General features: G+C 43.9%; 4 protein-coding genes across 6 annotated transcripts; 3 read left to right on the plus strand and 1 right to left on the minus strand.

Annotated features, from left to right (window-relative positions):
• Positions 1-4,690: 4,690 nt before the first annotated feature.
• Positions 4,691-34,751, minus strand: ACSM5 (acyl-CoA synthetase medium chain family member 5). The gene is given in 15 exon segments (XM_025274862.3): positions 4,691-6,440; positions 6,847-6,966; positions 9,278-9,377; positions 9,462-9,589; positions 15,458-15,559; positions 15,698-15,778; positions 16,642-16,765; positions 18,131-18,210; positions 20,402-20,555; positions 22,004-22,143; positions 24,676-24,824; positions 24,827-24,886; positions 27,912-28,122; positions 31,956-32,171; positions 34,565-34,751. Coding segments are annotated over 14 exon segments (1,770 nt in total). The 5' UTR covers positions 32,160-32,171; positions 34,565-34,751; the 3' UTR covers positions 4,691-6,323.
• A 7,620-nt stretch (positions 34,752-42,371) lies between these two features.
• On the plus strand, positions 42,372-92,895 carry PDILT (protein disulfide isomerase like, testis expressed). Its single transcript, XM_006073918.4, has 12 exons — positions 42,372-42,579; positions 48,661-48,869; positions 60,013-60,219; positions 70,997-71,130; positions 72,835-72,972; positions 76,263-76,373; positions 76,455-76,580; positions 82,180-82,377; positions 85,676-85,796; positions 88,283-88,461; positions 91,590-91,679; positions 92,538-92,895. The coding sequence occupies exons 1-12, from the start codon at positions 42,491-42,493 to the stop codon at positions 92,766-92,768; spliced, it is 1,833 nt and encodes a 610-aa protein (XP_006073980.4). The 5' UTR covers positions 42,372-42,490; the 3' UTR covers positions 92,769-92,895.
• A 4,084-nt stretch (positions 92,896-96,979) lies between these two features.
• UMOD (uromodulin) lies at positions 96,980-115,700 on the plus strand. Of its 2 annotated transcripts, none has more exons than XM_006073919.4 (11): positions 96,980-97,111; positions 98,602-98,797; positions 100,013-100,789; positions 100,883-100,990; positions 102,456-102,664; positions 106,562-106,710; positions 108,996-109,241; positions 112,266-112,428; positions 113,031-113,112; positions 114,279-114,320; positions 115,370-115,700. In XM_006073919.4, exons 2-11 carry the CDS (start codon positions 98,704-98,706, stop codon positions 115,429-115,431), a joined length of 1,932 nt encoding a protein of 643 aa, XP_006073981.4. In that variant the 5' UTR covers positions 96,980-97,111; positions 98,602-98,703; the 3' UTR covers positions 115,432-115,700. The 2 variants fall into 2 exon arrangements, with proteins under 2 accessions (XP_006073981.4, XP_044791744.2); XM_044935809.2 differs by lacking the exon at positions 96,980-97,111 and adding an exon at positions 98,209-98,308.
• A 5,226-nt stretch (positions 115,701-120,926) lies between these two features.
• On the plus strand, positions 120,927-137,911 carry GP2 (glycoprotein 2). Of its 2 annotated transcripts, none has more exons than XM_025274616.3 (11): positions 120,927-121,047; positions 122,200-122,375; positions 125,159-125,599; positions 126,089-126,199; positions 127,386-127,603; positions 128,099-128,247; positions 129,401-129,646; positions 130,527-130,689; positions 132,335-132,419; positions 134,032-134,076; positions 137,413-137,911. In XM_025274616.3, the coding sequence occupies exons 2-11, from the start codon at positions 122,288-122,290 to the stop codon at positions 137,469-137,471; spliced, it is 1,605 nt and encodes a 534-aa protein (XP_025130401.3). In that variant the 5' UTR covers positions 120,927-121,047; positions 122,200-122,287; the 3' UTR covers positions 137,472-137,911. The 2 variants fall into 2 exon arrangements, with proteins under 2 accessions (XP_025130401.3, XP_044791726.2); XM_044935791.2 differs by having other exon boundaries at positions 120,944-121,047; positions 122,180-122,375.
• The last annotated feature ends 6,268 nt before the right edge of the window (positions 137,912-144,179 follow it).

Below are 144,179 nucleotides of genomic sequence, written 5' to 3' on the forward strand. Positions count from 1 at the left end.
AGACCTCCTAGACTGTATTCACCTCTCCCAGTGAGTACTTATGGGAAGGGGGAAGAAAACACAGGAATTAGACAGAGGCTGTGCTCCACCAAGGAACAGGGGGAAAGAACCCCACTACAGATGCCCCTCAGAGAGCTACAGCAGCTCCAGGTAAGGACGCATGCGGGCACTACCATCAGCCCCTGTAGCCTATTATTACCAGCCATTTTCCTCCACGGATGTATTAAACTGGCAGACACACACTCCACCATACTCGGGGGAGCCACAAGCCATGATTAGACTAATGCAGACTATTTTTCGAACCCACTGCCCTACATGGGATGATATAATCCAACTACTAGTCTCCCTTTTCAGCACTGAGGAAAGATACAGGATCCTAACTGAGGCCAGAAAATGGTTAAGAGAAATGGCATCAGGGGTACTGCGAACCCACAGTGGTGGGCAGAACTAGCCACCCCCAATGAGAGGCCCAATTGGGATTGTAAAACAGAGGAAGGGAGGGACCACCTGGAGAGATAACGGGCAGTTATTTTACAAGGCCTCAAAAGGGGGGGCTGAAAACCTATGAATATGGCAAAACCCTCTGAAGTGATTCAAAGGGAAACTGAATCACCCTCTGAATTCTACGAAAGACTGTGCAAGGCCTATAGACTTTATACACCAATAGATCCGGAGGCCACTGGGTCTCAGACGGTGATAAATGCAGACTTTGTGTCTCAAGCCTACCCCAAAAATGTCAGATGGGGGGACACCAAATGACATGAATTTTTATACATCCCTGAATGTCCAGTACCTTTGTTGGGAAGAGACTTGCTGTCTAAACTTCGGGGTGGGGGGGGGGGGGTAGGGAGGGCGCACAAGTGACCACCCCCCACCCAGTGAAACATCCACTCTTCGAGTGGGCTCAACCACCTATTTACTCTCCCTCTCAGTAACCCCTCGAGATGAATGGAGGTTGCACAACCTCCCGGAAGGGAAACTGGACTGGCTAAACAGTTGAGAGAGAGAGTTAACTCAACAATTCCCTGAGGTCTGGGTGGAAGACAATCCCCCTGGGCTTGCAGAACAACAAGTCCCAGTGGTACTACAACTCAAGCCCAGTACAATTACATCAGCACTCGTCTTGGGCCTGCCAGACCTTGCTAAGCCATTCACTGTTTATGTGACTGAAAAGGACAAGGTGGCTATGGGAGTGTTTTCCAGACTATGGGGACATGGGACAGACCCATGGTTTATCTCTCAAATTGGCTGGACAATGTTGCCACTGGGTGGCCAGGATGGTGGGCAGTTGCTGTGGTTGCCTTACTGGTCCGGGAGGCAACCGAGCTGACTTTGGGCCAAGATTTGATTGTAAAAGTCCTGCATGAGGTCAACACTCTCTTGCGAGGGGACCCTCCTTAAATGGCTGTTGACATCCTGGATTACTCAATACCAGAGACTGTTATGTGAGAACCCCCATGTTACTATTGAGCCTTGTCAGGCCCTGAAGCTGGCCACTCTCCTTCCTGTGGAAGGCCCTCACATGATTGCAAGGAAATACTAGAAGAAGTTTATGCCAGCAGACCTGACTTGAGAGACCAGCCAATCCCAGACCCGGATTTGGTCCTGTACACCAATGGCACCAGCCTAGTAAAACAAGGACAGTGACTGTCAGGATATGCTGTAGTCATGGAAGAAACCATCATTGAGGCTAGCTCTCTGCCATCACACTGGTCTGCTCAATGGGCTGAACTATATGCTCTAATCTGGGCCCTCCAGCTGTCAAAAGGTAAGAAGACAAACATTTACACAGACTCCAGATATGCTTTTGCCACTCTACATGTACATGGGGCTCTATATAAGGAGAGAAGCCTTTTGACATCTAGTGAAAAAAGATATTAAAAACAAAGAAGAAATCTTGACTCTGTTAGATGCTGTATGGGAACCTGAAAAGGTAGCAGCGATGCATTCATTGTTGGGGTCACTGAAAGGAAGACACCCCACAAACATGGGGAAACTGACTAGCAGATAAAGCTGCAAAACATACGGCTGAGAAATTTGGGGCTGCTGGTGGGAGATCTATTAGAACCTTTGTACTCTCAACAATGCCTGAGTTAACTCTGACTCTCCCACAGTATACCCTGGCCCAAGACCAGCTGGCTGAAGCAGAAAGGGCCACCAAAAATGAAAAAGGTTGGTGGGAACTGCAGGATGGCAGGTTACTGGTACTCAAGGCATTAGTCCCCACACTGGTATCTCAGGTACACCAGGAAACTCACTTGGGACATGACAGAATGGAAGAATTAATTTAAAAATATTTCTTAATTCTACGACGTTCCTCCTTATGTAGAATGGAATCCTGGAGCTGTTCTGCTTGCTCACAGGTCAATGCTGCCCCTGGACATAAACAAAAGCCTCCAGGAATACAGTTAAAAGGCACTCTCCCCTTTGAACATTTAGAAGTGGACTTTACTGAGATGAAACCCCGCAGACACTATCGTTATTTACTGGTCATGGTATTTACCTTTCAGGATGGGTGGAGGCCTTCCCCACCTGAACTGAAAAAGCAAATGAAGTGGCTCACTGTCTGCTTCAAGAAATAATCCCCAGATTCGGGTTCCCAACCAGTATGCTGCTAAGTCGCTTCTGTCGTGTCCGACTCTGTGCGACCCCATAGACTGCAGCCCACCAGGCTCCACCATCCCTGGGATTCTCCAGGTAAGAACACTGGAGTGGGTTGCCATTTCCTTCTCCAATGCATGAAAGTGAAAAGTGAAAGTGAAGTTGCTCTGTCGTGTCTGACTCTTAGCGACCCCATGGACTGCAGCCTATCAGGCTCCTCCGTCCATGGGATTTTCCAGGCAAGAACACCGGAGTGGGTTGCCATTTCCTTCTCCAATGCATGAAAGTGAAAAGTGAAAGTGAAGTCGCTCAGTCGTGTCTGACTCTTAGCGACCCCATGGACTGCAGCCTACCAGGCTCCTCCATCCATGGGATTTTCCAGGCAAGAGTACTGGAGTGGGGTGCCATTGCCTTCTCCACCCAACCAGTATAGGAGAGCATCTCTTTAAGTGTCCGGTTGGTTCATTCCACCATCCCAGAACTCTGGGGCCTATATGCAATGTGTAGTTTCCATTTGATATTTAGAGTTTACATACATACCTGTTGAATTAAGTCGGCTACTAAGGCAGGGCCATTGTCTGGTCCCAACAGTAGCCGACTTAATTCAACACGTCTGTAAACTCTAAATATCAAATGGAAACTACACACTGCATATAGGCCCCAGAGTTCTGGGATGGTGGAATGAACCAATCGGACACTTAAAGAGACGCTCTCCAAATGGATCATAGAGACTGCTACTAGGTGGACTTGCTTCCAATGGCTCTGCTCAGACCCAGGATGACCCCATGGTCCCATGGCTATTCTCCATATGAAATTGTGTATGGGAGATCCCCTCCCATGATAAAAGAGGTGTCAACAAATTTGCCTCAGGTAAGGGGGGATGAGATTTCACAGCAGATGGAACAACTGGGTAACGTAATAAATCAGGTAACTAAGTTTGTACAAGAAAATGTGCCATTCCCCCTTGGGGAACAGATTCATGAATTTGTGCCTGGTGATCAGGTGGCCCACATTGGAAGGGTCCATATACTGTTCTAACCACCCCTACAGCAAGTAAAGTTGCAGGTGTCACTCCCTGGATCCACCATGTGAGGGTGTAGAGAGCATACCATGCAGACCCCGAGGATGCCAAGTGGACTATACATAAGTACCCCACTGATTCCCGTGAAACCAAGATCACCTTAAAGAAGAAAAAGAGATGAAGCGCTACAATCAACTGCTGCTACAAGGACTTGCCAGTATCATCTTGAGACTAACCATAGTTTCGGCACAAGGAGGGACCTGTGCTATAATTAAAGTTGAATGTTGTGTATATATTCCTGATTTATCTGACAATATATCAGCCACCCTAGATGACATGAAAGGTCAGGTAAAAGCTATGTCTGATGATAATATTCCTTTTTGAACTTTGGTCCTATCTTGGGTGAAGGGTGATTGGTGGAAAACTATATTTACCATTGTTATAGTTGCCCTGATAGTTCTGCTTTGTGGACCCTGCATTTTACAATGTATTATGAACTTTGTAACCCAAAGGTTGGTATCATTCTCCCAAATTGGTGGTCGGAGAGCTAGGGTGCAATATATACCTATGAATGATGATCATACTATGAGTTAAGAGCATCAAGAGAGGGGAATGAAGGAGGAAACAGACAGAACAGGCTCCGTCTTGAAAGCAGAACTCCATCTTGGGCTGGACTATGGACTTTGATCTATATGCCCAGTATCTATGGAAATGACATACCAACTGGAAAACCAGACCCCCTGGATGGAAGAGCCCCAGGGCTCGTACCTAGACTCTCCATCACCTAAAAGAATACCCTAATTATCTGTGTAACCAAATAGAATCATAAATTCTATTATGCTTATTGGGGTATGACCACAGGCCTATTGATAATTGTCCACTGTTAACTACCTAGGCCTAAGGCATATGAATCACAGGTTATCTTTGACTGTATCTTTCTTTTCCTTTGTTCAGACTAGTTTCAGGGAGTTTGGGGAGGTGGGTTTGGGCATGTACACTTAGGGTATATAAGGTTTTCACAAAAACTGGTCGGGGTCCTTGGCTAAGAGGAAACTCTGCCTTGGGCCCGCCGGTGTAATAAACTGCACTCCACTATCTTCATTGTCCTTCTGAGTGATTTTGTTTCCTGGAACGTGTGGCTACAACAGTGTCATGGGCCAAATTATGTCCCCTTAAAATTTATAGGCTGAAGTCCTAACCCCTAGACCTCTGAAGGTAGTTGTATTCACAGATGGGGGCCTAAAAAGGTGATTAAGCTAAAATGAAGTCATGAATTTGGGTCCTTAATCCAATACAACTATTGTTCTTATAAGAAGAGATTGGGATACAGACATGCACAAAGAAGGGGCTATGTGAAGACCCATGAGAAGGTAGCCATCTACAAACCAAGGAGAGAGGCCTCAGACTGAAACCAATCCTACCAACACCTTGATCTGGGATTTACAGGATGAAGAACTGAGGAAATAAATCTCTTTCATTAAAGCTGCCCAGCTCATGGTACTTTGTTATTAAAGCCCAAGCAGACTAATACAGATGATGACCAGTTGGCTTTGCTTATCCTTGTGTGTCCCCAGTCCAGGACTGAGTAGGTACTCAATAAACATTGATCAATGAGTGAATGAAAGTGCTGAGAGTCAGGCAGCAGCACTAGGATCACTTTCCACCTGCTTCTTCTCTGCATGGTTGGTTTCAGCTGCCCAGAGCTACCCTTTCCATTTCTGGGCTTCTGAGACATGACTTCAGGTCCCTGTATTTTTCCTGGGTGAGACAGCATGCTAGCATTTGGAGTTGATGTGTTTGTATATGGAGGAAGAACAAGATATGAGGCAGAGTGTGATATTCAGTGATCATTTCTGTAAAATAATTTTTTTTCATTAAAAGATTTAAATATACTCACTGAAAAACTTGGAAAATAAAGAAATGCAGGGAAAGGAAAAATCTATCATCCATTATTTTCAATACTGAAGAAAATTTCTGTTAACACTTAGTGTATCTTCCTCCAGACTTTTTTCTTCTGTAGATTTTCCTATATCATAGAAAGTTGTGGTTCCCCACTATACATATATTATTTTTATTCTGACAAAATGAATGTAGCCCAAGTTTTTCCCAACACATATTTTTAATGGCCAGCTATGAAACATGTTATTGAGTTAATCTACCACAATTTAGTTAATCATTACCCTATTACTTAGGCATTAATTTTCCCCCCAATTTGTCACTGTCTTAAACAATTATACAGTAACTATCTCTTGAGTATTTTGTTTTGTAGTGATTTCCAAAGATGGAGTTTCTGAACTAAAGGTATGATTAAATTTTGTGGCCCTGGATATGATTACCAAATAGCTTTATCAAAAGGGTCAAGTGGTTACACTGCCCCTGGCAGTAAGATCATAAGTGCTCCCAACACTCTGGTGACCTGTCCTTTGGAGGGCTAGCTAAAAGCTTATTAGGAAGTAAGATCAGTGGGCAGCTACTGAGGATACCTCCAGACAGATGAGGAAGTTAAGCCACCGAACAGTTGCTAGACAGGGCAGTGGCTCTGAACTGGTGGTTAATGATGTTCTTTGCTTTCTTCCAGGGTCATCCAATGATGCTAAGGATGCCCATTTGGAGACTACAAGCCTTTGATTTCAGTAGGGTTGAAAGGATGTTGCTCCAAGTGGGGATTAACCAGCGATCCCACCACTTCCTCTTGGAAGTTTCAGTGACTTATGGGACCTTCCTGGGGTTGCTTCTCATTTTTCCACTCTTGACTTCTCAATTTACTCCTTTGAATCTTTCCAGAAGCCGTCTTTGGAAGTTCGGAAATGAAGGCCATCTAGTGACCATAAAAAAAAAACCAAACAAAAAACTTTTTACAATTATCATTTCACAGCAAGACTTTTGTCCTGAAAGAATCATTACCCTCTGACATGTCATTGGAAAGCATCCATGATTCCTGTTTTCCCCAAATGGCAACAATAAAAACAGCTGGCCTGGAATACAGGCACTTTCCAGAAGCATTTCGGTGCCACCCATTGAATCTTGTTTATGCCAATTCTTAGGGAGGGCACACAGTGTGCTAAAAGGAAGGCCCAGTGAAGAAACAGGGAGAAATGGATGAAGCAGCAGCCAGAGTTACTCAGTCTTCACACTCCTAGTGCCTGGCCCTGAGTAGGAGTGCAGGGAGCACATACCCATTTGGTTTCCCAGCTTTTCAAGTCCTAGAACTTCCAGATGTTTACCTTCCTGGGGTACTTGTATGGAGCAGTCACCCTTTTCACATGCTCCTGGAGTTCTTGGGTTAGTTTCTCTGGGTCATGTGACGAATAGGCTGGAGACAGAGCTATAAATGCCTTTACCACCTGTTGAAAAAACCAAAACCAAACAAAGGAAAAAACAAAGAATCAGTCCCCATATAACAACTCTTTTCTCTTTAACCTAGCCTTGTGAATAAGTTCTTACATTTACCAGCTCAACATGAAACTTTTACCAGTGCCTTGGAGTCGGCCAGCAAATTGGACACCAATTTTTTTCTGTTGTCTGCCTTTTTAGGATCAGTTATTGGGAGTAATTATTGGGAATTATGGCTTTTATAGAGTGGTTTAGAGTCCTATTTACAAAACTCTTCCCCATACATGAAATGACACTGTTAGAAGCCAACATGCTTCTCTTAAGATGACAATACTTTGGAGAGAGGAGTTTCACAGACTCCTTAGGGCTCATAGTGTACCTGTATGTGCTTACTCAGTTGTGGCTGACTCTGTGACTCCATGGACTGTAGTCCACCAGGATACTCTGTCCCTGGAATTTTCCAGGCAAGGGTACTGGAGTGGATAGCCATTCCCTTTTCCAGGAATCTTCCTAACTCAGGGATCGAACCCATGTCTCTTGCATTGCAGGCAGATTTGTTTTACCATCTGAGCCATCAGGGAAGTCTTTTCTTAACTAGGAAGGCAGCTAGGAATAGGGTTGGAGAGGCAGGACTGGGGGAAAATTTATACCATTTTCAAGGGGTGGTGGGTCTTTCTGAGACTGCATGTATGAGTATTTGCAATCAGCAAGCATTTTGCTGCACAGCTGTTTCCGGCATCCTGAAACATCCTGGACATTCTGCACCTTGGCTCTCTCTGTCCATATCTTTCTTGCAGGTTGCCTCTTGCTAAGGACAAGAAACAGTCCCAAACTCAGACACAACAGAACATGGTTTCAGATAGAAACCATGGAAGAGTTCATGGAAGAGTTCAAAGGCCAGCATACAACTCTGCCAACAATACCCTCAGCAGTGGTTCATTGTCTTTACACACATTCCAGTGGTGGGCATCTCATACCACTTCAGCTGCAGATAGATCTGGCTTTTAGGAAGGGCCTTCTCTTACTGTTAAAACTACCCAGCATTTATCAAACAGTTTCTATGTGCCAGGTTCTAGTCTGAGCACTATACCTGGCTTAACTTTGAACACACAGGCATTTGTCACAGCCCCAGTTAATTTGGGGCATGCAGGACTAGGCATACTTTTCCAGGTACAATTTCTGTACCTCATAGATGGGACTCTCATCTCCTTCACTGTTTATTAGTGGTCTCAAATTTTGGTGGGTATCAGAATCACTTGGCTAGGGGCTTCTGGTCAAAATGAAGACTCCTTAAGGCTGCATCCCCAATCACTTTGATTCAACAAGTCTCACTTTAAGTCTAGAAATCTGTATTTTAAACAAAACTTCCAGAAGATGCAGCTGTGAGCAGTCCGGGATCCAGACTTTGCAAATCACTCCTCTCTCCTGAGGCTTCTGAGGATGTAGCTTGATCTTGTACTAACTTTCATAAAGTAACTACATTATACTTTAGGATTATGCTGGATTTATAGCCACTGAAAAGTTCATAGGTCTGCCTATGAGTTTATTTCTCTCATACTGTCCCTTCTTCTGGGACCCATTGGAAGGTATTTGCATATTTCCTGAGAAAGGCCAGCTTATTAAAATTGGCTCATCTTTCTGATACATCATGGACTTCCCAGATGGTACTACTGGTAAAGAATCTGCTTGCCAATGCAGGAGACATAAGAAATGCAGGTTTGGTCCCTGGGTTGGGAAGATCTCTTGAAGTAGGAAAGGGTGCCCCACTCCAGTATTCTTGCCTGGAAAATTCCATTGTCAGAGGAATCTGACAGGCTACAGTCTATGGGGCTGCAAAGAGTCGGACATGACTGAGTGACTGAGCACATCTGACATATCAAGGTCACTTGGGATACTTAGTTTGTCATCCCTCAAGTTGGCTATCCCTACCAGGTCACAGCCAGCAGTGACCATGTTTGGCGTGCTCACTATACTCTCATCTGCAAATGGAAAAGGACCTTTTATTGGACAGGGTGAATGACAAAGCCTGCACCTGCCACCAACATCTCCATCTAATAGCCCCTTTTGGATCCAGTTCCATGTCCAGTTGACACCAAAGTGTTTATATCTTCCCATGGTGTCCCTCTGGAGAGTATTTGTATCCTCAAAGACATGAAGGCAATGCTTAACCAAGAGACATGTGTATTTGTCTGATGGTGGCATTTCAGGCTTTGCAGTACCTGGATGGAGTGAGATATGAGGGAACCTGGGCCTTCCAGGTTACTCTGCTGGGTGCTGGTAGGTACAGAACCAGGAGGGAATGCTCTTGGTTGGACTAGTTACCTCCCCTCTAATGGGGTCTGGGCTGCTGACCACAGCAGACTCCAGGACAGCTGGATGCTCAGCAAGTGCACTCTCCACCTTAACAGGCCCGATCCGGTAGCTGGAAGAGAAAAAAAACTCTTTCAAGGGTCCTCCTCTCTCCTATGAAGCTTCAAAGGAAGAAGGAAAGTATAGACAACTTGACCTTGAGGAATTGATCACGTCATCATTTCTTCCCATGAACCAAAAGTAGCCATCCTTGTCCATGTGGGCTCGGTCCCCTGTGATGTAGAAGTCCCCTCGTTCTGATGCTGCTGTCTTCTCAGGGTTGTCCTGAAAGACACAGTGAGTCCATTAAGGGCCATCTGAACACAGTCACTCAGTACATAAGGCCTGAGCAGTCCCTTGCAGATGTCTGAGGACCCCTCAACAGGAAATCCAGTGGCCAGATCCCCATTGGACAGGGAACTGTGAATCTGTGGGTTTTCCCTTTTTTAACTGAAAGGAAGCTGCCAGAAAATGATTAAGGACAGACACTCACTACCATCCCTAGAAGTGTCTAGGCAGCATACTTGTGGGCAGGGGGGTGGGCACAGGGCTGTTAGCTCTTTTTTTTTTTAATGAATTAATTTTTTAATTGAAGGATAACTGCCTTACAGAATTTTGTTGGTTTCTGACAAACATCGACATGAATCAGCCATAGGTATACATATGTCCCCTTCCTCTTGAATCTCCTTCCCACCTCCCTTCCCATCCCACTCCTCTAGGTTGCTTCAAAGCCCTGGTTTGAGCTCTGTTTTTTCAGGATAAAAGAGCACACTGATATTCTTTGTGCTCAGCAATCACTGAAAATAGAAAGGGGATGGTTGACAAAAGCAAGGGTAGAGGAAAGAAATAAAACATCAAATTCTGATTCTCAAAGCTTTAAAGTAAAAGCTACTGCTCAACAGGTAAAAGGAACAAGTTACTGGCACATGCAGATGAATCTCAAAAACATGTGCTGAAAAAAAGAAAGCAGACACACACAAATTAATACTTTGATTCTATTTACATCAAGTTCTTTTTTTAAAAAAGGGGGAAATTATTCTTCAATGATGACAAGCAATTTAGCAATTGACTGGAGTCTAGGAGTTGACTGCAAAAGGACACAACAGAACTTTTGGGGGAAATAAAAAATGTTCTGTATCTTAATTGCCATAGTAGTTACACAGGTGAATACACATGTCAAAATTCATTGATCTGTACATGTAACACAGGGACATTTCATTGTATGTAAATTATACTTTAATTTAAAAAATGTATTCTGAAAAATGAAGAAAAAGCAAAACTAGCAATCAGTCAGTCAGTTCAGTTGCTCAGTCATGTCCAACTCTTTGCGGCCCCATGAATCGCAGCACACCAGGCCTCCCTGTCTATCACAACTCCCGCAGTTCACCCAGACTCACGTCCATCGAGTCAGTGATGCCATCCAGCCATCTCATCCTCTGTCGTCCCCTTCTCCTCCTGCCCCCAATCCCTCCCAGCATCAGGGTCTTTTCCAATGAGTCAACTCTTCGCATGAGGTGGCCAAAGTACTGGAGTTTCAGCTTCAGCATCATTCCTTCCAAAGAAATCCCAGGGCTGATCTCCTTCAGAATGGACTGGTTGGATCTCCTTTTGTCCAAGGGACTCTCAAGAGTCTTCTCCAACACCACAGTTCAAACGCATCAATTCTTTGGCGCTCAGCCTTCTTCACAGTCCAACTCTCACATCCATACTTGACCACAGGAAAAACCATAGCCTTGACTAGATGGACCTTTGTTGGCAAAGTAATGTCTCTGCTTTTGAATATGCTATCTAGGTTGGTCATAAAGTTCCTTCCAAGGAGTAAGCATCTTTTAATTTCATGGCTGCAGTCACCATCTTCAGTGATTTTGGAGCCCCCCAAAATAAAGTCTGACCCTGTTTCCACTGTTTCCCCATCTATTTCCCATGAAGTGATGGGACCGGATGCCATGATCTTCGTTTTCTGAATGTTGAGCTTCAAGCCAACTTTTTCACTCTCCTCTTTTACTTTCATCAAGAGGCTTTTTAGTTCCTCTTAACTTTCTGCCATAAGGGTGGTGTCATCTGCATATCTGAGGTTATTGATATTTCTCCCAGCAATCTTGATTCCAGCTTGTGTTTCTTCCAGTCCAGCGTTTCTCATGATGTACTCTGCATATAAGTAAAATAAGCAGGGTGACAATATACAACCTTGATGTACTCCTTTTCCTATTTGGAACCCGTCTATTGTTCCATGTCCAGTTCTAACTGTTGCTTCCTGACCTGCATACAGATTTCTCAAGAGGCAGATCAGGTGGTCTGGTATTCCCATCTCTTTCAGAATTTTCCACAGTCTATTGTGATCCACACAGTCAAAGGCTTTGGCATAGTCAATAAAGCAGAAATAGATGTTTTTCTGGAACTCTCTTGCTTTTTCAATAATCCAGAGGATGTTGGCAATTTAATCTCTGGTTCCTCTGCCTTTTCTAAAACCAGCTTGAACATCAGGAAGTTCATGGTTCACGTATTGCTGAAGCCTGGCTTGGAGAATTTTGAGCATTACTTTATTAGCGTGTGAGATGAGTGCAATTGTGTGGTAGTTTGAGCATTCTTTGGCATTGCCTTTCTTTGGGATTGGAATGAAAACTGACCTTTTCCAGTCCTGTGGCCACAGCTGAGTTTTCCAAATTTGCTGGCATATTGAGTGTAGCACTTTCACAGCATCATCTTTCAGGATTTGAAATAGCTCAACTGGAATTCCATCACCTCCACTAGCTTTGTTCGTAGTGATGCTTTCTAAGGCCCACTTGACTTCACATTCCAGGATGTCTGGCTCTAGGTCAGTGATCACACCATCCTGGTTTCTGGGTCATGAAGATCTTTTTTGTACAGTTCTTCTGTGTATTCTTGCCACCTCTTCTTAATATCTTCTGCTTCTGTTAGGTCCATACCATTTCTGTCCTTTATCGAGCCCATCTTTGCATGAAAGGTTCCCTTGGTATCTCTGATTGTCTTGAAGAGATCCCTAGTATTTCCCATTCTGTGGTTTTCCTCTATTTCTTTGCATTGATTGCTGAGGAAGGCTTTCTTATCCCTTCTTGCTATTCTTTGGAACTCTGCATTCAGATGTTTATATCTTTCCTTTTCTCCTTTGCTTTTCCCTTCTCTTCTTTTCACAGCTATTTGTAAGCCCTCCCCAGACGGTCATTTTGCTTTTTTGCATTTCTTTTCCATGGGGATGGTCTTGATCCCTGTCTCCTGTACAATGTTATGAACCTCATTCCATAGTTCATCAGGCATTGTATCTATCAGATCTAGGCCCTTAAATCTATTTCTCACTTCCACTGTATCAAATAAGGGATTTGATTTAGGTCATACGTGAATGGTCTAGTGGTTTTCCCTACTTTCTCCAATTTAAGTCTGAATTTGGTAATAAGGAGTTCATGATCTGAGCCACAGTCAGCTCCCGTTCTTTTTTTTGTTGACTGTATAGAGCTTCTCCATCTTTGGCTGCAAAGAAAACTATCAATACCTAAAAATAAATCTAACACTAAATCTGTAAGAAGCATATACAGAAAAGGTAAAACTCTATAGAACATCAAAGAAGATATGCATAACTAGAAAAATACACTTAATATCATAAAGATGTTAATTATCCACAGATTGATCTATAAGCAATGCAATTCCAATTAAAATGCTAAGAGTTTTCAGAGAACCTGACAAGTTGATTCTAAACTGACTATGAAAGAAAAGAGAAATAAGAGTAAGTAGGTAAAACATTTCTAAAGAAATTAAGTAAGAAGGAGAAATTTTTTCTATTAGATATTGACACTTATAATAATGTTTTGGTGAATAAGTCTCTTTCTCAGGGTAATGATGCTTGTTGTCAGGCTGGGCACAGAGATGTATTCAATGTGCTGCCATCAGAGCCAAGGCCCTCAGAAGGGAATGTGCTTCACAAAGCTTAATAATCATATTACTCCCAAAGTGGGGGACCTCTAAGTAGTCATTAAAAAAATGAATTTTTCCAAAAATATTGAGTGCCACAAAAAAGGCTCATGATATAATGTTAAAAAGTACATAGTACAAAGTTGTGGTATGGTGCAGTGCCAATTATATGTGAAACTGTACTTGAGGACCCTTTCATTTTAAAAAATTTATCATTTCTATATTTCTATATTATATAATCATATATTTCTTATAGAATAAATACAAAATAAAGATGAAGGATGACAAAAGATCAGTCTCACTATTCAGATAACTAAGGCTAAAAATTTGATCTTGTGTATGGGACCTTTTCATGAGTTATCTGTGATTCTATGCATATACACATTTGTGTGAATACAAAATATTCTGTTCTATGTATTTATAAAATCCAATTTTACTTTAGTTAACAATATATCATGAATATCTCCTCAGAAGAATAAAAAGTCTAATGAAATACAAAATAGTTGCATAATATTCCCCTGTGTGACTGCAATATTATTTATTTAAACAATTTCATGTTATTAGAAATTGGATTCATTTTCTTTTTAGTCCTTTCCCTTTCTTTTTTTCTTCTTTTTCTATCTTTCTTTCTATCTCTTCTTTTTTTTAATATGGAGTGCTATAATATCATTTATGTAACTAATTTCCCACTGTTAGAAATTCAGATAGTATGCCCACATTTCTTTGTCTGTTATAAACAACTCTCTAATGAACATCTGGCATTTGACAGTTTGCTTCCCCATAGGAAAATAAGTAAATTCCTTACACTGGGCATAAAATTGACATGGGCACATTGGTTTAATTGACAAGTACAATCTCAGCTATTTGGAATGTACACACTAATGAAGGGGGATGAGCTTACCTGGTTAGTCGTACTGACAACTCAGCATTCACAGAGCAACTCTGGCCTGACAACCTCTATTAATTTTCAATGCTCCATGATTCTCATGAAGAGATTAAATGCCTTAAGAATTTTCTTTGCTAAAAATCACCCAGAAACAAAACTAACAGCTAGTGCTAGGATGAAATGAAAAAGTTGAAGAAAGGAAATGTTCTTGTTAGGAAAAAACTTTACATTGACTCTCAATGGCATGATCACAGACTCACAAAGGTCCTATATGGAAGCCCTATGAGGACAAGGGTCTTATCTTTGCTGTCCAGTGCTGAATACTTAGTGGCATGAAGTAGGTACTCAGTGAATACGGAATAAATTCTTCAGGAAAGTCAAGGATTTACTTTTGTTTACAAAAGTGATTAGAAGGAAATACATTTAAATTTTCACATCATCTCTGCTTGATGGAATTACTATCTTATTATTGTTGTTGTTTTGTAGGTAGCTTTCTATGACTTTACATGGAATATCATGAAAGATTTTCCTCTTGTAATCACAGAAAAGTCACAAAATACATGTACAGCATTTCAAAAACAAATGGACTGTTTTTCATCTGCTTCTTCCAATATTGCTGCTGACTGATGACCTAGTATACACAGCAGATGGAGTTCCTATAAATTTGGGCCACACATATGGGTCACCTGGGAGCTGAGGCCCATTCTCAGAAAGTTGCCTCTCACTGACTTGGAAGTTGAGTATCAGTATGTATGAAGCTTCCAAGCTGCTACTAATGAGCATCCAGGATTGAGAACCAGGTCAGCAGAGTTTTGTAGAGAAGAGTTTGGAGAAAACAGAATCCATCATAAATACCACCCAAGGTGGGTATAAGGGAGAATTAATTACTGGATTATCACAGAAACTTGCACTGGAAACCCAGGACACAAGCCCAGACAGCAAACCCTTATCCAACAAGACTCAAGGCAATGAGTCCTGAAAACTAGGCTCTTATAAGAAATTTTAATTTGACCTTTGATAAGTCCCTTCCCGTCTCTGAACCTTGATTTTATCATTAAAATGATTGAGTTGCCCTTATCTCATCATTAAAATGATGGTATGTGCCCTTAGACATACCACATTTAAATCCCATGTCCTGTACATATTAATAGTAAGTGATCGATATTGGATAAGTCACTTCATTTTTCTATAACAGCTTCCTTATTGATAATAACATCTTATCAATATTAGTGCCAACTCATGCAGTTATTGCAAAAGTTAAACAAATAAATACTTATAAAGCATGGAGCACCAGGCTTGGCATAGTGCAATTGCTGTGAAAATGGCCATTCCCTGTTACTTACCAAATAGCAAGTGAAGAAACAGAAGGGCCTGGTGGGTCTGACACGGATAGCAACATTCCCTTCTTCTCCAGGAGGTAGGATATTGCCCTCCTCATCTACAACCTGGCAGAGAGATCACAGGAGGGTGTCTTGATGTCTGTACAGCCAGGCCACCCTGCCAACTGTCTGCTATTGCTAATCCAGATATGTGTGTTTGCTCTCTTATTCAAGCCTTATCAACAGTTGGGAGAGGCTGCCTACCTGCACATCATATGGTGAGGACGCTTTCCCCATGAATCCTGACTTGATTTTCATCCCTTTTGGATTGGCACAGATTACAACCTGAAGAGAAACCAGCACCAATAAGGAGGAGGCTTATCTCCTTAGTCTCCTTCCTGGTCCGTGCCTTTCCTTTCACCCTGCCTTCAAACTCTGTCTCCTTCTTTCTTCTTCTTCCTCTCTCCTTCCTTTCATCTTTCCTTTCTTCCTTCCCTCCCTTTGCTTCCTTTCATCCTTCAATTCTTTCCATAGAGAACAAACCGTTATTGAACACTCAAATGGACACTCACACATAAAGAGCTTAAGCGGTCATGAAGATAAAAGACTCAATTGATCACCAAGTCTGTGCCCAGGTGGCTGTGGAGAATGCTGTTTAAGACTGGGTGCTGACCAGAGACCGACATGGGCTGTCCTGGTGGAGACAAATACCTCAGCCATGAGCGTTAGTTTGCTGGCTATGGTGTCATTGTGAAATTAAATTACCTTTAAAACAAAAGAGAAGAAAGGCCGATTGTGTTTCTAACAAAAGCTAGTGTTTTGTTAATAGCTTCTCCTCCTTGTGAATGGAGAATGGATTTCCCTGGTGGCTCAGATGGTAAAGCGTCTGCCTGCAATGTGGGAGACCCAGTTTTGATCCCTGGGTCGGGAAGATACCCTAGAGAAGGAAATGGCAACCCACTCCAGTACTCTTGCCTGGAAAATCCCATGGACACAGGAGCCTGGTGGGCTATAGTCCATGGGGTCACAAAGAGTTGGACATGACTGAGCGACTTCACTTCTCCTCCTTGTGGACAGGGCAGTCCCTGAAGATGTCACAGAGACAACAGCCAGAAATGCAGGAGGCTCTGCAGACCAGCTATCCCTACTGACTGGCGGAGAGCTCAGATGGAGGTGACCTGGTCAGGGACTGGCCTGGCAGCACTCACGGTTTCAGATTGGCCGTAGCCTTCGTGCAGCTCCAGGCCCGTCTGGCTCTTCCACTTTTCCCTCACATCAGGAGTCAGGGCCTCCCCTCCAGTCACACAGTGTCTCAAGCTCTGAAACTGGTACCTTTCTCAACCAAAAAACAAGGCTGCATGTGTCAGAATCCCCATGCCCAACCCCACACTCTAGCACTGCTGGAAGACACCTCGAGGCACTAAAGCATAGGCTCCCATACTTATAAAGATTACAAATCTGCCCCAAGTGCCCTGACCTTGCAGGCATGGACAGAAAATTTTTTAAAAAATCTTATCTGAGTTTGAAATAAAATCAGAACCTCATACAATAGGTTTTGGCATAACAATGGTGAATTCCACATGAACTGGTCAAAATTATTTAGTTGCAAACAAACTGATTGATAATAAGTTGGTTAGGACAACCACCTGTGAAAAAGAGAAATTAATTAACAACTAAGAAGATAGAAAGTAGCCCTTTAGAAACCCCAAAATTCTGACAGATATTAAGTCTGTTGCAAAAGTATTCAACAAATTATTCAACATGTGAAAGATCAGAGACTGTAAATAAATTTATGATCATTTTCCCCTTTGGATTAAATTGGTTTGTCTATTACCTAATATCTTTCAATCACTTTCTGCTTAAACAAATCATTCTAAGCCTGCTTTTGATCAAATCATGCTGTGTAAATATTCACAATATATCGACAGATAGGAAGAATTCTTACATCATAGAAGAATTAACCTTGAGAATCATGGAAGAACTCACTCTCTTAGGGACTTTATGACCAGATATATGGGATTAGGGAAGATAAGGGGGTTGGGGCAACTCTCATTACTTGGGAGAGAATAGACAAGGGAGACAGAGATGAGGGTCAGTAGGTTACCAATGGGGATGGGCCTCTGTCTTCCCAACCCAGCAGTGAAACTTGCCCCATCAGAAGGTGTTGCTTTGGATTCACCCAAGATGGGAGCCATCTGCAGGGTCTTGTCACCCTCTGTTGGGTGCCCAGTAGCATTCACTTGAGAATGACTGGCTGGAGTTAGTATGGGATGGATGGAGCTTCTATTGTGGTGGACTTGTTAGTCCCACCAGACCTAAGGCTCTGGACACAAACCTATTCCACAGGTGATTAACAATTATCCATCATTTTTTCTAATCTCATTGCTGAGGGAATGGCCTATGGGTATATGGGTGTAAGCACCAAAATTTCAGACTGTTTAGTTCTACTTGGTTCAGTTCCATTTGGTTGCAAATACCTGGGGGCCAGAAGTTCATTCCTAAGAGGTGTCTACAAAGGATATGGGCATATATGCTTGTGAGTATGTGTGTACATGTGTGTGTGAGAGACAGAAAGAGAGACACTGAGAGAAAGAAAATTGGAATAAGAGGGGACACGTGTTATAAGGTGTACCTGTGCTATCTATTTAGATACTTGGGTATCTAAAAGCACCAAAGCACCAAAAAGATGGGCCATACCTGGTTAGATCCTCCTGCACAAGCAGATGGAAGATGGTGGGGACACAACAGAGGGTGGTGATCGGGAACCTGGACAGAGTCTAAACAAAAACAAAGTGTGGAGATCTTCTTAGAGTTACAAGGGTGGGATTTCATGGAGGGGGAGTGGGTGAATCAGGTCTTTATATTCCCATTACCAGAGGAGAAAAGTTGAGAACGCCATGTGGTACCCAGCCTCCAAGATGGCCTGGAATGATTTCCACCCACCAGTATTCAAACTGAGTCCCCTCCCACAATGAACCAAATTTGGTCTATGTGACCAATAGCCTAACCCAGATGTGGTATTAGGACTACAGCTTCCGCCTTGGGCACTGTCACTGTCTCTCTGTCTCTTGGCCCCCTCACTCTGGGAAAAACAAGCTGCTGTGTTGTGAGTACACTCTGGTCGTCCAATGGACAAGTTTTTGTAGTGAGCAAATGAAGCTTCTGGCTAAGAACCAGTGAGGAATTGGAATTTTCTAAAACCTACATAAGTGCAGTTTAAAACATAATCTCCAATCCCAGTCAAATCTCAAGATAGCTGCAGCCCTAGCTGGCATCTTTTGTCTTATTATTGTGATAAACATAATGAAAAATTTACCATTTTAACTATTTTTAAGTACAGTCCAGTGGTATTAAGTAAATTCATGCTCTTTTGCAATCATCACCACCACTCACCTCTAGAACGTTTTGTAATCTTCCCAAACTAAAACTCTCTACCTGTCACATGATAACTCCTTATTTTCCCTCCCCTCCATCCTCTGACCATCTACTTTGTTTCCATGAATTTGATTACTTTAGGTATTTATATATTATCTGTCCTTCTGTCCTATATATTATTTCACCTAACAATGTTTTCAACTTGATGTAGTATGTAGCACGATTTCCTTTTTTTTTAAGGCAGAATAATAATCCGTTGCAAGTATGTGTCACATTTTATCTGGGTTGATAGAACTTGGATTTCTTCCACCTTTTGACAATTATGAATAATGCCACTATCAACATGAGTATAGCTTTCTGACCTCTTGACTGCAACCCTTTGAGAAACCCAGATCCAGAACCACCTGGAAGCTGATCCCAGATTCCTGATCATCAGAAACTGTGAGGTAATAAATATTTGTGCTTTAAATTTCTATGTTGTTTTAGTCACTAATCATGTCTGACTCTTTTGAGCCAAGAATACTGGAGTGAGTTACCATTTCCTTCTCCAGGTGATCTTCCCAACTCAGGGATTGAACCTGTGTCTCCTGCCTTGAAAGGTGGATTCTTTACAATTGAGCCACCAGGAAAACCCCTTTTTAATTAATATATTTTGGAGTAATTTACTACAAAGCAGTAGATGACTAACATACTACTTCAGAGCTGGGGGAAGTGGAGGGAGAAGGCATACGTTGGTCTGTCAAGCCCTGGATGAGTAATAATGATGGTGAGTTTGATGATGATGATAAAATAATTAATATATGTTAAGAACCTACTACATGCCAGGCCATATGCCTAATATTATTTAATTCTCATAACAGCTCTCTAGAACTATATTATCCCTTTCTTCCCTTCCAATGAGAAACATTAGGCTCAAGGAGATTATGTGACTTTTCCAAGAAAACACAGTGGAAGATGTAGGATCAAAGACCAGGTCTGACTAATGGCCCAGCCTGTTGTATTAGCCACCATGTTATACAGCTTGCATCAATGCAAAGAGCATGGGCAGATGGTCCCTCTGATATTTAAAAAAATTGTGGTTAGGATGTGGAGGGCAGCAGAAAGATGCCCTATATCTTCACTGGGGACGTTGATTATGAGAAAACCCTGGAAGGATGGCTGGAGAGTCTAGGCTGGGGTGAACTATCTATGCCATGGACAGCAGCACACAATGTCGAGGAGTAGGTTATAATTTTCCCCCAAGATTTTGAGAAATAACTCTGCTTTCGACAAGAGTACAAGGAAGAAAGTAGTACCAGAAAAGGCACCCCACAAAAAAACAAATAGAACATGCAAAGGTTTGGAGATGTTAAGTGGTCTTATGTCTAGGAATATAGCTAGAGGATGGGCAAAGATGAAAGACAACCAGGAGGGCATGAACCAGATTATGGAAGGTTCTGGGAGACTTTGGGGTTAATGTCAACATCAAAGAAACTTTATAGTCACTGATTCATGCCTTTTATCCTGCACACTCAAAACCTATATCCCACTCAAAACCTATAATCCACTCATCTAATTTATACCCGACACAGAAGAGGTGTTTTTGTCTCTTACATTTAGGATAAATTTGGCATCAACCCGGGGCAACTCATGCATAAAAATGCAAGATCCATTAGGCCAGGCAGAGAAGAGAGTCCAGGCTGCCTTCACCCAGCCAGTGGCAGCTGTGTTCCAGAAGATGTCTGATTCGGTCAAGGCCACCCACCTCCTGCCAAAAATGGGAGAAAATCAGAACCCTCAGCAAAGTTTCTACCTTTAAAAAGAATTATATTAGTCTGTTCTCCTATTTGGAGCCCTACTCACTCACTTACACTTGTCATATCTGTATAAGAACCATAAAGCCAAACTGCCTCCAAAGCATTTATTTAGGATCTTCTATATTCCTATGTCCTAGGCTAGACTCAAAAAGACAAATGTGCTGCTTCCAAAGACTTCACAATCTACTGAGAGTGATATATAAGGGAACAAGTAATCTCAAAATAATGTGGAAGGGCACTTTATTTATTCAGTCAATATTTATTCAGTATTTATCCTGCCCTTACCATTGGAGGTAGAAAAATGAATGATTTGTCTTTTTTGGAGGGGCTTATAGTTTAGTAAGTATAAGCATAAACTTGGCATCATCCTTGAGGTTTGTCTCTCACCTCTCATCAAATCTTATTAGGTCCGCATTCAAAATACTTTCAGGATCACACTTCCTCTCGCTCCTTCCACTGCTATTCCCCCAGGCAAGCCTCCACCTTTGCCTCTCAATGCACTGGCCTCTTAAGTGGCCCTCTGCTTCACCTTTGCCTCCTACAGTTTATTCTTAACCCAATATTCTGAGTTATCCTTTTAAAAAAAAGCAAATCAGATCTTGTCACTCCTCTGCTCAGAATACTCCAATGTTCCTCAAAAAATTACATAGGCTTACCATATTATCCAGCAATTCTACTTCTGATTATATATCCAGAAGAATTGAACAGATATTTGTACACCCATGTTCATAGCAGCACTATGGACAACAGCTAAAACGTGGGAGCAATCCAAGTGTCCATCAGTGGATAAGCAAAGGATAAGCAATATTAGTATAGATACAGTGTTACATTATTCAGTTCTAAAAAGGAAGAAGATTCTTACATAGGCTACAACATGAATGAACCTTGAAGGCATTATGCTTAGTAGAATAAGTAAGACACAAATGGAAAAATATTGTATGATTCTACTTTTATGAGGTTCCCAGAGGAGTCAAATTCTTTATGACAGAAAGTAGAATGGTTGTTTCAGGGCTGGGGATAGGAAGCATTAGGGGGCTTTTGTACAATGGGTACAGGGTTTCAGATTTGCAAGATGAAAAAGTTTTGCAGTTGAACGATGGGGACGATTGCACAAAAATGTGAATTTATTTAATGACACTGAACTATATACTTAAAATGGTTAAAACAGTAAATTTAATGGTACATGTAGTTTACCACACTTAAAAAAAAAACAGAAACACCTCCAATCGCGTCTCACCTCACTCAAAGTAAAGCCCAAACCTTCTGATCCTTACCTGATTTGCCCCCTTGTTAGCACCTAACTTCGACTCCTGCCACTTTCCCCCTCACCCACACTCCTCCAGCTCACCCACCTACTTTTTGGTTCCTTGGACCCACCAGGCAAGCTAACCCCTGGTACCTCCCACTGGCCACAAAACCCAGTCCGTAGCTGGCCTGGTTGTGCTCGACCATCTTGGGGGTCCCAGTCGTGCCGCTTGTGAAGTAGATGGCCACTGGGTCTTGACTCTTGGTCTTTGCACAGTTGTGTTCTGTGGATGCCTCCCTGTAAAATATAAAAATATTACAGGGGTACTGCTAACAGGGCCAGCATTAATATCTATAACAACAAGTAATATCTGTAACAGTCACAGTAATATCTATAACAACAAGAAAGGCTACATTTGATAAATACCATGTGAGAGGTACCTGCAGGAAGCTCCAGCTTGAGTTATCTCTGACCCCTACAATCATGTCATGGGGTTATAACCATTTGCACATAAGGAAATTGAGGCTCAGAATAATTAAATGACTCACTCAAAAGAAATCTGTGCTTTTATCAAGGCATGAGACCTTCTGGTAGAACCAGCATTTATGAGTTCTACCTCAGTTCCTGGTAATTTAGAGTTGTTTTCCTAAGTGTTCCCTAAATTTGGAATTTTGAGATGTGGGTAATTCCTAAAAGTTTTGTGATCTGGATAATGTTCTAACTCACCATTTCTCAATTCTGGCTGAGTCTTGGGATCACCCGATAGGTTTTTTGAAAGAAATACTATTCCCTGGGCTCCAAGCTGAAGAAAATGGAGTCAGAATCTTTGTTGGTGGGCCTGGGCACTGTTTTTTTTTGTTTGTTTGTTTTTTAATTTTTCTAAGTTCCTTACGTAATTCTAATGACCGCCAAAATTGAGTGCCTGCTGATTCAGACCAACCTGACATCTCATCAAAATCACATGGGCAGATCACTGAATATAAGGATCTGGGCTCTTGTTCAGCTATGTCTGGTTAAGTAGGTCAGATGTGGGACCTTAAAATCTGTATTTCAAACTTCACTCTAAAATAAATAAATAAATGGGGCTTCCCAGGTGGTGGCTAGTGGTAAAGAACCTGCCTGCCTATGCAGGAGACATGAGAAATGAGAGTTCGATCCCTGGGTCAGGAAGATTCCCTGGAAGAGGGCATGGCAACCCACTCCAGTATTCTTGCCTGGAGAATCCCATGGACAGAGGAGCCTGGTGGGCTCCAGTCCATAGGGTCACAAAGAGTCAGACACAATGGACGTGACTAAGCACACACTCAAGTAAATAAATAAATAAATTCCCATAATTTTATGGTGGAAAATTTGTATTCTAGTGTAGGAAAGGACATTCAAAACACCATTTACCATGTCCTCAAACTTGAAAATATATCTTTGTATCTAACCATATTTCTTACATATATTGATGATTTGCCGTTCAACTTTCAGCTGCTTATGATTATATTGGAATATAAGGAAAGTATAGACAATGCCATATGTTGGAAATATAATATTTTATAAAATACAGGATACACTATTTATAACCTAAGCGTGTGAGTCTTATAGTTCTAAAAATGATAATACAACTAAATGCAAGTGACACAAAGTTTTTTTTTAAGCTAGGGACAAGACACAAATACTGAGATTAGTCAAAAAAAAAAAAAAAGTGAAATAGCGTGTGAATCTGATGCCCCTGATCTATGAAGACAAACATTTGTGACTTAACAGTGCAGGCCTGGGTGAGGGACCCATTTTAGTTCTGGCCTCCAGTCAAGACAAAGTCTCAAATGCCCAGTTAGATTTCCATGAGTCCTTACTGAAAGGCAAATGGCTTTGGTTCTGTCCCAACCTTGACTTCATTACTTATCATCATCTCAAACACATCATTTTATCTTTCCAGGTATCAGTTTCATCATCTGGAAAATTAGGGTAAAGTGCATTTTATAGGGTTTTTCAAGGATTAAATAAGACAATGCTAATTCATTATTGTCCGAGTATCAAATACCATGCTTGTCACAAAACAGGTGTTCGCTAAATTTTTGTTGCAAGATTGAATGAAGGTGCATGCTAACCCAGTACAACACCTGGAATACATTCAGTTCATTTCAGTCCAGTCGCTCAGTTGTGTCTGACTCTTTGTGACCCCATGGACTGCAGCACGCCAGGCCTCCCTGTTCATCACCAACTCCTAGAGTTTACTCAAACTCAGGTCCATTGAGTCGGTGATGCCATCCAACCGTCTCATCCTCTGTCATCCCCTTCTCCTTCTGCCTTCAATCTTTCCCGGCATCAGTGTCTTTTCTAATGAGTCAGTTCTTCCCATCAGGTGGCCAAAGTATTGGAGTTTCAGCTTCAGCATCAGTCCTTCCAATGAATATTTAGGACTGATTTCCTTTAGGATGGACTGGTTGGATCTCCCTGCAGTCCAAGGGACTCTCAAGAGTCTTCTCCAACACCACAGCTCAGAATACATTTAACATTCAATACATGGAAGAAATTAGATTATTAATTTACCACCTACTATGTACTAAGTGCATCATGTAAATCATCTCATTTACTCCAGCTGATAATCTGTATTTATTACCACATCATAGAGGCAAATGCACAAAAAAATCTAGTGACAAGCCCAGTACTAAGTGAGTAACACTGAAGGAACTTCAGGTAGTCACCAGGATTAGGTCTCAGGTCTGTCTGGCTTCCAAAATGATTCACTCTCTCCATGTGCAATTAGAAATGCATTCTTTTTACGCAGGGGGAAATGCCTTGGCCTCATTCTATGCTCTCCTCTCGAGAGTTCCAACTTGCCAGAGGAGTTCCCTGAAGTTCATCCAGCCTGGCCGAAAGCTGTCTGACACAAGCAGCTTGGTCTGAAGGGAAGGGCAGTCGGCACTAATGGCATCCACCCGTGGAGCCAAGGAGTCACTGGTGATAATGGCCTTGGCTCTGGATGCTGCAGCCGAAATTTGAGGTCTTTTTCTGTCAGCTGAGAGATGCCAGGAATCATGATGGCCCCTGATACCACAAGAGAGGGGATGTTGACTGGGAGACAGGGAAGACCCCTGTGAACAGGTCCAGACCAGATATTCCCAGATAGAAGCAGGAAGGACCAGAGATACTTAGAATGCCTGAACTGGGAAAGGCACTATTAATGATAAAATATTGAAATTCAGAGAATATTTACAGAGCATTTACACATGCTAAGAACTTTGCATGCATTATTTCATTTAATTCTTACAACCCTGGAAAGTAGATGTTATCATTAAACCCATTTGGCAGATTCAAAACACTAAGACCTAGACCTTTATGCCTTAAATAAATTAACTAGCACAGGATCACACAGCTAAAATGTTGTAGAGCTGTGACTGTGAACCCAGGCAGTTAAGGTTAAGTTATTAGACTTAACTCTCCATGATCTTCAACACTGTATTACATTGTCCTAGAAATTACCTGGAGAAAGAAATGGCAACCCACTCCATTATACTTGCCTGGAGAATCCCATGGAAAGAGCAGCCTGGCAGGCTACAGTCTGCTGTTGCTGCTGCTAAGTCGCTTCGGTCGTGTCCAACCCTGTGCGACCCCATAGACAGCAGCCCACCAGGCTCCCCCATCCCTGGGATTCTCCAGGCAAGATAGGGTCTCAAAGAGTCAGACATGACTGAAGCAACTTAGCAAGCATACACGCAGAGATTACCTAGTTCAATGCTTTTTCAGGCCTTTCAAACAAAAGACTATAGTGAATCTTAGCGTTGGGTGTGGATCACTTGGGGTGGGGGCAAGGGTATAGCAGTGGGGACTCCATGGCCCCATATTACTTCAAACAAAACCACTCTCTAGTAGTTGAGTTCATTTACTCTTAAGGGGAAGTGATAAGGAAGCAGAAAGCAGGCAAATTTTAATCAGACACTTGAAAAACCACTTGAACATCTCAGAATGCAGGCTGTAAACACTCCACACTCCACCGAGTCCAACATTCTCATTTCACAAACGAGAAGAAAGAGATCCTAAAATAATCGGCCACCCAGTGAGTGAGGATAGAAGACAGAGGAAAGGGCCAATCCCAAATAGGGTGGAGTCCAAGCAAAACCTTCATTTCCCTTCTCTCTATCTTCCAAACTTTACAGGACTTAAAGCCCAGCATGAACACTTTGGGAGCTGAGCAGTTTGGCTCTTCACTCCACCTCTCTGTTTTAGCTGTTTCTAATACAAGTCTGTTCTATCTGGAGCTTTGGCGGCCCAGGCAGATGGTGGACAGCTGGAGCTGTCAGCAAGAGAAACGAGGTGAATATCATAGCCTGGAAGAAAAATGACAAGTGCTTATCAGGAGAACGTGGGGATGTGAGGATGTGAGAATGTTAGGTCATTCAGGTTGTGTAGCCTTGGAAATGAACAGGATGCTAGACTTGATGTGGCGATGGAGAACATGGTTTTGAGCTACTTGGACATCAAAGAAATAGGGTATGTGTATAACTGGGGACATTGAAGACATTTTCCAGTTATCATTCCAGAAAAAAAATGATAATAATACTGCAAAGAGAAGTTTTGATCATGCAAGGCGCCTAACACAGTGCCTGGAGCACAGCAGGTCCTCAGGAGCTCCCTTACCTCAGTCCTCATTTCAATGGATTTTATATTCATGGCAGAATATGGAGAAGTCCCCAAACCTGTGTGCCTGTTTCTTTTCCTCAGAGCTGGATACTCTGTAATGGTGCTCACTTTTATTTATTGTCCAAAAATATGTAAAAATAAAATTTTGGGGAGGACAACCTATTCACAAAATGGTTGGATGAAGCTTGATCATACGGGAAGGTTAATTTTCTGACATGAGTTTGTATTGATTTGCAGACATTGGTGACAACAAATTTTAGGTAGATTGTTCTACAGATATGACTGGAAGGGAGTGGATGACATTCTAAGTGGTATAAAGTTCCTAGGGGATGGAGAAACTAGCACTCCACGAAAAGCAGATGTCTTGCTTTTGAAAAATCAGCCTAAAAACTCCAGCCCTTTCAACATGCGCATAACACAGAGCCAGCAGAGGCTTCTGGGGCTCTGAGGGCTATATCCTTTGGCCTCCCCTCCTTTGTGGAAAGAAGCATCTGAAGATCAATATGTTAAAAATAGCAGTCATCCCTGATGGGTGAGGCATGTGAGCTCCAGTTCACCACAGTCCTCAGCACTCCCTGATGCCTCACACTGTTAGGGAAATTAAATGAATAGTCTTGTTTAGGCTTCAGAGACAAAGCAGAGCAGGCCTCTGACCTTGCTTCTAACCTTCTGGGACACTGCACTGACTGGGAGTGACTGCCTGCTGTGAATGCAAGACTTGCAGCACCAAAGATAAGACGGGGGACAAATCTTGAGATTGTTGAGCCCCTGGAGGGGGGTCTGGCCAACCAAACCCCAGGCTTAGCAACATTCTAAGTTTTACAAGACAAAACAAACAGCTTTAACATGAAACCAGGCTTGCAATTTGGTCACAGATTGATGATGATATCAGTTTTCATAGTCCTGGGATTATAAGCAGAACACTGAACGGCAATCTTCGAAGTCTTACCCATGGGGTTGACACACTGCCTGGGACCCTTTCCCAACTGGGACTCCAAATGTGCTGTGACATGGCGCTTCCCAGTGCTGTTTAAGTCTGGATGTTGGTCAAAACCCAATTTGGTGATGTATTCTCTGCTCTATTTTTCTTTTCTTTTAATGTTGGTATGTTGAAAGTAAGCTAGATAATCCTCTAATACATATCTGTATTCTTTATTTGCATTTAACCACTGGCTTATTTTGTTAACAAATCCTTTGAGCCTGAGACAAAAGTGAAAAGTGAAATGTGTTCAGCAAAACACATACTGCTTTGATCAATTACGGTGCTATCTGGCCCCTGCACACAATCATGTTGTGATTGGTGGGTAATGGGGAAGTAAACAAAACTCCACATGAGGTTCGACTTGCTCCATCTCCCAGACATTGTGGACGCTGCCAAAACTCGGGCAGGTTGTATCAGCCCCAACTGGGAGTCTCAGCCTTGCTCAGTGACCTGTCCGCATACAAGCCATGCTGACCAGCCACCACTCTGGGAGCCGCGGGAGCACCAGCATCATTCTGTCTCCAGGCTGCAGGCCACAGGCACCCTCCAGCACATTAGCCGCCTTCCTGGATTGCTCTCCCAGCTCTTCAAAGCTCCACTTGACCTCTGCTCCTGTACCATCAACGCACCAGAAGGCAGGGATTGGGGGCCGGTGCCCAGCCTAGAGAGTTGTATAGGCAAAAAAGAAAAAAATCCCCACCATGGGTGAGGAATTTTGTTTGCTTGCTCTTCTTTTTCAAAATTTATTTGTTTTACAATAGTTATTAAATTCACAGGGTTAAAAAATCAAAATGATATGAAAAGATACACGTTGAGAAGGCTTCTTCCACACTGTGCCTATCCTAAGATTCACACTATTCTGTGTCCTCCCCTTTTTAAAATTGAGATGTAATTCTCCTACCATAAAATTTACCATTTTGAAGCACACAATTCAAGGGTTTTTGGTATAGTCACAAAGTTATGTAACCATCACTACCATCTAACTCCAGAAAAATTTCATTATCCTAAAAATAACGTTTTACAGATTAGTAGTCACACCCTATTCTCTCCTTACCAAGCCCCTGGCAACCACTAATCTATTTTCTGTATGGATTTGCCTATTCTGGATATTTGACATGAATGGAATTATACAATATGCGGCCTTTTGTGTCTGGTTTCTTTCACTTAGCATATTTTTAAGGTTTATCCATGTTGTAGCATGTATTGGTGTTACCTTCCTTTTAATGGCCGAATAGTATTCGACTGCATGGATAGACCATATTTTGTTTATCCATTCATCAGCTGATGGACATTAGGGTGGCTTCCACTTCCATAATGTTATGAACATTTGTACATACATTTTTGTGTGAACATGTGCTTTCTCTTTTCTGGGATATACACCTATGAGAGTAGTGCTAGGTCATATGATAACTCTATGAGGAACTGCAAACTGTTTTCTACAGCATCTGTACCATTTTACATTCCCAGCAGTAATGTATAAGGTTTCTAATTTCTCTATATCTTTGTTAACACTTCTTAGCAAACACTTTTTGGTTTTTGTTTTTTTCCTATTTTTTCTGTTTATTTCTTCTTGCCCAACACTTGTTTGTCTGTTTTTGTTTTTAGCCATGTCACTCTGTGTGAAATTGTATCACTTTGTGGTTGGGATTGCATTCCCCTAACGAATAAAGATGTTGAGCATTTTACCATGTGTCTGTTGGCAATTTGTTTATATTCTTTAGATAAATCCCTATTTGAATACTTAGCCAATATTTAATTGGGTTCTTTATACATTGCAGATATGTGCTATACATATATATATATATATATATATATATATAAACACACACACGTATATACACAAATTATATATCTCAGATATGTGATTTTGTCGGTTGTCTTTTCATTTTGACCTACAAATGCTAGAAATTTTCATGAAATTCAATTTATCTACTTTCTTTCATTGCTTATACTTTAGAAACCATTACCTAATCCAGGATATGCACCTATATTTTCTTCTAAGAATTTTATAGTTTTTTTTCTCCTTCATTTAGGTCCTTGATCCATTTTTGAGTTAATTCTTGTATGTGGTGTGAGGTAGGGATCACCTTCTTTTTTTGCATGTGAATATCCAGTTGTGCCAGCACCATTAATTGGAAGGACAATTCTTTCCCCATTTAATTTTCTTGACACCTTTGTTGAAAACTGATTGACCATAGATTTATGGGTATATTTCTGATCCTTAGTTTTATCCCATTTATTTATGCCTATCCTTATGCCAGTACCAGATTGTCTTCTTCTTTTTTTCCCACACAGTCTTGATTACTGTAACTTTGTAGTAGGTTTTGAAATAAGAAAGTGTCCACCAGGTTTGTGCTTCTTTTTCAAGATTGTTTTGGTTATTATGGATCCCTTGCATTTCCACATGACTGGACAAGACTGTACATTTTTGCAAAGAAGTCTACTGGTATTTTGATAAAGCTTACATTGAGTATGTAGATCAATTTGGTATATATTGTCATTTTTTTTTTTGCTACTTTATAATTTCTGCCTTAATAACAATTTAGTTTTTAAAACATACGGATCAACTTATTCATACTATTCCTTTATAAAAGAGACTTCAGGTAAGCTTTTAAATGTATGCATAATGTAATACATAATTATTTTCTGGTAGCTATTGGCTGCCGAAAGTTAAATTTCATCAGATGTATTTTAACATTTTCAGAATAGTCACGGAGGATATGTAATTTTTGCATAATGAGGTAATATCTCTGGGGCATTCTCATTGAGATACACCCAGATGTTAACCAGAGTGTCTTTAGTATACATTCCCTGGATTACTCTAATCTTTAGTTAGTTTCTAGAGTTCTGAAAAGTTGATTATGACTACGGTTTTTGTTTTGCTTTTATGGAGAATAAAATTTCAGAAAGTCCTTATTCCTTCATTTTTGCTGACTTGGCCCTCTTTGTTTGATGTTTTCATTAGGAGAAGTCTTCTAAGGATGAGCTTGCATGCATGCATGCTAAATCGCTTCAGTCCCATCTGACTCTTTGCAACCCCATGGACTGTGGCCCACCAGGCTCCTCTGTCCATGGGGTTCTCCAGGCAAGAACACTGGAGTGGGTGCCATTGCCTTCTCCAAGGCAGGAGGGAGCTGCTGTCATCCCCACCTTACAGGCAAGGAGCTGGGGCCACTTTAGCTGTACACATAGCCTGTGGGCTTATGAAATCCAGGGGACTGTAGAGCCTGGGAGGAAGGTCATTTCAGGGAAGCACTGGATGAGCTTAGAGTGGTTTTATTTTAAAAAAAAAATCTTACACTTTGTAGATAGTAAAGGAGCACTCTGACCCCATCTCTTCTCATTTAATTCTCACAGCTCCAGTTGGCATACTGTATGACTCCATTTTTATAGATGAGACAACTGAGATCCAAGGAACCTAGCGATTTGCTCAAGGTCACGCTTCAAGCAGATAAAGCACATCTATCTGACAGCAAAACTTACTTTTACACCTCAGTCATTCTCATACCACCCCCATACATTTGACCATATCCACTAACAGTAGACTATTACTACATCTACTCACAATATTACTTATTTCATCTTTTTTCTTTAAACAAGCTCTTCTTAAAATTAACATAAATAAATTTCTTTGAGACAAAGTTTATATTCTCCTATAAACAAAAGGTATCTTTGACATAGAGTACAAAGAGAGGCACAATAGACACACAAGGAAGGGAGGATAAAGAAAGAAGCAAATGCACTGAGATACACAAGGAAATCAAGACCATCTGAAGTCAATCCTATGTATTTGCTGTGATCTGTGAAAAGCTTTGGAGAAGGCAATGGCACCCCACTCCAGTACTCTTGCCTGGAAAATCCCATGGACGGAGGAGCCTGGTAGGCTGCAGTCCATGGGGTCGCTAAGAGTTGGAAACGACTGAGCGACTTCACTTTCACTTTCATGCATTGGAGGAGGAAATGGCAACCCACTCCAGTGTTCTTGCCTGGAGAATCCCAGGGACAGGGCAGCCTAGCGGGCTGCCGCCGTCTATGGGGTCGCACAGAGTCGGACACGACTGAAGCGACTTAGCAGCAGCAGCAGCAGTGAAAAGCTTTGAGCCTGAACCAAGCTCTCTCCTTATTTAAAAGGGACGGGCCCAACGTGAGGAAGATACTAAAAACAGATTAGTAGTAATACAAAACTTTCCCCTTCACTTGCTCAGAATGATTTGAAGGACATCTAATCATTGATTTAATTGGGGCGTAACTCTCTCCCTGTGTAATTTGGGCTTAGGAATGTGAAAATACTAGGGATTAGGTAGGGGTATCTAAGGCTCAAATCCTTGGTAATAATAGCTTTTTTAAGGCTTAAACGCCCACAGTTTACATTTTAAGACTTGGAAAACTCTCAAGCCAAAATGTACACATGTCTTGTAGCCTCGAGTCTCAGTGGGGTTTTGTGAAGGTGGAATCTGATGCCCAAGTTGGACCCTAGGACACCGTGAGCTTCACCTTTTCCAGCTGACTCCACACGTCCAGCACATCATGGGCAAAGTTGAAATACTCAGGCACTGGCTGCCTGCCCAGGCTGATGGCTTCCCAGGTGGCCACAATCTTCTGAGGGACAGGAAGAGGCAGTGGCTGCCCATGAGACCCACAGGTACCCCGGGCATTTCTCAGTGCCTGGAGGACCAGTTCTCTTAGCCATAGCCTCATGTTGCTTCCTGCCTGTCATCAAAGAAGAGAGAGAATGTCATCATGAATTTTGGGCTTTAGGGAGACCCTTGAGGTTGGAGAGAAACCTGTGGTCAGCCATAGGATGAATGTAGCACATATTGGCTTGTAGAGCCGAGTCTTGGGTTTTAATCTGAGTTCCATGGTGTGATTTTGATAATTTCTCCTCTCTGGGCCTGAGGTTCATCTCTTCCACCTTTCACGGCCTGTTGGATCTCTGTGGAGGGCAGGAACTCAGAGCCCACCTCCCAAGGCTCAGTCCTTCAAACTAAATCCCTCAAAAAGCCTTTGGCAAATCCTGAACTGGCCTGACAAGTCTGAAGAAAGCTCCAGGGCAGCACCTTCCAAAAGAAATGTGATATGAACCACACCTCCTCCTGTAATGCACAATTCTCTGGCAGTTTCATTGAAAAAATAAATAAATAAAAAGAAACAGGTGAATACATTTTATTTAACTATTGTGGAATGGAATGGAATGAAGTGAAGTGAAAGTTGCTCATTCGTGTCTGACTCTTTGCAACCCCATGGACTATATGGTTCATGGAATTCTCCAGGCCAGAATACTGGAGTGGGTAGCTGTTCCCTTCTCCAAGGGATCTTCCCAACCCAGGGATTGAATCCAGGTTTCCCACATTGCAGGCAGATTCTTTACCAGCTAGCCACAAGGGAAGCCCTTGTGGAATGGAATACTTCCTGCCATATCAGTGGGCAAGAAATGTCACAGTCATCGGTGATTTTGGGGCTTCCAAATGTGAATGAGGGCTCCCCAAAGGGAATGCAATGCCTGCTATCCAGGAGATTCGATGCTCCCTATGGTGATTGCTGAGGAGCTGGGGGAGGGGTGGGAAATGCAAGAAGCAACCATCCACTACATCTGCCATTCCTTATGGTGAACAAGGAATTAAGGATGTAAACAATCAAGAAACAGGGTTTGGCCCCAGATAGCTGAGGGGCATATGAGTCAGTGAATGAGAGTTGCTCAGTCATGCCTGACTCTTTGCAACCCCATGGACTGTAGCCTGCCAGGCTCCTCTGTCCATGGAATTCTTCAGGCAAGATTACTGGAGTGGGTTGCCATTTCCTCCAGAGGGGCATATGAAAGGAATGAATTATCTGCTTTTCCATGCTTATCTTTGATGTTCAGACTGCCTCCCCGCTTTGTTCCAAACTTGTATATAGCCTGACTCCCTTTCCTGCCTCCTCAGAGCAATTTTCTCAGGGCTCCTGAGATGCTGCCTCCTAGGCTGGGAGTCCTTAACATTCCCACCAAATAAAATAATTCTCTACTTTCAGATTGTGACTAATTTTTCAGTTGACACTAATTTCAAACATGTAATCAATATCAGAAGACATTATTAGAGATATTTTATGTTCTGTTGTTCTTAAGTCTTTGAAATCCAATGTGCATTTTCCATTTACAGGTATACTTTGGTTTAGACCAGCCACATTCAAATGCTGCAAAAGCTACACGTGGCTAGTCTCTACTGTATTGGACCAGAATAGTTTTAGTATCTGGATATTCAGAGTGTGGGCTATGGACCAGTGACATCAGCATTACTTGGGAATAGGTTACAAAGGCAGAACCTTAGACCTCACCCAAGACCTGTGGAGTTAGAATCTGCACTTCAGCATGAACCCCAGGCCAGCTGAGCACATTAAAGTTTAAGAAGTGAAGCAGTGGGCACAGGACTATATCCCCAGATTCATTTCCTTTCTGCCAAGTTCCTCTTAGTAGTAATAATAATAGAATGCAGTAATAATAACTGCCATAGATTAAATGTTTGTGTTCCCCCAATATGTAATTTAATCCTAACCTCGAATGTAATGGTGTGAGGAGGTGAGGCTGCTGATTGGTGATTAGGTCATGAGGGTGGAGCCCTTATAAAAGAGATCCCAGAGAACTCCCTCCTTCCTTCTGCTTGCTGAGGCTAGAACTATGAATCAGGAAATAGGCCCTCACCAGATACCAATCTGCCCATGGTGCCTTGATCTTGCACTATCCAGCCTCTAGAACTATGACAAACAAATGTTGTTTAAACCATGTAGTATGTGGTATTTTTGTATAGCAGCCCAAATGACTAAGACAACAATAATAATGTGCCAGGATAACAAGAAAAGTGATAATAACTGTCATTTTCTTGAGCATTTGAAAAGTGCTTTATAAATGTTACTTCCTTAAATCCTTGTAACTGTGTAATGTGTTATGTTCTCTATTTTACAGATAAAGAAAGTGAGGCATGGAGAGGAAAAGTGACTTCCAAGTCTCACCTCCCAGAAAGCTAGACCTCAGCCCCTGTGTGGCCACCAGCCCCCTTGGGGGCCGGGCTGGGGGTGGTGGCTGCAGCTTCAGGACTCCCTTTCCCTCACCTCCCTCCCTTACTCCTTACCTCTCCAGAACTGCCCCAAGCCCTTTCCTCTGCCTTTCTCTCCTGGATTCCTGGGGTCCCTTGATAGCAGATAGAATCTCAGGCTTCCTTCCTAAGTGTACAAAGCCCCATTTCGGCCCTGCCCGCTTTAGGATTAATCAGTAAAGGCCTGGGGCAGCTGACACCTCCTGCCAAGCACTTCTCTTCACTGTACCTTGTTCCTGAACCCAGGAAATGCGAAGACTTCCAGGTTTTACTTTAGCAGAATGCAGGCCTTTGTGCCTGTAAACATTCAGGCTCCCAGGAACGCTGGTAAAGGCAATCTGCTAACTCAGCCTCCCGTGGGAACTTTGGCTCCAAATGCAGCCAAGAGAGGGCAGAGCCTGAAGCCAGCAGAGGACGCATGGCGTCAGCTGGTCAGCACACTTGAGCCAGCGAGAGTGGCCCTGCAACCTTTTTTCACAGCTGGAAGATGCAATTCCAACCCCAGTGCCTGGAGGGTCCTGGAACTAGGGGATATTTTCCCTGAAAATTCAGGTCACCATCTAATCCAGAAAGAGAATAGGAACTTTATTATATTCTGGAAGAAAGGAGATAATAGTGACAATAATATAAATCAAATCATGTCCCTTTTCTGTGCAAAACCCTCCAGAGACAGGAAGTAGACAAGAAGTAGCTTGGCAATAGCCTAGAGGAACTGGACACAAAGGATCTCTTTGTTGGAAAGGTTCTAAACTTGGATCATGGCCAATGACTGCACATCTCTACAAATTTCAGTTCAATTCAGTTGTCGCTCAGTCGTGTCCGACTCTTTGTGACCCCATGGACTCCGCAACCCCATGGACTCTATAAACTTACCAAAAGAAATTAACAGAAATACAAATAATTGCACACTTGAAATGAGTGAATTTTTTGGTATGTGAATTATACCTAAATAAAGCTACTAAAAATAACTAAGCCTCCTCTGTTGCCTTGTGTCACCTAGAGTCAAAAGCAAAGTCTCAGAAACAGTTCTCACCGGGCTTATTGGACGGCAGCCACAGTGGTCTCCTTGTGGGACTGAAGTTCTGGCTTGGGGTGGGGCTGCTGGTAAACTGGTTCTCTGAGAACAAAAACCGCACAAGTGACTTACAGTGTTTGTCAGTACCTGTGGTTAAAATTCCCACCATGGCCAGTTTCAATTCCCACAGGTTCCAACCTACAAGAATTGCAAAATTTCTAAATATTAACAAGCCCTCAGGCTGGCTCTGGCCAGTGCTGCTTCAGGTCTTCCTTCAGATCCTCTGCCAGGAAGCTCCATCCACATGGCTCAGCTCATGGAGCCTTCAACCCACTCCCTCATCAAAAGTGGAATCCTCTCCTATCTGATGCTTCCTATCCACTGTTCTCTGCTCAATCTTCCTCCACAGGATTTATCACTTTAATCCAAGTCTATGCCCCAACCAGTAATGCTGAAGAAGTTGAAGTTGAATGGTTCTATGAAGACCTACCAGACCTTTTAGAACTAACACCCAAAAAAATGTCTGTTTCATTATAGGGGACTGGAATGCAAAAGTAGGAAGTCAAGAAACACCTGGACTAACAGGCAAATTTGGTCTTGGAATACAGAATGAAGCAGGGCAAAGACTAATAGAGTTTTGCCAAGAAAACGCACTGGTCATAGCAAACACCCTCTTCCAACAACACAAGAGAAGACTCTACACATGGACATCACCAGATGGTCAACACCGAAATCAGATTGATTACATTCTTTGCAGCCAAAGATGGAGAAGCTCTATACAGTCAGCAAAAACAAGACCAGGAGCTGACTGTGGCTCAGACCATGAACTCCTTATTACCAAATTCAGACTGAAATTGAAGAAAGTAGGGAAAACCACTAGACTATTCAGGTATGACCTAAATCAAATCCCTTATGATATACTGTGGAAGTGAGAAATAGATTTAAGGGACTAGATCTGATAGAGTGCCTGAAGAACTATGGAATGAGGTTTGTGGCATTGTAGAGGAGACAGGGATCAAGACCATCCCCATGGAAAAGAAATGCAAAAAAGCAAAATGGCTGTCTGGGGAGGCCTTATAAATAGTTGTGAAAAGAAGAGAAGGGAAAAGCAAAGGAGAAAAGGAAAGATATAAGCATCTGAATGCAGAGTTCCAAAGAATAGCAAGAAGAGATAAGAAAGCCTTCTTCAGTGATCACTGCAAAGAAATAGAGGAAAACAACAGAATGGGAAAGACTAGAGATCTCTTCAAGAAAATTAGAGATACCAAGGGAACATTTCATACAAAGATGGGCTCGATAAAGGACAGAAATGGTAGGGACCTAACAGAAGCAGAAGATATTAAGAAGAGGTGGCAAGAATACACAGAAGAACTGTACAAAAAAGGTCTTCAAGATCCAGATAATCACGATGGTGTGATCATTCACCTAGAGCCAGATATCCTGGAATGTGAAGTCAAGTGGGCCTTAGAAAACATTACAAGGAACAAAGCTGGTGGAGGTGATGGAATTCCAGTTGAGCTATTTCAAATCCTGAAAGATGATGCTGTGAAAGTGCTGCACTCAATATGCCAGCAAATTTGGAAAACTCAGCAGTGGCCACAGGACTGGAAAAGGTCAGTTTTCATTCCAATCCCAAAGAAAGGCAATGCCAAAGAATGCTCAAACTACCACACAATTGCACTCATCTCACACGCTAGTAAAGTAATGCTCAAAATTCTCCAAGCCAGGCTTCAGCAATACGTGAACCATGAACTTCCTGATGTTCAAGCTGGTTTTAGAGAAGGCAGAGGAACAAGAGACCAAATTGCCAACATCTGCTGGATCATCAAAAAAGCAAGAGTTCCAGAAAAACATCTATTTCTGCTTTATTGACTATGCCAAAGCCTTTGACTGTGTGGATCACAATAAACTGTGGAAAATTCTGAAAGAGATGGGAATACCAGACCACCTGATCTGTCTCTTGAGAAATTTGTATGCAGGTCAGGAAGCAACAGTTAGAACTGGACATGGAACAACAGACTGGTTCCAAATAGGAAAAGGAGTACGTCAAGGTTGTATATTGTCACCCTGCTTATTTAACTTATATGCAGAGTACATCATGAGAAACGCTGGACTGGAAGAAGCACAAGCTGGAATCAAGATTGCTGGGAGAAATATCAATAACCTCAGATATGCAGATGACACCACCCTTATGGCAGAAAGTGAAGAGGAACTCAAAAGCCTCTTGATGAAAGTGAAAGAGGAGAGTGAAAAAGTTGGCTTAAAGCTCAACATTCAGAAAACAAAGATCATGGCATCTGGTCCCATGACTTCATGGGAAATAGATGGGGAAACAGTGGAAACAGTGTCAGACTTTATTTTTTGGGGCTCCAAAATCGCTGCAGATGGTGACTGCAGCCATGAAATTAAAAGACACTTACTCCTTGGAAGGAAAGTTATGACCAACCTAGATAGCATATTCAAAAGCAGAGACATTACTTTGCCAACAAAAGTCCGTCTAGTCAAGGCTATGGTTTTTCCAGTGGTCATGTATGGATGTGAGAGTTGGACTGTGAAGAAAGCTGAGCACTGAAGAATTTATGCTTTTGAACTGTGGTGTTGGAGAAGACTCTTAAGAGTCCCTTGGACTGCAAGGAGATCCAACCAGTCCATTCTGAAGGAGATCAGCCCTGGGATTTCTTTGGAAGGAATGATGCTAAAGCTGAAACTCTAGTAGTTTGGCCACCTCATGCAAAGAGTTGACTCATTGGAAAAGACTCTGATGCTGGGAGGGATTGGGGGCAGGAGGAGAAGGGGACAACAGAGGATGAGATGGCTGGATGGCATCACTGACTCAATGGACGTGAGTCTGAGTGAAGTCCAGGAGTTGGTGATGGACAGGGAGGTCTGGTATGCTATGATTCATGGGGTCGCAAAGAGTTGGACACGATTGAGCGACTGAACTGAACTGAACAGTCGATATATGTTAAAATATGTTTTTATTTTTATTTTTCTTCAACTTCACGGAGGTATTGATTCTGGACACATGCAGCAGCAAGTGGTAGCTGGAAACAGGGTCTTAGTTTCCCAGACTGGAGTCCTAACCACTGAACCACAGGGGCCTGCCTAGTCAAGAACGAATTCAGGTGAGGAGGCAGAAGGTAAAGAGTAAAGTAAAAAGCTTATTGAAAGGAAAAGTACCTGCGGAAAGGCTCATGGGCGAGCTCAGAGAGACAGTCAAGCCTCTGGGAAGTTTAAATCCTTTATAAGGGGCATTTCTCCAGGTCTGTCTTCCCTCAGGTCAATCACCTTGCTTTGTTCCACACTGGTTAATTTGTCTCAGGACACTCCCCTGGGGTGCACATGTACACTTTAGCCATTAAGGTGTGGCTAATCTCATGCACACCATTTGAATATCAGAGTGAAGTCTTCTGGGAGGAGCAAGACCTATTATGGCCTGGAATTACCCTCTAACTTTTGACTCCAAGGAGCCTTTCTGTATGTGTATCGGTTCAGTTCAGTACAGTTGCTCAGTTGTGTTCAACTCTTCGCGACCCCATGGACTGTAGCATGCCAGGCCTCCCTGTCCATCACCGACTCCCAGAGTTTACTCAAACTCATGTCCATTGAGTCGGTGATGACATCCAACCATGTCATCCTCTGTTGTCCCCTTCTCCTCCCTCCTTCAATCCTTCCCAGCATCAGGATCTTTTCAAATGAGTCAGCTCTTCGCATCAGGTGGCCAAAGTATTGGAGTTTCAGCTTCAGCATCAGTCCTTCCAATGAATATTCAGGACTGATTTTTTTTCGGATTGACTGGTTTGATCTCTTTGCAGTCCAAGGACTCTCAAGAGTCTTCTCCAACACCACAGTTCAAAAGCATCAATTCCTCAGCGCTCAGCTTTCTTTATAGTCCAACTCTCACATCCATACATGACCACTGGAAAAACCATAGCCTTGACTAGACGGACCTTGTTGGCAAAGTAATGTCTCTGCTTTTGAATATGCTGTCTAGGTTGGTCATAACTTTTCTTCTAAGGAGTAAGCATCTTTTAATTTCATGGCTGCAGTCACCATCTGCAGTGATTTTGGAGCCCAAAAAAATAAAGTCTGACACTGTTTCCACTGTTTCCCCATCTATTTCCCATGAAGTCATGGGACCAGATGCCATGATCATCATTTTCTGAATGTTGAGCTTTAAGCCAACTTTTTCACTCTCCTCTTTCACTTTCTTCAAGAGGCTCTTTAGTTCTTCTTCACTTTCTGCCATAAGGGTGGTATCATCTGCATATCTGAGGTTTCTCCCAGCAATCTCAATTCCAGCTTGTGCTTCAACCAGCCCAGCGTTTCTCATGAGGTACTCTGCATATCAGTTAAATAAGCAGGGTGACAATGTAAGCCTTGATGTACTCCTTTCCTATTTGGAACCAGTCTGTTTTTCCATGTCCAATTCTATTGCTTCCTGACCTGCATACAGATTTCTCAGGTCAGGTGGTCTGGTATTCCCATCTCTTTAAGAATTTTCCACAGTCTGTGGTGATCCACAAAGTCAAAGGCTTTGTGGTAGTCAATAAAGCAGAAATAGAAGTTTTTCTGAAACTCTCTTGCTTTTTTGATAATCCAAAAAATGGTGGTCTCCCTTATTTTTTACTCAGACAAGACATGGTTTTTTCCTTCTCTTTGTCTTTGCCATGATTATTCCCTTGAGGTGTTTGGAAGAGACTCCAGTTCAGTTCAGTCACTTAGTCATATCTGACTCTTTGTGACCCCATGGACTGTAGCACTCCAGGCTTCCCTGTCCATCATCAACTCCTGGAGCTTGCTCAAACTCATGTCCATTGAGTCCGTGATGCCTTCCAACCATCTCATCCTCTGTCGTCCCCTTCTCCTGCCTTCAATCTTTCCCAGCATTGGGGTCGATTCCAATGAGTCAGTTCTTTGCAACAGATGGCCAAAGTATTGGAGTTTCAGCTTCAGCATCAGCCCTTTCGATGAATATTCAGGACTGATTTCCTTTAGGATGGACTGGTTGGATCTTCTTGAGTCCAAGGGACTCTCAAGAGTCTTCTCCAACACCACAGTTCAAAAGCATCAATTCTTCAGTGCTCAGCTTTCTTTATGGTCCAACTCTCATATCCATACACTGGAAAAACCATAGCTTTGACTAGATGGAACTTTGTTGGCAAATAATATCTCTGCTTTTTTAATATAGCTCTACAAGGCATGTTGGATGTTAGCTCCCTGTGTGTTAGTTGCTCAGTTGTGTCTGACTTTTTGCAACCCCATGGACTGTAACCCACCAGATTCCTCTGTCTATGGGATTCTCCAGGCAAGAGTACTGGAGTGGATTGCCAATCCCTTCACCAGAGGATCTTCCCGACCCAGATATGAAACCCTGGTCTCCTTCATTGCAGGCAGATTCTTTACCATTTGAGCTACAGGGAAGTCTCTTGTTACAAGAGACTAAGACTGGCTATTTACCAGTCAACAGGGGGCTGGTTGTGAATGCCTCAGCTGGACCCCACCTGTCTCTTATCTCAGGAGGCTGACTGATTGTAAAGCTCCAGCCTGGAGCTTTCAGTATGACTGACAAATGAAGTTGTATATACTTAGGCATACAATGTGATGACTTGATACACATGTACATGATTACCAGGGCAGGGTTTCCTGCCTTCCAGGTACTACCTGTAGGTATCATCTCATCTAACACTTACAACCCTTCTAGGTGTTGTATGTCATTTTGAAATGAGAAGAAAGGGGGCAGGGCACAACTTTTGAAAGAATGACATAGCCCATGGATATAACATAAACCAGTTAGAATCCAATGGGCCCCAGATGGCAGACAAGTCAACTTCGACTAGACTTTGATTCTCAATCAGCAAGCTAAATGACACACCCAGAGGTGCCATGACAGTTCTACTGCTAAGTCACTTCAGTTGTGTCTGACTCTGTGTGACCCCATAGACGGCAGCCCACCAGGCTCCCCCGTCCCTGGGATTCTCCAGGCAAGAACCCTGGAGTGGGTTGCCATTTCCTTCTCCAATGCAGGAAAGTGAAAAGTGAAAGTGAAGTCGCTTAGCTGTATCCAACTCTTAGTAACCCCATGGACTGCAGCCTACCAGGCTCCTCCATCCATGGGATTTTCCAGGCAAGAGTACTGGAGTGGGGTGCCATTGCCTCTCCATGACAGTTCTAAGCCACCATCAAAACCAAAAAGTGGTCAGTGGCCCAACTCCTGGAAATCTCCACCCCCTCCCCAAAGTAGTTAGAATAATCCTCCCACTCATTAGCCTATGAAATTGCCCAGCCCATAAAAGCTAACCGCACCACATTTGGGGGCCCCTGTTTTCATTCTCTGCAATGGCCCCACACTTTGTCTATGGAGTATGTTTCTGTCTGAATAAAGCCACTTCTTAACTATCACTTTGTCTCTCACTGAATTATTTCTGTGATGAGACATCAAGAACCTCAGTTTCATTACTATGGGTTTTGGCTGGGTTCAAGTGCTGGTCATGTGAGTTCAAGTCCCAATCTAAGGTAAATGGTTTCAATTTTACTGGTGAGGAAACTGAGCCTCAGAAAGCCTAAGTGACGTTCCTGAGATCACACAGATGCTTAGAAACAGAGCTGGGATCCAAATTCCAATCTATAGGTGCCTTTGATGGGGACACCCAGTACCCTGTAGTGTGTTTTGTTTCTGGCCCTTCTTGTGACCTTCAGTCCCCCTCCCCCAACTCAGCATGGGCAGAGGAGGCCCCCCCTCTTACTCAACAATGGCCTATTTTTCTCCCGGGCCACCCCTGGTCCTCCAGAACTCCAGAACTCAGAATACTGTGGCTACGGCTACTGCAGCCTCAGTGTGTCCAGGAAGGGCCTCCATTTCTGCCTCTGGATTTCTTTAGGACACTCAGCTGCTTTTGGGTCCTTCTCTGGTCACAAAGAGAAGTCAGGAACTTACTCTTCAGCACATGACTGCCCTCCTCAAGGGCCAGAAGAGTTCGTTGTCCCAGCCCTGGCTCAGCCCCAGTAGGCCTGAGAGAAACCAGGCTTCTTGCAGGTATGAACTTGAGTGAAAACAGCAATTCTGACTAAAGGGCCCTGCCTTGACAGCCTTCCTTCTGCCAAGGTGGTTACGAATTTAAGTGTGAATTTCAGCATAAATGGTTATACATTAAGATGACCAAGAGGGCTTAAAAAGAAAAGATACCCAGACTCACCCCACCCCAGATCAATGGAATTGAATCCAGTGCATTTGAGTTCAAGCATCAGTATTTGGCTGAGAACTACTGAAACAGACTTGTGGAGTTTGCGTGAGAATTAAATTAGCATATTTATTCATTCATTAATTCAAATCCCTTGAGCTCCAAATCTTGGCCAAATACCATTCCAGGAGGAGGGGAAACAGCCACAGCCATGAACAAGGGCACTTACATTAAAAAGTTAGAAATATAAACAAGATGCTGTGGGAAGTAAAAACACAAAATTTGAAGCAAACTGTTGTGATGTGACCAAGAGTGCTCAAAGTTGGGGTTTGGGGAGACAGAGTGGCCTGCGGAGACCCTTCTGAGTTGCTGGTGTTTGCACCCAGACCCTCAGAAAAGGCTGAATGAAGAGCAGGATGAGGGATTCCAGGCCAAGGCAAAGGCCCAGAAGCAGGGTGTGTTTGAGGAGAGGAAAGGAAAGCAATGTGGCTGGTGCCCTGTGAATGGGGGTGGAGAATGGAGGGCTGGTGTCAGAGGGGAAAAGAGCTATGGAGGCCGGAGTTGGCCTGAGGGGCCTGAGAGGACAGACGTGTGGTGGGATTGTCCGGACAGCAAGCCATGGACCTTTTAGTAAGAGAGCAATGTAATCTACATTATGTTTAGAAAGAAAATTGATAACTGAGGGGAAGTAAAGAGAATAAGGGGAGGGATCAGACAGGAAGGAGGCCACTGCTCCAACTGGACGAGGGCCGACAGTACGGGGACGAGGGGCCTCTCTGGGAATGCTGGTGGAGACAATGCACACACCGTGCTCAGCGCACTGGCCGGCGGGCAGGAAGCCCCTCCGTGGCAGCTATTCTTATTCTTATTAATAAACATTTCCTATCACGGCACAGTTCTCCCAAGTGAGTGAGGTGAGACCACTGGCCCAGGCTTCCCTTCCCTCTGATAAGAGCCATCCGGATCTCTCAGAGAGAGCCTAGCAACCTCAGATCTTGAGATTTCTTTCCAAAAGACCCATTGGTACTTTGGCAAATCCCTCCCACCCCTGCCAAACAAGAGATTTTGGGTGCCAAGGGGTTTGAAAGTGGTCACCAATGGTCAGTCACAGAAAGGCTCTGGGTGGCTCTCACTGTCTTATGTTTGCATAATAGATAAGGGATTATTCTGGTGATTGTCTGTAAAATAAAAGTTAACTCTCTGGCACTTTAATGTCTCCATCTAGACAAAGAAATTTAGATGAGAGTTTCTCTTGCAAGTAAATTAATCAATGAACAAACAAGCAAACAGGTGCTAATGAAAGAATAGAGCTCACCACCTGGTTCTATAAGAATTAAGTCATTAGTCATTGCAGTCCCTGACCTTCAATACATCCTGAAAGGAGTTCAGGGCAAAGATGAAGAATGAAGTACTCTGTGCTCTGGGAAAACTGGCAGAATAGGTCTTCAAAATAGTTAGATATTTTTAGGAGAAATTTTTATGAACCCAGTTTCTTGCATTTTCTCATGTTTAGAAAAGCACTAAAACCAATAACTAGAACATTGGTTCCTTGTGATCAATAGCAACCTTCTACTGAGATGCGTGTTTGATTACATATACTCCTTCACCAGAATTATATATACACTGACCTCCTCCCTTAACATCTTTTGAGCAGTTTCTCAGAGCCATCTGAGAGGCTGTCTCCCCAGGCTATAGTCTTCAACAAGATACTAAGTTCAACTCACAGCTCTTACGTTGTGTGTTTTTTCCCAAGTCGACAAAAGTGAATTAATACTGAAAACAAAAGCTCCATCTAATAGTCATCATCCTGTACCAGACTTCCCCAGGACTAACAAGTGGCTTGTTATCTGTGGGTCCTGGGATTCTGGGAATCATTAAGCACCCTTCAGGCTGGGTGGTAGTAATGAGCCCTTTGGTTGAAATGTAGATTTGAATAATATACATCACAGCTTTCCAGAAAACCAGGCTCTCCACTCTGCCTTCATCCTTATCTCAACTCTCCTTTATTGATTTTATTTGACCATGTAGTTCTCAACCTATAGGCTGCAGGATGAATCACCTGGAAGGCTTAAGAGATCCAACACGTGTATCCTATGACAATACACGAATCTCAGTTAGATTCTGACTCAAACAAACCTAAAACTTATGAAATAATCAGAGTAGTTTATTGTCTAGGTATTTGATGATATGAGGGATTAGAGTGAATTTTGCTGTGTGATAATGGTGTTGTAGCTATGTTTTATTATCAGATTTTCATCTTTTAGAGATTCACGATGAAATATCTATGGATGAAATAATATGATGCATGGGACTGGCTTCAAAATAATCCAGGGTGGGGAGTTGACAGGAGTATAAAAGATATGATTGGGAGTGACAACTGAGGTTGAGTGGTGAGTTGCCTTGGGGGTATGTTGTACCATACCATTCTGTTTTTATGTTCAAAATTTTCTAAATAGAAGGTTAAAATAATCACCTGGAGAGCTTTTAAAACATACATATATCTGGACCCCATCTTGAGCAATTTTGAATTAATAAAGGGTCAGAGGAGCATCAGTATCACCTTAAAAACTCCCTAGAGAATTTTAATGTGAATCCAGGTTCTTAGTTCATGTTAGTCGTTCAGTCATGTCCAACTTGTTGCCAGCCTGTGGACTGTAGCCTGCCAGGTTCCTCCGTCCATGGGATTCTCCAGGCAAGAATACTGGAGTGGCGGTGCCATTTCCTCCTCCAAGGTATGTTCTCAACCCAGGGATAGAAACCGATCTCCTGCATTGTGCTAATCAAGCACAAGTTCTTTATGAATCTTCACAACTACTCTGGGATGAAAGGCCACTCACCCATTCTGCAGAGGGAGGTACTGTGCTCTGATTTGCTTTGCAAATCTGAGAATCTGTGACCACTTCCCAAGTACAAAATCTGAGGTATGAACATGAGGGCAGTGTGGTATGGTGATTTAGACCCGAGGTTAGCAAACTTTTCCTGAAGAGGGCCAGATAATAAATATTTTTGGCTTTGCTGGCCACATAGGGTCTCTATTACAACTACTTAATTTAGTAGTTGTGGTAATGGCTGCTGCTGCTAAGTCACTTCTGTCGTGTCTGACTCTGTGTGGACCCCATAGATGGCAGCCCACCAGGCTCCCCCGTCCCTGGGATTCTCCAGGCAAGAACCCTGGAGTGGGTTGCCATTTCCTTCTCCAATGCATGAAAGTGAAAAGTGAAAGTGAAGCCGCTCAGTCGTGTCCGACTCTTCGCGACCCCATGGACTGCAGCCTACCAGGCTCCTCCGTCCATGGGATTTTCCAGGCAAGAGTACTGGAGTGGGGTGCCATCACCTTCTCCGGTAGTAAAGGCAACCGTAGGCAATTGTGATGGGATGGGTATAGCTGTGAATCCTCTAACATGGTATTTACAAGAAAGGCAGAGGGCTGTAGATTGCGAGTCCTGGTTTAGCCCCATATGCATTAGGCTTAGATATACCTGAGCTTAAGTCTTGCTCCTTCTTCTAGGGTGGGTCTCTGCTTTTGTAAGTTGGGCTTCATAATTGTACCTACCTCACAGACATGCTGTGAGGGTTAATGAGATGATGCGTGTAAAGCTCAAATGCTAGCTTAATACATGGTGATTCACTTATTACTGTGACCAGAGTGTGACTGGGGATGGGGACTGCAGTGGTGAGCAAAAAGAGAAGGGACAGAGGGTCAGAACCCTTTCTCAGGACCCTAGAAGCATCAAAGCTCTTGCCATTCCTCCCTGCCCTTCTGATAAGAAGGCACACTTTTATCTCCTTTGGGGAAGGTAAGGTAAATGTTCCTTCTGTCAACGTCTTCTTCCTTACCTAGAGTTTATAGCAGAAACCTTTGAGTAGTCAAAAACCCTTTTATATTTTCCTGAAAAGCTTAGTTCTTACAATTAGAACCTTGACTTGCAAGCCCCTCCTGAGTTTTAAAGGCCTGTTTTGTAACCCCAAACCAAAAATTTTGATTCTGTTCTGTTGCCAGCCTCAGTCCTCCCCTTCTGAGACACAGCATGATTAGATGGTGGATACCAGAGATGGTGGTTGGAGTCAGGGAGCCTCAGTTACTGTCTCAAGACACTGTTCACTGCACCAGTTTTACAGGGGGCATAGAGAGACAGTACATCATTCTGGTTAAGGACATGGATTCTGTAGCTAGATTGCCTTGTTTGAAATCCTGTCTCTGTCACATGTTAGCTGTATGGCCTTGGACAAATCACTTAACACAAATCTATGTGCCTCATTTTATAGTCACTAAATGGGGATTATAATATTACTATCTTACAGAATTGTCATAGGAGAGATGATGGCATGGAATGCATAGAACAGCCATACATGACAAGCATATTTAGCTACAGGTATTTATAAAATTTAACACTTGATACATAATTTAACAAGTGTGTTTAGCTATAGTAAAGTGAAGTCGCTCAGTCATGTCCGACACTTCACGACCCCATGGACTGTAGCCTACCAGGTTCCACCATCCATGGGGTTTTCCAGGCAAGAATACTGGAGTGGGTTGCCATTTCCTTCTCCAGGAGATCTTCCCGATCCAGGGATTGAACCCGGGTCTCCCACATGGTAGGCATTGTAGGCAGATGCTTTAGCTAGTTATAGGTATTTATAAAATTTAACACTTGTGACCAATTATCTAATACCAATTATTTTGGTATTAGACCAAAAAATTACATTAGAAGATCTACTTTTAAAAAATCCTCAGATAGTGTGCCAAACATATTTACCAGGTACATATCAAATATCCACTCATTCATTCATGTTTATTTGCCTATCATAAATACCAAATGCTAGGAACAGAGCACTCAAAGAAATTGAGGTCCTTATAAATTTAATCTGGACCAGCTATTTGCCATGTTCAAAACACTTGAGTAGTCTGTATGCTACATAGGAAAATGGCTCTGTGCTTGAGGACAACATGCAAAGATCTGTGACAGTGATCCTATGCTCTAGATTATTAGGGAAACATTACTGGGGAGAGTGGCACTTAAGGAGAGACAACTGCTGACCCAAACCATCTGAACAGATAAGAATTATAAAAGAAAAAAAAAATGAGGGGGAAAAAAAGAGGAAAGGAAATCATGTTATAGACCTAATATGTACTCTTATCAAAAAGGTATCTGGAATATATTTTACATCACTGAGTAAGACAGTTGGACAATGAACAGTATTGCCTAATTCCATTTATTAATATGTTTATATATATACAGTTAAATACACATTCATACTGGCATTTTCAACATTGGTGAAGATTCATTCCAAACTGAGTCACTTTCTCAGAGGTGGGGTAATGGGAGAAATTTTTGTTTTCTAATTAACATTTTTTTATTGTGTTGCTTGGAATTTTTACATGAGTGCATTATGGTGATTACTTTTGAAAGAAACATTTACACTTGAGAAAATTTGCTCAAAAATCAAATGGGTTACACTGCCAGCAATAAGCTTCCCATCAAAAGAGGTATTCAAGCAGGAGTTGGGGGAGCATGAAGCAGAGGCTGTGATAGGGATTGGATTAGTCATCTCTGAGACCCAGAGGCTCGCCTTGGGATTCTGGACTGAGTTTCATATCTAAAAATATTCTTACCTAGTGTCTGGGGAGCCAGTGGGCTTGAGTGTTGGTTTGTGATTTGGCTTTCTGTTGCTCCGAGTGGGACCCTGCTGCTCTGAGCTAATCCCATGCAGTTTCAATGGGCCCCAAGGTTAACCTCACTGGCAAAGTTTGCCTCTCCTTTACCAGCTTGCTTTGTTGAGCTCTGGGCACTGCTAAGAAGCCAGTGGGGAGTGCTGAGGCCATATTCTCCACATCAGGACTGACCTTTTAGGAAAGGAGATGGGGAGGGAGCGATGACGTGGGTCCCCACCACCCGTGTTGGTAAGAGTTCTTGTTCTTTCTTCTGCCCTTGAAGGACAGCTATGGAGCTGCTCTGTATGTCTCTGCTGCTGGTAGCCTCTTGTGTCGGCACTGTCCAGGGCTCACCAGAGATGAATGGCAAGAAGGAGAGCATCAACATGTCCCAGCCCTTGCGTATCCTTGTGGAGGAAAACTTGATGGTGCTAACACCTGCTGGCCTGACTCAGATGCTGAACGAGACGCGCTTCCTGATGGTGCTCTTCCGTGAGTGTCCCTAACTCCTGGGCAATGGGTGATGGGTGGGCTGAGACCTGCCCCCTTTCTTCTGGCAGCCAGAGGAATTTTAAGTATTGTTAAACAGGTGGCACTAGTGGAAAAGAACCTGCCTGACTGTACAGGAGATGTAAGAGACGTGAGTTCGATCCCACGTTGGGAAGATCCCCTGGATAAGGAAATGGCAACCCACTCCAGTATTCTTGCCTGAAAAATCCCATGGGCAGAGGACCCTGGCAGGCTACAGTCCATGGGGTCCGCAAAGAGTCGGACACAACGGAAGAAACTTAGCATAAATACATGAGAACACATTTCAATAATAATTAAAAAAATAGCATCATCCTTAATTCCCAGATGAGAGTACTGAGGTCCAGGGAAACTAAGTCATTTGCAAGATACTATGTCACCTCTTTGGTCTTGATTTGTATCTGGCTCCTCTGTTCCACTGAAGGCAAGAAGCCAGGATTTACCTTCCAATGTCTTTACCATTCTGAACCTTAGTTTTCTCCTCTGTAAAATGGATATAAACACAAGTGCCATGCTGGATTATTGTGAAGACAAAATAAGTTGTTAAGTTGCTAAATAATATTGTAAGTTGCTGGGACACAGTTATGGGCACTGTCTCAAGGAAGATTTTTAGATCATCAGGTTTTTCATCTGAATTTATATTCTTCAGATTTTGCATCAGCAGGCATTTTGATGGAGGAAACGGACTCCTTTTTCCTGAGACACCGACACAGCCCCATGTCTATGCTTTGAGACGGGATGGACGGGATGTTCATAACAACTTTCACATAGCGGGCACTTACTGTGTGCCGGGAACTGTCCTTATAGCCCCGCTAAATGTTCTCACACAGCACTCCTCATAATCACCCAGTGTACTGCCACTATTTGTCTCCCTATTTGGGGACATTTCATAATTGAAATTCAATTTACATCTGCTCTTGAAAAACCAAAAGACCTGGAAGCCCTGGCTTACGTTCCTATAATGTGACAGTTGGCTGGAGCTAAGTGACAATTTGCCCCTTGTGATCAGGAAACAGCACACTTGTCAGTTGCCACATTCCTAGTCAGCCGGCCCCACATAGTCACACCCCTGCCTCACCCCTCTAGCATTTGAGTCTGTGTCTTCTGCCTGAAATTCAGGCCTCCCAGCTCCTTCCTCAATTCTTGTCTCTTCTCATTTGATACATTCTCTCTGAGTTGCGCCACTTCAGCGGGCGGTCTTTGCATCAGCAGGCATTTTGTGACACTGAGAGTGTCAGTAGCTCAGTTACCATGGATCCCATTGCTTCCTCAGCTGACTTGTGCAGCCACTTCATAGCAACATACGACAAGCTTAACCTTAACCCTGCCCTTAACCTTGGTAGTTCCCAGGAGACAAAATCTAACTGGGTCATTTTGCCTCCTTCCAATTTTCACCCTTATGGCAGACAGTGAAGAAGAACTAAAGAGCCTCTTGATGAAAGTGAGAGAGGAGAGTGAAAAAGTTGGCTTAAAGCTCGATATTCAGAAAACTAAGATCATGGCATCAGGTCCCATCACTTCATGGCAAATAGATGGGGAAACAGTGGAAACAGTGGCTGACTTTATTTTTGGGGGCTCCAAAATCACTGCAGATGGTGATTGCAGCCATGAAATTCAAAGACGCTTACTCCTTGGAAGGAAAGTTATGACCAACCAGACAGCATATTAAAAATCAGAGACATTATTTTGTCAACAAAGGTCCGTCTAGTCAAGGCTATGGTTTTTCCAGTAGTCATCCAGTCATCCAGTATGGATGTGAGAGTTGGACTATAAAGAAAGCTGAGTGCAAAAGAATTGATTCTTTTGAACTGTGGTGCTGGAGAAGACTCTAGAGAGTCCCTTGGACTGCAAGGAGATCCAACCAGTCCATCCTAAAGGAAATCAGTCCTGGGTGTTCATTGGAAGGACTGATGTTGAAGCTGAAACTCCAGTATTTTGGCCACCTGATGTGAAGGTCTGACTCATTTGAAAAGACCCTGATGTTGGGAAAGATTGAAGGCAAGAGGAGAAGGGGATGACAGAGGACGAGATGGTTGGATGGCATCACTGACTCAATGGACATGAGTTTGGGTAAACTCTGGGAGTTGGTGATGGACAGGGAGGCCTGGTATGCTGCAGTTCATGGGGTCGCAAAGAGTCAGACACGACTGAGCAACTGAACCGAACTCAACATGAAGTGTGCCTGTTGTGTAAAGTTCTATCAAAATAATTCCAAGCCTCTGACCTCCATCCAGTTCAGGCTGTTAATGGTTTGTTTCCTTCAAAGTGTCAGAATGCACACCTGATTTTGCTTCAAGCCCATGGAGCAAGACCTAGGTGAGATCCAGTTTGGGTCATTTTCTTTATAGGAGCCTGTGAGCAGGACATAATTTCCACCTTACTGAACTACTCCTCCAGCTGGTTCCCTAGCTCCCTCATCCACATCAAGACTTGGGTCACTACTTGAACATTTGGTTCATGGTTTTTTTTTTTCCTCAGGGAAGAATTGAGAACTCTACAGCTGCTGTGGCTTGTGAGTTAATGGTTTGCACAGGTCAGCCATCTAAGCCGTCTTCTCTTTTTTGCTGCAGGCTTAATCCCTGAATCCTGGACCCTCAGTGGAGATATTGAAGTATTTAGAGCCACACACTTTGCATGACACAACACACCCCACAACACTCATTTATGCTTCCAAAATGACCCGGCAGGTGGACAAACCTGGGTAACCTATCCAATATGTGTGAGAATGCAAGACTCTGTCCACGACTACTCTGCTTTAATCGGGGCAGAGGGGCAAGTTCATGGTTCTTTGGGATATTGACATTTTATAACTTAGGGATTGACATTGAGCCTGGGACTATGAAGGGAGCCAATCCATTTTATATTCTTTAATTATACCTGATAACAACCAATTTGAATACTTGAAAGTCTTCCCACCAGCAGGTATTTCAATTCGGTGAACACCGGCAGAGATGCTATCTAAAAGACACTCAAACTCATTTCATTTGAAAATTTGATTTCTTCAAATATGCAGTTTATATAAAAATGAATTCTCAAAAGCTGGCAGACCCTTTAAAATGACCTTTGGAAAAATGAATCACTTAGGATGAGCATTATAAAAAGTTCTTTTTTTATTTTTTCAGGAGTAAATGGCTCTTTACAAAAAGGTCTTTCCAATATTGTCCAGGGAAATACTGTCCTGCTAACTATCAAATCCTTAGCTGCTGCCCAGTTTCTCATTTCTCCAAGGACTCCAGATTCAAGAATCAACACTCAGAGGCATCTTTTCTCTTGGATATCTCACACATCTCAATGCCACATGTGTCCAAAATAGACCTCAGCATCTTTACTTGATTTGCTTTTTCTCACATCCTGTCTTGATTGACAGCATGGCTATCTTTATAATGTCAAAGTCAGAAATCCTAGATCATTCTTGACTCCTTTCTAGTCTCATCTCTAATCTCTCACAGAGTCCTATTGAAACTACCTCCCGAAGCCCTCTGCAATCTCCAGTCCTCCCCATTCCTCCTGCCACTGCTGTAGTTATGGCCTCATCATTCTCTCCCTGAACCACTGTGGCATCTTCTAGATCAGGGGTAAGAACTGGGCCACACAGCAGGAGGTGAGTGGTGGGTCAGCAAGCAAAGCTTCATCTGTATTTACAGCCACTCCTCGTTATTTGCATTACTGCCTGAGCTCTGCCTTCTGTCATGTCACTGACGGCATTAGATTCTCACAGGAGCACAAACCCTACTATGAATTGCACATACAAGGGGTCTAGGTTGTGTGTTCCTTCTGAGAATCTGATGCCTGATGATCTGATGTGGAGCTGAGGCAGAGATCATAATAAATCAATTGCTTGCAGACTCATCAAAAAGCTGCATCTGGGGGCAGACTTTATAGTGGCAAGGGAGGTGAATTTCCTCAGTTGTACAGTTGCACCTTGGTGTCAGGCTTTAAGTTAGAATCCAGCACTTATTTCAGTCCATGCATGGCCTGCCCATGTTTTATTTACCACTTCTGTCTCTGCCTCTTTTCCACACTGTGCACTTGTCTCAGTCACAGTTTTGGCAAACTCACAAGCTAACTCTAGCCAAAATGAGTAAAAAATAAGTGTCACTGGGGAGTTTTTTGAAAAGGGGGAAAGACTAAATTATGAGATAGCAGAATATTCTAAGACTGCCAACAAAAAGAAAGCCACAGTTACAAGAAAATATCAAGAGACTTAAGTTACAGGCTCATTGCAACAGGTGATTTATATTCTCTAAGCTCACTTTCTATGGTGACCAGCTATCCATCAAAGCCATGAAATCTTCAAATCTGCTTTGCCACATGGAGACCTAGCACCCTGCATTAAAAGACAAGCTTTGGAGCTTTTCAAAAGAAAAAATGTGAACAGGAAGAACAGAAGCAATTATTGAAGGCCACCACACCATCAAGCATTTCTGCACTGACAGCATCATTCTTAGAGGCTAAAATGCACGTCTGATTGGATCACTTTCTGATTGAAAATCCCAAAGTTTCCAAACTCCTTAACATAGCTACAATGTCCTTGGCTTGATTTAACCCAGGCCTACTTTTCCATTCCACTTGAAGTCTGTGCTCTACACCCTGAGTGTGGCTACCTGGTAGGTCACACAGGCATTAGCCTCCTGGCCTTTACACTTGAGGTTCCCTCTACCTGTAGTGTCCTTCTTGAACTTCTTAAGCTGGATTATGAAGTTTAAGTTCATGAAGTTGCCTTGTCAAGAGGCTGTGTTCACCTCCCTCCCACCTAGGCTCTGGCATGCTCACTCAGCCCTCTGCACCCTGCTTTTTATAACATTTGGCACACCGCTTTGAAATTGCGTTTAAACTTGTAAGTCCCACAGGGAACAGGGGTCAAAACTGATTCATCTCTTGATTGCTAACATCTAGGATTGTGCCTGGAGCACAGTAGTCATTTGGAGATGTTGGTAAATAAATGAGCTTTCCTTTGGCCCACAGTGTTCTCCATAAATGAGACAAGAGAAAAGGAAAAGCTACATTTAGTGGAGGAGGCCAAAATGAGACTTAAAAGGAGCAGTTTCTAGGTTCACTAATTAGTAATCATCCGTAAGGCAGAGGTGGCAAGAGTCTGTCTTGGGAGCAGATTAGATGATGTAGATGGTATAGTAGATGAGGATGGTGATGATGGTGATGATGCGGACAATCGTCATGCTGAAAATGAGGAAGACCATTTACTCAGACCTGTATTCCAGGCACTGGGCTTGTTCTCATTGTTCCTGTCTTATATTATGAGGCAAATAAAGTCTCAGAAAGGTTTAGGATTTGCCCAAAATTATACAACTGGTAAGTGATGAGGATTTCAGACCAGGTCTAACACTCAATTCTTCTTAAACTGTGCTAATAATTGAAACATTCATTCATTAAACACTTATTGAATATTTATTATATGCCAGATCTCTTCTAGGCACCAAGTGGTAAGCAAAACAGACAGACCCTTGCTTTACAGATCTTTTATCATGGAGAGGCAAGTGAAAATGAAAGTGAAAGTTGCTCAGTCGTGTCCAACTCTGGGACTCCATGGACTATACAGTTCATGGAATTCTCCAGGCCAGAACAGTGGAATGGGTAGCCTTTTCCTTCTCCAGGGGATCTTTCCAACCCAGGGATTGAACCCAGGTCTCCCGCATTGCAGGCGGATTCTTTACCAGCTGAACCACAAGGGAAGCTTGGAGAGAGGAGACTCAAGATAAAATGATGAAGAAGTGAAAAATGTAGCATATCTTAAGGGTAGAAGTACTATGGAGAAAAACAGAGCAGGGCCCTTAGGAAGTACAAGGAGTGGTGCAAGTGGGTTAAGTACAGGGTAGCCAGAGAAGGCTTTCCTGTGAAGATGGAAATTGAACAAAGACCTGAAGACAGTAAAACAGCAACATGAGAAAATTTCAGGCAGAAGGAACAGCAAGTGCAAAGGCCCTGAGGTGGGAATGTGCAGGGTGGCTTAGCTGAGTTGCCAAAGAGAAAAGTAGTGGGAAATAAGATCAGAAGGGTAAGGAGCAGATTTTTAGAGTTTTGTAGGCCTTTTCAATGGTCAAAGAAACATGTTGGCTGGACCCTGAGGAACTGGGAGTTGGAGACCATACTGAAGTCCTTATCACCTATGAGCACTATAAAGCATCCTATGGAATGCTGAGAGTATTATACTCATTAGCCTTTTCCATGCTTGATCTTGAACTTGGTCTAAAGTGGGGTTTCTCATCCTCAGCCCTGTTGACATTTCTGCTGGCTAATTCTTAGCACAGTCTCTCTATGTATGTGTGTGTGCGCGCGTGTGTGTGTGTGAGACAGGGGAGGAGGGTGTCTTGTGCACTGTGGGATATTTAGTAACATCCCTTGCTTTTAACAACTAGATACCAGTAGCATTCCAGATGTGACAACCAGTAATGACTCCAGATAGGGCCAAATGTGCCCTGTTGAGAACCACAATCTAAAGAAAGGCAGACTCCAGCTCCCTGTGCTGGGATCGAATCTCCATTTCCTACACTCACACCTCCCCCATCCATCAGCCCCTCCCCTGACCCACATTGGCTGCTCTAAAAAGGGAGCATGGGGTTACCTACTAAAGACCCAGGCAAACATTGATTCTAGGTCCACTAGCCATTAACACATTTACACACTAGGCACACTCTCGAGAGCCACTGCCAACTCTAATGGGACCCTGGGTGCCATTTGCTTAACCCCAAAACCCATGAGAGAGCCACAGAATAGGCCTCAGCCTTGTTTTGGATGGCTTGTCACCCTTGTCTTCCTTTCCCCAGGAATAAGAAGATTTGCTGAAGATCCTGATAACTACATAGGATCCTTCCTCCCCAGAGAACATCTGGTCAGAGCAAGACCATGAATTTCCCCCATGTTATCATAATGCTCAATGTTTATTGGGCACTTCTGTATCAGAGCTTTGCATACCTTGGCTTACTATGTAGGCTTATTCTAAGGTATGAAAACTTATCACTATCCCCATTCTATAGGTGAGGAAGCTAAGGTTCAGAGATGTTTAAAAAACTCCTCTTCTGGACCACAGGTGCTGTAAGCCACCATAACTGTCTCTGATTTATGAAACAACCTAAGGAAATGATGTTCATTGAGTATCTAGTATGTGCCAGACCATGGACCCTAGTTAGAACCTGAGGAGGGCTAAAACTGAAGGAGCTCCCAGCAAAGGGCTCCCTGCCCATCCACAGTCCACTGGGCACTGCTTTGCCCAGGTTCCAATATACAGCTGAATTGACTCCATGCCCGATGAGACATAGTCACCAAGACCTGAGGGTGTATGCATTCATTTTACCTTTACACGCTTGGTATTCAAGGCTCCAGAGGTAAACACTGATTTGCAAATTTTAAAAAGATAGAAACTAGTAAACAGGACTGGACATAAAAAGTAGATTTTGTTCTCCAGAGTCTATCTGCTCTGATATGAACCACCCAGAGCAGGGGAGATTGGAAACTCACCCCTCCAGGGAAAAAGAGCATTTTTTCAGTCTGGCTTGCCTTCAAGGTCAGTTAGAGCATGGAATTTGGAGTCAGCCAGCCTTGGAGCTGGAGAAGGCAATGGCACCCCAATCCAGTACTCTTGCCTGGAAAATCCCACGGACGGAGGAGCCTGGTAGGCCGCAGTCCATGGGGTTGCACAGAGTCAGACATGACTGAAGCGACTTAGCAGCAGCCTTGGAGCTGAGTCTTGGCCTAATGCTTACTAGCTGTGAGACTCCTGGGTTTCTGTTTCCTTGTCTAACATTCCTCACCTGTAATAGTAGATGACTATCTACAACAGTAGATGACTCCTAGGCTTTTTCTGAGGACTAATCAAGATAATGCACGTAACACTTAGCAAAGTACTTGGCATAGTAAGTGTTCAATAAATGCTGTTATCTTGTTATCAATACTACGATCATCATCACAATCATTACCATCATCATCACTATCATCATCCTTCTGGTTGCTCAGGTCAAAATGTCAGAGTCATCCTTGATTTCTTTCATTTACATTCCATCTCTAATCCATCAATAAACCTTGTCAAGTCCTCCTTCAAGACCCCTCCAGGCTCTGACCACTTCTCACCCTCTCCATTGCCACTCCCCTGATTCAAGCCATTAACATTTCTTACCTGGATTATTACAGTGGCCTCCAGCTGGCCTCCTTTTTCCTCTGTGGTCTAATCTCCATGTAACATTCAAAACAATCCAGTAAAAATGTATATCATCACATCCAACACTGCTCCAAACCCTCTAGTACATTTCCACAAGCTTCAGAGGAAAGACCAAAGTCTATTCAGTGGTCTACGAGGCCTGTGTCTCCAGACCCAATGGACTTCTTGTCATCCCTCAAACATGTTGCTGCTACTGCTGCTAAGTCGCTTCAGTCATGTCCGACTCTGTGCGACCCCATAGACGTCAGCCCACCAGGCTCCCCTGTCCCTGGGATTCTTCAGGCAAGAACACTGGAGTGGGTTGCCATTTCCTTCTCCAGTGCATGAAAGTGAAAAAATAAAGTGAAGTCGCTCAGTCGTGTCCGACTCCTAGTGACCCCATGGACTGCAGTGCACCAGGCCCTTTTGTCCATGGGATTTTCCAGGCATGTTGCATGTGTTCTTATTTCAAGGCCTTTGCTCATATGGCTCCTTTGCCTGGAACTCTCTCCCTCCTGTGAGTGAGCACACAGCTGGTTCCCTCATCATCTTCAGTCTTCATTAAAATGTTCCATTCTCTTCTCGTGAGACCTCCGTTTACCTCCCTACTTAAACTCCATTCCCAGACACTCCCAACTTCCATGTCTGCTTCTTTTTTCTCCATAGCACTTAGCTTCTAGCATAGAATACAGCCTGTTTCTTTACTTTATTCTTTACTTTATTTTCTGGCTTTTCCAATGAGAGCAGTGATTTTTATCAGTCTGTTCATTATTAAGTCCTCAATACCTAAAATACTTCCTGGCACATGGAAGATTCTAAAAAAGATTTGTCAGATGAGTGAATGAATGAATCCCATTACTGTAGCTATTAGGTCCCATCTATCCAACTCTCAGGCCCCAGTTGTCACAGTCTCTTTCTCTCACTTCCATGTTAGACACCAAAAAGCACTGGGCTATGTGTGGAACATCAAAAACTCCACTGTTTGGGCAATCATTCCAAGTGTTTCTCTTGTCCCAAGCTTAGAAACTCAGATTCGGATGCTATGTCAATCAGCAGCCCTGAGCCAGGCATGGCCAAATCCGTGAGGAAGTCAGAGGAGAGGCCTGCAGGCCAGAGCTTCTGGCAACAGGCCAACCCCTGCTGATGGTGCGGGATGGGGTATCGAAGGCAATGCTGGTGACAAAGCAGGCAGTGGAGAGGCACTGATCAACAAGGGAGGCGAAAAGTCACACTTCGTGTCCATTGATTGAGAGTTTAATGAAAGTGATCATTCACATTTGGGTTCCATTACCGGAGCAGTGTGCTGACTGGCAATGGGGTGTGTGCCAGTTGTCCCAGGCCTGGCTTTCTGGGTTTTGCTTTTCAAAAGCCCTCTCTCTTGTACTTGGAACTTGCCCATGGCAGTGGAAATGACTTGCACTGGTTTCAAGTGCTCCAGATGGACAAGGGAGTTTGAGAAAGATAAAGCATTCTGGCTTAAAAGGGAATCAATGACCCTCTACCCTGGCTCAACCCACCTGCTGCAGACACTGGGCTGTGAGAACCAGCGAGGGGCCTACAATCTCTCAACATTATCAGGAGGAAGGGAGACAAATGTGATTGCCTTTTAGCCCCTCCCATTTAGGCCAGGAAGTCTTCTACCGCTGCTGGGATCGCATGCCAGTCCCCTGGGGCTCTTTCCAGAAAAGGGCCCCTCACTTCTACTTCCAGCCCACCACCCGGCAATGTGAGAGGCCAAGGAATCTTGATCAATAGTGTCAGGTCTCTTCAACACTCTGGACCAAGGAGATGAGCTGGGTGGGTAGGGGGTCATCATAACCTCCCCCCACCCCCTTACCCTTCTCACATCTGGCCTCCTTTTCACAAGCATGTCCCCTGCCATATTACATGCAGATACAGGGCAAATGAAGGTGCAGAACCTGTCCTGTTAGCTCCAGGAACTTCCACCAGATGGTGCTCATTCTCCCTCTCTCTCCATGCCCGCCCACCCACTTCTCTTTTTCTCTCCTCTCACCTCCCTCCTTCTCACTCTCTCCCTCTACTATGATTTCTGATAGACATTTTAACCATAATGACAGTATTAATAAGAAGGCATTATATACTGACCAAGTGCCAGGCCTGATGCTAAGGACAGGCCCAGTGGAGGTTAGAGAGCAAGCACCCAAGCCAGAGTGAGTGAGTCCCATCCTGCTACACCTTCTATTGCCATGAAACTTTGGGCAAATAAGTCATTTCAATTATGCAACAGTTTCCTCCTCTGTCACAGTGAGATAATAATAGCCATACCTACTCCATAGAGGCTTCTCTGGTGGTTCAGATGGTAAAGAATCTGCCTGGAATGTGAGAGACCCAGGTTCGATCCCTGGGTTGGGAAGATCCCCTGGAGAAGGAAATGGCAACCCACTCCAGTATTCTTGCCTGGAGAATTACATGGACAGAGGGGGCTACAGTCCATGGGGTTGCAAAGAGTCAGACATGACTGAGAGCAACTAACACACACACACACACACACACACCCCATAGGGGTACTAGGAGGATTCAGTGGGTTAATCCACATAAACCTCTTTGAAAGTAATAAGCACTATATAATAGATTGTTAAATCTTTTGACTCAGCTTCACAAAGCCGCCACTATTTCCCCACTTTATTGATGAGGCACATGGGTCTCTGAGAAGTTAAATTGCCCAAAGTTGTATTATTTCCAGTGTTGCTGAACCCCAAAAAATCCTGATGCATATCTCCCAAACTGATCAGTTTCATGAACTGTGATATCCGTCACATTTCTGAATCTACCCATTAGCAGTAGAACATGAGAAAAACCCAGGAGTTAGGCAGGCCTAAACTTTAAAAAAAAAAAAAAAATCCTTAATAAAGGCTTAAACTTAACAAAGCCTCCTCCTTGGGAGATGGGATGGAGGAGAGGTTCTAGTGAGTTCTGTCTTCTTATTGGCTCTTTCAGATAACCCATCCTCAAAGCAATCCAGAAGCTTAGCTGAGGAGCTGGGCAAAGCCGTGGAGATCATGGGCAAAGGCAAGAATGGGATTGGCTTTGGCAAAGTGGATGTCACAGTTGAGAAGGAACTTCAGAAGGAGTTTGATGTCAAGAAGGCCCCAGAGTTGAAGCTGTTTTTTGAGGGCAACAGATCACAGCCCATCAGCTGTGAAGGTAATGGTATTTGTGTGTCAATCAAAGGAATGCTAACTATGGAAACACAAAAATCTGCATTTCAGTGGCTTAACAGAATTACAAGTTTATGTCTTGGTTGCACCAAACCTAGTTGTAGCCAAGGTTGGGTGTGGGGCTTCTGGTCCACACAATCTTTCAAGGACCCAAGTCCCTGTCAGCCTGTGGCACTGTCCTCCCCTAGGACCTCTGATTCTCTGGCTGTTCCCTCTGTGTGTGGCCAGAAGTCGGTGCTGGGAGGCAGAGGAGTGCCACCGGCACAGTCCATAGCCCAGACCTGGAGGTGGTGAATATCACTTCTATTCTCATCCTATTGACCTGAATTCTGTTATGTGGCTCCACCCAACTGAAAGGCTCGGAAATATGGCCCTGCTCTATGACCATAAGAAAAAAATGGATTTTGGTGGACATGTAGTTACCTCCACCATATCTGAGCTGGTGGGCCCTGAGGCACACAAGATGGCACAGTGAGGTACATGGTTTCTAAACTAAAAAGACCAGAGAGTGAGTTCCCAGCTTACCTAACTGCCCACTCCCACTGCACTCTTCCACTTTAGAATGATCTTGATGGGTCTCAGGCCAAGGAAGCACTGACTGATCAAAAGGGAGACTGGGAGGTTCTAGAACGAGATGCATATGGGACGGGGTGACTACTAAATGAAAGCTAAAGCCTCTGTCACCATCCATTTCACTAACTCATTCACCCACTTATTCCATACCTTTTTATTAAGAACCTAACGTGTCAAGCCCCATCTTTTAAAAATATTCATTTATTTTTATTTATTTGGCTGCACTGGGTCTTAGTTATGGCATGTGGAATCTAGTTCCCTGACCAGGGATTGAACCCAAGCTCCCTGTATTAGAAGCACAGAGTCTTAGCCCCTGGAACATCTGGGAAGTCCCTCAAGCCCTATCTTAATGCTGGGGAATTTGAAGAATTTTGTGCCTCAGTGTGAGTAGGTCTTAATTTTTAAAAAGTGTTAAATATATGGAGAAGCTAAAGGTAAAGGGGAAAAAGGAAAGATATATCCATTTGAATGCAGAGTTCCAAAGAATAGCAAGGAGAAACAAGAAAGCCTTCCTCAGTGAAAAAAGCAAAGAAACAGAGGAAAAAAACAGAATGGGAAAGACTAGAAATCTCTTCAAGAAAATTAGAGGCACCAGGGAAACATTTCATGCAAAGATGGGCACAATAAAGGACAGAAACTGTATTGATTTAACAGAAGCAGAAGTTAGTAAGAACTGGCAAGAATAAACAGAAGAACTATACAAAAAAGATCTTCTTGACTCAGATAACCACTGTGGAGTGATCACTCACCTAGAGCCAGACATCCTGGAATGCGAAGTCAAGTGGGCTTTAGGAAGCATCACTATGAACAAAGCTAGGGGAAGTGATGGAATTCCAGTTGAGCTATTTCTAAATCCTAAAAGACAATGCTGTGAAAGTGCTGCACTCAACATGCCAGTAAATTTGGAAAACTCAGCAGTGGCCACAGGACTGGAAAGGGTCAGTTTTCATCCCAATCTCAAAGAAAGGCAATGCCAAAGAATGTTCAGCCTACCACACAATTGCACTCATCTCACACACTAGCAAGGTAATGCTCAAAATTCTCCAAGCCAGGTTTCAACAATACATGAACCGTGAACTTCCAGATGTTCAAGCTGGATTTAGAAAAGGCAGGGGAACCAGAGATCAAATTGCCAACATCTGTTAGATCTTCGAAAAAGCAAGAGAATTCCAGAAAAACATCTACCTCAACTGTGTGGATCACAACAAACTGGAAAATTCTTAGAGATGGGAGTAACAGACCATATTACCTGCCTCCTGAGAAATCTATATGCAGGACAAAAAGCAAAAGTTAGAACCGGACATGGAACAACAGACTGGTTCCAAATTGGGAGAAGAGTACGTCAATGGTGTATATAGTCACCTTGCTTATTTAACTTATATGCAGAGTTCAGTTCAGTTCAGTTCAGTCACTCAGTCATGTGCAAGTCTTTGCAACCCCATGAATTGCAGCACGCCAGGCCTCCCTGTCCATCACCAACCCCCAGATTTTACTCAAATTCATGTCCATCAAGTCGGTGATGCCATCCAGCCATCTCATCCTCTGTCGTCCCCTTCTTCTCCTGCCCCCAACCCCTCCCAGCATCAGGGTCTTTTCCAATGAGTCAATTCTTCTCATGAGGTGGCCAAAGTATTGGAGTTTCAGCTTTAGCATCATTCCTTCCAAAGAAATCCCAGGGCTGATCTCCTTTAGGATGGACTGGTTGGATCTCCTTGCAGTCCAAGAGACTCTCAAGAGTCTTCTTCAACACCACTGTTCAAAAGCATCAATTCTTCAGCGCTCAGCTTTCTTCACAGTCTAACTCTCACATCCATACATGACCACAGGAAAAACCACAGCCTTGACTAGACGGACCTTTGTTGGCAAAGTAATGTCTCTGCTTTTCAATATGCTATCTAGGTTGGTCATAACGTTCCTTCCAAGGAGTAAGCGTCTTTTAATTTCATGGCTGCAATCACCATCTGCAGTGATTTTGGAGCCCAACAAAATAAAATCTGACACTGTTTCCACTGTTTCCCCATCTATTTCCCATGAAGTGATGGGACTAGATGTCATGATCTTAGTTTTCTGAATGTTAAGCTTTAAGCCAACTTTTTCACTATCCACTTTCACTTTCATCAAGAGGCTTTTTAGTTCCTCTTCACTTCCTGCCATAAGGGTGGTGTCATCTGCATATCTGAGGTTATTGATATTTCTCCCAGCAGAGTACATCATGTGAAATGCCAGGCTGGATGAAGCACAAGCTGGAATCAATATTGCCAGGAGAAATATCAATAACCTCAGATACACAGATGATACCACCATAAAGGCAGAAAGCGAAGAAAAACTAAAGAGCCTCTTGATGACAGTGAAAGAAGAGAGTGAAAAAGTTGGCTTAAAACTCAACATTCAACAAACTAAGATCATGGCATCCGGTCCCATCACTTCATGGCAAATAGATGGGGAAACAATGGAAATAGTGACAGACTTTATTTTGTTGGGCTCCAAAATCACTGCAGATGGTGACTGCAGCTGTGAAATTAAAAGAGACTTGCTCCTTGGAAGAAAAGCTGTGATTAACCTAGACAGCATCTTAGAAAACAGAGGCATTACTTTACGAACAAAGGTCAGTCTAGTCAAAGCTATGGTTTTTCCAGTAGTCATGTATGGATGTGAGAGTTGGACTATAAGGAAAGCTGAGTGCCGAAGAATTGATGCTTTTGAACTGTGGTGTTGAAGAAGACTCTTGAGAGTCTCTTGGACTGCAAGGAGATCCAACCAGTCAATCCTACAGGAAATCAGTCCTGAATATTCACTGGAGAAACTGATGCTGAAGCTGAACCTCCAATACTTTGGCCATCTGATGCAAAGAACTGACTCATTAGAAAAGACCCTGATGCTGGGAAAGATTGAAGGTGGAAGGAGAAGGGGATGACAGAGGATGAAATGGTTGGATGGCATGACTGACTTGATGGACATGAGTTTGAGCAAGCTCCAGGAGATGGTGATAGACGGGGAAGCCTGGTGTAGTGCAATTCATAGGGTCTCAAAGATTAGGTCATGACTCACCAACTGAACTGAACTGAAATATATGGATGCAAAAATGTATGCACAATGTGTAGAAACAGTGGCTGACTTTATTTTTTTGGGCTCTAAAATCACTGCAGATGGTGACTGCAGCCATGAAATTAAAAGACGCTTACTCCTTGGAAGGAAAGTTATGACCAACCTAGACAGCATATTAAAAAGCAGAGACATTACTTTGTTAACAAAGATCCATCTAGTCAAGGCTATGGTTTTTCCGGTGGTCATGTATGGATGTGAGAGTTGGACTATAAAGAGGACTGAGCACAGAAGAATTGATGCTTTTGAACTGTGGTGTTGGAGAAGACTTTTGAGAGTCCCTTAGACTGCAAGGATATCCAACCAATCCATCCTAAGGGAAATCGGTCCTGGGTGTTCACTGGAAGGACTGATGTTGAAGCTGAAGCTCCAATACTTTGGCCACCTGATGTGAAGAGTTGACTCATTGTAAAGGACCCTGATGCTGGGAAAGATTGAGGGTGGGAGGAGAAGGGAGTGACAGAAGATGAGATGGCTGGATGGTATCATCGACTCGTTGGACATGGGTTTGGGTGGACTCCGGGAGTTGGTGATGGACAGGGAGGCCTGGCGTGCTGCGGTTCATGGGGTCGCAAAGAGTCGGACATAACTGATCGACTGAACTGAACTGAACTGATGTTGGGAAAGATTGCGGGCAGGAGGAGAAGGGGACGACAGAGGATGAGATAGTTGGATGGCATCACCGACTCAATGGACATGAGTTTGGGTAGATTCCGGGAGTTGATGTTGGACAGGGAGGCCTGGTGTGCTGTGGTTCATGGGGTTGCAAGGAGTTGGACACGACTGAGCGACTGAACTGATCTGAACGTGTAGATGAATAGATAGATGGATGGAATAAAACTGATGAACACAGAAATGCTCAACACAACCCTTCCTTTATTAGTAGAATGTCCCCATTGTGTATGTTGAATGATTCAGTCACAGAAAACTGAGCCTGTCTTTTAGCAGGGCCCAGCATTTAGCAGGAGAAAGCAATGGCACCCCATTCCAGTACTCTTGCCTGGAAAATCCCATAGAAGGCAGAGCCTGGTAGGCTGCAGTCCATGGGGTCGCTAAGAGTCGGACATGACTGAGCGACTTCACTTTCACTTTTCACTTTCATTCACTGGAGAAGGAAATGGCAACCCACTCCAGTGTTCTTGCCTGGAGAATCCCAGGGACGGGGGAGCCTGGTGGGCTTCCGTCTATGGGGTTGCACAGAGTTGGACATGACTGAAGCGACTTAGCAGCAGCAGCAGCAGCATTTAGCATGTTTGCAAAAATCCTATTCAAGAGTGGTTGCAAGAACCAAAGGGGTAGAGTGGAGAGGAACACCATGTGCAGGGGCTGCAGGCTGCCTTGCAGCTCTCAGAAGGGACACAAAGAGAGTATGAGATACACAGGCCAGACTTGCAGAAGAGCCTGCCTCAGGGCAGATTGCATAAAAGACTTGGAGCCTCCTCCTAGCTGGTTTGTTAGGAGGGTAGTGTGTGAGGGAGTAAGAAGAGAAAGAGATGAGGAGAGAGGATAGGAGTGAGAGAAAGGATAAAGACTGCTGCTTCCTGTGCACTGAGTGATAACCCTCAATGGCTACACACTGACCTAAGCGAGGAGTCCTTTGTGATGTGTTGGTTTAGGGGAGGGCTGTGAAAAAAATAAAAGCCCAAAGTTACTTTGTTAAAATACATATCTGCTCATGGAGTTACTCAGGCTCTTGGAATACCCTCACATCCTAAAGGACAGGTGAGGTCCAACTGCACTTAAGGGTAAAAGGGTTGCAGCATAAAGAGGACTGTCTGAGCCCTCTTTGTGCTGGGAACCAGTGCCTGAAATCTCCTCATCATTCAGGAAGCATCACCATCACCTCCTCTAGGAAGTCTCCCCTGATTGCCTGGGTCATGGTGCCTGCCCTGTTTCTGTGGTCCCACAGTACCTGTCCTTCCTCCTCAAAGATCTTACCTCTCACCTGAGAGCACAGGACAGAATCCAATCTCACCTTCTTTCTTGAGATCTCTGAAAAGGCTACCAGAACTGGTGGACACTGTGACTTCAAATCCTCACTATGTACCTGAAAAGCAGCTACTTCCTCCCATCAAATTCTGATTTCTTCATCTGTAAAGTGTGAATGGCAAAGATATCTACCTCTGAGGGTTCCTGGGAAGAAAGATAAGTGCACATGTCTGAAGCATTTACTGTGTTACAGATACTGTTCTAGGCCCTTCTCGGATGTCATGACACAGTGTAGGAGGTACTTTTACAGGTAGGGAAACTGAGGTGCAGAGAGTGGAATAACTCTCAAGGCTCCCCAGCTAATAAGTAGTGAGATTCATAAACATTTTCTCCAAAGGACCAGAAAGTAAATATTTGAAGCTTTACAGGCCAATCTCTGTTGAAACAATTTAACTCTGCTGATGCTCTGAAAAAGGAGCCATACACAAACAAACAGATGTGGCTGTCCCAATAAAAATAACTTATAAAATTAGATGGCTGGTCAGATTTGGCCCATGGGCAACAGTTGATGGATCTGTCCTGCACATTGTTCTGTCCTCTAAGTAAATGGCAGATGTGGTTGTTATTATTGTTGTTCATCACTCAGTCATGTCCGATTCTGTGACCCCATGGACTGCAGCACACCAGGCTCCCCTGTCCATCACCAACTCCCGGAGCTTGCTCAAACTCATATCCATTGAGTCAGTGATGCCATCCAACTATCTGCTCCTTGGTCATCTCCTTCTCCTCCTGCTTTCAATCTTTACCCACATCAGGGTCTTTTCTAATAACTTGGCTCTTCGCATCAGGTGGCCAAAGTAATGGAGCTTCAACTTCAGCATCAGTCCTTCCAATGAATATTCAGGGCTGTTTTCCTTTAGGATTGACTGGTTTGATCTCCTTGTGGTCCAATGGACTCTCAAGAGTCTTCTCCAAAACCACAGTTTAAAGCATCAATGTGGTTATTATTATCCTCAAACTATTACTTTTCTGACCCTAGTCCAGGGCCTGGAATGCTTAGGTTTTTAATGCATATTTTGTGTTTGAATGGGGTGGTATTAGAAGGTCCCCACTGCAGCAGGCTTGGAGTAAAGAAGCCAGCTCTTATTTGTACTAGGCTTAACCATCTCCTTCTTCCTCAGTATGACCCTCAACCATGGAAAGAGACTATGGAATACTGGGATGGAGTCAGGGCCCAGATTTTAGGATGAGCACTAGCTGTGAGAACTTGAGGCAGCCTTGATCTATCACTTCCTAAAAAGAATGACTTGTGCCAACTCTGCCACTTGATAGGACCTCCCTGAGCCAAGCAGGTGATGGTACTTTACTGGCCTCCTACACTGTGACTTGTATGAAAATTTCCCTCAGATGCAGGTTGGGTTTAGTTCTTGTTGAGTCAAGTTCCGGTTCTCCTCTTGTCTCCAAGGACTGATGGTGGGAGACTTGGCTTTGACCATCTCCGTTGAGGGAGGGAGACTCAGGCTGCCTCCAGGCCCTCAATTAATGATGCATTCACACCTTGTGCCTGGAAATATGCAGCAGAGTGACGGCCCCAGTTAATTATTGGCACGACATTCACACCTCAGTTGTCACTGTGTCCTCTGGCTCAGAGCCGAGCAACAGGACAGGCACCTGCATAGCAGGGACAGTGCCCAACACTCAGAAACAAACTGTTTGCCAGGCTCAGAGCTATCTCAGTCCCATGGGGCCCAGGGGGCCAAGTGGAGTCCATCCATCCCAGAGAGGAGGGTTCAAGATCAAGTTCCCTCACAGTTATCTAATGATTCATTCACCTCGTTCATTCATCCCATGATTTCCTGAACACCTACTATGAACCAGACATTACAAGATGTAGGGGAGGAAAACTTTTCCTCCCTTCTAGGTTCTTTGGGGGGGTCTAATAATTAAATTGACGTGAGAGATTAATGAAAGAAAAATTAATTTCATATGTACAGGAGTCCTAAATATATGAGGCTAAAAAGAAGTGATCAAAGCAGGCAGATTTTATACCTTTTAGACAAAGAAACAATAAAGTTGTGAAGAATTGACAAGAAAAAAGGGGTTGGGGCTTGGGGTAGAAAATTAGTGAGGAAGTAACCAAGTTTGTTATATATAGCTTCTTGACCTTAAAACCATATGAGTCGTAATAAGGATGTCATCTACCCTGCTAGTGTTGGGAGGGTACCACCACATGGGAGATTTATTTCCTGCTTTCAGAGGGATAAAGAAGAGTCAGAACATCTGTTTTGCACAGGCTGTTTCTCAAGTACCTTTAATTCAAAATAATATGCCAAAGTAGTAGAATTTGAGGTGGCATATTCTGTTATCCCTCAGGAGCTACTGAGAAAGTTAGCAAAAACTCATAACTTCAGAAACAGAGTCAATGAAGAAAATACAGCAGGTCATAATATAGAGAATGATTCAAAGGAGAGTAGGAAAAGACCAAACTGAGGATTAAATAAGCAGGATGAGATGCCCTTGAGGGCTGAGAGAAAAGGACAGCCCAGGCAGAGGGACTGGTGGATGTCACGCCCGGTGTGCTGGAAGACAAGGGTATGACTGGAGTGTGGGCACAGGGAGAGGGAAATCAGGGCAATGGTTCTGATGACCTGATATGCAAACTCGTTTGGAGGGATTTTTTTCACCTTTTTTGACATTTTCAGAATGTCTAAGCTAATTTCTTTCAGGTCACTTAGAAAAAAATAATTTTTTCAGGCAAAGCCTTTAGGAGAAAGGGTTTGTTTTCATGATGTGTGCCTCTTTCTTCCTAAAAGATGGCTTGGACCACTGTGAAAATAGAATCTCAACATTGGGCTGGCATCTGGGTTGGAGGGGTGGGGATGACGGCTGTGAGTTGAACCATGGTCTGAGGATGGCATGATGCCTCCCCACCCACTCTGTCCCTTGAGACCACCACATCATCCTCTTATGAACCTTCAGAGGCCTGACTCACCGTGACTTTTTTAATGGCCTAATCTGTATCTATTGAAGCTGGACATTGTGTCCCCATGACCAGAAATTCTTCTCTTGGGCATGTACCCAACAGAAGTGCATAAAATGTACCCCTGGAGACATGCCCAAGAATTAATTCTTAATAGCCCCAAACTGTAAACAAACCAAATGCTCATTAATAAGGAATGGATAAATAAGTCATGGAATATTCACACAACAGTGGGAATGAATCTAAAAGTGCAACATGGAGGACTCTCACATGTGTAATGAAGCCAAATCCTCAATCACATACTGTATGACTCTGTATATATGCAGTTTAAGAACAAGCTGTTAGAAGCTAGAGTAATTGTTACTTCTAGTTACCTCTAGGTGAGAGCAGGGTAGAGGCTGGGAGGGGGCACATGGGGACTTCTAAGGGGCTGATGATTTTCTGTTTCTTTATCTGGGTGGTATTTACACATGTTTGTTCATTTTATAAAAATTCATCAAACTGTATATTATAATTTGTGTACCTTTCTCCACGTTGCTGCTGCTGCTGCTAAGTCGCTTCAGTCGTGTCCGACTCTGTGCGACCCCATAGACGGCAGCCCACCAGGCTCCCCCGTCCCTGGGATTCTCCAGGCAAGAACACTGGAGTGGGTTGTCATTTCCTCCTCCAATGCATGAAAGTGAAAAGTGAAAGTGAAGTCGCTTAGTCGTGTCCGACTCTTAGCGACCCCATGGACTGCAGCCTACCAGGCTTCTCCGTCTATGGGATTTTCCAGGCAAGGGTACTGGAGTGGGGCGCCATTGCCTTCTCCATTTCTCCACGTAAACATACTTAATTAGAAAATGTTTAAAGGCCTAATGTTCTTAGGAAAGGTAAGTAAAGACACTTCGTGCCCTTTCTAGTCAATTTAACAATAATGTCCTTTTCAGACAGTTTAGCAACACAGTGTGCATTCTTCAAGCCCCAGGCTGCAATTTGTCCTACCACAGGTGCTTTGCACAACCTGTTTTCTCTGCCTTTCCTTCTCTAGCTACTTCCTGTTAACTCTTAGGTATCCTTCAGTTTTCAGCTCATAAGTGATTTCCTCCAGTATTTCCTCCTCAACGTCACAGTGTAGGTCATGTATCTACTGGTCCACAGAATTTTGCTTTTTAATGCTAACTTTGGGTGTGACTACATACTTGTTTGTGCAGTTATTTGACAATTATCTTCCTCAACAGAATGAGAGGTGCATAGCAGAGACAAGGTCTTATTTCTGTTCACCATTTTATCCCCAGGACCAAACACAGCACTCTAACACGGCACTCCAATGCATATTTATCAAATGCATTAATGAGTGAAGGAATGAATCATGAGAGAAGGAATAAAGGCTTTTTTATGTCGTACAAAGCTACTCACAACCAGCATTGCTCTAGCTCATAAATTCATTTTAAATGATCCATTTTATTCTGTAACAGTCTTTGACAGAAAATATTTTAATTACCTGCCATCATATAACATCGATGATCCTTAAAAGCACAGTCCATTTGTAGCCTTGTGTACATTTTGGCACACTATTATATCTCCCAGATATGGTAGATGTGTTTCAATTTTAGAAGCTTTCTGCATGCTTGGCATTTCCTATATGATAGCTGAGAAATGGACGTCAGGATAGATGACCTTAGAGGACATCCACGTCTCAGCTAACGAATGGGAGACACAGGGAGATAATGGAATTTTCCTAAGGGTGCAGAAAAATTCTGCTGGTCTTTTTATTTACCTTTTAAATTTTTATATTTAAAAGAATAAATCCATCTTCCTTTTACTTTGAACGATGAATAAGAAAACACGGCTGGGCATGCTTCCTCCTGGGTTTGATTCCCAGGTTCACTAGTCGGGTGGCCGATAGCAAGTTGAAACCTCAATATGTATCCCATAGGGCTACTATGGAGATGTAATACATGCAAAATGCTCAGCACAGTGCCTGGTCCTTGGTAAGTGTTTGGTAAAGTTTAGTTGTTATTAAAGTTTACATCCCTGGGGCTCAGTTTGAGGAAGAGAGGAAGAATTGACCTTGGCTTTCAAGGGGTGGGAATCTAAGGCAAGAGGTTTTTACTCATTTAACTTGGGGAAGATAGGCCTTGCTCCAGTTCAAGAGGAAATTTCTGTGGGATCCATTTAATTGTACCTCTCTCTCCAGGAGTGGTTGAATCTACTGCTTTGGTTGTTTGGTTGAGAAGACAAATTAGCCAGAAAGCATTTCTGTTCTCTAACAGCAATGAGATAGCAGAGTTTGTGAATTCCAGGCCCTTGGTCATCATCGGTTTCTTCCAGGTACTGCATTCAAGAGGTGGGAGATGGCTTCTCAGTTGCTACGTATTCCTATGTCTGGGAAGGTGCATGGGGTGAAGAGAGGTCTTCCATTTAGGTTAATTCCATGCCCATTCTTCCTTTTTCAATGAGTGGTTTTCTGGGAAAACTGGAAGGATAAAAAAAAAGTGGAAGCTGAAATGGCAGGAGAAGCTAACTACAAAGGCAGAGAGTAATGGGGAGAAAGGAGAGGAGATTCATGTATTTTAAACTGGTTTTGATAGTATGCTGCTGCTGCTGGTAAGTTGCTTCAGTCGTGTCCGACTCTGTGCAACCCCATGAACGGCAGCCCAACAGACTCCTCCGTCCCTGGGATTCTCCAGGCAAGAGTACTGGAGTGGGTTGCCATTTCCTTCTCCAATGCATGAAAATGAAAAGTGAAAGTGAAGTCGCTCAGTCATGTCCAACTCTTAGCGACCCCATGGATTACAGCCTACCAGGCTCCTCCATCCATGGGATTTTCCAGACAAGAGTACTAGAGTTGGGTTGCCATTATTTGATAGTATAACTGATCTTTTTGAGGTCCACTTAGAACATCAAAGAATAATAAATGATTTTCAAATTGCCCTTGCTTTTGGAGAATGAGTTTTTTATACATCTTTGCTCATTTCCTGTAACTTTGATGACTCCTCCCTTTTTCTGAGCAGAAATCAGAACTTTGGGGTTATATTTATACACGGGGAGAATTTGAACTTTTTTCTCTCCCATATTACATTTTGACATTGTTTTGGGCCGCAGTTTTCTTTCAAGCTAAAGAATGAAGGCTGAAACTACAGTCATATCTTAATATTAAGTTCATATTTATTACTACATGTGATCAAATCAATGGCCTCTTCTGAAAGCAATTAAGGACTGTGTGTGCATGTGTGCTAAGTTGCTCAGTTGTGTCCAACTCTGCAACCTCACTGACTCTAGCCTGCCAGGCTCCTCTGCCCATGGGATTCTCCAGGCAAGAATACTGGAGTGGGTTGCCATACCCTCCTCCAGGGGATCTTCCCAACCCAGGGATTGAAACCAGGTCTCCCGCCTTACAGGCAGATTCTTTACCATCTGAGCCACCAGGGAAGTCCATTTAAGGACTAAATGTTATTAATAAAATGTGTCAACAACTGTGTTAATATAGCCTTCACTCTCATACTTGGAAAAGGTCAAGTTTATCAATTCTCTCTATTTATCTCTGTGGATTTGCCTATTTTGACCTTAGTCATAGCCATAGAGGAGAAGGCAATGACAACCCACTCAAGTACTCTTGCCTGGAGAATCCCATGGATGGAGGAGCCTGGTGGGCTGCAGTCCATGGGGTTGCGAAGTGTTGGACACAACTGAGTGGCTTCACTTTCACTTTTCACTTTCATACATTGGAGAAGGAAATGGAAACCCATTCCAGTATTCTTGCCTGGAGAATCCCAGGGACAGAGGAGCCTGGTGGGCTGCCATCTATGGTGTTGCACAGAGTCAGACATGACTAATGTGACTTGGCAGCAGCAGCATAGCCATAGAAGTATTCTGGGTGTGAAACATCCATGAAGGTGGATTTAGGTAGCTTACCAAAACCACAGAACTTGGAAAGGTGAAGAGATGAGTTAGTCAGCATTTTCACCCTGTCCTTAAAATTGCCAGGCATTTTGCTTTCTGTCGAAGTCTCATCAAACATCTCTCCCCAAATAGGACTTAGAGGAAGAAGTAGCAGAGTTGTTCTATGATATGATCAAAGACTTTCCAGAGCTAACGTTTGGAGCGATATCGATTAGACATGCCATTGGGCGTTACCATGTCACCCTTGACAGTGTTATAGTGTTCAAAAAGGTAAGACTTGAGTTTTATTGCTAGTGACAGGTCTCTAGTTCAAAATAATGAACCATGCATGGGCTTTGGGTATAAATTCTGGTTTTGCACTTGTGAACTAAGTGGCATTGACTAGTTGGTTTCTGGGAAATCAGTCTCTACACATGTCTCTGACCTTTCCAGCCATTTCACACTGGGAGCTCCTCCTTTCCTTAAAGGTAATGCCTTTAAGTAAATGCCATTAATTAAGGCTCAGTCTTCTGCCCTGCATTTTCTTCTGGTCCATCCAAGCTTCCCCATCAATCCATATACCCATGATTTACGAATCTCCATCTCCAGCCAGACTTCTCTAATCTCCAGAGCTTTAAATCCATCACCAGACATCTCAACATGGTCAAGCCTAAAGTCATGATCTCCTTTCCAAATCCTCTTCTGGTATTCTCTCTCTCTCTTTGTGAATAGCAGAAACATTTATTCCACCCAGCAGCCACTGAAGAAAAGCAAAGTTCAAAAACATTTCTTTGATTATCTTCTCAATTATAAATAGAAATAGGCATTTTTGTCAAAGAAGACATACACATGGCACATGAACACAATATAAATGTTCAACATCATGAATCATAGGGAAATGCGATCCTCTCATAGTGTGATGTCACCATCACTCCCAGCTCCTCTGTAAACAAAATCAGAACACCTAGGCATCATTCTAACACCTCTCTCTTTTCCATCCCTGCTAACCAATCCATCAGCCCAATCCCGTTGATTTTTAAATTTAAAATATTCCATGCATCTATCCACTTCTTTCTACTGCTACCATCATAGATCAAATTGACAATTCATATCCCACAACCTAGTGCAACATACATTCAACTGGTCTACCACATTTTATCTTGTCCTCTAAAGAGATATCTTTTCAAAATTAAAATCTGTTGGTTATTTTCCTCCTTCTAATTGAAAGCCCTTTAACAGCTTCCTATAATTTTTAGGATAAATATGAGTCTTTGATGAGACCCACAAGGCTTTCCACAGTCTAACCTCTATTACAAACTGCCCTCCTCTCCCTCTCTGGGATCTAGATCTGAGCTGTTCAATACAGCAACCACTAGTCACATGTGACTATTTACTGTAACATTAAAATTTTAGTTCTTCAATCAAACTAGCTATTAGTAGATAGTGGCTACTATATTTAATATCATTGATTTACAGAGCAAATCCATCATCTCAGAAAATTCTACTGAAGTGTTACTTTAGACTCTGTAGTTTGGTTCCTAGAATATGCATTATTCCCTCCCTACAGAAAGCTAAACCCTTACAATAACCATGTTACTTAAAGACATGGCTCAGAGAGGTTAGGTTACTTGCTCAAGGCCACACAGGAAGTAGATGAAATGATCCAGATGCTGGTTGACTTCTCATAGGGAAGACTGTGAGCCATTGTGTTTTACTTAGGCCCATGGAAGTCTGAAAGATTCCAAGCTAGAGAATAAAATAACCTGATTTGTGTTTTTGAATGTAGAAGTAGATCCAAATGCATACTGAAATTTAGTATTTAATAAAGATGATGTTTTAGACTAGTAGGCAGACTATGTTATTCAGTGACTAGCATTGAGAGAATTGGGTAGCCATTTGAAAAAAATTAAAGCTAAATCCATAAGTCATTCCCGCCACCAAATTAAATTTTAGATTGATCCCTGATTTAAAAATATAATAAAACTGTGGAAAGACTAGAAGATGCCATAGGAGAATTTGCTTTCTAACCTTGGAGGGAGGGGGAAAGTCCCTTTATGAAGCATGGCAGAAACCATAGAAAATATGAAAAAAACCACTGATAAATTTGGACCATACCAAAAAAAAACATTAAATTCTGAAGAATAAGTGAAGGTCACTCAGCCGTGTCCAACTCTTTGCAACCCCATGGACTGTACAGTCCATGGAATTCTCCAGGCCAGAATACTGGAGTGGGTAGCCATTCCTTTCTCCAGGGGATCTTCCCAACCCAGGGATCAAACCCAGTTCTCCTGCATTGCAAGCAGATTCGTTACAAGCTGAGCTACCAGGGAAGTCCTCTGCAGAACAAACCCAGTCACAAAATCAAAAATGAAACAGCAAACTTGGCATTGCATTTAGGAGAGATTTGGTCCATGTTAATGGTTAAGAACATGGGCACTAGAGTCAGATTGCCTGAGCTGGAATTTTGGCTCCATGTCTTAGCTTAGTTTAGCTTAGCTTAGCTTAGCAACCCTGGGCAAGTCACTTCACTCCTCTGTGCCTCAATTTTCTCAACTGTAAAATGGGCAAAATAATAGTATATGGCTCAACGAGATGTTATGAGGATTAAATGAGTTAATACATACAACATGTTTAAAACTGTGGCTGGTACAACTTGATCTCTCCGTAAGTTTAATTAGTATTATTAAACTATTATTATGACCAGACAAGAGTGTAGGCTTTATCAAGAGGACAATAAGACTTATGTTTAAGAAAGAGTCGCATTTTAACATCACTCTGGCTGAAGTTTAGGGGACAGATTGAAGGGAAGCAGCAGGATAATTTGGAAGACTATTAGGAAACTATTGTAGGAGCCCAGGAAATATGTTTGGATTAGAGGTTGGAATTGGTATAGATGTAGAGAAGGAGATGAAGTAGAGAGAAATAAGGAGATAGCTACTTTTTTCTCCTCCCACAGACTTTGATCCTGTGCTACAGAGGATTTATATCATTTTCTGTGTTAATCCAGGTCCTTCTGAGAAGCAGTCATCAAGCAGGATTAGTCACGCAAAAATTAGGGGAAATGCCTATGAAGGAAAACGGAGAGGGGGCTGGGGAAACTTAATCAGACCATGATGCAGATCTGACCCTTGGAAGGAAGGAAGGTGAAATGGAAGTCTTTGATTGCAGTGTAGTCTTAAGAAAGTTCATCAAAGTCCTCCATAACAGAAGTCCTGCATCTCCTAGAAATGGGCTTGCCTTAGTATCCTTGAAAAATTCATTGGTTAGGAGCAGTGTGTGAAAAACTGCTCAGCATCAGCACAAATACATTGACGAGATTTCAGAGCAAGGCAGATGGGGCTGTCAGCCAACTATACTCCCTGCTCTGTAGACCAGAGATTTTCATGGCTTCCCCATATCCATATTCCACCCTCAGGTTAGTCTGCCCAGATGTCTATATTTATTAAGTATCTAGATTATATGTCACACCTGTTACCATGGTGTTTCCCTTTTATCCAAGGGGAAAATTGTACTATTTACATTTATTAAGTGATTATGTCATGGATGCTACTGCAGTCTAATTTTTTCTTCTTTTGTCCAAGGGAAGAATTGTGAACCGCCAGGAGCTTATTAATGACAATGTCAACAAACAAATCCTCAATAAACTCATAAAAGAACAACTCACAGATCTTGTTATTGAATACAACACTGAGGTCAGTGAACAAAGGGTCTCAGGAGGAGGGTAGCTGCAGTAGCTGTGTGCACAGAATGACTTGTTTTCTTTTTAATTTCAGAATAGGGATCTGATTTATGAATTGAACATCCTGAATCACATGTTGCTCTTTGTCTCCAAAAGCTCTGAGTCATTTCGTATAATAATGCAGCATTACAAGTTGGCATCGAAGATATTCCAAAACAAGGTTTGTGGAAGTTGCCATTGCTTTTTAGGGTTCTTTGGATAGGAATCAAAGTCCTGTAGACCCTGATGCCATCCATCTGCTTTGCTGATTGTAAATGAATCTAAGAAGAATTGGCATTTTCATTTGCATACCTCCTGATTTGCAGTCTTCTTCCTGCCCAGTGTCTCTTTCTTTCTCACCAAAGCTTTGCTTTTCCTTCCCTCATCTTTTTGACAAGCCTACTATGGTTAACATGATTGTTTTGGCTGCTTTTTTGATGGACCAGGCTCTGCTAAGATTGGGTGACTGCACTGTGGCTAGAATCTGGCCTGGAGGAGAGGGGAAAGCAAGACCTGAGGTCAGGGACTGTGAAAAGCCTGAAGATGTGAAGCAGTACAGACAGCAGTTGCTGGGGTTCTAGGATTCAGCATCAACAGGCTTCGGTGCAAATTCTCTTCCTCTTACAAGTGATTTTGTCTTAGATGAGTTTAATCTCTCAGTCTCAGTCACTTTCAGTGAAAAACAGGTAATTAGAGCAAGAATTAGAAGTGCTTTATGTAAAGGAATGAGCAAATGTACAATAAACAGTGCTTACTTTTATTATTATCATTAGAAACACATCAGTGTTTCCTAAGTATTATATCCATATATATGTAGTTACCACTGTCTGGATTACGGAGGCTATTTACTTCCTTTTTCTCTTTATTTTTATAAGAAGTAAGGTAAGAAAATTATTCTGAAATTTAAACAAAACAATTAAAAACTTTGAAGACTCAAATGAATACATAATAAAGCCACTATGCACTAACATTTAAAGACCATGCTATATCCCACATCATTATTCTCCAGGAAAGCTGTTCTAATTACAGAAACATCTGTTCTAAATGCATTCCTCTGTGTGTGTGTGTGTGTGTGTGCGCGCACGTGCTCAGTCGTGTCCTACTCATTGTGACTCCATGGACTGCAGCCCTCCAGGCTCCTCTGTCCGTGGGATTTCCCAGGCAAGAATACTGGAGTGGCTTGCCAGTTCCTTCTCCAGGTAATCTTTCCAACCCAGGGATCCAATCTGCTCATCTTATGTCTCCTGCATTGGCAGGTGGTTCTTTATCCCTAGCACAACCTAGGAAGCAATATGTTCCTGGTTTATTCAATTTTAACCTAGATTTTTGATGTAATTAAATTGATTACAATCTGATTGCTTTCCCGCTATTTTCGTTATAATGGTCAATTTGTTGTTGCTTAGTCACTAAGAGAAGTGAAAGACAAAGGAGAAAAAGAAAATATACCCCTCTGAATGCAGAGTTTCAGAGAATAGCAAGGAGAGAGAAGAAAGCTTTCTTAAGTGAACAATGCAAAAAAAAAAAAAAATAGAGGAAAACAATAGAATGGGAAAGACTAGAGATCTCTTGAAGAATACAGATATTCATGCAAAGATAGACACAATAAAGGACAGAAATGGTATGGACCTAACAGAAGCAGAAGACAGTAAGAAGAGGTGGCAAGAATACACAGAAGAATTGTACAAAAAAGATCTTCACGACCCAGATAATCACAATGGTATGATCACTCACCTAGAGCCAGACATGCTGGAGTGCGAAGTCAAGTGGGCCTTAGGAAGCATCACTGTGAACAAAGCTTGAGGAGGTGATGGAATTCCAGTTGAGTTATTTCAAATCCTAAAAGATGATGCTGTGAAAGTGCTGTACTCAACATGCCAGCAAATCTGGAAAACTCAGCAGTGGCCACAGGACTGGAAAAGGTCAGTTTTCATTCCAATCCCAAAGAACGGCAATACCAAAGAATGTTCACACTGTTGCATAATGGCACTCATTTCACATACTAGCAAAGTAATGCTCAAAATCCTTCAAGGTAGGCTTCAACAATATGTGAACCGAGAACTGCCAGATGTTCAAGCTGGATTTAGAAAAGGCAGACATACCAGAGATCAAACTGCCAGTATCCTCTGGATCATAGAAAAAGCAAGTTCAGTTTAGTTTAGTTGCTCAGTTGTGTCCAACTCTTTGCGATCCCATGAATCGCAGAACGCCAGGCCTCCCTGTCCGTCACCAACTCCCGAAAAAGCAAGAGTTCCAGAAAAAATCTATTCCTGCTTAACTAACTATGCTAAAGCTTTTGACTGTGTAGATCTCAACAAACAGTGGAAAATTCTTAAAGAGATGGGAATACCAGACCACCTGACCTACCTCCTGAGATACTTGTATGTAGGTCAAGGAGCAACAGTTAGAACTGTACATGGAACAACTGACCAGTTCAAAATCGGGAAAGGGGTATACCAAGGCTGTATATTGTCACCCTGCTTATTTAACTTATATGCAGAGAGAGTACATCATGAGAAATGCCAGGCTGGATGAAGCACAAGCTGGAATCAAGATTGCCAGGAGAACTATCAATAACCTCAGATATGCAGATGACACCACCCTTATGGAAAAGAGTGAAGAGGAATTATAAAGCCTCTTGGTGAATGTTGAAAGAGGAGAGTGGAAAAGCTGTCTTACAACTCAACATTCAGAAAATTAAGATCATGGCATCCAGCCCCATCACTTCATGGCAAATAGAAGGGGAAACAATGGAAATAGTGACAGACTTTATTTTATGGGCTCCAAAATCACTGTGGATAGTGACTGCAGCTATGAAACTAAAAGACACTTGCTCCTTGGAAGAAAAGCAATGACAAACCTAGACAGTGTATTAAAAAGTAGAGACATCACTTTGCTGACAAATGTCCATATAGTCAAAGCTATGGTTTTTCCTGTAGTCATGTAAGCTGTGGTACATATACACAATGGAGTATTATTCAGCCATTAAGAAGAATACATTTGAATCAGTTCTAATGAGGTGGATGAAACTGGAGCCTATTATACAGAGTGAAGTAAGCCAGAAAGAAAAACACCAATACAGTATACTAACGCATATATATGGAATTTAGAAAGATGGTAACAATAACCCTGTGTACGAGACAGCAAAAGAGACACTGATGTATAGAACAGTCTTATGGACTCTGTGGGAGAGGGAGAGGGTGGGAAGATTTGGGAGAATGGCATTGAAACATGCAAAATATCATGTATGAAATGAGTTTCCAGTCCAGGTTCGATGCACGATACTGGATGCTTGGGGCTGGTGCACTGGGACGATCCAGAGGGATGGAATGGGGAGGGAGAAGGGAGGAGGGTTCAGGATGGGGAACACATGTATACCTGTGGCAGATTCATTTTGATATTTGGCAAAACTAATACAGTTATGTAAAGTTTAAAAATAAAATAAAATTTAAAAAAAAAAAAAAGAAAGAAAATGAAAAAAAAAAAAAAGGCTGAGCACTGAAGAATTGATACTTTCGAACTGTGGTGCTGGAGAAGACTCTTGAGAGTCCCTTGAACAGCAAGGAGATCAAACCAGTCAATCCTAAAGGAACTCAACCCTAAATATTCATTGGAAGGACTGATGCTGAAACTTAAGCTCCAATACTCTGGCCACCTGATGCAAAGAGCTGATTCATAGATTCATTGAAAAGACCCTGATGCTGGGAATGATTGATGGCAGAAGGAGAAGGCAATGACAGAGGATGAGATGATTGAATGGCATGACTGACTAAATGGATATGAGTTTGAGCAAACTCCAGGTGATGGTGAAGGACAGGGAAGTCTGGCGTACTGCAGTCCATGGGGTGGCAAAGACTTGTACATGACTGAGCTACTGAACAACAAGTTGCTAAGTCATATCCGACTCTTTTCTGACCCCATGGACTGTAGCCCTCCAGGCTTTTCTGTCCATGAGCTCTCCCAGCAAGAATACTGGGGTAGGTTGCCATTTTCTTCTCCAGGGGAATCTTCCTGACCCAGGGATCGTATGCACATCTACTGAATCATCATGTGGATTCTTTACCACTGAGCCACCAGGGAAGCATAATTGCTTAGCCATAATTCTTCTAGATTGAGTTTTTAATTTATCTCTTTAATCTAGATGGAATTTATTTTGGCATATATCAAAAGATTGAAGTTGTTGATTGCCTTTATCCCATTTAGCAAGCTTGTTGAATGTCATTTATTGATTGTGCTCCATTTTTGAGGCAAAGTTATACAGTTGGATAAATATTATTCCAACAGGTCATGCCCCTTATCTTGTTCTCCTCTAACAAATGTTTATTGAAAATATACATGATTTTAATATGTCTACTTTGTTTTTCACAGTCTCCCCAGCACCTGGAAGACTGTCTGACACACAGTAGGACTTTTAATATTTTGAATCATGAATGACCTGAGAGTATCCAAATCCAGAGTCTTCAAGAGCCTCTAAATGGTCTCCTTTCACACTTTCTTCTTATCTATAACCAGAGTGGCCTTTTAAAATTATCACCATGTCACACTCTGGCTTATTATTCTCAGAAACTTCTCATCTCTTTCATATCAACTCTCAGCTCCTCACTGTAGATCTGACCTTATCTCTCACCATCTCCCATGACTCTATCCCTCATGGTATTGTAGCCACACTGGGTGCCTCTCTGTTCTAGAACACTCTAAGCATTCCCCATCCCTCCACCCAGGCCTTTTCAGTGACAGTCTTCACTGCTTAAATAAGTGATCCCCTGACTAGTTACTCATCACTCAGGTCCAAGCTCAAATGTCACCTCCTCAAATATGCTTCCTGACCTTCTATTGGGCCCCTATGTCACCCTATCTGTGCAGTCACTCTCTCACAATGCCCTGTCTCATTATCCAGTTGGCACTCACTCATTGCTCTCTAGTTGATTAATTTCTTTACTCATTTCTTGCCTGTCTTCTCCACTAGAATGTGAGCTCCATGAAGGCATGAATTTTGTCTACCTTGTATCCCCAGTACTTGGTAAAATTCCTAGTAGCCACTCCACAAATAGGTGTAGAATGCATGGTTGAATGAGTTATGAGTTTCCTAGATGGAAGAATAATTTAGAATAATAATGAGTTGACATGTACTGGGCAATTTTCTACCTCCCAGTCACTGAACTAAGCCTTTTATATACAGTGTCCTGTTGCATTCTCACAGCAACCCTGTAATGTGGATCCTATTATAATTATCACTTGATAGATAAGAAAACTGTAGCACATAGAGGGGATGTTATTGTTTTGCCCAAAGAATTGAGATGAAAACTTAGGATCTCCTGACTTCCTGTAGTTGTATGTCTTGCACAAGGATGATGAAACCAGGATGACAGCTAATGCCTCTCTATGCAGTGGTGTTCAGGCCTGCACCTGATGAAAGGGAGCCTTTACAGAGATGCTCCATAGATGCTGCTATTTGCATTTCATTAAGTGCCTTGCCGGGCTTCCCTGGTGGCTCAGACAGTCAAGAATCTCCCTGCAATGCAGGAGACTCGGATTCAATCTCTGGGTCAGGAAGATCCCCCGGAGAAGGGAATGGCTACCCACTCCAGTACTCTTCCTGGAGAATTCCATGGACAGAGGAACCTGATGGGCTACAGTCCGTGGGGTTACAAAGAGTCGGACACGACTGAGCAACTCAAACTACTACCACTACAAGTGCCCTCCCGTAGCTTCCCACAGTTTCTCTCCCTCGCCCTCTCCATACCTCCAGTCCAGGCAGACATGGGTTTCATTTGATTTGGCAGATCCTTTTCATCCTTGTGGATACAGATGTGCCCAGAAATAGACGTGTCTTCAAATACTTCCAGATCAGAGAGGTCGATGTCCCATGTATCCAAATCCTAAACTTAAGCTCCGATGCAAGGTACAAAATGCCTTTCGAGGAAATAACCTACGAAAACCTCCGGAACTTCGGCCAGAGCTTCCTGAATAGAAAGGCTAAGGTAAGCCCGTCCTTGGATAACGATTATTCAGAACCTCAAAATAATTCTTTTTTGGCTGTGCTGGGTCTTCAGTGCTTCGCTTAGGCTTTCTCTAGTTGCAGTGAGCGGTGGCTACTCTTCGTTGTGATGCTCGGGCTTCTCATTGTGTTGGCTTCTCTTATTTCCCAACATAGGTTCTAGGCAAGCTTGGATTCAGTAGTTGTGGTATACAACCTTAGTTGCCCTGAAACATGTGGAATCTTCCTTGACTAGGGATTGAACCCACATCCCCTGCATTGGCAGGCAGAATCTTATCCACTGTGCCACCAGGGAGGTCCTCAAAATAATTCTTTTTCTGTCATTCTGCTGGCTTTGGGCATCTGAATGGAAAGGTCAGTCTTACGGTTCTTGTGATGAAATACCCGCAGCTCCCCATCTCAAATCTATTCAACTTTTGATATGTCCTGACCTTATAATTCCACCATTAATTCGTTATTCTTAAATTTAAGACATTTTCTCTATAGGAATCTCCAATTGAAATGAGCACTCCCAGCCTGGCATCGTCTCAAAGTAGGTTCTTATTCTTCTTTCAGACTTTAAAGTGAAAGATTTACTTGGGCACAGGGTAGATGTTTGCTTGGGGGAGAAGATGGGGTGGCATATATGGAGCAATCAGGACTTAACCTCAAAGACTTTAGGGACTAAGGAGGAGAGGCTTCAAAAAGAGGGCTACAAACACTATGTTGCCCCATTACATAACCACCTGCTGTTTATTTAGCTCTTGCTATATCCTCAACCACCTTTCTGAGTTACTTCCTGCTGAGTTAGGTGATCATATTATTTATTTTTCCAAATGTGGACACTTTTGAGAGTAATGGGAGCATTCTTTGGAAGTATTTTAAATGGCAGGAATAAACTGGGATACTCCAGGCAAACAGGAATGTATGATCACCTTATTTTGGAGGGCTCCCTCTACTTCTGTCCATCCCCCCACAGACACTGCTTCCTCTGAAGCCTTCTCAAATGAAAGCTGATTTTTATTTTATGTACAGCATTATCACACACCAGTTGGTAAGGCTGGTGTCCTCCATGCCACTTCTAAACCATTTCTCCTCCTCTTGGCTTTTAAAAACTCCAAATTATTTAGATTCCATGCCTTTGTACTTTAGACCACCAGCTCCTGCCTCCCATGGCTGTCCTGGTCACTTCCCTTTCACTTTCTGAGGATGCAGACATGCCCTCTACCCCTATTCTGTCCTTATTTACAGAAATGTCAATATCCAAAACCCTCATCTCTTTTCCAGTAATGGTATGTCCATGCCTTCTCAGCCACTTGCTCTTAGGGCCATACTCTAGAGATGGCAGCCCCTCTGAAAGCCTGATTTCACCCTTCCTGTCCCCTCAGTTCCCTTCCCTAGTAGCCACATGGCTACAACCCCTTACCCTTTTCTCATGGCTCCAGTCTCCTGATCTTATTTCATAATCCCTTTAATTCCCTCCTTTGTTAACTTGGATTCCATGTCCATCACCCTGATGATGATTCCCTTAACTCCGCCATCCCTTCCACCTTCTACCTCCTCTACATCCCCTAGCATTTCCCAGGCAAAATCACAACTCCAGTTGAACCCACTTAACTTTCCTATAGATTCTAGGCCAATTCTGGAAAAAAAGAACATCACCCTGAGGCAGGCTGGCTTCATGGAGTCACAAACCAAACCTCCTGTGGGCTCTTAGAAATGTTCTGACATTTATAGAAATTTCACTTAATGTGTTCATTCTCTTAATCTTGGAGTCTATTTCTCCTCAACCTCATTCCTACTTTCAGTCTGAGCTGAGTATTCGAATATATCCCTAAGAAAATAGAAGGTTTCAGACAGGGTCCCCTCATTTTCTATCACCACATCTGCAGATCTAAGATGGAGCTCTGCCTGTCCTCTTTTTCTCATGCTGGTTCTATCTCAGGAGGTGTTTGTCTTCCTCTCAAGGACCAGCACATCCTCTTGTGTTCTTGGGACAAAGAGGAGCATCTTTCATCTGACCTATAAGATGTCATGAGTCTGATCTGGCCCATTACTAATTCTCCATCATTTTCTCCATTTCCCATCCCTCACATCCAGTCCCCTCACAAAGAATCTTCAGGTCCTTTCCAGAGGTGGGGGTAGGGATGAGGGAAGCTATTGTAGGTGACAAGACTGGTGAGTTGGGCAAAGACCACACAGCAAGGACTTGTAAGCATATTAAGGACTTGGTATTCTAAAAGCAATGGGAAGCCACATTTGCCTGGTGAAAGTAGAACCTGCTTTTAGAATAAAGGTGTGAAGAGGATTAGGAGGAGATAAAGAGAGGACACTGTAATAACAGTGACCTAGATGAGAGATGAAAGCTACCTGGCCAAAGTAGTAGCAGTGCAGACAGAAAGGCGTGAATTGAAGAGATATTCAGAAAACAAAGGTTGCAAAGAAAAATACATGTTCTGAGATTTTTCATTGCCTCCTTTAAAGAGAAGCAAGAACTGAGTTCATTTTTTCATTGGTTCACAATATTGACTGAGGTCTCATGATGTACCAGTACTCAGTGGTACTCAGTGATAAGGGAAGAAAAGTCCTTTGTGAGGACTCAGATAGGGACACATTAATCACATAACCATAAAATAAAAATACATGATAAATAAGTGATACAGGAAAAGCTACCAAGTATTATGAGAATTTATGAAAGCAGGGCTGTGACCTAGTCTGGGGGAGAGTCAGGGAAATCTTCCTCTGAGATCATTCTGAAAGACAAATCTAAGTTAGAGATAATTCTGATAGAGAAGGGAGCATGGGAATGAGGAAGTGGGCAGAAGGCTAGCCCTTTGAGTGAATAGACCAGTGTGGCTGAAAAAAGCAAGGAAAGAATGATGAACGTGGAAAAGGTGGCGGGAAACAAAGTATAATATATATTTTATAGGTGACGTAAGTGATCCTAGTTTGATTCTTGGAATAATTGAGGACAGCTATATTTTTGGGAGAAGGGACATAGACTGGTTTAGATGTTAATGATGTGAAACCCACTCTTATCTAAGAATTCTAAGAATCATGTATTCAGAATTCTGGAATCCACCCTGGTTTGGGACTCTGCTGCCTTCTCAGCCCTCTGACTCCAGTGCCCTGGACAATCCAGGTTGCACATTTAGCTCATGACCTTTCTTAGCATTTCAAAGGCTTTCCCAAGGCTGCTATAAAAACAAGAGAAAATTTTCTATTGTTTCCAGCCGTGGTGGGGACCCCAACTGCCAACCCATTTCTGGAGGCTGTTAAAATGTCTCAAATTTATTTCCTAGAAACATCTATCCAGTGAAGAAATTCCAAATTATTGGGACCAGGGGCCGGTTAAGCAGCTTGTTGGGAAGAACTTCAACGTCGTCGTGTTTGACAAGGAAAGGGACGTGTTTGTGATGTTCTGTGAGTATCTCTGCAGAGGCCTCTGGAGGCCGTGGCTCTAACGTTACTTTTTCAAGTGTAGGTTCCTGAATTCTTGGGTACCAAAATCTCCAAAACCTACCAAAGCATCATGCCAAGAATGGTCTTCAGACATCCATAGTTTGGCTCAAGATGCTGTCAGCTACAAAGCAACTCTCCCCCCAGATCAAATTCTTGAAGTGTGTGGAATACCTTTCACATAATCGAAGCCTGTGGCTATTTGTAACAACAGTAATACTGATGGCTAGAGCCGCCACGCCTGCGCCGTCACACTACACTCTCTCACTCAATCCTCACACCTTACTTTTGAAAGTAGCTCCTTTATTGCTCTCACCTTACAGGTGAGTAAACAAAGTCCCAGGGAAGTGAAACTTTACTGAAGTTAGGCAGCTAGTGGGTGACCTTAACTAAGTAAGGGATTGGAACCTAGTCAGCCTGAATCCAGTGGCTACATGGGTAACTGCTGTACCGGTATAAGTTAAGTAACATCAAATAGCCCATATTTAACATACCTGAGTTGGGGCAACCAAAATGAAGACTCATGTCATACATGTAAAAGACCTGGAACAGTGTCTGGCATCTTGTAAGCACAGATAAAAGGCAGGTACTATTGCCATTATTTCCCTTGTTATGACTGTTTCCAGTGTTCACCCAGGGACAGTTGCTCTTCCTCCATTGTTTCTGATTTGCGTGTGAAAGCCAAAGCCAAGGGACCTTCTCTTTCACCCTGAGACACAGAGAAGGGTGGCAATGCAGTGACTTCAGATACATCTTTTACTTAACAGGAGGAGTTGATATTTATTGAGCACTGATGAGTTTGCTGTTTATACACCTGCTCTCATTCCTCCTCTAACCAAGCCTCTTAGGAAGGTACAGTGGATTTCCCCATGATACATATCAGGGAACCTAGCCTCAGAGAAAAGAATTACTTTACCCCAGATCCCATAGCAAGTAAGCTGCAAGACAAAAAGTTCAAATCCAGGTCTGATGCCATCATTTCCTAGAGGGTGAAACAAGGACTGGGTTACATTATGCAGGCCTTTAAAACTCTCATTAAAATGGACATTCATCCACAGAGCCAGGTGTTTATAAGTCTGCATGGCTGAATAACCATGATCTTTTGCCTTTAAGTGAGAGGCTGGGGAGGCCTTTCTTTGCTCGTCTGACACTGGGAGTCTTGAGAATGCTCACTTGGTTCTGGTAAAAAACCAAAGTGGTCTCATTTTTTTGGAATCAGGGTTGTCAGATTAGCCTCACGACCATAGCCATTAGGCCCCCTTGGGTTCCAACCCAGGGCCTGTTGATCTCCAGGGAAGCTGCCAGGATGCAGCCAGGAGAGTAGATGATCACAGAGGCACTCGGTCTGTAAATGGAAGGATAATCATCCAAAAATGTAATACCCAGGGACTTTGAGCCACTCCTCCGACAAAGCCAGAATCTTTAATGGAACGAATAAGACAAGGTTGTTTCCCCCTTCCATGCTTGGAGCTGGTCCCAATTTCTCCCCACAGTTCCAGGTGTCTGGACTGTCCACAGAGCTTAGGGAACTATCTGGAGGGAAGTTCCGTGTCTCTTTCCCAGGGATAGTCGTACTTAGCTCAACCTCATGTTCACTTCCTAGGTGGACTCTCCTCCGTGGGACTGAAAGGGGTGTGATACAATGGTCACAAGTCAAAGCAGTCTGTCTGCTAATCCCACTTCCTCTGATTAAATCACTAAGTGACCTTGAGCTGTAAGCTTAACCGCTGTTGGAAAACTCTTGTGCTCTCTCTCACATACGCAAATACACATACTTTTTGGCAGAACATAAATATGTTTTTCTTGGTTTGGTTTTCCTCTTCAGCTGGATGGAATGAAATGTTACAGGGAAATCAGAGAATAGAAGAAAATGTCCCAACATGTTAATGTCTGAGTGGAAGGGGGACTAGGTTATTATTTTTTTTCTAGTTTATTTAGTGATGATCAGATACTACAGCTGAAATGTAAGATAACCTAAGTGAAGTAAGTGAAAGTGAAAGTTGCTCAGTTGTGTCTGACTCTTTGTGACTCCATGGACTATAGTCCATGGAATTCTCCAGGACAGAATACTGGAGTGGGTAGCCATTCCCTTCTCCAGGGGATCTTCCCAACCCAGGGATCTAACCCTGGTCTCCCACATTGCAGATGGGTTCTTTACCAGCTGAGCCAGGAAGGAAGCCCAAGAATACTGGGGTTGGTGGCCTATCCCTTCTCCAGCAGATCTTCCTGACCCAGGAATTGAACTGGGGTCTCCTGCATTGCAGGCGGTTTCTTTACCAACTGAGCTATCAGGGAAGCCCAAGATAACCTAACATACTATTAAAAGAGACAGGGAGTGCAACTTGCATGGCAGCAGACCATTAATGGAGCACAGTGATGGTGTCTATGGGGGAGTGTGGCTTTCAGGGTCTTTATGAGTGTGAGCTTGAGTGATGGCCCTTCTTTTCCAGATGCACCCTGGTCCCAGAAGTGCATGGTGTTGTTCCCAGTATTGGAAGAGTTGGGCAGAAAGTATCAAAACCACTCCACAGTCACCATCGCCAAGATTGACATCACAGCAAATGACATTGAGCTGATGTACCAGGACCGATACCCCTTCTTCAGACTCTTCCCCACTGACTCTCAAAAAGTGAGGGGCTCTTGGGATTCACATAACTGGAAATGTTATATTATTGTCAAGGACTCAGTTTCTCTCAGTCTCCCTCTACCTTTTACAAAATCGACTTCATTCTCAGCTCCAACTCTTATTATCTTTTCATATTCAAGTTAGAGAAAAATTTCCACTAGCTTTCAGAAAATTCCCAACTCAGTCTGATTGGGTCCCCCTAACCCAATCATTGTGGCAAAGGGGATGTTGGTGTTTTGATGGCCAGGCCTAGGTCAAATGGTCCCCTCTGGTATTAGAGCTGAGCTTCACTCAGACTATATGGAATAAGGTAGGGGGAGTCACCATGTGAATATTGGGGGTGGGGTGGTACCAGAAGAAGGAAGACTGCATGATGGAGACAATTAAGTACTTTACACTTTGGTTTTAGAGCCATTGAACATCACCAGTGTTCATGGAATACATACTTCATGCTACTTTGGTATGTGGGGAAGTATGTCAAAGAATCACAAGCCAAGGTCCCTGGTCCCAAGAAGAGTATGATTAAGTGTTGGGTAAAGTCATGGAATGTGAAGTCAAGTGGGCCTTAGGAAGTATCACTGCGAACAAAGCTAGTGGAGGTAATGGAATTCCAGTTGAGCTATTTAAAATCCTAAAAGATGATGCTGTGAAAGTGCTGCACTCAATATGTCAGCAAATTTGGAAAACTCAGCAGTGGCCACAGGACTGGAAAAGTTTTCATTCCAATCCCAAAAAAAGGAAATGCCAAAGAATGCTCAAGCTACTGCACAATCTCACTCATCTCACACACTAGTAAAGGAATGCTCAAAATTCTCCAAGCCAGGCTTCAGCAATATGTGAACTGTGAACTTCCAGATGTTCAAGCTGGTTTTAGAAAAGGCAGAGAAACAAGAGATCAAATTGCCAACATTTGCTGGATCATCGAAAAAGCAAAAAAGTTCCAGAAAAACATCTATTTCTGCTGTATTGACTATGCCAAAGCCTTTGACTGTGTGGATCACAATCAACTGTGGAAAATTCTGAAAGAGATGGGAATACCAGACCACATGACCTGCCTCTTGAGAAACCTATATACAGATCAGGAAGCAACAGTTAAAACTGAACATGGAACAACAGACTGGTTCCAAATAGGAAAAGGAGTACGTCAAGGCTGTATATTGTCACCCTGCTTTATTTAACTTCTATGCAGAGTACATCATAAGAAATGCTGGGCTGGAAGAAGCACAAGCTGGAATCAAGATTGCCAGGAAAAATATCAATAACCTCAGATATGCAGATGACACCACCCTTATGGGAGAAAGTGAAGAAGAACTAAAGAGCCTCTTGATGAAAGTGAAAGAGGAGAGTAAAAATGTTGGCTTAAAGCACAACATTCAGAACACTAAGATCATGCCATCTGGTCCCATCACTTCATGGAAAATAGATGAGGAAACAGTGTAAACAGTGGTTGACTTTATTTTGCTGGGCTCCAAAATCACTGCAGATGGTGACTGCAGCCATGAATGCCATGCAGGCATTCCAAGCTTACTCCTTGGAAGGAAAGTTATGACCAACCTAGATAGCATATTGAAAAGCAGAGACATTACTTTGCCAACAAAGGTCCATCTAGTCAAGGCTATGGTTTTTCCAGTGGTCATGTATGGATGTGAGAGTTGGACTGTGAAGAAAGCTGAGTGCCAAAGGATTGATGCTTTTGAACTGTGGTGTTGAAGAAGACTCTTGAGAGTCCCTTGGACTGCAAGGAGATCCAACCAGTCCATCCTAAAGGAAATCAGTCTTGGGTGTTCATTGGAAGGACTGATGTTGAAGCTGAAACTCCAGTATTTTGGCCACCTGATGCGAAGAGCTGACTCATTTGAAAAGACCCTGATGCTGGGAAAGATTGAAGATGGGAGGAGAAGGGGATGACAGAGGATGAGATGGTTCGATGGCATCACCGACTCAATGGATGTGAGTTTGGGTAAACTCCAGGAGTTGGTGATGGACAGGGAGGCCTGGCGTGCTGCGGTTCATGGAGTCACAAAGAGTTGGACAGGACTGAGTGACTGATCTGAACCTAACTGAAAGTCATGGTATAGCCTCATCTCCGAATGCAATTGGCATTAAATAGGGCAGATTCTGGAGGGCTTATATGGTTGGAAGTCTTCATGAAAATATGACACTTTGAAGAATGCTAGGGATTTAAATCAGAAGTGTGTGAATTATAAGTAGGGAGTATAATATAAACAAGGGGGTAGGCGGAGGGCTAACCACAGAACTGTGAAAGAGATGTCATCCTCCTGGTGTAGAAGATGCACATGAAAATCCTAAAAGGCTAGATTGAAAGGGTGGATGGACCTTGTTCAGATCTTCAGTTATCTGAAAAGGAGTTTAGACAGCCAGAGGGCAGTAAGCAGTTTCCTAATCTTCTTAAAGACTGAAAAAGGAAAGGAAGCTAGTGATAGCTGAGCAAGAACATACGCCAGACCCTTTGTAAAACAAATATTCTCATTCTTTAGTAAGAAAATAGCATATATATCTAGATATAGATATATATAGTGCTCCTATGAGTCAAGCATTGTTTTAACTGCCTTTTGCATGTTGTTTGCGACCCCGTGGACTGTAAGCCCACCAGGCTTCTCTGTCCATGAGATTTTCCAGGCAAGAGTATGGGAGTGGATTGCCATTTTTTTTTCTCCAGGGGCTCTTCCCAGCCCAGGAATAGAACCCAGGTCTCCTGCATTGCAGGCAGGTTTACCTCTGAGCAACCAGGGAAGCCTCCTTTTCACATAGTAACTCATTAAATCCAAAGAACAACACCATGAGCAAGGGACTGTTATTATCTTCATCTTACAGTTAAGGAAACTGAGTCATAGAGTGGTTAAGCTTCCAGACAACACTGCAAAGTGATGAAGCCAGGGATCGAGCCCCAACAGTGTGGCCCCATAGTTCTTGCTCTGAATGACTACATCACAGCCCTATGATGGAGGATATTTCATTATTCTTATGGTAATGAAAGCTCAGAGAAGTTAAGGAACTTGCTCACTGCACTCAGGTTGTTAGGAATTTGACTCCGGATTTGTCTGTGGACCATCCCTGAGTATCCTGCAGGAAGAGGCTACCATTTCATCTCTGCTCCATTTTCTTCCTAGGCTGTACTGTACAATGGTGAACATACCCTGAAGGGCTTTTCTGACTTCCTGGAAAGTCAAATCAAGATTCAGATTGAGGATGAAGATGAGGTAAGGGGAAACAGCAGTAGTCTAGACCATTCTGTCCCACACAAAACCATCAAGAGCTCAACAGATTAGGAAAGAGGGTGCCAAGAGTTCTATAATCTTGTGGGAGAGAATGGAGGAGGGATCCAGGTTGGATGACTTTATTTCAAGGACACATGCTATTAGAATTCGGCAGAGTTGAGAAACACATAAAATTAATAAATTTATATTAAAAAAAAAAAAAGGACAAGGTCTCACACAGCTCCTAGGCTGCTTCCATAAGTCCACTATTCTTGAGTGTTTAACCACATGTTCTGATGGGCTCCTGTGCCCTGGCATTGTTCTACAATTTCCATTCCCTCCTAATTCTGTCCATGCCTCAGTAAGCTGAAAGGGGTCATCTGTATTAGTTAGGACCCTTTCAGTTGCAAATGTCAGAAACTATAGCACTGTTTGGCTTAAGCAGCAATGGGAATTTATCCCCTGTAACCAGGAGAACATCAAAGGTGGGTGGATTCTGAAGCTCAGAGTCATTTTCTGTCTCCCCATCTGTTTTCCTCTGTTTGCTTCATTCCCAAGCAGGCACTTCCCCATGGAAGGGCAGTGACTGCTCCACAGCTCTCAGCTAACATCTTCTCAGCTGGCAAAGAAAGTATTATTAATAATACCAGGTCTTTAGTAGTCCTAGCACATGTCCTGGAACGAATCTCAGCAGCCAGGCCTCGGGCAGCAGCACCTCTGGGCTTAGAGTAGTGAAAGGCTGCTTGGCAATACAATGGCAATTACTGCATAATTCTTGCCTCTATTTATTTTTCCTCCTCCAACCCTTTCTCCCTCCCTCTCTTCTTTTCTTTTCTTTTCTTCTCTTCTTTTCTTAAATAGCTACTCTCTGTTGAGCAAAGTGAAGAGACAGAAAAGGAGGTATTAGTGGAGGAAAAGGAGGAACATTTTATGAAGAAAGAGCTACCAGAACAGAATTTGCCTGAGCTGGAGAATGTGACCAAGCTCGAAGGGCCAACTGAGCAGAAAGAAAAGGCTGAGGAGGAGAAGGTAGCCGAGCCAAAGGAACCTCCAACACAGGTGGAGAAACCAAGAGTGAAGGAAGAACTGTAAGGCTCTCCAAAGCCAGGAAGAGAGGGTGCCCATTTTCCAGATCCTGGCATCATTTTCTGAGTTTATCTACTCCAAATAAAATTCTATATAATTGTGGTAGGTGGGTGGAGGCTGGATAATAAAAGCCCCTGAATGTCTTTGGCCCCGTGTTACTCATTACCTTTTTTCTGCTTGGTGTTGCCTTAGAAGAGCTCTTTGGCCTCGAATTCAGATAGGGCTGCAAGGGAAGCCATAATAGTCACATTTAATGAGTGTTTACAACATACTGGGCATTCGCCTCGTTCTCACAGCCTCACTGAGAGCTAGGTTTCATTATCCCCATTTTACAGATGAGGAAACTGAGGCAAAGAGAGGTTGAGCAACCAGGTAGGATCACAAGGCTAGAAAGCCCTTGAAATATGATTCTGGGCAATCTCACTCCACAGGTGGTGCACACATCACCATCACCACTACCACATTGGGATCCCCAGAGAGGGTGGCTGATGCTTTCAAAGAGGTGGGCTGATCTTTTTTTTTTGCTTCATTTTAGCACAGTAGGAAAGAGATTTGACCCAAAATCTCTCCCTAGTCTTTCACATCTCAAAATGACCCATTCTCGTAAGCAACCATATGCTAGGCTAATGCTCAAGTCCCTTCTTTCCTTTTATTACCATAAAAGTAATTCTACCAAAACATGTGACTCCTCCTACTTCCTTCCATGTGACTCCATCCACTATTCCCCATCTCCAACCACCAGTCTCAGCCACAGAAGTCTTCTAATTGGCCCCTCTACTGCTGCTCTGTACCTCCAAGCCCCCCACACATACATGCACACAATCCGTATTCCCTAAAGCTGTTAAAGTAATCTTTTTAAAAGCTGTTTCATGAGCGCTCACGGTACTACCCCGTTTTTCTAGTTTCTAGTGGCTACTTGCCACTCATGGTTTCCTCTTCAAAGAACTCTGGCCATTAGTTTCCATCCTCACTTTTCCTGCTTCCTCTGACTCTAATTCTTCCTGCATCTCTCTCATAAGCACCACTGTAATTGCACTGGGCCTGCCCAGATAACCTCATCTCAAGATGCTGATTTTAATTATACCCACAAAGTCCCTTTTGCCATGTAAGGTAATATTCACACAGAGAAGGAAATGGCAACCCACTCCAGTGTTCTTGCCTGGAGAGTCCCAGGGACGGGGGAGCCTGGTGGGCTGTCGTCTATGGGGCTGCACACTCAGACACGACTGAAGTGACTTAGCAGCAGCAGCAGCATATTTATGCTGCTGGTTTGTGACATTCACTTAATTCGGGTATAATAGACCTTCTCTTGGTAAAAGGAGGGCATACTATTTTAGAAACTAAGGTCTACACAAACCACCTGGGCCTCTCCACAGCCTTCCTATTATGTAACGCAAAGGCTGATTCTACTTAATCAGGTCTCAATAGCCTGTGCCCCAGTCTCTCCTTCCCCAAACCCGGGCCTGTCCACATCCAGACTAAGCAGGGAACAGCCCGCGGCCCTGGAACTCACCTGAACCAGTCGCCCTGGCAGGAGCAGGTGTTAGTATTCAAGACACGATTCCAAGCTCACCTGCTTCAAAGCCATGTGGCTGCCAGTTGAAGGAGGGGTCCCCGGGGGCTTCTAGGAAATCACGTGGAATGAAACCACATGGAACAGAGCTCCTGACTGGCCATGAGCCAGAAAATGGGTGTGCTACTTGCCTGTCCCCCAGATGCAACTGGGGCCTTAGGAAGTGGGGGCTCAGATTGGTGAATACAGTATGGGTAGGTGGGGCAGGTGATGACTCTCTGTTGGGAGGTCATTAGAGCATACGGGGAGAGAAAAACCTTTTACAGAAAGATACTGTCTCGATGAAAGGACAGGGGATGTGGAAGATGAGTCCAGAGGCAGGTAGATGGAGAAGATGTGGGAGGCATGGCTTAATGACTCCAATGAAGTTGCCATGTTGTCATTAAGTGTGTGGGACTGGTGGGGGCAGGGAAGGGAGGGAAGAACAAAGAGTGGAAAAATAGCCAATTAGAGAAATATACCACAAGATGATCTAGCTGTGTTGAATGAAGGTGATGTTTACTGTTCTAAAATACAGATTTTATTATAATTCAGGTCTGACAAAGGCAACAGATCAGGAGATAACTGTCATCAAAAGATAGTTTATTATACTCTCAGATCCTAAGAGGAGGGAATATATCATGCCATGAGGGTGGCATACAGGAAAGTGCTAGGGTTGGTCAGAAGGCAGAGGAAGCAAGGGGGAAATCTGACTATAATCTGAAATTGTAGCCTTTATTGTGGTTTCCATAGGAAGGGACAGAATAGGCAAGGTAAGCAGGTTTAGGATTGGCTAGTTGGAATAATGTCAGTAGGCTCTGGGACTTGGAAATTGTCGCTAGTTATCTGGTACCTGGTCCTGAGTGTGAGCCTGACAGAGGAGAGCTTGGGTGATGGGCTCTAGATTGGCTGTTTTGCATGTGAAAGGCATGCTGTCAGGAATATGATATTCCTAGAGATAGCGAGGTATATCTCCAATGCTACCTATCTCCAAGGCATAGTTCACCCTCAGTGGGGCAGTCCCTCCAGAATCACAAAGTTTCAAGATATAAAAGCATCAAACACAAAAACTTGAATAATGTGGTTGGTTATTAGACTTAAGAATAGTCTCAGCCCAAATTCCCTATTTTCCTACCCAAGAGACAACTTCAGGAGCTACCTGGAGCTCCATCTTTAATCCTTTAAAGACACCCAGACTTAGGTTTTGACAGAGCCTCAGAAGGAAATGGCAACCCAGGGATGGGCGAGCCTGGTGGGTTGCCATCTCTGGGGTTGCACAGAGTCAGACACGACTGAAGCGACTTAGCAGCAGCAGCAGCAGCATGTCACCAACCAGAAATGATACTCACCATCTAGGATTGAGAAAAAAAATATTAACTTTTATTTTCTTCTGAAGTTATAGCAAAGAAAGGGAAAAAAACATTCTTACGGGGGGGAAATGGGCAAAGGATACAAACAGTTCAGAAAAGAATAAATAGTAAACAAATGAAAAGATAACTTCCTTTTTCATTAAAGAACTGCAAAAGGAAATAACAATGAGATATTTCTCACTTTTCCACAAAGATGAAAGTTAATGCCCAGGGTGGCTGAGTACTGTGCTGGGATTGTAAAGTAATTGTTATAGATCTCTCTGGGGTGCTGTTTGGGAAGAAATATCGCTGAAAACTGTGCTACCTCTTTTCCTATGAAATTCCCCTGAGGAGGTGAGTGAGCCTCTGCTGATAGTCACCCGACCACTAGGCCAGACAGAAGGAGAAAGCCCTCAAAGAGGCAATGCTGTGGATCACTGTCATACTTCCTGCTCAGCCTGAGTTCACATGTACCTGATTTTTCTCAATATGGCATTGCCATTAATGTGGAATTAGGTCAGGAGACCTAAGGCTGAACCAAGCCCTGTCATTCTCTACCCCATGACTGCACATCACCAAAGCAGCATCGGCAGTGACTTCCACAGTTGGTACCATCGCTATATGCCTTAACTTGCATCATCTTCTTTAATGGCCATAACAATTCTAGGACATGGGTATTCTTGTTTTATAGATGATGAAAATTACCTCTGGAAGGAAAGAAATGAGCCCACTGGCACACAAAAAACGCTGACCAGGATTCAGATAGACTGACTCCAAAGTCAGTCTGTTCATTTACAAAATTATCTACTTCTCAAGGACCTTTCTTCATGGGAATTCAAATTTCTTGATTCACAGAGCATCTGGTCCAATGATGTCTGAATTACCTTCTGTCTCTGACCTTCAGGCATTCTCAGCTCCTTTCCTCCTCACATCGGGACCCCAGGGGAGCTGGCTGAACCCATGAGGATGGAACTTGCTTTGGAACTGAGTGGCCACAAGTACACATCCCAGTGGGGACAGTGAGCACCCCTCTCCTGGAGCAGCCTGGCTTCAGATTCTGGCCTCTGCTTGGCTCCACTTTGTGCTTTTCAATGACCAAGAAAAGCCCAGGCGCTTGAAATTGTTTACCCAGTTAATTTCTAACTAAAGAACCTCTCGTTGCCAAAAGATATAAAACAGAGCCCTTGTAACTGTGGGCACAACTGTGACCCCCAGTGTCAATCATTCGGGGTCTCTACCTATTAGGGAAAAGAACAACAACCACCTCACAGCCTAGAAAAGGAAAACACTGTGTCAAAAGGGAAAAATATTCCACCCCCATTAAAATAATTAAGAAACAGAACCAGAGGATCATTGGAGGAGAGATTGCCAGTGGGGGAGAGATGTATATATATAGATATGAAAGTCACCTACTTGTAAAAGGATTAATTCTACCTTTCTGGTTTCAGGTAAGGCTATCTGCAGCTCTCACTTCTCCTAGCCACTTCTCCCATCTAGTCTTTGCTGACTCCCATTCTGTTTGAGGGATGGGGGTCTGGAAATAAAGAGATTGGACACTTGAATCAAAGCTAGGATAAGTCATTACGCTGCTGACTATTGACTTTAAGGGCTTTGGTAAATCAACTCCCCTCTCTTTGATCTTGCACTTCCCTAACAACAATGACTACAATTTTTCCATTTGTTCAATCCATATTAGCGAAGTTCCTATTATGTACCAGGCATTGGGGATGGAGAAAGCAGTGAACAAGAGCATCTGCTCTGAATCTGCTTTGCATATATCATCTTTGTTAATACCGGGATGATAATATTCAGTCTGTTATTAGCCAAACTACAGTTCTCAGCCCATTAGTGGATTACGGAATCATCTGTGGGTTACATTCAGAATTTTCTCTTAATTAGATACAATAGGATATATCAGCAAGGAATGCACGTAGTAATGGTAAGAATTGCTTTATAAAACATTTATTTCATGTGTACGTGTGTGTGTGTGTGTGTGTGTGTGTGTGTTAGCAACTGTACTGGATCATGGCATAAAATATTTTCCTTATAGCAGATCATGGTCACTAAGGTTTGTAAAACACTTTCCTATGAAGCAGGGCATTACTAACAGGAGACTTCACACTGAGCCTCATGCATTGTAGCCACTCAGTTTGTGCAAGCAATAATCTCTATTTCATAGATGAGGAAACTGAGTCTTAGTGAATTGAAATACATTGCCCAATGTCGCATGTGAGTTTACCAATCATAGTGGTTCGTAAAATAGAGGTTCAAATCCTTGTTGCAGCCTCCAGGTCCTATACTTTTAACCGCCATGCTACCTTATTATGCTGCTATAAAAACTGGGGTATTAGTAGATTATTTTGCCAGGTGAGTGAAATAATATCTGAGCACTCTGGAAACATTAAAATACATTATGAAGATTAATCACCTCTCAAACTGCTTATCTCAAGCCACTTCCTTACAATTTGTGAATTGCATGAAGTCAGGGACCTTGTCTGTCATTTGGTACTTAGCTTCCTATTTGGCACATTTGGTGCTTAGCTTCCTGTTTGGCTACTCAATAAATTTCTGTTGAATGAGTAAATGCATCTAGGAAAGTTCAGAGTTTTCCATGAGGGAATCAGAAGGGTGCCTCCAATACAATGGTGAGTGCAGAACACCCACCCCCCACGTCTTGCAGGTTTCTGCTCCAGATGAGAGACTCAGCTCTTTCAAATGCACTGAGACTTGGGGAGCTGAGACTGGGATGTGGTGGGAATTAAGAATAAGGCCACAGAGGGGAAAGCTCTACCAAAGCAAGGACCACAGCACTACACACTTTTTGTGGTTCACATAAATGGCATCTCCTGGACTTGCACAGAGCACAACCAAAGCACTTTTCCCAACTGTGGGGAAGGGAGTTCCATCATGTATTTATCTCATCTGACTCTGTTCACAGGACTTCAGGGATCAGGGAAGGAAGGAAATCTCAAGAGGCCAGCCTTTCCTTGCCTTTGGGAAAGTCTTGCCAGACCAGAAGAAGCTGTGAGGAGCAGAAAGGATGAAGTGTCTTTTCTCTCCGACCTTGATGTGGATGGCCGTGGTGGTGGCCTCTTGGGTCATCATACCTGCAGCAACTGACACCTCATCAGCAAGTAAGCGCTGTGTGTGTAGAGAGCAGTGCCACCGTTAGCAGAAGAGGTCTCAGTCCCTCTCCTTTTATGCTTGGGATTTGCATAGTCTTTATTCTAAATTCATTTCTTATACTTTAATGTACATAGGACTCACCCAGGAATTTTACTAAAATGCAGATTCTGATTCAGTAGGCCTGGGGTGGGGCCTGAGACTCTGCATTCTAATGAGCTCCCAGATGATGCTGATGGTGTGATCCTTGGATCACATACTGAGAGACAAAAGTTTAGAACATCACTAAGCCCGCCCCCCCTGCCCCCGGCACTTTACTGGAAGGTCAAGAACATATTCAACCACACAAGAGATGTGAACATACCTGGGTGGTACCCAAAGACATCCCCTTTCACACATAAGTGACCCTTCCATTGGGTTGCACATGGCTGTTAGCTTTTTGTTGGAGAAGGGAGCTAGACACCTCTACACAAGCCCCAACTGGAGTTCTCCGGAGCAGAGTAAATACCATTGTGTCATCGTGGAGCACACACACTGGGGTCCTGCAACCTCGATTTGTGTCCTGGCTCTGCTGCTTACCAATGAAGCAAGTAGCTTAAACCCTCTGAATCTCAAGTTTCCTCACCTTTGAAATATGGCTAAATACAAAAGTAATTCCCCAGGGTCACTGGAGAGGATTCTATTAGCTAATGGATAGAAAATGCCTATCCCAGTGTCTGGCATACCCTAAGCGCTTAATCCATGAGAGCTCACCATCTTTACTGTTATTATTGTCACAGAGGAACACACAAAGTGTCAGTGCCACTGCTAGGCAGAGAGGGGAGGCAGGGAAGGAGATCTGAGCAAAAGGCGTAGAATATATCAAGTTGGGGAAGGGGTGACAGGGTTCCCCAAATCCTTACCGAAGTGTCAAGTGTTATTACCTGCATTATTCCTCTGGTGGTGGAAAGGTGGATGCTTGAAAAGATGACACACAGCTTGAATGCAATGCTTAACACAAGAATGCAGGTGGGTGTTTAGACATTGGGGGAGGTTTATTTGTTTCTTTCAAAGGGGGTCTGCTATGTCTTAAAGAACCCTAAGGACCCTGGTAAGAGTCTCTTGGTGAACAGTGGCCTAGCGGCCCCCACTCTGAATCTGGGCTTTTCTGCCTGCAGAAAGCTGCTCTGAATGGTGAGCAGTGGCCTAGCAGCCCCCACCCTGAATCTGGGCTTTTCTGCCTGCAGAAAGCTGCTCTGAATGTCACAGCAATGCCACTTGTACGGTGGATGGGGCTGCCACGACCTGCGCCTGCCAGGAGGGCTTCACTGGCGACGGCCTCGAGTGTGTGGATCTGGACGAATGCGCCGTTCCGGGGGCGCACAACTGCTCCGCCACCAACAGCTGCGTGAATACGCTGGGCTCTTACACGTGCGTCTGCCCTGAAGGTTTCCTCCTGAGCTCGGAGCTCGGCTGCGAGGATGTGGACGAGTGTGCAGAGCCAGGGCTCAGCCGCTGCCACGCCCTGGCCACTTGCATCAATGGCGAGGGCAACTACTCGTGCGTGTGTCCTGCGGGCTACCTGGGGGACGGGAGGCACTGTGAGTGTTCCCCGGGCTCCTGCGGGCCTGGGCTAGACTGCGTGCGGGAGGGCGACGCGCTCGTGTGCGCTGACCCGTGCCAGGTGCACCGCATCCTGGACGAATACTGGCGCAGCGCAGAGTACGGCTCCGGCTACATCTGTGATGTCAGTCTGGGCGGCTGGTACCGCTTCGTGGGCCAGGCCGGCGTGCGCCTGCCCGAGACCTGCGTGCCTGTCCTGCACTGCAACACGGCCGCGCCTATGTGGCTCAACGGCACACACCCATCGAGCGACGAGGGCATCGTGAACCGCGTGGCCTGTGCACACTGGAGCGGTGACTGCTGCCTGTGGGACGCGCCCATCCAAGTGAAGGCCTGTGCCGGCGGCTACTACGTGTACAACCTGACGGCGCCCCCTGAGTGCCATCTGGCTTACTGCACAGGTGAGCGGGTGTCTCCCAGCCCCCCGCCCTGGGCCCGTGGGCGCCCCGAGAGACTGGAGCTCATCCTTGTTGCCTGTATCTGTGACCCTGCAGACCCCAGCTCTGTGGAGGGGACGTGTGAGGAGTGCCGTGTGGATGAGGACTGCAAAGCGGATAATGGCGAATGGCACTGCAAGTGCAAACAGGACTTCAACGTCACCGGTGAGGCCGGTGGGGAGGTGGGGTGGTACTCAGAAATGCCAGGGACCTGGGGAGGGACATATTCCTGTGTGTGAATTGGGGGCCCGTGGGGATGACCCAGGGTGTGCATATTATCCAATTGGAGTGGAAAGTCAGTCCAGTAATACCCATTAAAATCAGCCAGAAGCTCTCTGGATTCCTGGAGTCTCCCCTTAGTTGACCCATAAGCTCCCAGAGCTTGAGGAACACCCCCACTCCCAGGCTTCTTTCAGAGGCCCCCAAAATCCTGATGGATAAGCAGGAGGTTGCCACCTATTGGCCAAAGGCTAACCTGAGCTGTATTCCCACAGTACAAGAACACAGGCCTGGCCAGCAGTCTGTGGTTTCTTGGACTGGGCCCTCCACTGACCGGCTGAGGACCCTGAGCAGGGCCCTGGCCATCTCTAAACCTGTTTCCCTGTATACATAATGATTGAAGCAGGCTGCTGCTGCTGCTAAGTTGCTTCAGTCGTGTCCGACTCTGTGTGACCCCATAGACGGCAGCCCACCAGGCTCCCCCGTCCCTGGGATTCTCCAGGCAAGAACACTGGAGTGGGTTGCCATTTCCTTCTCCAATGCATGAAGTGAAAAGTGAAAGTGAAGTCACTCAGTCGTGTCTGACTCTTAGGGACCCCATAGACAGCAGCCTACCAGGCTCCTCTGCCCATGGGATTTTCCAGGCAAGAGTACTGGAGTGGGTTGCCTTGGCTAGTGTTTCCCAAATTCCAGTCTTGGTTTTAGTCACAACCTTCTTTTAAGTAAACTTGGGCCGTTGAAGTTCACTAATGTGTCTTATCTGTGGGCAGTGGCAGTAATAATGAATACAATGAAAGAAAGTTGTTAAATTTCAGCAACTATGTAATACTTTAATTAAAAAAATCTAACTGGATCTATTTATATGCTGCAAATACTTATCCAGAGGTCTGTTCTCTGTGGTTTCAAGGAAAATTAGCAAGTGTATGGTGTTAATAATAAAAACATTAGCAAATCTTGAAGATTGTCCCCTTGTTACAGAAAGGATGGAAAGAAATTACCATTAACTTATTAGCTTTGTTTGCTTGCTATTTGTTTTGTTTTATTAGGATTCAATGATATTTAGTGCTGGGGCTGTGGAGTCTGGCAGGCTACAGTCTGTCCATAGAGTTGCAAAGAGTTGGACAGGTCTGAGCACACAGAGAGAGCAGTGAATGACCCAAATGTGTTACTTTTCTTTGCATACAGCCTAGGCTTAGGGTGACATGGGCTGGTGGTTAGTCACATGGATTCATCCAGTGATACTTGGAACCCAGTCTCATGTCTCCACCTCCCTGAGAGGGGAGACCACAGCATGACTCTGAGTACTCCCAGCTGGTGGCCAACCCGGCTAGCTGGACCTGGGCCCTGGGGATGTGCTAAACCTTGAATTGTGGTCACAGGCCTCCAATCCTGCCTTCCCTGACCATTTCAGATCTCTCCCTCCTGGAGCGCAGGCTGGAATGTGGGGTTGATGACATTAAGTTGTCCCTGAGCAAGTGCCAGCTGAAGAGTCTGGGCTTTGAGAAGGTCTTCATGTACCTGCATGACAGCCAGTGCTCAGGCTTCACTGAGAGGGGCGACCGGGACTGGATGTCAGTGGTGACCCCAGCCAGGGATGGCCCCTGTGGGACAGTGATGACGGTACGTCCTGGCCGGTGTGGGACGGGGTCGGAGCACAGCCCCACCACTTACTAGTTGTGTGAACTGGGTGAGTTATTTAACATGGATGTGGCTCAGCTTCCTCTGCTGAAAATAGAGTAATAGTAACTCCTTCATAGGGTTCAGATCAGATCAGATCAGATCAGTCCCTCAGTCATGTCCGACTCTTTGCGACCCCATGAATCGCAGCATGCCAGGCCTCCCTGTCCATCACCAATTCCCAGAGTTCACTCAGACTCATGTCCATGGAGTCAGTGATGCCATCCAGCTATCTCATCCTCTGTTGTCTCCTTCTCCTCTTGCCCCCAATCCCTCCCAGCATCAGAGTCTTTTCCAAGGAGTCAACTCTTCACATCAGGTGGCCAAAGTACTGGAGTTTCAGCTTTAGCATCATTCCTTCCAAAGAAATCCCAGGGCTGATCTCCTTCAGAATGGACTAGTTGGATCTCCTTGCAGTCCAAGGGACTCTCAAGAGTCTTCTCCAACACCACAGTTCAAAAGCATCAATTCTTCGGCGCTCAGCCTTCTTCACAGTCCAACTCTCACATCCATACATGACCACTGGAAAAACCATAGCCTTGACTAGACGGACCTTTGTTGGCAAAGTAATGTCTCTGCTTTTGAATATGCTATCTAGGTTGGTCATAACTTTCCTTCCAAGGAGTAAGCGTCTTTTAATTTCATGGCTGCAGTCACCATCTGTAGTGATTTTGGCGCCCAGAAAAATAAAGTCTGACACTGTTTCCACTGTTTCCCCATCTATTTCCCATGAAGTCATGGGACCAGATGCCACGATCTTTGTTTTCTGAATGTTGAGCTTTAAGCCAACTTTTTCACTCTCCACTTTTCACTTTCATCAAGAGGCTTTTGCGTTCCTCTTCACTTTCTGCCATAAGGGTGGTGTCATCTGCATATCTGAGGTTATTGATATTTCTCCCAGCAGTCTTGATTCCAGCTTGTGTTTCTTCCAGTCCAGCGTTTCTCATGATGTACTCTGCATGTAAGTTAAATAATCAGGGTGACAATATACAGCCTTGACGTATTCCTTTTCCTATTTGGAACCAGCCTGTTGTTCCATGTCCAGTTCTAACTGTTGCTTCCTGACCTGCATACAAATTTCTCAAGAGGCAGATCAGGTGGTCTGGTATTCCCATCTCTTTCAGAATTTTCCACAGTTGATTGTGATCCACACAGTCAAAGGCTTTGGCATAGTCAATAGAGCAGAAATAGATGTTTTTCTGGAACTCTCTTGCTTTTTCCATGATCCAGCGTATGTTGGCAATTTGATCTCTGGTTCCTCTGCCTTTTCTAAAACCAGCTTGAACATCAGGAAGTTCATGGTTCACATATTGCTGAAGCCTGGCTTGGAGAATTTTGAGCATTCTTTTACTAGCGTGTGAGATGAGTGCAATTGTGCGGTAGTTTGAGTATTCTTTGGCATTGCCTTTCTTTGGGATTGGAATGAAAATGGACCTTTTCCAGTCCTGTGGCCACTGCTGAGTTTTCCAATTTGCTGGCATATTGAGTGCAGCACTTTCACAGCATCATCTTTCAGGATTTGGAATAGCTCAACTGGAATTCTATCACCAGGACTAGCTTTGTTCATAGTGATGCTTTCTAAGGCCCACTTGACTTCACATTCCAGGATGTCTGGCTCTAGGTCAGTGATCACACCATCATGATTATCTGGGTAGTGAAGATCTTTTTTGTACAGTTCTTCTGTGTATTCTCGCCATCTCTTCTTAATATCGTCTGCTTCTGTTAGGTCCATACCATTTCTGTCCTTTATCGAGCCCATCTTTGCATGAAATGTTCCTTTGGTATCTCTGATTTTCTTGAAGAGATCTCTAGTCTTTCCCATTCTGTTGTTTTCCTCTATTTCTTTGCAGTGATCACTGAAGAAGGCTTTCTTATCTCTCGTTGCTATTCTTTGGAACTCTGCATTCAGATGTTTATATCTTTCCTTTTCTCCTTTCCTTTTCACTTGTGTTCTTTTCACAGCTATTTGTAAGCCTCCCCAGACAGCCATTTTGCTTTTTTGCATTTCTTTTCCATGGGGATGGTCTTGATCCCTGTCTCCTGTACAATGTCATGAACCTCATTCCATAGTTTATCAGGCACTCTATCTATCAGATCTAGGCCCTTAAATCTATTTCTCACTTCCACTGTATCATCATAAGGGATTTGATTTAGGTCATACGTGAATGGTCTAGTGGTTTTCTCTACTTTCTTCAATTTAAGTCTGAATTTGGCAATAAGGAGTTCATGGTCTGAGCCAGAGTCAACTCCTGGTCTTGTTTTTGCTGACTGTATAGAGCTTCTCCATCTTTGGCTGCAAAGAATATAATCAGTCTGATTTCGGTGTTGACCATCTGGTGATATCCATGTATAGAGTCTTCTCTTGTGTTGTTGGAAGAGGGTGTTTGTTATGACCAGTGCATTTTCTTGGCAAAACTCTATTAGTCTTTGTCCTGCTTCAGTCCGTATTCCAAGGCCAAATTTGCCTGTTACTCCAGGTGTTTCTTGACTTCCTACTTTTGCTTTCCAGTCCCCTATAATGAAAAGGACATCTTTTTTGGGTGTTAGTTCTAAAAGGTCTTGTAGGTCTTCATAGAACCGTTCAACGTCAGCTTTTTCAGCGTTACTCAATGGGGCATAGACTTGGATTACTGTGATATTGAATGGTTTGCCTTGGAAACAAACAGAGATCATTCTGTCGTTTTTGAGATTGCATCCAAGTACTGCATTTCAGACTCTTTTGTTGACCATGATGGCTACTGTATTTCTTCTGAGGGATTCCTGTCTGCAGTAGTAGATATAGTGGTCATCTGAGTTAAATTCACCCATTCCAGTCCATTTCAGTTTGCTGATTCCTAGAATGTCAAAATTCACTCTTGCCATCTCTTGTATGACCACTTCCAATTTGCCTTGATTCATGGACCTGACATTCCAGGTTGCTATTCAATATTGCTCTTTACAGCATCGGACCTTGCTTCTATCACCAGTCACATCCACAGCTGGGTATTCTTTTTGCTTTGGCTCCATCCCTTCATTCTTTCTGGAGTTATTTCTGACTTCATAGGGTTAGGAGAGTTAAAGGAGTTACTGTGTGCAAAGTGATTAGGACAAGTGACTGGCACAAAGTAAGTGCTCAATAAATGTCAGTTTCAAATAAAGAGGACAATCCATAGTGATAGTTCCCCATTTGACAGATGGGAAAGGTAGTACCCCAACAGGGCAATGACTATTCTAAGCCAGTAGGTATCAGCACTGAGTTCAGAAGCAGATCTGTTTGTCTCTGATGGTTCCTGGGAGGCAGAGTCTGCACTTTGAGTGTTCAGAGAGCCAGGGCCTCAGCTACAGAAGCCTCCTCCAAAGGGACCCAGAGGTAAACATTTGTGTGAGTGGATTCTGCTTCCTTGCATCTCCCTCATCCCCCACAGAGAGAGAGAAAAAAAAAAAAAAGACATAAGAAACAAGGAAATAATTGTCATTTGCCAAATATGACTTTTTGACAATCTGCCATTAATGATGACTCAGTATGTGATTTTTAGTCTTTTGGCGTGCGCGAGAGGAGGCATGAGGTGATGGGAAGAGTCCAGGCTTCTTAGACCCCCTGTACCATGGATAAGTTACCCAGTTCCCATGAACTTCCATCTTATTAGGGAGGTGGTCATCCTGCCTCTCAGTGTCATTGAAGGATCCGTGCAAAGATGCAGTAGGGACATTCAGCTTGGGTGGGGGGTGTCTAGCTCATGACTCATGCTAATGGAAACTGGGAGAGCAGTTTCAGCAGTTTCAATGCCTTTGGTTTTGAATCCTACTCAGATTCTATGCCTTTTCCGCCCTTCCTCCCCCGACCTTCCTACCCCAATACAGAGGAATGAGACCCACGCCACATACAGCAACACTCTCTACCTGGCAGATGAGATCATCATCCGTGACCTCAACATCAGAATCAACTTTGCGTGCTCCTATCCCTTGGACATGAAAGTCAGCCTGAAGACCTCCCTGCAGCCAATGGTCAGGTGCGGCCAGAGAGGGTCCCCAGTGTCCCTGGCCAACTCCACCCCACAAACCCTTGGCCACCAGGACCTCAGCTTCTCTGTCAGCTGCCACCAATAAGGAGTTGATTGGAGGCAGTCAGCTGGGAGGCAGTGTTGGATTCCAAAAAGAGTCCATGAAGAACCCAGCTAGGAAATCTGGAGCCCACTTTCAAATCCTGGCTCTATCACACAAATGGCTTTGGGAAATTGATAACCCTATTCTAGGCGTCAGTCTTCTCGTATGTGAAATGGATTTAGCAGTAATGTACTGTCTTTCTTAGAAGCACAAAAGTGCTCTGCAGAGATGAAACCCATATTAGGGTCCCTGGTTTATCTGAGGGGTAGAGTGGTTGGACCAAAGGAAAGAAGGTTGGAGTCTCAGTTCAGACCTGCTATGGGACTGGGCAAATTGTACCCCATATTTGGATCTCAGTTTCTTTCTCTGTAAATAGGAGAAATTTGAATAAAGAGGGGTTTACAAATTATGCTTCTTGAAGTGTGACGGTCTTTAAGGAGGTGATTTGGGGATGTGAACCAGAGAACTTTTTAAATTTTATTTTTTCAATTGAAGTATAGTTGATTTACAATGTTGTGTTAATTTCTATGCATTCTTTTTTAATATTCTTTTCCATTATGGTTTATCATAGGTTATTGATTCTAGTTTCCAGTGCTATACAGTAGGACCTTGCTGTTTATCCATTCTGTGTATAATAGCTTGAATCTGCTAATCCCAACCCCCCTACACCAGCCCCCCTTCCCCTGACAGCCAGAGGTCTGTTCTATACATCTGTGAGTCTATTTCTATTTCATAGATTGCTTCAGTTGTGCCATATTTTAGATTCTACATGTAAGTGATATCATATGATATTCATCTTTCTCTTTCTGACTTTACTTAGTATGATAATCTCTAGTTTCTTCCATGTTGCTGCAAATGGCATTATTTCATCCTTTTTTATAGCTGAGTAGTATCCCATCATGTATATGTACCACATCTTCTTTATCAATTTTATTACTTAAAAAATAAAAGGATCCTGTTGCTAAATAAACTTGAACATTTCTGAATAGGATGAATCACAAGCCAATGATGCAGATACTGGGAAAAAAATAATAGTTGTGATAATAACAAGTGTTTAGCAAGAGCTGACCATATGTCAGGCATTGTGCTAACTGCTTTACATGGAACACCTCACTGAAATCTTAGCATGGCCTAGAAGGTGTAAGTATTATTATTATTATTGAAATTGAAGTTCAAAGAAAGTTTAGTAACTTGTCCAAAGTGGTAGAGGACAGTAAGTTACAGAGCTGGGATTCAAACCCAGGCCATCAGGCATAGAGCCTCCACTCTACCATGACCTTTTTTTTGAAGCTTGTCCATGGTCACGTGTTTTCTGGGCCAGCTGGACTTGGAGAAGGGCACCTGCCACTGATGAGGGTGCTTGACTGACTTGAAGGAAGACAGTTGCTCCTTGTCTGCCTCTGTGTGGAACATCATCTGGCCAAGAAGTGCTCTGGAGCAATGTGGCCATACCCCAGACCTACTAGGTTCCAGGGAACAAAACAGCTGTATGCAGATCTCTCTCTGGCTTAAGCTAGAAATCTCATCCCAGTCGAACACCAAGTCCAAACAAATAATCCAGTACTCACCTCTAAAATGGACTTCCGCATTACTATTTCTCATGTACCCCCTTTCCTGGGGCATCAGTCTTTCAGTGTCCTTTGTAGGATAATCCCCATGGAGTTACCATCAGTGTGGCTGTTTTTAATGTGATTTAAAATAATGCATTTTAAAAATCCTAATCTTCTGCTGTAGGTGGAACCAGAACTCTGACTAAGGCCTGTAGGACTCATAGCCCATCTTTTAAAACTGTTCTATATTAAGATCAAAAAAGGAATCTAGGTGATTCCCTTGAGAATGTGTTTGCCACACTTAAATGCAAGGGCCACCATGTGAGGGGGTAGACGTGTTACAGAAAAATATGATCTCTGGATCAGAAGCAGCAGCGTCATCTGGGAGCTTATTAGAAATGCAGAACCTTGAGCCCTATCCCAAAGCTACAGATCCAGAATCTGCACTTCAACAAGATCCCTAAGTGACCTGTGTGTGATTATTGTATTTTGCAGAGCAGTGGTTGGTGGATTCCAGTCCTGTTGCTGGATAAAAATCCAAATAACTACCAGGGATGGCCCAAGAATGCAGATCAGAAAGAGTGGCCTATCTGTTGCTGTTCTTGGTTCTGGTTCTCTCACCAGCCTCTCTCCCCCTGCAGCGCCCTCAACATCAGCATGGGCGGGACCGGCACATTCACCGTGCGAATGGCACTCTTCCAGAGCCCTGCCTACACACAGCCCTACCAAGGCTCCTCTGTGACCCTGTCCACAGAGGCGTTTCTCTACGTCGGCACCATGCTGGATGGGGGTGACTTGTCCCGGTTTGTACTGCTCATGACCAACTGCTATGCCACACCCAGCAGCAATGCCACAGACCCCTTGAAATACTTCATCATCCAGGACAGGTAAGGCCTGTTGGTTAGAATTTGGGGCCGGGGAGAGTCTTTAGACTTGGATGGGTACAAAGTACATCTTCACATTCATTCACCTCTAGCTGAAATTTAGCACTGTCATTCATTATGATATAGGCAACAAACCAGAGAAGTATTAGCAGGACACTTGAAGACATTTACACAAGTCAGTATTTTTACTGATTTTACTATATTGTAGTATTAGAATTTCAACTAGATCTTATTATTTGATATATATCAAATACTTGTAAATATATATTTATATCCAGATATGTAAATATATGATGTATTAAGTTTAATATTTTAAGAATTATATTTAATTGTTTTTTTTATTATCTTATGTAATTTAGTGTATGCATTTAAAGCATTACTTTTGACGAGGAATGCATAGGCTTCACCAGATGGCAGAGGGGGTCTAGGATTCAGAAAAGGATGAGGAACGTGATGGAAAGGCACGCCCTGGACAGGAGCAGGCTGGCACTTGGCTGGGAGGAATACAGCAGAGGCATGGTTAGACAAGGGTCAGTTGAAACAGGGAGGACACAGATGGACCGCTTTTAACTCAAACACATTAGAGAAACATGAACCACACTGTGAGAAAGTGGTTCACATTTTCATTCATAAATTGAACAGATATTTTTGGAAGCTTATTGTGTGCCAGGCTATGTGGATAACAGTGAATAGAAGAGACAAAAGTCTCTGTACCCTTATCGCTGATATTCTAAGTGGGGAGATCAACAATTAAACGAAAGTGCCATCCATGGCATGTTAATGATGATGGTGCTATAGAGAAAAAAATGAAGCAGGAAAAAGGGAGGGGAGTTGCTGTCTTAATAGTGCAGTCAGAGAAAGCGCTCCCAGGAGACCCTGACCTATTTCTGTCTCACTTCTCTTAGAATCTGCCTGGTCACGTCAATTGGGTGCTCATCTGGTGTTCACACTTCTGTTATTTGCTAATCTCCCTTTACAACAAAAAGAAAGGAGAGCAGAAGTCTTTTGGGGGGCTTTTACAATCAACAGTGTTGAAGTAAAATGTAATAGTAGTGTCTGACTGTGTTTGTATGGTTGTGTTTTATATATGGCAAGTAATGTGCTATGTTCTCAGTCGTTCAATTCTTTGTGACCCCACGGACTGTAGCCTGCCAGGTTCCTCTGTCCATATAAGTCTGCAGGCAAGAGTACTGAAGTGGGTTGCCATTTCCTACTCCAGGGGATCTCCCTGACCTCAGGATGGAACCCTCATCTCTTGCATCTCCTGTATTGGCAGGTGGAGATTCTTTATTTTGCCACCTGGGAAGCCCTTGGTTTGCTATTTGTGGTCATGATCTTTTTTTAAAAAAAAAAGTTTGTAGATTTAAAGAAAAATAGTAATAATAATAATATAATAATGTAAAATAATAGTACAGATGTTGGCAAACAGGAAAACATTCAGGGAGGTGGTTTCTGTATTAGGCAAAAAAGAACTGAAATTTGAAAAATATTGACATGACCTTGACTGGGACATCATGGAGACTTGGGCTCATAGCATGGGTTTGCTGTTTCTTAGTTCAAGATACAAGTCAGCTCATCTGTCTGGATATTCTTGTTCTCATATGTGAAACAGGCATGAATAAAATCTACTGTGCAGGGATTTTTAAGCTTGTGTGTGTGTGTGTGTGTGTGTGTGTGTGTGTGTATGTTTATCTGAGTATAAAGGTAGAGCATGTATATTGTTAAAAGCTTAAAAAGTCTTGAAAACGAAGCATGAAGAAATGCTGGCTGAGGCCCTGTGTTTCTGCCGTGGCATGAGTGGGAGCTGGGCTGAGGACTGCCAGTCTGTGAGTTGTTCAGAATATCACAGGGGTGTAAGGAGGAGATGAGTTGAGGAGGTGCTTAGGGGCTGGGGGAGACACGTAGGTGCCTTACTTGGGTTGACTGCCTGGGGCTGCCAAGGGCAGTGCTGGCTGCCTCTTCCTCTGCTTTTTGTAAGGTGGGTCCCCTTAACCACAGGGCTTTTCTTTTGTCAAGTAGAGTCAGATTTGAATTGTAAGGGACACAGAACAAAAGGAACACCATTCCGAGAAGTTTCTTTCTCGGTCCTCCAATGCAGTCAGCCTTCAGCCCCTTTCCTAAGTCCATTTTGAGCGGATAGTGTCAAAAAGCAGACGGGGTGCCCGATTTGCCTGCTCAGAGTGCCTGTGTACCCTGATCCAGCCCAGCATCCACGTGAGTCTCCAGATGTGCAGTTTTGAGTTTCTGCGTGTTTGGGTGCGCTGGGTAATAATGTGTGCTGATGAGCACACATACACACCCCAACGTGGCCAGCAGCCTTCAGTGCTCAGATGTTTCCAATGTTAGAATTAACACCAGGCACTAGTAGATAGCCAATAAATGGTAGGTAATGATTCCTGCCTGGAAAATCCCATGGACCGAGGAGCCTGGCAGGCTGCAGTCTGTGGGGTCGCTAAGAGTCGGACACGACTGAGCGACTTCACTTTTGTTTTTCACTTTCATGCCTTGGAGAAGGAAATGGCAACACACTCCAGTGTTCTTTCCTGGAGAATTCCAGGGACAGGGGAGCCTGGTGGGCTGCTGTCTATGGGATCGCACAGAGTCGGATATGACTGAAGCGACTTAGCCGCAGCAGCAGCAATGAATCCTGAATGCCATTTCCTGAGAAATCAAAAAGTGCTTACTTAAGGATACACTTACTTAAGTGCTTACTTACTATCCTTAAGTAACTGTCCTTAAGCTCTGAACTGATTACATTTGTATTTTAGAGTCACATACACATAGCACCTATTGTATGGCATATACTGTTTACCTTGTAATTTTAACTCATTTAATTATCGCAACTGTCTTACAATGTAAGTTAAAATTATTATTCCTCGCACATAGATAGGGCAACAGGCTCAGAGAGATTGAGTAAATTGCCCATAGTCACACAGCTAATATGTGATAGAGTAAGATCTGAACCCAGGAAGTCTGGACCCAGAGTGTTTGCATAACCAACCATGTTATATGATGTCCCCTTCCCAGATGTCCACGCGCTGCAGACTCAACCATCCAAGTGGAGGAGAATGGGGAGTCCCCTCAGGGCCGGTTTTCTGTCCAGATGTTCCGTTTTGCTGGAAACTACGACCTGGTGTACCTGCATTGTGAAGTGTATCTCTGTGACACCGTGAATGAAAAGTGCAGACCTGTGAGTCAGACCTCCCTTCCCTCAGTCTGCTTGCCACACGCTCACACCCAACTCCCGTAACCCAAGACGCTTGGCCACAAGGTGAAAAGAAAACAAAACGTCTCTGCCATATTTCCATTTTAGTACAGGGGTAGTCAAAGCTATAAGATGAGGCTGCCATGGCCAGACCTGAGACTAGGCTGTGGGGAAGCTGGGTGAGATCAGGGCACTGCAGTAGGCTGGTGAACCTCTCATTTATCTGCAAGCTTGTGTTCTAATAGCAGAAACTGACATTTTTAAGCACTGTGTGCAATTTGCACGTTAGCTTTTTGATACTTCACAGCAACTCTATAAAGGGAGGTATTTTATTAGCCCCTTTTTCCATATGGGGAGAGAGGCTTAGAAAATGTGAGTGACTTGCCTAAGATCATACATCTAACAAACGGCAGAGCTGGGACATGAACGCATGTATTCAGATCTCCTAACAACCCCTGCCTCTACCATCCTCAAGCCCCAGCCTGAGGCAAGAGATTGCTCTTATGAGGGGTGCACCCAGCTCCACATGGCAGGGCCTCATTCAGTCTCTCTTGTGGAAAGGTTTCTTTGTCACCCTCTCCCTGCAGACCTGCCCTGAGACCAGATTCCGCAGTGGGAGCATCATAGACCAAACCCGTGTCCTGAACTTGGGTCCCATCACACGGAAGGGTAAGAAGGCCACTCCCCTCTCCATGTTCCTGGTGAGAAATGTTCTCTGGAGATGAGGAGAGGTGAGAGAACCTGGCACTTGGGATCTTACTGGGGTCCGAAGAGCTGGAGCAAGTAAATCCTGTGAGGCAATGTAGACTATAAGCTGCCTTCCTCCTGCAGGTTCTCATTCATTGCACGGCTGTCTTCTCATGCCTGCCTTGTGCCAGGCCTTGTGTTAGTGGCTGGGGGCTCAGGATGAGCAGCAGTGGGTACAAGCCTGGCTCGTGTGCCACTTATGGACCGGTAGAGGAGACATCATTTAAATAATCATGTGTCTCTGGAGCTGTGATAAGTGCAGGCGTGAACATGGATTGGAACTCTGAGCTCTTGCTACAGGGGAAGCAGACCTAGTCTGGAGGATTAGGGAAGAAAGGAAGTGAGGTTTGGAAACTGAGAAAGGATTAAGTAACAGGGGTCAGGAGAAATGGAAAAGAGGGAGGAATCCCAGGGAGAGAGTAGAGAATGAGCAAAAGGCCTGTGCAGGAGGGAACCCAGGGTGCTAGAGGAACTGGCCAGGCGGGCTGAAAGGAGGAGGGGAGGTTGGTGTGGGAGAGCTGATGGAGGTGGGGGACCAGACCACATGAGGCCTTATCAGTTCAGTTCAGTTGATCAGTCGTGTCTGACTCTTTGCGACCCCAGGAACCGCAGCACACCAGGCCTCCCTGTCCACCACCAATTCCCGGAGTTTACCCAAACTCACGTCCATTGAGTCGGTGATGCCATCCAACCATCTCATCCTCTGCCATCCCCTTCTCCTCCTGCCCTCAATCTTTCCCAGCATCAGCGTCTTTTAAAATGAGTCAGCTTTTCGCATCAGGTGGCCAAAGTATTGGAGTTTCAGCTTCAACATCAGTCCTTTCAATGATAGTACTTCTCTTTTTTCTTCTTCTCCTTCCCCTTCCCTTTCTCCTTCTTCTAATTGAAATATAAATAGCATGTAGTTCTTGCTAAGGTTTTGGGCTCTTTCTCCTGAAAGTAGACGGCAGCCCCCGAGGGATCCAAAGCAGGGGAGTGAGATGACCAGATTGGGGTTTTTAAAAGACCACACTCTGGCTGCAAGGAAGAGCAGATGGAAGGGGCTTCTTCCAGGCTTCCTGTGCACTGATCCTTGTTTCCTCCCACAGGGGGCCAGGCTGCAATGTCAAGGGCTGCTCCCAGTAGCTTGGGTAAGTTCAGATCCTCTTTGCACAGGGACTTGACCAAAACCTTCATCTGAGGCTTTTATCCGTTGGCCTAGGGCGTGCTGGAGTGCCTGGTCTGCTTGGCCTGAGCTCTGAAGAGGTGACTGCGTTTGTGGAAAGTGCTGGACCTGGGGCTGCACATGCGCACACACACCTGTGTTGTCCCACGACAGTGCACATAGACGCAGGCACACACAGACAGGTGCACAAGAGCAAACATCACCTAGACTTTTTCACACACACCCACGAGGTCACATGCACACAAAACGTCACGACAGCCGCAGCTGCTTGTGTGTGAATCTGCATATGCCAACACACGCATGCTTGTCACACACCTGTACGCAGTGGACACACACACTGCGTTGTGATCTGCACCTTGGGCATTTCCTGAAGCTTCAAGATGTATCTCTAACACCTTTGTCAGGATGTTTGGTGCCAGGATGAACATGGCAGACAAACAAAAAACTCTGTTTTCTGCTTCTCTGCTCCTCTGACCACAAAGACCGGAGACCGGCAGCATTTTAATGGCCCTTGACTGTTATGGCTGCTAAATTGTCTGAAAATCTGGATTAAAAAGTGAATCTGTGTAATTGTTGCTCTGCTTGGCTCTTGGCACCTAGATCTGAATGGGTTGTTACACCAACCTAATGTTTGACATGAGCTAGTTCATTCCAGGATCAGTGAGCTCAGTCCTGGAGAGGCAAGGTGCCCCCAAGAGGCTTGCCCTTTGTAACTATCCCTCAAGGTCACCGAGGTTGAGTAGGTTGGTCACTTCACAGGAGTACCCTTTTGAGTGGCTATCAGCTAGTGCCTGCAGAAAGTCTGCCTTTTTCAGATTGGCCCATCTGGGAGGGCACCTTTTTCTAACTGGTTTTCAGGGCAGGTAAAGAAAAAACTTCCTTTTTCTAACTGATCCGGTCAGAGAACATGTTCTTTCCTAATTGGTCAATTTAGAGGAGGCATTTTATGTTAGTTTTGCGCATAAAATGTGCACATCAATGCTAGCAGCAACCCTGTCATCTCTTTCTTTTCAGGGCTTCTGCAGGTCTGGCTGCCTCTGCTTCTGTCGGCCACTTTGACCCTGACGTCTCCATGACCAGTGGCCGGAAATCCTGTACTCTGTGGCTACCAACTCACTTTCTACTGACTGGCGAGGCGATGCAGGCTAGCACTCCACCCATAGAGAAAGGAGCCCACACTTCAGTCACTCTGCTCCTATTTTTCTCCCCTTTAATCCTTGTTACCAAAAAAATAGCCTGTGTCTTTAAATGCTGCTTTCTCTCAAAATGGGGCTTGTGATATGTCTGTTCATGAGGCCCCTATCTCCTTAAAGGGTATTGCAAAATAATAATTAAAAAAAGCTCAGTCTGTGAGTCATTCATTCATTCAACAAGTATTTATTGAGCACCTGCTCCGTGTAGGCCTGTCTGTGGTGCTAAGGATCTGAGGGTGAGAAAAAGCAGACTCTATTCCTGCCCTAATGGACTTCATGGTCTGGTCACAGACTGGGTTCAACTCTGGTTTTATGAGCTTAAATAAAATGCACACTGTCTCTGAACTTTATCCATCCATCTATCCTTTCAGTCAGTCAAGAAATATTTGCTGGTAACCTACTATGATTCAGGCAATGTACTAGGGATACATCAGTAAACAACCTCTGCCTTCCCAGAACTTAAGGTCTGGAAGGGGAAAAGAACAAGTAATTATAGGTCTGTCAGGCATTGCAGAAATGGAGGGTATAACAGGAGGCTGCTGCTTCTATCATATGGTAATAATTATGATACCCTCACAGGGTTCATTCAGCTTTCCAGAAACATTTATTTGAGCACCCAGTATGTGCCAGGCACGATGCTAAGTGCTGGGAAAAGATAGTCCTGAATAGGATAGACACAGCCCCAGGCTCTGGAGTCTCACAATCCTTATATAAGGGACTTAGATGGCATGTCCCACCATCCTTTGTACTTCTCTCCCTGCCCAATGCAGGAGATGTAGACCTGTTTACAAGGACTTGGCAGCAGAAACAGAAAGCAGACCATTAACTCCATTGAGAGAGGATATTTTGCAAGGGAGACCTCTAGGAGGTTCCTTGGAGGCATAACTGGAGACTGTCCAGGAGACCCAGATATCTCAAGGGGCTCTGAACTTCTTTGACAAGTGGACCAAAGGCAGTTGATGCTCATGAGAAATGTCCACCTTGATGCCAGCTGCTTCCCTGGACCCCAGCTGTGGCTTTCAGAAGAGACCAAGGCCCTGACCCATTTTTAGAATCTCTGATCCCGGGGAAAACCACACGTGTGTAACAGCAAACAGGGGGCTGTAAGGTCAGCATATCTCGAGTTAAGAACCTCTCATCACACACAGACATGCACTGAATCCCCATGCCTGCTACCTTTGTGTCAGAGCTATGGGAGGACGTCCATGGTCAGATGGGCCAGCTAGATGTGTGCACAATCTATACTTTGATTCAGGTGCAAGAGAACATAAAAAAATTAAAACACGGGGCAAAGGCCAGGAGGAAAAAAATATATATATTAGAATTTATCCCTTTATTCCTCTGTTCCTTTTTTCCCCCCTTCCCTTTATGTTTTACTTTTGTTTGCTATCAGATAGTTGTTCAACTCAATATTCAACAAATATTTTGAGCATAAATTCAAGACTTAAAACTTTTATAGGCAGCAGGGAAATTGCCAGTGATCAGAACAGAGCCCTTGCTGATAAGGACCTTATGTTTAAAGGAGGGATACGTTTAAACAATAGCCATGTGATAAGCCACCTGGGGCTTTCCAGGTGGTGCTAGTGGTAAACAACCTGCGTGCCAGTGCAGGAGACATAAAGAGACGTGGGTTGGATCCCTGGGTCAGGAAGGTCCTCTGGAGGAGGGTATGGCAACCCACTCTAGTATTCTTGCTTGGAGAATCCCCATGGGCAGAGGAGCCTGGTGGGCCTATCCAGTCCATAGGATCGTAAAGAGTCAGACATCACTGAAGCAACTGACAAGGGGGCAGGGGGAAACAGCAGTAATAAGGCAATGAAGGTGTTAGTTTACCTAGGATGACTGGGGAAAGGTCTCACTGAGATGTAGAAACTGAGAGAAGAAAATGAACATCTGAGGAAGACTACTGGTGATGGGCCAGCAAGTGCAAATGCCTTGAGGCCTTGTGTCTTTCTACCAAACTTTCACTAAGACTTGGACACCTGAAGTTTGAGGCATCACTCACAGGAAAGGCTCTTAAGCATACATACTGTCATTTTTGTCCATTTGTTAACTCAACTAGTATTTACTAGGTGCTCATTAGAACTGCAAAGATAAGATTGATGTCTGCAAAGATCTTACAACCTTCAGAGGGAGACAGATATGCTAGCGGGTAATTGAGTGTGACTGCAATCAGCCCCGAGAGGCGTAGGAGCACAGAAGAGCAGCACCAGCAAGCCTGTGGGATTTAGGCAAGACTTCCTGGAAGAGGCAAGCCTGAATGGTAAGCAGTAGGAAGAGTCTGGGCACAGAGTGATCCAAGCAAGCATACAGTATGTCAGGAGAAGCTGTAGATGAGGTGGGAGCTGTGAACAGGGGTCAGATCCCAGGATACTTTGCATGTAAGTGTTGGGGAATAATGCAGAGAGGTGATGCTGTGACATCTGGCTGCAGGGAGATAACAGAATCAAAGGGGACAAAGACAAAAGAGATCCACTAGGCAGCTGTTAAAATCACTCTTCTAAGAGATGGTGGTGGCCTGACTTAAGGTTGATGAAATGGGCATGAAGAAGGAAAGATAGGTTCACGAATATTTGAGATATTAGTGATTACCGGAAATGTTAGACTGAGGAGTAAAGGAAGGAAACAGGTTTCCAGCTCAGGTGACCAGGTGAGCAGTGGTGCCAATGATTAAGATAGATGATTCAATGAGGAAAGTAAAGGTGAAGTTGCTCAATCGTGTCCGACTCTTTGCAACCCCATGAACTGTGTACCCACCAGGTTCCTCTCTCCATGGAATTTTCCAGGCAAGAATACTGGAGTGGGTTGCCATTTCCTTCTCCAGGGGATCTTCCCAACCCAGGGGTTGAACCTTGGTCTCCCGCATTGCAGGCAGACACTTTACCATCTTAGCCACCAGGGAAGCCCAGTGAGGGATCCCCAACCAGGGATGCAATGAGGAGGGAGGGATATAGGCGAAATCATGAGTTAGGATTTGGACCTGCTCAAAAGCAGAGACATTACTTTGCTAACAAAGGTCCGTCTAGTCAAGGCTATGGTTTTTCCAGTGGTCATGTATGGATGTGAGAGTTGGACTGTGAAGAAAGCTGAGCACCAAGGAATTGATGCTTTTGAACTATGGTGTTGGAGAAGACTCTTGAGAGTCCCCTGGACTGCAAGGAGTCCATTCTAAAGGAGATCTGTCCTGGGTGTTTTTTGGAAGGACTGATGCTAAAGCTGAAACTCCAATACTTTGGCCATCTCATGCGAAGAGTTGACTCACTGCAAAAGACTTTGATGCTGGGAGGGATTGGGGGCAGGAGGAGAAGGGGATGACAGAAGATGAGATGGCTGAATGGCATCACCGACTCGATGGACATGAGTTTGAGTAAACTCCAGGAGTTGGTGATGGACAGGGAGGCCTGGCGTGCAGCAATTCATGGGGTTGCAAAGAGTCGGACACAACTGAGTGACTGAACTGAACTGAACTGAAGGTTCAAGGTGCCTTGAGCATCTCACTCCAAGTAAAGCAGTCCAGCAGGCACCTGGGAAGGTGGATCTGAAATTAAGGAAGTAGTCGGGGATGGAGATACAGATTTAGAACTCATCAGCCTGTGGATGGTACTTGAAACCATGAGATAATTTGACACCTCCCAGGGAGAGTCCGTGGAGTAACAAAGAAAGATAAGACCTAGCAGCCTTCTCAAGGACAACTGGAGGAAGAAGGTAATTATCATGACAATGATCATGTTAATTTTAGAGCACAAGTATCCAGATAGAGGAGAATAAAGAGGGAGGAGGGAGGAGGGTTCAGGATGGGGAACACATGTATACCTGTGGCGGATTCATTTTGATATTTGGCAAAACTAATACAATCATGTAAAGTTTAAAAATAAAATAAAAATTAAAAAAAAAAAAAAAAAAGAAAGTAATTGGTGCAGGGGAGACAAGGAAATGCAGAGTGCCTAAAGGAAGCAGCAAAAAAATCCATAGACAAGAGGCCAGAAAAAATGCCCAGTGGACTTGCATAAGAGGGGACATTAGCAAGGCAGTCTTAGCCATATGCCTCAGATTGGAATGGAGAAGTCAGAGACAAGTGGAGGAACTGACTTTGAAAAAAGGAAAGATCACCTTATCAGAAGCTAGGGAGGAAGTGGAAAGTGGAGGTAGATGTTTATGTTTCTAGAGGAAGGGGACACAAAGTTGAGTGAGGTCAAGTGTGATGGCCTAAATTTTCTTGAGGTGGAATGTAAGACGCCTGCTGAGAATGGAGGCAGTGGGAGAGTGAAGTGAGTAGTAATGTCTGCAGAGACTTGAAAGGAGAAGGTTGATAGTGGCCACTGGGGAGACTAGGGTGGGTAGGAACGGACACATGGGCTGTTTTGTGGGCTCAGATGGATTTCTGAATCCAGCATTTGTAGTTGTTATAAGTTCCACATTTAGGGGATTCTTCTCCAAATGCACTATGGTTAAGAAGGTGGCTTGTACCACCTCTTCTTAGTCCATGTTGAGTTTTTGCTGGAAGGTGTTACCAAAGCAGGACCTCCAGGCTCCCTGACTCTGTAGCCTTGGCTCCTTGAAGAGTCCCAGTGTAACACAGAAAGGCAATGGCCATTTATTCTGCTGAAGCTTTGACTCTTTTGTTAATTCTGTAATATCCACTTTGCCACAAACCCAGGTTCAAGCCTGAAATTTTAAAGTCCAAGATCTTCAAGTTCTCAGTTCTCTACCTCCCAATCTCTGGGGTAGCCCACATATCGACAGGCTCTTCAGATGCTTATTTTGTCCAAGGGTCTAGGCTATCCTTTGCTGGTCTGTAATTCCCATGTCCCCAGATTGGCCTTTCCCAGACTGCTCAGCATGGAGCATCTGAAGTTGGGTAGATTCTATGGGACAAAAATGAGAAACATCCATCCACCCTTCCTTATTTAGTCCCTTGTCCTAACTGACTTCAAGTTGAGTGGCTTCCAGACAGAAGCAGAAGTGTTCTAAGGTGATTAGCTAGGAACGCAAGAAACAATTGGAAATCTATTGAGCAAACAAGTGTCTCTGTTTGATTTCTCTCCACTTCCCTTTGGGTATTAAGCTTCCTTTTGATTAGTGTTTGGTTTCCAGTAATAAATATGGTGCTACTTCATGTGTTCATTGTGAGGATTAAAAGTGAGAAAAAATGGGTGCAAAGCAGTGCCCAGTTATGTTCAGAATTCAGTACATGCTGCTCTTGTTTGTAGAGAAGCATTTGCGTGAAGGAGAGACTGCTGGAGGGGTTACATGCAGGGGCGTGGTGGGCAGGTGGTGTGGGAACAAAGGGGCCTTCCCTTCACCACCGTTTCTGGCAAATTGTTTATCTTACCTGCACCCAACCAACCCAGTGTATGCCTGGGAGGCTAACTCCAGTTTCATCTCTGCACCAATCCCAGAGAGCCACATCGGTGGGAAACGGCCATAAAAGGACGGTCTACGGCAGACGTGCATTTCCACAGCCAGAGAAGGAAGAACATTCCGTGTTCTCGCCACCAGGTAAGTCCTACTTCAAGCCCCAGAAGGCTTTCTCCTGAGCCTGGGGGCCTCCTCTGATACTTGGCCCTTTCAGAACCCAACAAGGAGTTTAGACCCTGGCCTTTATTGAAGACTCCAGATATCACTGTATTTCCAGTTCAACCGTGACTCCAGCTACTCCAGGGCAAAAAGTGCCCCCTTCCCTTGTCTCTGGACACTGTGCCCCCCACCTCCCAGGAAGACAGGCATCTACTTAGGATTTCATCTCTAAGAATTACCAGTCCTGGGCACTCTCTCATAACATAGCCACGATATCCCTTCCGGAAACAAACTTCTGTCTTCAATTGAAGTCTTTCAGAGGCTGTAGAATATTATCCAAAGATTTTCCCATTTGAGAAAAGAGTTTCCCAGAAGAGGAGGTGTTATTTATTTGAGTGTTGGCAGGCTCTTCACAGTTCCTTGTTCCTATCCACTCCCTCCTTGCTTGTTATTCACAGATCCCCCAAATGTCTCCTGAGCACCTCTTGTGCTCTGGGCACTGTGTGAGGAGCCCGTGATGGGCTCAGTCTGACATGATCTCACTCTCACGGATATCTGCATACACAGAGGACACTTTGGGCTCTCTCAGCACAGTGCGTGATGCACAGAACCGAGAAAGGGAAGCTGCTACTTTTGTCTGTATACATTCATAGCTCTGTCACCCTCCCTTCCATCCAATCTCCAAGAGCCTCTACCTTGACCCGAGTAGGACCTGCCCTGAGACCTTTGAGGACATTCAGTAGTCTTGCTTGCCTTTGGTTCTCTTGCTGTCAACCTCACCCACTAAACAAATCTCCTGCTCCTGTTATAACATCTCTTTTCTGTAAGTCACAGAAAGGACTTCAAAGCAATACAGCCTTCATGAAAGAAGCCATCAGAACATTTCTGAGAAAATGGGCCTAAGCAAGCTACTTCACTTCCAGCATAGTACTTGCACATAGGAGGGATCCAATAAATATTTCTGGGATTAATGTACTCTGAGTCTCAGCTATTTCATCTGTAAAATGGGAACGATAAATATACCTTCCCTGGAGGGTGGTTTGGTGTCTTAAATGAGCTAAGGTATGCAAAGTGCTTGGTACAAGTCATGCGCTAACTGATGTGAGTTCCCTAGTTCTCTTCTTACCCCTTCAGTCAGGGGAGCAACCTCTGTCTCCCCGATCATATCTGGGTCTCCCCACGACCACTGCATGGAGAGTCTGCAGGTTGCTGAGTGACCCACATGTCTCAGCTCCTGGAAAGGATGACTTCTGTCCTGTGGCTGGCCCTGGCCTCCTACATTATGACCCTGTCATCTACAGAGCAGCAAGGTGAGTACTCTGCTCATCTGGCATCTCAGATGATCCGTGATACCTGGAGAGGCAGCAGGGGAGAGCAGAAAATTGGTTCAGGGTCAGCGAGGAGACAGGGGCGTGATAAAAACTCGAGGGAAACAGGATGCGAGAAACCAGAATCTAGTCACAATCTCTCAAAGAGCCAAATCAGAAATTCCCCCTCAAGGGCAGTGGGAGCCAGTTTAAACCTCCTATGCCTGGATATGGTGGCAAGCAGAGGGCTGGAGGTTCATGAGGACATGAAGCTCCCAGTCGCTCTGTGCCTTGTTTTGGCAAGCATCTCTCTTTCCTCCAGATCAGTTTGCTCATCTGTAAAATAAAGAGACCAGGCTTAGTGATCTCTCTGTGATCCTTCCAAAGATCCATGGATTGGGCATCTTAGATGCTTGTAGGAAGGATTCTCAGGCTTTGCACAAGGGTGAAAATTTCTGCCTACATCCCTGTGGAGGGGGCTGGAGGCACTTAGCTCATGGCCTCCCTTGGGAAATTAGTGTGTGCAATAACCAGTCCAAGAAAAATAAGTGCAGTGACTCCTTTCCTTAAAACAAGCATGTACAAAAGCAAGGCTTGAAAATCTCTTTCCTAAAAAGTTCCTCTAATGTGATCCAGCTTTGTGGGGATGGACTGAGCCCCAGTAATCAATGCATCAGTGCTGGGCACACGATCACCCATTAAATAGTTTAATACATCAAAAGAAAAAAAAGGAATGTGATCTTTGTAGAATATACTTAATTCATCATTGGGGCATTTGTACTATTCAGCATGTCAGAACTAGGGGAGAGAACTAGCTTGAACTACTAGGCTCCAGGTGCTGTGCATGCCATTTTGCACCTGCTGCTACTCTTAAGTCACTTCAGTTGTGTCCGACTCTGTGTGATCCCACAAACAGCAGCCACCAGGCTCCCCCGTCCCTGGGATTCTCCAGGCAAGAACACTGGAGTAGGTTGCCATTTCCTTCTCCAATGCATGAAAGTGAAAAGTGAAAGGGAAGTCGCTCAGTCGTGTCCGACTCTTAGCGACCCCATGGACTGCAGCCTACCAGGCTCCTCCATCCATGGGATTTTCCAGGCAAAGTACTGGAGTGGGGTGCCATTGCCACCTCATTTAACCTTCTAACAGTCCTTTAAAGGTTTATTCTCCCAAATGGGGCATGCATATCCCAAAATGAGGTTGCATGGCAAACTCTTAACTGCAGGGGCAAGAGTTCACTCCTTGGTTGGGAAACTAAGATCCCACATGCTTCAGGGAACAGCCAAAATAAAAAAAGAGAGGGAGAATTTTTGGTAGCTAAGCTATATGTACTTTTCTTCATGGGTATTAAACCATATAACTAATACATCATACCTATGGTATCACAGATACTATTCCTTAGGATGAAATGAATCTATAAAGAGAATCACTGAAAGAAACATACGAAATATATAATGACCTTGTCAATCACTCAACACAAAATAAAATACAAAATAAAAGGTTTTTAAAAAATTTAAAGAGTAAACTACAGGCATCCGTGCATTTTATCTGTAAATATTTCAGCATGCAAATGATTGGTCTGAGTTCAATATTTCTTTCAGTTGATTTTTTTTTTTGAGATAAACTTAAATACAATAAATGTACAAAATTTAAGTGTATAAATAAAGAGAAAAAACACATGAGACAAATGCAAGGACAGATGGACACCTGTGTGGCAACCGTGACCTGAAGTACAGGAATGGATGATATTTGTATTAGCTTACACATGGTATTTTGCAGAAGAGTCTCAGGGGAATTAAACCATCTGCCAAGGTCAGCCAGTCAGCAGGTGCAGAGCTGGATTTAAACCCAGACTGTCTGGCCTGTGACTTCCTCCACCCTCCACCCCACCCCTGCTTTACTTCTCCATATCTTCACACATCACAGTCCTTGAATCTGTTAAAAACCATGAGACCGGCAATAGGAAATGGCCCTATTAGACCCAGTGGTTCCCAATGTGGGGGGAGTGATTTTGCTTTTCAGGGGACAATTGGCAGTGTCTGAAAAAACTTCAGGGAGGAGTACTCTTGGCATTTAGTAAGAAAACTCAAGGAAACTGCTAAGCATCCTACAGTGCACAGAACAGAGCCCGTCCCCCCATATAATTATCCAGCCCAAATATCAGTAGTGCTGAGGCTCAGAAATCGTCATCTACTGATAAAGGAAAAATCTCTGATATACTAGACAATAAATGCAAGTGGAAAGAAAGCTGTACAGCATTAAACCCATTTTTATTAAAAAAAAAACTGTTTTAAACATATGCATAGGAAGGGTGTGAAAACTGTACGACAAATTTATGGTTACATCTGGGAATGGAACGCGCTATGACAGGCGTCATTTGTACTTTATTCACTTTAATAACCTTTGAGTTTTCTCCCATGAGCCTATCCTACATTTACGATGAGAAAAACAAATACTGGCAGGCAGAACCACAGTGTGCGGTGGCTCAGGGGAGCTCTGCGACAACTCCAGAGCCCGCATCGCCACTCAGGCTCAGTACGAGTGACACCCTCTGGGGCTACGCAGAGAGTGTGGGGACTCTGATGTTCTTAACGCCTACAATATACCACACAAAGCCCTCATTATTATTCTGACCCCAAGGTGATGAAGGCTGATGTGCAACTAATCGATCGTGTGCCTCTTGCCCTCACTGGGTTCCCTAGCATTCCCAAAACAGAGTGTGTAGGGCACGAAAACCCTGTAGGCCCCAGGGTCTGCTCCGTAAACCCGAGCATACCATTATTCTCCAGGTTACAGAAACTCCACCAACACTGGATCCTATGAAGAGGACTTGGATTGTGGAGCCCCTGGCACCCCAGAGGCCCAGCTCTGTTTTGACCCCTGCCAGAATTACACCCTCCTGAATGAACCCTTTCGAAGCACAGAGAACACAGAAGACATCCAAGGCTGTGACAGTGACAAACATGGCTGGTACCGATTTGTGGGGGACGGAGGAGTGAGGATGCCAGAGGACTGTGTCCCTACGTTCCGATGCCAGACGTCTGCACCCCTGTGGCTGAATGGCACCCACCCCGGCCTTGGGGAGGGCATCGTCAACCGCACCGCCTGTGCCCACTGGAGTGGCAACTGCTGCCTCTGGAAGACAGAGGTGATGGTGAAGGCCTGCCCGGGCCCATACCTCGTGTACCGGTTGGAGGGCACCCCTCAATGTAGTCTGAGATACTGCACAGGTGAGTGGGGCAGGGCAACCCGGTGAAGTGCCCAGGGGCAGTAGAGTGGGTGCAGTGGGTCAGGAGGAGACTGAACAGAACAGCCTTGGTTCAGCGCCTGCAGTGGGCACAGACAGGTTAAGCAATTCTCCCAACATCACAGATTTGGAATGTGGCAGAGCCAGTTTGAACCTAGCATCCCAGCTCCAGGATCCAAATGCCACCCCCACCCCAACGAGGTCTACATGTGAACTGAAAGAGTTAAGGCATGGAAAGTTCTGGGAATAGCATCTGCCCTGTAGTAAAAGCACCAAGATGGCAGCTCGAAGGTTCTCACCCCACCGAATCGGGAGTTGGGAAATTCAAGTTCAAGGCTTGACGCTTCCACCAAATATGGCACAACCCTTGTCAAACATGGCAAATCTTCTGTAGAATGACAAGGTTGGCCTTGGTGGCCTCAAGTCCACCCTGCTGTGCACCCTGATCCTCTTCCTCCACGCCTCACCCCAGACCCTGCCACCGCGGAGGACAAGTGTGACAGGACCTGCCGCCCCGAGGAGGAGTGTCGCCTCGTCAGTGGCACCTGGGGCTGCTTCTGCAGACAGGACCTCAACGTCTCCGGTGAGCACTGGGACTCTGCTGACCCAGCGGGCAGGGCAGGAGGGAGGGAGCTCCAGAGGGTCAGGACTAGGTGTGGACCACAGTCAGTGGTCATGGAACCGAGGTCAGCGGATGAGAAGTGCCAAGCCAGAGAGTTTGCAAGGATGGGGCCAGGGGTCGGACACATTTCCAGGTCAGCCACTGGACTGTGGCCTTGGGAATGGGTTGGCTTGACTCATGAGGGACCAAGATACCGAGAATGAGGACTCTGCCGGTGTTGGAAGTTGTGTTCAGGTGTCGGCATGGTCTCCACATGAGGAACAGGGGCAGACTCCTGTGTCAATCTTGGATTTGTTGGGTGGGGTGTGGGACCTGGGACCAGCTGCTTAGCCTCTCTGAACCTTAACGTTCTCATCTGTAAAATGTGGGTGAGATAATAATAATAATAATAACCCACCAAGCAGGGCTTTTATGAGAATTCAATAAGAACAGTTCAATGGGCAGACTCTGGAGGTGATGTTCTTGTCATCCCAGCAGGTAAGCAAGCACAGGCAGGTGACCCATGGCTACAGATGAGCCCTAAGCCCTGGGTGGGAGTTGAAGGAGCTTCCAAAAGAGAAGATCTCCTTCCCTCCTAGACTCTAACGAGAGCCTTTGATTCTTACTTTGGGCACAAGCCTGCTTTCCTCTGTACATACTCCTCACCCCAGTGGAGGAGAGAGTGTTCTGTGTTGAGGGACAAGAGGGAGCTTGAGGTCCCTATCTGTGGTGGCAAGCGTGTCCTTCTACTCCATATGCAGGGAGAGCACCTTTCACATGGGAGAATCATTTCCTGTTTTCAGGGAAACAGAGAGGTGTGTCAGAGCATGGCTCTTGCATTAGCTGCAACTCCAGTAATTTTAATTCAAAATAATCAATACACCATTTGGCATATTTGGGGATGATCTGCTCTGGGTCCCAGGAGGGACCAGACATGAGAGCCTTCACCAAGGCTGCAAACAGCATGCTTGGAAATCTTGGACCGGGGCATCTTGGCCAGCCTCACCTATCGCAAGCCTGAGTGTAAATCCCACATGGGCCTCGGGCCCCTCTAGTCTCCCCAGCCTCCTGGTAGGCAAGGTGGTTTGCCAAAGGGCACAGTATGTGAGCTCTGCCCACTCCTTCCAGACCCCTATCCACTCTACCTGCCTTCCTCTCGACTTTCTAGATGTGCACAGTTTGCAGCCTCAGCTGGACTGTGGGGACACGGAGATCAAAGTGTCACTGGACAAGTGTCTGCTGGGAAGTCTGGGTTTCGGAGATGAGGTCCATGCCTACCTGCAGGATGGGAACTGGAACTGCAGCAGCCTCAGGCAGAGTGAAGAGGAGAACTGGATATCTGTGACCAACCCCACCCAGGCTGGTGCCTGCGGAAACATTCTGGAGGTGAGAGATGTTTATACCCCTGCTGCCAGAGTGCAGGAGCTGGACAGGCGAGGTCTATGTCAGTAACTGTGAGTCCTTGGACAAGTAACTTAGCCTCCATGGACCTCTAAGGGCATGTGAGATTACACATGTTGGTCCAGGAGGCAGCTTAGAATAGGCAGGATGCTTAAGCTCAGTAAATGAAAGCTATGATTATGATTCTTTCACTTAGGGATAATGTGGGAGGGGTTCACAAAGGAGCAAACGTGGCAGTTCCTGACTGTTCCCGAGAGTCAACAGTTTATCGTTCTAGTTTTCGATCTGGGATCCTCATTCCCCTTCCAATAAAGAGCCAGTGCCACTGGGGGAGGAGGCCCCTTGCCTCCGTGAGATCAGAGGACAGGGCTGTCCGCTTGACTGACAGCATCAACTCTGGAGTCACACAGACCTGAATCCCAGATACACTTGTACCTGCATCCATGTCGACATATATGTGGTCTTGTTTTTATGCCAAAGAGAAACCAGACCCATGCCATCTACAAAAACACGCTCTCCTTAGTCAACGATTTCATCATCAGAGACACCATCCTCAGCATCAGCTTCCAGTGTGCCTACCCACTGGACATGAAAGTGAGCCTTCAAATGGCCCTGCAGCCCATTGTAAGGTATGGCACTGATCTTTACCCTTTGACCTATAACCCTGACTGACTTCACGCACATTTTATCATGTCCACAGGATGCTACCCGCCTCCCTCAGGAACTTCCATTCATTCCACAAATATTTGTTGATTATGTATTAGGATGTTCAGCATGAACAAAGCAGGCATAGAATATTTTGTGGATATTGAAGATTATTACTATGGAGCAATGCAATGACATGAAACAGTGTTAATTAAATAAGCTGAGGAACAGAAGAACATGACAATTTCATTTATCTTGAGGTAGAAAGGCATTAAACAACTCATTATATCAAAAATTATTTACAAGTGCGATGCAGGCAACGCAGGGGAGGCTCAGGGTGCTGTGGGAGCAGGAACAAGGGTCCCTGACCTAATCTTGGTTGGGGAGGAAAGCTGGAGGCAGGAAAGCTTCCCTGCACATGTGGGATTTAAGCCAGACCAGCTTTGATTGGATAAACTCATCAGATATAGAACCAAATAGCAACTTGGGTAGAATTCAATTTGGGCAGGGGGTCTTGTTATTTGTTCACTGCTATCTAACTGTGCCTGGAATGGTCCCTGCTGAAGGAATTCCTCGGCATTCCTAGATGTGCTTAGGAGACTTTCTGGGGTATTAGAAATCTAGAGTACCTGTCCCCATTACCTTTTTGCTTCCTGGGCACACAGAATGGCAGAATCAGGATTAGAAATTTTATAGTTCCATTTCCAGTTTTCAGTCTATAATGTGTTGGGGCCCAAGGTTCATAAAAAAATAAATATTAAAGCTATTTTATTTATCTTGTTAAAATTGATGTTTCACTGAAAATTATGGGATAGAGGGAAGAGATGTGCTGCTAAAAATTGTGAGCTCACAGAACAGGTTCCAAGCCCAGTTCTGCAGGTGAGAAGCCAGAGGTGCTCTTTGAGTGAAGGAGGTATACATGCTCTCTGATGCAGGGAGGACTGGTAGGAAACCTGAAGTCAGACATCTGTTTGTTGAGTTTAATGCCTAGAAGATGGTAGATACTTGATATAAGTAAATGACTAGTTCATTTAGGAATCAAAGATGTGCCTCTGGCTTCATACTCTTACACAGGTGTGGGACTTGATTTTGTTCTCACTGTTCAAAACCTCACTCTTGTGGATTTTGTGTTCTCAGTTCCCTGAATGTCACTGTGGATGGGGAGGGAGAGTTCACTGTCAGGATGGCCCTCTTTCAAGACCAGGACTACACGTCTCCTTATGAAGGGACTGCAGTCACGCTGTCTGTCGAATCCATGCTGTATGTGGGCGCCATCTTGGAGAGAGGGGACACGTCCCGATTTAACCTGGTGTTGAAGAACTGCTATGCCACGCCCACTGAAGACAAGACTGACCCTGTGAAATACTTCATCATCAGGAACAGGTGCTGGACAATCTGGGGTTATCTTTCGGCCTAAATGAGGTTTGGGGTAGAGAACAATGATCAGCTCATCCCTGCCTGGCAGTTGTATCAATTGGCTTGCCTCTTTTGGAAAACAATTTGGTATGACATGACCATACCCTTTGACTCAGAAATATCACTCCTGAAATTGTGGCCTTAAAAGATTAATGCAAAATAGATGGGCAAGGTAAAGAAATGCCAGTTATTTTTCATTTCAGTTATCTTTTATCATTTTGGCAGTAGGTTCATAGATCAAAGGGAACTTTTATACTGATGTTAACACTGACTAAACAACATGGAAACAGTGTGTTATGGGACAAAATATTATTGAATATTGTTAATTGGCAAAAACAAAGGAAAATGCATATCTATAGATCATGATTCACACTGTAGTGAAAATACTAGTTAATATTTAGCATAGAGTTTAGGTGTGTACCAAGCACTGTGCTAAGCAGAATACAAGGATTATCTCATTAAATGCTCACATCAACCCTAGGAAGTACATATTCCTGTCCCTACTTTACAGTTAATAAAACTGAGGTTCAGTAAAGTTAAGTAATCAGCTCACAATCATTTAGTTAGGAAGTAGGTTGGGTTGGAATTTGAAATCAGTCTGTCTCATTATGAGGACTGTAGGCCCCCAAATTTAAACCATGTGAGTTTATTGGTCACACTGTGGAGAAAACCTGGAGGAATAAAAATCTATGCTATAGGTTGGAATAAACCTTGGTGGGGGGTGAGGAGGCTCTTTAATTCTCTCCAGTGCTGTTTTTATGCTGGATGCAGATTAGAAATGCAGAAAGAGCCTCAGACCCCCTGAGTTTCTCTAGAAGCTAGATCCTTGTCCCTGTCACTCTCCCAGCTGCCCAAATCAACGTGATTCCACTATCTCCGTGGAAGAGAATGGGGTGTCAGCAGAAAGCCGGTTCTCAATTCAGATGTTCATGTTTGCTGGCAATTATGACCTGGTTTTCCTGCATTGTGAGGTTTCTCTCTGTGATTTCGTTAAAGAAGAGTGCCAACCGGTGAGTATCTCTTTGGACTAAACTATTCAGTGCCTGACATGGCGCCTGGTACCTCCATACATGTTTATTGGAATTATGTATGGATTGAAAGAAGGGAGGGTGGGAAGGAGAGAAGAAGGGAGAAAGGGAGAGAAAGAAAATCAGATAGATGATGAGATGGAAAGATGGATGGATGGATGAATTAATGGAAGGGAGGGAAGGAGAAAGAGAGGGAAGAAAGGATGGATCAATGTAACTTAAGTCTCCAAAAGCCCATGTGTAAGCAATTATAGTATCCCCAGGAAGCATATTAGGTGAAAGAACCTGTCTATTATGTTTCCTTGGTACAGAACAGTTTAAATGATTTTAATAATAGTTGACTTCTTTCAGTGCTTACTCTTTGTCAGTTCAATTCAGTTCAGTTGCTCAGTTGTGTCCGACTCTGCGACCCCATGGACTGCAGCACACCAGGCTTCCCTGTCCATCACCAACTCCCAGAGCTTGCTCAAACTCATGTTCATCGAGTTGGTGATGCCATACAACCATCTCATCCTCTGTGAGCCCCTTCTCCTCCCGCCTTCAATCTTTCCCAGCATTGGGGTCTTTTCCAATGAGTCAGTTTTTCGCATCAGGTGGCCAAAGTATTGGGGTTTCAGCTTCAGCATCAGTCCTTCCAATGAATATTCAGGACTGATTTCCTTTAGGATGGACTGGTTGGAACTCCTTGTAGTCCAAGGGACTCTTAAGAGTCTTTTCCAACACCACAGTTCAAAAGCATCGGTTCTTCTGTGCTCAGCTTTCATTGTAGTCCAACTCTCACATCCATACATGACTACTGGAAAAACCATAGCTTTGACTAGATGGACCTTTATTGGCAAAATAATGTCTCTGCTTTTTAATATACTGTCTAGGTTTGTCATAACTTTTCTTCTAAGGAACAAATGCCTTTTAATTTCATGGCTGCAGTCACCATCTGCAGTGATTTTGGAGGCCAAGAAAATAAAGTCTGTCACTCTTTCCATTGTTTCCCCATCTATTTGCCATGAAGTGATGGGACCAGATTCCATGATCTTGGTTTTTTGAATGTTGAGTTTTAAGCCTGTGTCAAGCACCATTCTAAAACTTTTATATGCCTTATCCAATTTAATTCTCACAGCACACTTTTAAGTAGATTCTTTTATCAACCGCATCTTACAGATGAAGAAACTGAGCTCAGAGAGGTTACTTGCCTAAGGGCCTCAGAGCTAGAAAGTACCAGGGCTGACTATGCCCTGGCTGAGGTGTGACTTACATGCCCATGCTCTTAACCCAGATTCAACACTGCCTACTAAGAGTTGGCATTTCTTGAGTGCTTGCTGTGTGCCTGTGTGTTGCACACATATTTCCTTTTAACCTTCACAGCCAAGAAGATATGATTTAATAATAGTAGACAGGTGTAGTCATTTATCCCAAGTTAGACAACTGAAAGAAAAGAGAGGAGATTCAAACCCAGGTTCATTTGACATGACAGTGAGAATTCTCTAGATTGAGAAAACCACAGCATCAGAGTCAGGATCATATCGTGGGTGGGAGCCCATTCCTGGGCCAGAGCTGCTCATGGAAGGAGCAATTTGGAGAGGAACATGCCTTTCCATTTTGATATAATGAGAATTCTCCATCCCCACAGTCTTGCTCAAGAAGTCAACTCCGCAGTGAAGGAGTGGCTATCAATCCAGCCCGAGTTCTAGATCTGGGACCCATCACTCGCAAAGGTAAGAAGTAGCCAAGTCCTGGTGATAGTTCCAGCTGGCCAAGTGCTGACAGTTAACCTCAGGTGCCTGGGGTCACCAGTTTAACAGCCCAGGTCCTTTTCTGCTTCCTCAGGAAATCCAGTGGTAAATGCATCTTTCCAGGAGATGTTTTGGGTAATGATAATAGCATTTGCCACTTGTGCTGGGCTTCCTATGTGCTAGAGATCAGGTTAAGCTCTCAGAATTCACTGACTCAATCCTCTCCAACTGCATCCATTTTACAGGTGAGAAACTGAAGCTCAGAGAGATTAAGTGACTCCCCCAAGATCACCCACTCAAGAGCAGCTGGAGTTAGCATTGAACCCAGCTCAGGCTGATTCCCAAGCATGTGTCTTTTGTCTTGTCCCTCCTGCCAAGTGCCCATAACTTGATCCCTTTGAGGTGAGGTCTAAGTGCTAAACCAACTTAGGTTTCTAGAGAATGACCATGTTTCTCAAAATCCAGTTATGGTGTTCTGGGGCATGACGTAGGAGAAGCTTTCCAAATGCTCCTTAAATTTTCATCTGTCTATCCCTCAGGTTAACAGTACTCTCATGGCTTTTACTTACACTGAATTGACAGAATCAAGAAATCCAAAAAACTGAAAGCATTTTTTCTGTCCTAGAGAAATTAAAGTGCAGTAACATTAATAATGGGTTTCCCAGGTGGCCCTAGTGGGAAAGAACCCACCTGCCAATACAGGAGACATAAAAGACTCTGGTTCCATTCCTATAACAGGAAGATCCCCTGGAGGAGGGCACGGCAACCCACTCCAGTATTCTTGCCTGGAGAATCCCATGGACAGAGGAGCTTGGTGGGCTACAGTCCATAGGGTCACAAAGAGTCGGACATGACTGAAGCGACTAAGCACGCATGCAACATTAATAATATTAATAACAGTAACTTTAATAATAATACCTCCTGCCTGGCAGCATATTTATATGCATTATCACATGAAATGTTCACAACAGTCTAGGGACATAAGCACTATTACCACCACCATTCTCCAGATAAGTTAACTGAGGCTGTCTCATGAAGAAGACTCTGCCTCTAGTTATCTTGTTCTTTTATTGAATCTTCCACTAGAAGTTCATGTGTTGTCACAGGGTAGATTGGGGAGGAGGGAGGAGGGATTGAGAACTTCTACTTTGTAATCAGGTAGACTGGGGTTTGAATCCAAACTCTTCCACTTATTGGGAGACATTGCTGAGCCTCAGTCTTCTCATCTGTCAAATGGGGATGAGAACACTCTTCACAAATCTCTCAGGAGGATTAAGTTTCAAATTCATGAAATGTGTTTAGAAAGGTACTTGCTAAATAGTAGATGTTTCCACAATGTGAATTGCCAGTGACTGTGATGACCAGAGGAGAAGGAAATGGCAACCCACTCCAGTGTTCTTGCCTGGAGAATCCCAGGGATGGGGGAGCCTGGCGGGCTGCTGTCTATGGGGTCGCACAGAGTCGGACACGACTGAAGTGACTTAGCAGCAGCAGTGATGACCAGATCCGGGAGGTCTTGGACCAACTATGGCTACAGTGCCATGGCCAGTGGAGCGTGACTGTGGAAATCCTCACCTTCTGATCTTGTCTCCAGGTGCCCAGTCTCTTGGTGTCATGAGTGGAACACCCAACACTGCAGGTATATTATTTTCTCTTGCCTTTCCTACAGCCCTCCCAACTCTCCTTCATTTTAATCTGGTGCATATTTATTTAGTCTCTTCTATGTGACAGGCCCCAAGAACTGTGCCAAGAGCTGTGAACCCTGAAATGAATCAAACCCTAGACTGGCTCTAGAGATGCTCATAGTGCAGCAAGAGAGCCATCATTAGACAAAAAATGTTTATTGAGCACCAACTGTGTGTTAGGCATTGTTATTGGCACTAAAGTTATAATGGTGAATGGTACAGGTCAGGTGCCTGCCCTAATGGAGATTATGTTCCAGTTTCAAAATAGACAATAAAAAAGCTAACAAGGCAATTTAGAAATAGAAGAGAATGATGTAATAGAAAGTTACCAGAATGGTATTGAAGGTAATACTGAATATTGAAGCAAGGTAATACTGCCTTCAATAACACAGAAGTTTATTTCTCCCACACATAAATGAAGTCAATAGGGCAAGCAATCCAGGACTAATAGGCCAGCATCATGAGGTCATCAAGAATCCAGACTCTTTTCTTGGGTCGGGGAAGGCTAGCTCCTAATAAAGACAGCGAGGCTCTGAAGGCATTGGTTCAAGGCTATCAGAAGAATCACAATCCTTAGGAGCCTCTATCCCCATGATCCCACCCCATGTTCCTCAGTTTGCAGGTTTTTCCATCCGTGGCTCTGACATTGTTGCAAAGCTGCCCAGACAGAGCATTCAACCATCTTTTAAACCTGGCAACTACAATGAGTCCAAATTTGCTCCTCAGGGGTATCCACTCTCCTAATGCTGGAGATAAGGGCCTCTTACAAGTTACCTACCAAAGAGACACTCCGGCTCTCTCACTTGGCGCTAACTATTAAAACCCTTCCATTTCTCATCTTTCTCCAATAGGACATTACTATAAAGCAGTAATAGTTAACCAAGTCCATTTCCCCTGTACTTAAAGGCCTAAATCATTGCACTGGACAGAGAACTCCCCTCCTCAATAGGAACTTTCTCTTGGGTCACTAACTGATGAAATTTTTTAGCAATTATTTGGCTACCTTATGATGGGAACTACTCATGCCACACATATTAGTTGGGATTGCATTCAAAGAAAAAAAAAAAGAATTCAGGCTCCTTCCATCTCACCCCTCTACCATGTTTAGGATATTGCCATCATACTCATGGTCCAAGATGGCAGACAGAATACCAATCTTTATATCTAGGCCAGGATGGAGGGAACTTGGAAGAAGTCAATGACTTTTAAGGAACAATCCTGGAAGCTGACACCTTATATCTTCACTTACATCTCATTGATCAGCACTGAGTCACATGGCCACATCTGGCTGCAAAGGAAGTTGGGAAATACAGTCTTTATCCTGGATGGTCACAAACCCAACCAATGTTTGATGGATCTGTTAACAAGATAGAAAGGAAGAATGAATATCAGAATGGATAAATAGTCAGAAAATTTTTTGAAGGAGGTAATATTTGAACTAAATGAGAAAAAGGAGCTAGGTATGCAAATATTAGCAGAACAAGCCCTATAGGAAAAATGAACAACAGTTGTGAAATTAAAAACTCATATAAGTAAATAAATCACAAGCAAGTAGATAGTGCAGAAGAGTAATTGATTGTATTGGATAAGATCAGAAGAGCATTTCAGCTGATGTTAACATCTGAATGTGGTTTTGATGAATGAATTGGAGTGCAGTAGGGAGACAAATCTAAGAAATATATTTTGGTCCAAAGGGAAAGCAATGCTATTAAGATTTCACTATCCCCCAAAACGGCCTATACTGGTCAACCCAGACATTAAAAAATTCTACCCATCCTCAAATCTCCAACTAGATAACAGTCTAAACATTTCCAAATAACCTCAGTGCTAACATTCAGACAATGCTCAGAAAAGCAGTACTCATTGGAGAGGGTGGTTAGAGCTCAGACTGCAAACAGCTTGAGAGCAGGGATCTCAGTCTCATTCTTTCTTCCAGTCCGGGTTAGCATAGTGCCTGGAACAGCCTGGCTTCGCAAAGGACTTTGCTAAATTGACTAATTTCTTGGTGGGTACTGGTTTCTGGAGACTTTTGAAAACGGAGGAATCACTCCAACATGATGCGGTGGCAGACTACCGCAAGAGTGTGCCTATGGGTTTCATAGTTTGCTCTCTCCCACAGCCATTTATGACGTTTTTAGAATTAACTGAACATCAACCTATGTTTCATAATTATAAACTGGTTGTCATAAAATGATATGTCTCTGAAAATTGTGATATTCATCTCCCTCTCCCTCCTAAGGACATCAGCAAGTTATTTTGAAATTTAGGGCTTGGGGAGCCACTATAATCTGGTATTGGGTGGAAGGGGCTTGCACATGCCTCTCCCAGATCCTCTAATATGAGATAGCTATGATCCAGGAGACAAGCCTTTCTTTAACCCTGAGTATACAGTAACGTTCAGAAGAGATATGATCCCAACGTCCCAGATCTTAGAGTCTGATTTTCAAAGCCAGTATTTACATGGTGTTTACCATGTGTCAGGCACTGTTCTAAATGCTTGCTATGAGTTCACTCACTCGCCTTACAAAAATCTCATGCAGTAATAGCTGTTAGTAATGATCCTCTTTTACACACAGGGACATTCAGGCACAGAGAGATTCAATAACTTGCCTGGGTCTGCATAGCTAGTTGCAGAGCTAGAATTCTAAACTAAGCAGTCAGGCTTCAGAGGTAATGCTTTTTTAACCTCTATTTCTGCCTTCAGTGTCTTTCTGCCTCTTCACTATCAGAGTGAGTAATGCTAGCTACTGTGACAAGTGATCCACAACTTTCTGTGCTTTTATGGAACAGTTTATTTCCCATAAAGTCACTGGAAGGTGCAGCTCAGTGCCCTTTACAGTCATTAGGAACTGGGGTTCTTACCTTCTGGTAAATTCTGGCAACTCTGCTGTCCCCTAAAAGTCCTCTCTTGGAGCCTCTGCATCTGGTCCCTAGATGCTGGATGAGGGAGCATGGAAAATTATGTAGGAGGCTTTAAGAACCAGGCCCAAAAGTGGCACATGTGACTTCTACTCACATTCTACTGGTCAGATCCACTCATATGGTCCTACCTACTGCAATGCATGTGGGAAAAAGTAACTTCCTGTGTGCCCACAGGGAAATGAAATGTTTGGTGGTGGTGAGTCAGATTTGCCTCTATGCTTTGCCACCTCCCAGGGGCAGAAATCTAAAATAGATATTAAGGATACTCTGTGTTTGTCATCCTTGTCCAGCAGAAGATAGGCGTGCCACCTCACGTTGGCTGCTGAGTTCCAGAGCCCAGCACCCGACAGTCCTCTCTTGTGTTTCAGGGTTCCTGGTGGCCTGGCCCGTGGTTCTCCTGCCTGTCCTCCTGGCTGGGCTGTTCTGAGAGCTCGGCTGGGCATCTGGCCTTGAAGCTTGTGTTCCTCCCTCTGGCGAAGGCTTCCAGCCACCCTGCAGCTCTGCTGGTTCTGTCTTCAAACAAATCACGTAGTCTCCAGGCCTGACTAGTTTTGGAGAAAAAGAAGAGCTTTGCCTTGTTTAACACTCTCAGTCCTTTGTATTCCTCTTTTTCTCATGGTGGGGGCTCTGACACCTGGCCTGGACTGACTTTTCTCATTCATTAGCAGGCTCTTGAAAGCAAACTTGCTGGGTGCTTGTGTGTCTACCAGTATCACACATGTTCATAGCTTCAGGGAAGAAGGGCTATGTCAGTGAGGGGAAGGAGCAGGGGCAGAGCTTGTAAAAGAGGTACCCTCCACGATCTTCCAAAGTACCTCCATTCTGACTGCCAATAAATTGAACAGACTGACGTTTGCTTTCAGCCCACTTCCTCTGGTGTATTTCCATCATGGTTTCAACAATTTCTATGAAACATGTTGTAATGTGGCCACTTTTGGAGACCTTGCACCAGAGAAGACTAGTCCCCATTGCTCCCCTGGCCCCGCCACACTGCAGACCTGCTTTGACATACCTAGAACTATATAAACTCCTACCCCTGGGACCTGGATGCTAGAAGAACTGCTCAGTTTGGGTGCAGAGATGTTGTCTCCCAAGAGCACACCTCTAGTGGTAAATAGTGATGCCCTTGCTCTGAAGGGTTCAGCAGGGAGTCCCAGTATAAAATAATGCATCAATTCTGCCCTGAGGATGTAGCAGCAGAGCCTGGAGGGTGAGTAAAATCCCTTTCTGGAAACTTTGAATGAATCTTCACGAAGACTGCACAAAGATGCCTCAGATAGAGAATGCTATGCATGAGGCCCCTCCAAGCTGGCTTCAGGGAAAGTGACAGGATCAAGGCTAGGAGATCAGCAGGAGTGTGTACACAGTCATGTCCGACTCTTTGAGACTCCATGATTGTAGCCGCCATGTTTCTCTGTCCATGGAATTGAAAGGTTGTTGTTGAATCACGCGAAGACACTGGGATTCTTGGCCCCCGGAGGAGAAGAATTCAATCTGGGGCCAGAGACGAGGCTTGATCGCTCAGAGCTTTTGTGTAATAAAGTTTTATTAAAGTATAAAGGAGATAGAGAAAGCTTCTGACATAGGCATCAGAAGGGGGAAGAAAGAGTACCCACTTGCTAGTGTTAGCAATGAAGTTATATACTCTCCAATGAATCCAAAGAACGTATGGAGGTTGTAAAGACCTCACCAGACCTACTCCCATAATATACATTTTAAGATAACAGAATTAGCCAGAAGGTTTAATCCAGAGACGGTCCTCAGGCAAGATACATTATTGTTATATGATCCTAAGGAATGTAGAGAAGGAAAAAAAGTTTGTCCTTTCTTCCTCCTTGAGAATTCCAGACCCCTCTCTCCTTGGGGACCCCTAGACTCCTTATCAACCTGCCTAGGAAATGACTCTCTCAGAATTTTCCAGGCAAGAACACTGGAGTGAGTTGCCATTCTTCTATGGGATCACATAGAGTCGGACATGACTGAAGTGACTTAGCAGCAGCAGCAACAGTCCAGAGGATCTTCCCAACCGAGGGACTAAACCTGCATCTCTTGCGTCTCCTGCGTTGGTAGGTGGATTTTTTACCACTGCGCCACCTGGGAAGCCCATAAGTGACCAGGGGCAGAGCCTATTCATCTGCCAGGAGGAGACTTTGCAAAGTGCCACATTGGTCAGAGATGGTGTGCTTGCAAGAAACAAAACCCCACTCCAACAGACTCAGACCAAAGGGGAATTAATTGTAAGAATATAGGAGCACAAAGACCAAGGACAAAAGATACAGCCTGACTGCACAAGGAGAACCACGAGAAACAGGCTTGCCTCCTTCCACCTGTCAGTCTTCCCGAAAGCACACAGCCTTTACATCTCCTTATTTTTGTGTGTCCCTTTCATTTTCCCCTCTCTGTGAAATTAACTTTTCCCATCCATTCATCATCGTTGACTGAATATGGACACTGCAGCTTCACATCACTTCAGGGACCACAGAGACCAACTGGCATTTTGGTATCCCACATCCAAATTGTACCTAGGGTGTATGAGTTCCCTGCGTAGGTCTGAGTGCTTCCCCTGGTCTAATTGTTGAGGCGCTAATTGCTGGTCTAACTGTGAGTGCGCTCATCTAGCACAAACAGAGCCACTAGGGCTGACCTGAGGGGGCAAGTCTCAGATAAATGGGGGTGTTGCTTGGACAGATATACCAAAAGACCACTGTGATAGTGGCTTCTTTGAAAGGGGGATTCCTGGGAGAAATTGCTTTCTTTTGCCCAGTAAGTTGGAGGATTCACAACTACCACATTCCAAGGAAGGTGGTATGATAGTAATGGACCTCAAAGGAGGTCAGAGGTCCTAATTTTTCCCCTCTCTGAGGCTCATCTTCTCCCTTTTGTAGAGAAAGGGGGCTTGGCTATAACAAGATACACAACATTTATAGGGGAGTCATTTTTTTTTTTTTTAAATACAAGTCTGCCTGAGCATCTAATATAGAGAAGTTAATAAATTCTTTTTGATGCCAGGGTTTACCTCTTCCGTTCTGTGCTTGCCTCCTCAACCCCTCAAAGAAACTCCATGATAACCCACGGGGTTACCAGGGGCAAAATTTTGGAATTCCCTGGAACATACAATCTCTAATATCTCTTCCAATATAAATTACATGGGATTCTACTTAACTAGACTCAATCCTGTCTGTCTCCTATCTATTTATCTATCAATCAATCTATCTATCCATCTAGATCCTATTCTCTCTTTCCCTCTCCGTCTGTCTACCAATCACTGATGTACTAACACCCTTTTGTTTTCTATGAATGGGCATGATGAACGAGTAATAGCCGCTGAATTTTCAGTCTATGTCATTCATTCAATCAACACTAGCCTGGTGAGCAATTGTTATGTTCCAAGTCTAAGGGCCTGGGTAAAATAATGAAGAAACACAGTCCTTGCCCCTAAAACATTCAAAAGCTGGTGGAATGCAAACATTCACGGAGGCACATGCATGCGTATCACACTCACACACACTTACCACTGACCCTCAGGCCTAGTCCTCACACCCATGCCAACGTGCACTTGAAATTGATGCACATGTCAACTTTTTGTGCTCAAAGATGCATCTCAAACACAGAGATCCTGACCTGGGCCCTCAGGCTCAATCACTTACATATTTATTGCCATGAATAACGTAGTAACAGCTAACATTTTTCCATATCCTGTGCATCATTCTGGGTGCACTGTGGACATTGTATCATCCCACCCTCACATTAGATACTGAAGATACATACTTTTATTACCCCTGGTTTAGAGATGAGTAAACCAAGGAATAAGGAATTACTCACTCAAGAGCTTATAAGTTTTAAATGCTGTATTCAGGGCTTGAACCCAGGTAGCCTGAATCTGGAGCATTTGCTCTTAACTAGACACTCTATTCTGCCTCTATACACAGTGCACACACACACACACACACATGCATACACAGACATACTCATATACCCAGTGTGTATCACCATATATATACATGCACTCACATACAGACACATGGGAACACATATGTATATAGCGACATTCACATGTGGACAGACATATACATTTGCTTACACAGAGACCCTCACACTTACACAGGCATGAATATTAATGGACACACAGATGCTAAGGTGCACACTGACTTATGTGTGGCCATGTAGATGCAGACACATACACCTTAGTACAGAAAAATAAATAAAACCAGAAACAGATCTTATGCTATATACATGCCCATACAAACACTTACAGATATATAACATATGCATACATACCTACAGCACACAGGACCTGAATCCAGCTCCCCAGGAGCCAGGATTCCAACCATGTCTTCTCTCTCATTTGTTTTCCTCTCCTCCATCCCCAGTCCTGCCCAGCTGGGCACTGAGATAAAAAGTCGATCCCAAGACACAGTGAAAATAGACTCTCGACTCAGCATCTGGAAGTTCTGGAGTAGAAGGATGACAGACAGTGAGAAGGAACTTGACCTGTATCAGGAACACCGGTGTCTCCATCCTTGAGGGTGGGAGCATCTCCTCATAGCAGCGATTGCGGATGCAGAGAACAGGGCAGCCCTGCCGTCTAGGACCTTGGAGTCAACTTGGGGAAGCCAGACATGCAAACCACAGGCTAAAGCCAAGCAGTGTGAGACTGACACAGACACTGCTGCAGCATGAGAGAAAGGAAAACTCGACTTACCCTGGGGAGAAGAGGGAAGGAGCCCATCTCAGAAGATTTTTAGTTCCTTTATTTTCCGGGTGGAAACTGAGGTCCCCAAAAGAGAAAGGAGCACATCCTTTCTTAATCCTATAAGGGATCCTAGAAGATACATTGTAACCAGCTGGGTGTGAGGCGGCAGGGAGAAAGTGGTCCTCTGAAAATGGGTCACCTGAAGGAAATTGGAATGAAGACCCTAAAGGATAAATTCCACCGAACCTGTCATTTCAAAATCTCTTCTCACCCTCTCCTTCTACTTCCATCTCTTTCTCTTACAAAGGACTGGAAATCAGCCTTTTCTTTTCCTTCCTCATCACGGTAGATTCTCCCTTCTAAAACACTACTACATTCAGTCACTTTTCTTCAGCTCCCTTGACACAGATCTTCTCGAAGTTACGTCCTCTCTCACCTTTATTAACAGTTCCTCAAGTGGTCTGTCTCCAGTCTCACCCCTCCCCACCCACTCTCCACTCTGCAGTGAGCCAGCATTTAAGCAACTTTACTTCTCTCTTGAAATCCCTTCATCAGCTCTTTATCTTCTATGGGATGGGATCGGCCTCCTAGCTGGAAAAGTCCTCCACGGTCTGAACCCTGCCTGTCTCTTCAGCCTTAGATCTTACATGCATCTGCTTTTTACCCTTGTTCTGCCTGCTCTGAATTTCCCAGTTCTCCGACCTATTTCACTTCACCTGTGCTGCCTTCGCATGTGCGGGTCTCACTGCCTGGAAGACCCCTCCCATTGTGGGGATGTGATTCTGTGATCCTAATCAGCTTTAGGGTCATTTCTTCTGGGAAGCCTTCCTGACCCTGCTTCCCAGTCTAGATCTGATCACACTCCACTCTGCGAGCCCTTCTCTACAGAACCTCCTGCTCTTGTGCGTTATCTGCCTCTAAAGTGATCTATTTACACTTATCACCCACATCCCCCACCTTGGACTGCTGGTTTTTTGAAGGCAGAGGCTTTGCCATATCCGTACATTACTGGCTGGATAAATGAAGACACAGGCTGCATCATGCTGTCATCTTCCAGGAGGGGAAGAAATAGCTTATATCAAAAATAAAGAAGAACTTCTCACTTGGATAATTATGATGAAAGAACCAACTCAGAATGTGAATAGGAATTCTGGGTTCAACTCCAAACATGCACTCCCATCCCAGGGTCAACCAGTTTCACTGAAGATCCATTTTCTCTCCCTTTATTTCCCATCTTCTCTGGCTTCAGGGGAAGTTGACTGGTAATCTGAGTATTTTCTTCCTCTTTTTCTTATTGAGAGGGGTTATAACGAAACTGATAAAGTGGTTATTGGTGGAGAGCAAATTGAGAGGGCTGAAGAGTGATAACTAATTAGCAGCAGCGGGGTAAATACACACAAAACCCCACAAAAACCAAGCCCATAAATGCTAGGGAGACTAAGCCCAGAACTGAATGCACACAGCAGTTGGGTAGAAAAATAGCATTCCCTCTACCCTTATAGGGCTTCCTTTGTAGCTCAGCCGGTAACGAATCTGCCTGCAATTTAGGAGACCTGGGTTCTATTCCTGGATCGGGAAGATCCCCTGGAGAAGGAAATGGCAACCCACTCCAGTATTCTGGCCTGGAGAATCCCCATGGACAGAGGACCCTGGCAGGCTACAGTCCATCGGGTTGCAAGAGTCAGACACGACTTAGTGACTAAACCACCACCTCTACCCCTACAGGTGGAAGTTGAGACACATCCCCCATGCACACACGCGCGCGCGCGCGCACACACACACACAGACACACATTGTAATAAAAGGAGAAGAGAAAACAGAAACGTAATAACATGTCTATCTCCTATATACATGAGAGATGCCCAGGAAAAGTGTGTAACTCTCTGAAATGGTCCAAGCCATCACCTTAAATACCATCTCCAGCTAAAGGTGAAAGACAATTTGGGGGAGCTGAGTGGGGAGGAGGCCAGTTACGGGCAGTCAGCAGGTAAATAAGGGTCAAGTTGTTTTGCAAAGTACAGACAGATTTAAGTCTTTGCCTCTCCTTTGTTAGAGGTTTCTAGAGGTTTAGAGTCATCTTTCTCTTCCTGGTACAGAGGAGACACCCTTACAGATGGAATTTTCCCTCATAGATGTGAATGTCTCTTGTAAGACATTAGATAACTTCTAACATCTTATTAGAAGTTATTAGATAACTTCTAAAGATAACTTCTACTCAGGTTTCAGAGTGTCTCCTGTGTCTGCCATTTCTTAAAAATAACAGCTCAAAATGATCCTTATGTTCAAGAATCATATTTTGGAGTGGTGAATTCTGTCCCCCTTAGCAGCCAATCAGCAAACAAATCTTAGAAAATCACAGAGAGGGACTTTCAAACAGACAAGTATTAGAGAAAGAGTCCATTGTGCGCTCCAGCCACAATACCAGATTCTGGGAGCCCTTGT

The sequence above is a fragment of the Bubalus bubalis genome, chromosome 24, assembly GCF_019923935.1.
Source record: "Bubalus bubalis isolate 160015118507 breed Murrah chromosome 24, NDDB_SH_1, whole genome shotgun sequence".
In the NCBI taxonomy this organism is placed as follows: domain Eukaryota; kingdom Metazoa; phylum Chordata; class Mammalia; order Artiodactyla; family Bovidae; genus Bubalus; species Bubalus bubalis.

What these genes read in the sequence shown, in the direction of transcription:
- PDILT (XM_006073918.4), top strand. Translation starts at nt 42,491, where the DNA reads ATGACTGCCCTCCTCAAGGGCCAGAAGAGTTCGTTGTCCCAGCCCTGG. An exon ending in CTTCCTGATGGTGCTCTTCC is followed by an intron (nt 48,870 to 60,012) that starts GTGAGTGTCCCT and finishes TGGCTCTTTCAG; the next exon opens with ATAACCCATCCTCAAAGCAA. An exon ending in CGAAGATATTCCAAAACAAG is followed by an intron (nt 76,581 to 82,179) that starts GTTTGTGGAAGT and finishes TTGATTTGGCAG; the next exon opens with ATCCTTTTCATCCTTGTGGA.
- GP2 (XM_025274616.3), top strand. Translation starts at nt 122,288, where the DNA reads ATGTCTCAGCTCCTGGAAAGGATGACTTCTGTCCTGTGGCTGGCCCTG. An exon ending in ACAGGACCTCAACGTCTCCG is followed by an intron (nt 126,200 to 127,385) that starts GTGAGCACTGGG and finishes TCGACTTTCTAG; the next exon opens with ATGTGCACAGTTTGCAGCCT. An exon ending in CCTGCGGAAACATTCTGGAG is followed by an intron (nt 127,604 to 128,098) that starts GTGAGAGATGTT and finishes TTTATGCCAAAG; the next exon opens with AGAAACCAGACCCATGCCAT.
- UMOD (XM_006073919.4), top strand. Translation starts at nt 98,704, where the DNA reads ATGAAGTGTCTTTTCTCTCCGACCTTGATGTGGATGGCCGTGGTGGTG. An exon ending in CCATCTGGCTTACTGCACAG is followed by an intron (nt 100,790 to 100,882) that starts GTGAGCGGGTGT and finishes GTGACCCTGCAG; the next exon opens with ACCCCAGCTCTGTGGAGGGG. An exon ending in TACTTCATCATCCAGGACAG is followed by an intron (nt 109,242 to 112,265) that starts GTAAGGCCTGTT and finishes TCCCCTTCCCAG; the next exon opens with ATGTCCACGCGCTGCAGACT.